At 35.1% G+C, this 108,084-nt stretch overlaps 5 protein-coding genes across 8 annotated transcripts; 3 read left to right on the forward strand and 2 right to left on the reverse strand.

Moving 5' to 3' along the window:
* Nucleotides 1–4,438: 4,438 nt before the first annotated feature.
* LOC128230183 (protein LLP-like) lies at nt 4,439–14,510 on the forward strand. The gene is made up of 3 exons (XM_052942240.1): nt 4,439–4,536; nt 10,249–10,396; nt 12,535–14,510. Exons 2-3 carry the CDS (start codon nt 10,249–10,251, stop codon nt 12,729–12,731), a joined length of 345 nt encoding a protein of 114 aa, XP_052798200.1. The 5' UTR covers nt 4,439–4,536; the 3' UTR covers nt 12,732–14,510.
* A 1,865-nt stretch (nt 14,511–16,375) lies between these two features.
* LOC128232119 (uncharacterized) lies at nt 16,376–21,504 on the reverse strand. Its single transcript, XM_052945491.1, has 7 exons — nt 21,450–21,504; nt 20,195–20,376; nt 19,102–19,313; nt 18,769–18,837; nt 17,995–18,064; nt 17,023–17,726; nt 16,376–16,623 (listed from the first exon to the last, which is right to left on the reverse strand). Exons 2-7 carry the CDS (start codon nt 20,343–20,345, stop codon nt 16,474–16,476), a joined length of 1,356 nt encoding a protein of 451 aa, XP_052801451.1. The 5' UTR covers nt 20,346–20,376; nt 21,450–21,504; the 3' UTR covers nt 16,376–16,473.
* Nucleotides 21,505–25,009: 3,505 nt separating this feature from the next.
* On the forward strand, nt 25,010–36,103 carry LOC128230150 (protein YIPF3-like). Of its 2 annotated transcripts, XM_052942193.1 has the most exons (11): nt 25,010–25,072; nt 26,992–27,064; nt 27,441–27,523; nt 28,536–28,642; nt 29,020–29,158; nt 33,075–33,206; nt 33,472–33,594; nt 33,909–34,032; nt 34,324–34,419; nt 34,930–35,108; nt 35,717–36,103. In XM_052942193.1, the coding sequence occupies exons 1-10, from the start codon at nt 25,037–25,039 to the stop codon at nt 35,106–35,108; spliced, it is 1,092 nt and encodes a 363-aa protein (XP_052798153.1). In that variant the 5' UTR covers nt 25,010–25,036; the 3' UTR covers nt 35,717–36,103. The 2 variants fall into 2 exon arrangements, with proteins under 2 accessions (XP_052798153.1, XP_052798154.1); XM_052942194.1 differs by lacking the exon at nt 34,930–35,108.
* Nucleotides 36,104–39,090: 2,987 nt separating this feature from the next.
* Nucleotides 39,091–95,798, reverse strand: LOC128230556 (rhombotin-1-like). Of its 3 annotated transcripts, none has more exons than XM_052942945.1 (6): nt 95,476–95,798; nt 91,815–92,003; nt 84,232–84,282; nt 44,429–44,672; nt 43,977–44,102; nt 39,091–42,827 (listed from the first exon to the last, which is right to left on the reverse strand). In XM_052942945.1, exons 1-6 carry the CDS (start codon nt 95,528–95,530, stop codon nt 42,638–42,640), a joined length of 855 nt encoding a protein of 284 aa, XP_052798905.1. In that variant the 5' UTR covers nt 95,531–95,798; the 3' UTR covers nt 39,091–42,637. The 3 variants fall into 3 exon arrangements, with proteins under 3 accessions (XP_052798905.1, XP_052798906.1, XP_052798907.1); XM_052942946.1 differs by having other exon boundaries at nt 91,815–91,994; nt 95,476–95,797; XM_052942947.1 differs by lacking the exon at nt 95,476–95,798 and adding an exon at nt 92,846–92,919 and having other exon boundaries at nt 91,815–92,137.
* Nucleotides 95,799–99,736: 3,938 nt separating this feature from the next.
* Nucleotides 99,737–102,805, forward strand: LOC128230926 (zinc finger MYM-type protein 1-like). Its single transcript, XM_052943354.1, has 2 exons — nt 99,737–100,014; nt 100,747–102,805. The coding sequence occupies exons 1-2, from the start codon at nt 99,737–99,739 to the stop codon at nt 102,803–102,805; spliced, it is 2,337 nt and encodes a 778-aa protein (XP_052799314.1).
* The last annotated feature ends 5,279 nt before the right edge of the window (nt 102,806–108,084 follow it).

Here is a 108,084-nt window from a genome sequence, read left to right on the forward strand (position 1 = left end):
TGGTTGCTTCATTTGGTGGCGGATCCATGGTTTAGTGGTAACACATGTGGCTGTCAATCCAAGGGTCGCAGGTTCTTTTAGCATTCACCAATCATTTAATATACTTGCGTTTTAGCTATTAAATACACGGTAACAATCTTTTTCCATAAATGCATTATGTAGTTAATAGTTAAAAGTGTATCACTCAATTATATGTTTGTTATACATGTGTATGTTTTGATTTTGAGTAAGAGTGTCACTTTAATACCAATAAAATGTGATCAATAATTCAATGTAACATTTTGGATTGTAGTTTTGGGGTAAGGACTTATTTCCAAAAAAGTAGTAAATAATTAATCTTATCATGTACACTTATGATATATTGATAATGTTGAATAATTGTGCTTAAATGAATTTGTGATATATTTTTATAACTATGTCATCCTATGATTTGGAAGAGCGAGTTGTATTTGTGATAAAGATACAAAAACGCACTTTAATTCCTACTGTGATTCTAATTTAAAGTGGTATAATTGTAATTATGTATGATACAACTTATTTTCAATGTTAGCTTGCCTCTCTATGCCAAGCCACCGACAGTAAGGATCACAATTGAAATAAGAGTTCTCCGGGACCGTTTTTTGCCCATGCTGCTTGTGTGTATGTCATGGATCTCCAATATTTGCAGTGTTTGTGATATTTCTATATCTACTGTTCATGCGACCTTTAATGGCCATGAAAAACACGTAGGTTGTTAACGACTTCAAATTTAACCTTTTGGTGTTGTTATTATTATTATTATTATTATTATTATTATTATTATTATTATTATTATTATTAAACTAATAAACGATTTTTAGTTTTAGTTATGTTTATGATAAAAACTACGATTGCTCATTGTCATGGTAAAATCAGCGTATTGCTTAAACTCGTCCTGAAACTTCTTAAACAGTTTCTTTGGATTTAATTCGCACAGGCCGATGTCCTCCGTATAACCGAATGAAGCTGTTACATGATATTAAACATTGTCCTTCTGTTGTTGATAGGTCTGTCATAATACCTTTCTTCGACTTTCCCGCGACCTTCCGAATCAATCGAAGTTAGTTTACCGATTAATGGATTTGATCCGGTTGTCCACTATTCCTAGCCCCAGATCCATTGTTCCATGCACGCGGCCTTCCACCAAAACGCTTACCACCCCATCCACCTTTCATTTCAAACACACGATTTGCCCTTGGTTTCTCATGCTCTGATACGCGTAAACACTCCTCTTGTATTGCTGCTGTAACTGCATCCTGAAGTGACTTTGGTCTTGTCCTTTTAACTGAAATTCTAAATTCTGTAGACTCACAGCAGTTATCAAGAAATATTGGTTTAACAAGGTGCATATATCCGTATTTTATCCGAGTGTTTGGTATGGTTGTATATCGTATATTGTCTTGTATTGTTTGTGTATTTGTTGTCTCGTCGTGTTTAGTGTCGTGCTATGTGGTTATTGTCCTCTTTGCGTTACTGTACGTCTATATATTGGTTATGCGAGTTTATCTATATTTATGAGAGTGATTGATTTGTTCATAATGCCCTCCTCTCCTTTTCCCGCTTCATTGCACACGCCCTTATCATTGCCAACTTTGGAGAAATCCGCTGAAGCGAAAGTGCGTATAGAGTTATATAGGGAAAATATGGTTAAACAGTTCTCACGACTTAGTCTTTCAACAGATCAACTTACTTCCTACATATATATTAGGATAATTCTTGCCCTTCAAGATGATGGTTTTGTATTTATTGTATGATTTTTACATTTTGGTCCTTTTTAAGGATTTTGTTGGTCATTAAAAGTTACATTGAAATAAGAAGGAGCTAAAATTGTTTTGTTATTTAAAGTTATTATAGACAACCGATCGCTTAGCTTCCAACGGATTAGGATGAAAAAAAATTTTCTCGTTCAAATGCACTTTTCGAAATAATGGATTTTTAAATATCTTTTGGTCCTTTTTGAACATTTATGTAAAATTTGTAGAAAATCGATGCCCAAAAATTGTGTATTCAACTGTACGGTAATGGTTTTATGGCCCACCCCGCGGCGTATTCACAGCAGGATAGAAATAATCCATCGGCAAGGTTATGACACTGGATATGACATGTGCAACGAAGTTTGTCATTTTCTTTTATCATTATCATATTATTTAAATAATATATGACACTCGATTATTCATCTATATGTAGTAAAGAAATGTCATATTTTTTGTGTAGAAATAGAAAGTAATATATTTAGCAAAAAAAGATTCCCATTTTTAACCGCAATCACTATTTCAGACAGTTAAAACGTAACTCTTTTCTTATAAAATATTAATGTTTCAAGTTTCATTGGCAATTTTGGAAATACATATGGGCCATGAAACATAATAAATAAGGGTATTCAAAGATAATAATTTACATATCTACATCGAGTCAACATGTTCATATTAATTGCTTAAGTTCTAATTCTTAATCGTAAACATTTTGGTCTACCATTTGCAAGCACACAACCAAACATGTTTATAAATTAAGGATAAATATAATTATTTTGATTAGGTAAAACATGTGTAACATGGATTTTTGTCAGCATATTTTTAGTAACGAGTGCACTAGGTTTTCCTAACGTGTCAATAAATCAACGTGTTGTTATGGTATAAAAGGGTATGCGTGTCTTATTGTCAATACAACATTAATGACATTTTAACTTGTATCGTTAAAGACTGGTACTAAATGATAGCAACTGCTGTTAATATTTCATTTTAGCTGTTCCTTTCCGATATTCCACACCCAATTTTGTGTTACCAAATTACCAAAATGTAAAAATAAAGGTGTGGAAATGGCCCCTATTAAATGTCTTGATAAACGATCAATTATAGACTTCAACAAAAAGACACTGAATAAAATATGTAAAAGAAGTAAGTTTATCAGAGATGATTTGATATTTCTGTACTTAATCAACTAACGTTTCCCCTATAGAACAACCCCACCTAAAAATGGCGAAATCTAAAATCCTCCGAAACTGAAATTTTCTATCGCAACTTATAATAAAAGGACGGGTCAACTTTATGACCCTCATAAATTCTGTATTTCTTATCTGCCTTAATCTTACACTGCGTCCTATTGATAAATAAGTGCTTAACTAGCACTGAGAGGAGAAATCGATAGGACCGTCGTTACCCTGATAAGCTCCAAAGTTGGCAATGTTAACATATACAAAAAATTTTTTATTCTGAATCGTCAAAGACGCAAGTCAACGACTACATTTGTAACAGTTGTTACTTATTGATTAATTTTAAAACTATATTCGCTCTTATCTTTGAACAGAAATATAAAGTTCTTTTATATAAAATTATTATTGAGACGTGCCTGGTAAGTTTGTTATTCATATGTCTTAGAGTGTTTTATGTATTAAACCTCGAAATCTCCGTTGATGTATCCCAATCACTGCCCATTGTCATTGTATTTTGTGTATTAATTAGTAATATGATTAGCATATACTTTTATATGTTTTATTATAAGTTTTAGTTTTTTTCGAATTCGTTATTTATAATAAACAATCGAACTCCTAAGTTGAGTGGTTTCGTTACACAAACCCACTACAAATGGCTCCCCGATCGAGGTTGGCGTAGTCCTGAGCCAGGCCGTCGTGTCCTCCAGACCAGACGTTGAGGGGATTTTGTCTGCGTTTTGACGCCCAAAAAGAGGTTGAGAAGCCCAGCAGATCCGCCGGCACGTATTGATAATACAATTGCAAAATCACTAGATAAGGCAAATGACCGTCGACCCTTAAATTTTGCTCCATGCTCTGCTGGAGTCGAGCCCGTGGCTGGAGTAAGCATTGAAGTATACCCATTGCGCTGTCCTGTCCTAACTGTTCCAAATCCATATTATCTGAAGTAGACATCTTGAATGTTCGTCAACAACCTAATGTGGCACACGATGATCAGGAACAAGAAGATATGGAGAACTTTGTCGCCGAAATAATTCCAGGGATATAACAATCACACATGTAAATCCCACCGCTGCCATCAATGTAGCGCCTAAAATTATCTGGACAGGATAAACAAGATAAATACAGTCTAACATTCAACCAAATCTTATTTGGTAATACCCTAACAGAGTGTCATGATGTATATTTACTAAATGCAAAAACTATTATATTCTCAAAACATTACCCTTTCCTTTCATATCGTTCGTTACATCCAATAAGTCCATAATAATCCAACAATCCCTAAGTTCCACCGATTCCAATATTTCCGAAACATCTATTTACGTTCCAATAATATATATACTTGGTATAAATATATAAGAGTAATGGTAAATTTTCAATGGTCATGTAAATGTAGTAGAAATGTGCATTTTTGAAAAACAACATGGGGACAGCGGAAGTCAGCATTTTCCGTGAATATCTATATGGCCAGCCTTTTAGTTTCGCCCGAGCCTTCCCATTTGCACAACCATTGACTGCTGCCGATAATAGTTTGTAAACACACGTGAATTCGCTTTTCGTCGACAGTTTAGGTTCTCACATTTTAAAAGGTAGATTATAACATTTTCATCTATTGTTATTCCATCAAAACGATAGCCATACAACGTTTCACGGCTTAATTCTGTAAAATGGACATTTTACTGTTTGTTTTTCATCAAATTCAATGTATTTATGGTTCTTTACAGCTTTGTGAAACTTTGTGCGTGTTTGTCAGGCTGTTTGTCCATTAAACTGTTCTCATTTGGGAGCACATTGACGATCTGACTCTTGTCTGTAACAAAAAACAAGGCCTTCATTACCGGTGCTGTCCAGTCGGGCCGTTTCAGGAACATTTTTTTGACTGATATTTTTTTGGAGCTGCTTGAAGTGTTGGTTGTTCTGTTTGTCTCAGGTTTTCTTAGCTCTACAATAGGCCCGTTTCTTTCTTTTGGACAGCTGCTTGACTTTGCCAGTAATCCAGGATTGGTGGAATCACAATGTCACATAGTTCCCCCCATAAAGGCTTGGTCATGGCTTGGACGTCTTTAGAGAGAGCCATAGTCTAAAATATTAGACGTGTTATACGGGATTCTTCCAATCCCTAACGTCTAACCGGGAATGTGCAAAAAACGGGGGTGTTTTAAAAATATTGAAATTGTTTTAAGTGAAGTATTTTATGGTTGAAATTGATCATAAAGAGTTATATTCATATTTTACCATGTAAGTGAAATGCTATTTTGCACTAAACAAGCATTTAATGCATTAAAACAAGTTGTTTACCTTTCCAATAAAACGAAAGTTGACTGACACAGAAAACAATTATGCGAAGGGGAACAACTCCATACAATCGTAATAACTCGGCCTCCTCCGACAAAGCTTCGAGATAGACCTCGTTATACAATCGTAACAACTCGGCCATGGCCGAAATGTTCCGAGCGATTTAAAACTGTGCCCTGAAGCCTTGCAGGTGCCCTTCATGTATATATCGTTATGTTTTGACAGAATGAAATGAAGAAAAGCCGTCAAACTCATAATTATAAGTTGGATATTTATTTTTTGTGTACGGAACTAATATAAAATAACATTATCTGGTAATATTTCTTTGTTTTTATGATATTTTATAGACGCTATATGCTTTAACCCGGAATCCTGATCGGAACAACTACCCACTTTTGATACTAAACAATTTGTACGTGAAGGATTTGCCATATCTAAAATCAAAAAAAAATCTGTCAACGTACAAATATTTGGACTAGAGAGAGCCAATGATCAATGATTTCTTACGGATGTAGCTAGATAGCGAAAATAGCATTTGTCTACGAAAATAGCCTGCTATATCATTATATTGAAATAAACCAGAGATTGATTTGTATACATAACTAAATTTAAACGGAACTTTATAGAAAAATGATTTGATGATGATTTCTTTTCTTTTTAGTGAGTTTGAAAGATGTTAAAAATAGCCTTCTGCGACACTACCTAAAATAGCATTGGACTACGAAAATAGCCTGCTATATCATTATATTGAAATACACCAGAGATTTATTCATATATATATATACTGGAATTGTATTTAAACGGAACATTATAGAAAAATGATTTTATGATGATTTTTTTCATTTTTAGGGAGTTAGAAAGATGTTTTTAAAAATAGCCTATTTCTGCGACACTAGCCTATTTTTTGCGAAAATAGCATTGGACTAAGAAAAATAGCCTGTAATATCATTATAATGAAATAAACCAGAGATTTATGTATATACATGTATTATTTTATTTAAATGGATAGAAAAATGATTTTTTGATGATTTTTTCTTCTTTTTTAGTGAGTTTGAAAGATGTTTTTAAAAAAAACCTATATCTACGAAAATAGCCTATTTTTGCGAAAATAGCTTTCAAAATCATAAATATTTATCAAACCAGAGGTCTTTGCACGTTTACTCATGGTTTAAAGAGCGTTCAATTACAGATGGATATATTTGTATTCTTGCTTTTTGTTGATAGATAAGCACGTTTTTATAAACATACTTGGAAATAAACTTTTGATAATTTTTTAAATGTCATCAATTATGAATATCAAATTTATCCATTTGCATCCAGGCCCCACCATGGGGAGGCGCTCTTGTCATGGCCTGTGGCTTCCTTTTCCCTTGTCATATTTACAAATGTACATATTAACATCAGTTCAGTCATCTGCTGGTAGAAGGCTGTTAAGTCTTAGAGGACACCCGGTGAGGCCACTATGACCTCCCTTCCCGACTACAGCCGCCTTTTAGAACTTGGGAGTCCTTGACCTTTCAGCCCTTTTCCTTTTAACCTGCTGTGGCTTTCTTCCAGCTGTTGGTGTCCTTTGAGTAGTTCTGTTCCCGTCAGATGAAATTATTTTGTTTTGGGTCGATTTGCCAACGTCCATTAGAAATTTTCTTGTCCTTTTGGTGTGATGTTCTTCTGAGATGTTTGTCCAGTGGTCAATATCAGTTAGGTGGTGCAAGTAACGGTCTGCAAGTCGGAAGTTGCCCATGTCTCTGATTGCTCTGCATCTCTCTTCTTGTTCTCCCTTGATGATTCCATGAAGTGTTTCGATGAATTGTGGGAGGTCTTGCATCTTCCACTGAACAGCAGACTTTAAAACATGGTTCGCGCTCTCACAGTTGTTGTTGGTCCAAGTCGGTGTTATTTTCCCTTTTCGCACAGGTTTATATGAGTATTTAGCAGTGGTAACAGTTTATTTTCGATGTAATTGATAGATTTCTTTTTGCCAACAACACTGTCTTTTTCGTTGATTGTTTTTTTCAAGGTTTCTATCCTCATATTGAAGGTATCTATGTCCGTTGGTACAAGTAGACCGTTCTGACCGAATATATTAGAAATGATTTCGTCTCTTTCCTTTTTGGGATAGCCAACGACGTTTTCAATGTGTCTGTTTGTGTTTTCCTTAAGATGACTCTAAGATGCTGAAGTTTGGTGTCTGTCAGATTGTAAGCAATGTCATTAAGAAATGAAGAGTACACTCTTGTGGTCTAACTTTGATGAAGGATCGTTGGCCCAAAACAGATCGGATGATCGTTTGTTTGTCGTTTGATAACAGACATGTCCTTTTATACCATGGGGTTACATGGAATTCCCCAAGATTATAAGTTTTGTCCATCCCCAGAACTGTGACATTTTCCCGCCCACAGAAATGCTTAATGTCATTGATTTGTTGTTCTGTGTAGAGTGTAACAACTGGATGTTGAAGTCCGCTCATATGTTTGTCATTTCTTCAACGCAGATGATTTGGTCAGCGATGTTTTTACTAGAACAATGTGTCTTTTTGTTCTTTTTATTAATTTCGCATTTTACATTTCTTAGCTGTTTTTCGTTCCTTTGTTTGTCATAATCTTCAGAGTTGGTCTGGTTCATTTCACACTCTACATCTTTTACTGATCTGTTCTTCAGTTGTTTCTCAAGTTCGTTTCTCACGGATGGTTTTGTGCGCATGTACTTCGTGTTAATTGTTCGATCTTTTACAGAACCATAGTGCGCCCTTCCTGGAAATGTACCTATATATTCAACGATCGCTACTGTCGTTCTCTGACGTACTGTCGTGTTCAGGCATACCGCAAGGCCCAGGCATGTTGTCGTTTTTTTGGGGTACACAAGATCTCTGCTGTACCATCATCACTTTTTGAGTTTTGTTCAGATTTGGGTGATTCCTGAATAGTTGATAGTTCAGGTTTATAAATTCACTTACATCGCTCGATTTCATTATCGCTGTCGCTGTCAATCTCAGTCTACTCGTTAGCTTTAATGTCACAGCAACTGTTTGAGGACACGAAGATCGAATCAATATCCTGTGCATCCAGATCCATCTTTTCAATTGGCCGTCTGGTATGCACCAACAGCACAAAGTGGTTTGGTGACCAATCCAGTTTTCGTTTTGTTAAAAAGCTGTTTTTGGTATTGTCTGTGGCGCAAGTACTTGTTTCTGTTGGTCACCATCTCTATGCAGCATCGGTAACGTAGCTCATGGCTTCTTGACTCATCACCAACAAGACACATCGAGAATGAATTAAACAAGCAGTCGCCGTTGCCAGTGCTGCGGGTGCTGTTTTGGAGGTAGCATAGTACTCTGACAGGATCAAATTCGACACTACTTTTTACTAGTGTTAAACATATTTTATTTGCGATTTTTGTAAGGGGTTGTTGTTTTCATAAGAGTTTTTATCACCTCATATTCATTATTTGAATATTAGTCGATTTTGTCGTCATGATATCTAACCAAGAAACATATTTTTCATTCTATTTATACATATATACAATATAAGGTCGATTTAATTGATTTTACTAGCGCAACACATATTACATTTGCTCTTTTTGTAGTCTAATGCTATTTTCGTGAAAAAAGGCTATTTTCACTATCTAGCTATACCGGTTCCTTACTAGCACATTCAAAAGAAACTGCTTTAACTCCACAGTGGTCTGTATGGCAAAACTACTGTCTAAAATGTTATCCTTTGATTCAAATGCCCATCAATAATGACAGCTCCATGGTGGTCTTGTGTACAATGCCGTCTCGCAATGATGTTGTACCCTGGAGGTAGAACTTCCCTCTGAAAGATACCGATATGTAGCCATGTCTCAAAGCCCATGATTATGTCAGGTTTGGATTCTGTTAACAGGAGCCATTGGGCCAACATTTTCGCCCAAAGACTTGAAGTTCACAGTCATGACACAACTTGTGTTGAGCTTACGTGTTTGGTGAATAACTTGTTGATGTGAACAATGCAATGGGGATGAGGCGTATTGAGAGGAACCTATGGAACTATCAGAAGGGCTGAAGGTGTGCGAGCTGGCAGCTGGTGGGAATTGCAGGCTTGTGGATGTTGATTGTGTCTCTGCATCACTAGAGAGAATGCTGTTTATGTTCTCAGTTGTAATTTGGCTGACAATGGAGTCTGCCCTGTGTGTTTGAGTAATGTAGTGAAGCAGTACCAGCTCATATTTGTTGTGATACCCTTATAGACTGCATCTGGCATTTTGTGTGGTACCATATTTTGGGTAAATAAATTCTTTGAGAGGTTTTGATGCTGTTTTGATATAATATAACTGTAGTACTTTGTATAACTAGAAGCATAACAATGCAGTGAAATCATCCATGCAATGTACAAGCACAAGTTCACTTGTTGCCTAGACCCATTTTTTTAAATATGAAATATGAAATTGAGGATAGACTGAAATTGAGAATAGACTTGACTTGTAAATGAGTCATTTATGAAACTATCAGCGATGTTTGGATAAAAAATGAACTTGATTGTGTAGTCAATTTCGGAAAATTATCTACAATGAATTGATGTTATCTGAAATAGCCAACATATTTAAAAAAATAAAATAAAATTGAAGGTACTGTCTGCACTCAGTAGTGTCTAACTGGAACTGTTTTCAGATGTCATGAAATTGTTGAAAGTGTGGAGATTAGCTGAAATTTGCTGAAATTGCACATGATTTTGTCCACTATTTTTGCAAAAGTCCTTCAAAGGGTAAGGTTGCCCCTCTCTTTCGAACCCCTTCCAAGCAGCCATGTGTTCATGTTTGACTCTATTACAATACGATAAAGATTACAGTATTTGTTCCTGAATATTTCTATTTCCGGTATCTAAATTATGTTTCTTAAGTGTTGAAATTGTATCTTAAACTTAGCTTCCAAGTACCTGCCCCAGTTTGTTTTTAAGCCCAAATGAGTATCTAAAACTATTTCCCTTGCCACTTTTTTGGTATAGAAAAGACAAACTGCCATTTCTTTTCAGATGGCGAAAAGTTTGAGAAGTAAACATAAACGTAAGATGCGGGCTATCAAGCGTGAGAAATATGGCAAGAAGGAACTGGAGACACTGAAGAAGACGCTGCAGAAGGCTACAGCAGACAGGGATGTGGTGATGCAGGAGACTTGTACAGGTAGGTGTGGCTTATACAGGTCGGTGGTGCCATGTATTGATGGTTGTGGCTTTGTACAGGTAGGTGTGGCTTTATACAGGTGGGTGGCGCCATGTATTGGTGGTTGTGGCTTTGTACAGGTAGGTGCGGCTTTATACAGGTGGGTGGCACCATGTATTGATGGTTGCGACTTTGTACAGGTAGGTGCGGCTTTATACAGGTGGGTGGCACCATGCATTGATGGTTGCGACTTTGTACAGGTAGGTGCGGCTTTAACCAGGTGGGTGGCGCCATGTATTGATGGATGCGGTTTTGTACAGATGTTTGCAGGCTTGTACAGGTAGATGCTGCTTTGTAAAGGTTGATGCTGCCTTGTACAGGTAGTAGAGGCACTATACAGGAGAATGGTACCATGTTCAGGTACATGTGCGGCTTGTACAGGTTGGTGCAGCCTTTTAAGGCTGAGTGTTTCCTTGTACAGCTGTAATTATATTTGTACAAATACATGGTAAAAGTACATTTTCTACTTGATCACTTCTTGACAAAGTTTCTAGCTTACTGATTAATCAATATTTATGTCCCCCTCATTCATAGGGAGACATTGTTTTTGCCCTGTCCGTCAGTCAGTCAGTCTGTACGTCACACTTCGTTTCCGCTCAATAACTATACAACGCTTAGCCTAAGAACTTTCATACTTGGTATGGTAGTTGGTCATGACAAGTAGATGACCCTTAAAGATTTTGAGATCACTAGGTCAAAGGTCAAGGTCACCATGACCTTGAGGTGAAGAAATGGTTTCGCTCAATAACTAAAGATCCTTTGGGTCCAGGAACTTTATACTTGGTATGCTAGTTGTTCATGACTAGTTGATGATCCCTATTGATTTTAAATAAGGTCAAGGTTACCTTCAGGTAAAAAAAAACGTTATATGTTGGCAGTGACCTTAAAGTTTAAAAATGGTTTCTGCTCAATAACTAAAGAACGCTTGCACCCAGGAACTTCATACTAGGTACGCTGAATAACTAAAGATCCTTTGGGTCCAGGAACTTTATACTTGGTATGCTAGTTGTTCATGACTAGTTGATGATCCCTATTGATTTTAAGATCAAAAGGTCAAAGGTCAAGGTTACCTTTAGGTAAAAAAACGTTACATGTTGGCAGTGACCTTAAAGTTTTAAAATGGTTTCTGCTCAATAACTAAAGAACGCTTGCACCCAGGAACTTTATACTAGGTACTCTAGTTGGTCATGACTAGTAGTTGACCCCTATTGATTTTGAGATCACTAGGTCAAAGGTCAAGGTCACTGTGACCTTGAGGTGAAGAAACAGTTTCCTCTCAATAACTAAAGATCCTTTGGGTCCAGGAACTCCATACTTGGTATGCTAGTTGGTCATGGCTAGTAGATGACCCCTATTGATTTTGAGATCAGAAGGTCAAAGGTCAAGGGTGCTGTGACCTTGAGGTGAAGAAATGATCACTGTTCAGTTACTTACATTTGCACCCAGGATCTTGCAGTAGATGTTCACTATTTAATAAGGGTGAATAAACCAAACTTCACTGTTGGCTCGTCTCAAGTCCAAAATTACAAATTTCATGTCCATCATTTATTTTTTCTCAGCTACGACCACACAATAGGAGAGACAAGCCCTTTTCAAAAAACAATTTCTAGTCTTAGCACAGATCAATGTAGACACTGGGTTAAAATTTTAATGTAAACAAAATGAAAAGGCAATAGATAACAATGGGTTTTAGCCATATGAAAATCTGTCATGACTTCTTTCCTCACCTATTTTTTTGCCTAAACAATAGTGAGACATGCAGCCACATTGGGCTTCTATCACTTAAATAGCTTATTTACACCAAAGTGTTATATAAAACCTGTTTCATATCGATGCCTCTGTGGCCCAGCAGTATAGACTGGGACTAGCAATCAAAAGAATCTTGGCTTAAATCTTGCTGCTATACTTGGACATTTTTGTCTTCTTTTTTTCTATTTTTTCAGTTATTTTCAGATTTTTAAAACTTTCTTGTACTTATGCTTGTAACATTTCATTTTTGTTTTGTAAATGTATATTTTTTTACTTCAATATTGCAGCTTAAGGGTCTTCAAGGAAATTAGTGTGTTCAGCACTAAAACAGTTTTGTTGATATATTTCAGTGAAAGATGCCGATGTAGTGAGGGCTGAAGCTGCTGAGAAGATGGAAACAAACAAAGCTGCGGGGAAGTTCCACCCTAAGACGATGAAAAATGAGCATGGCAACTACCCCGCCTGGATGAACCAAAGAAAACTCAGGAAGGTGAAGAAGGAACAGAAACGCACAACTAAACTGATAGCAAAGAAGAAAAAGAAGTGAAGAGTTTGACATAAATTGAAGTGTTTTTATATTAATAACTTTGTGACAGAGATGACAGCTTATTCCAGCTCTGTCTAGGTGTCAAAGAACTTTTGGTTTCTGATACAGGACCGGTTCCTGAAATAGGAGGTACTTGTATGCTCTTATCTCGTCTGTTTGATGTTTAATATAAATGATTCATGAACCACATCTCAACAGTATTTACTGTCATACACATGTATCAGGCAAATAGGTCTTAATAATCATTAATCTTATTCCAACTTTGTTCTGTGCCTAGTGGACAAAACTAACGGATTTTTTTGGACTTTTTAAAATTAATTCACTGTATATTAAGAAAGTTCCCATCTGATATTCATGGTAACATTAAGATTTAATGGAATTAAAGCGCTTATTTTCAATATGTTGTATAATATATTTATGTTCTACACAGGGCTCTCACTAGGCTGAAAATTTTGGGAGAAGTGACTTCTCCCTTCAGTCAATTTAGGGAGAAGTGGGGAGACTTTAGGGAGAAGTGATACTTTTTATAACACCTGATACAAAAACTATGCCATACCACACACCTCAGTTTATATTCACATTCAAATTGATTGCTATAACTATATAAAATGTTTATAAAATAATGTATCATTTTTGGCTCAGCAAAAGTGTATTTGTCAATGTCACATAGTTTATCTCCAAATAGCATCTAAAATGAACCAAAACAAATACATCTAAGGATTTGAAATAATCATAATGACCTCATAAATGAACTGTCAATAAAGTAGGGGGACGAATCTTGTTTTGGTACGTTCGGGATAGGGTACGAATGTCACATTCAGCTATGCTGTTATTTACTTGTCTCAGGCTAAATAATTTTAAATATGCTGACATTTAAGAACCAAATGACATTTAAATCAGTGTCCTTGGTGAAAAATTTACCAATACATAATGGGAAGTTGAAAAATTAACTCGGAAATTTGTTCTGACAAAATGGCGATCTCGCCGATTATTTTTTTTTTGACATCGTAAATGTGACAGGAGAAAATTACCGTAAGTAAACTCTACATAAAGCAAAAAAATGATATTTTGTTTTGTTTACAAATCATTTTTCATCATGAACATTTCACTAAAACCAATCAAATATTTGGTGATACGTCATGTTATTGATTTTCTTAGCGCCTACTTGCCGATGGCCCGATATGGCTATGGCCGTCTGCTTCAAAAGCAACAATGTTTAAATGTCTTGCATTGTTTGTTCAATACATATATTAATTACTTTTTAACTTAAATTAATGCTTGACACGATATTTCATAATTATGTCTCCAATTCTATCTCATTTTAACGAACTTTATCATTTGATCAGGGTCTTCTGAATGTACATTCTGATTGGTTAACTTTCAATAGCTCCGCCTACTGGCGATGTTTTGGTAATTGGATGACACGGCCCAATTATTGGATTAGGAAATTACCAATTTGTATGAATGGCTTATTGTGATGTTTTGACTAATGGAACATTGGCCAAATACTCGCTGATTGACAGATTTACAATGTGCTAAAATTTTCGGCAAAGTCAATGTCGCTTTGATGATACAAATGGGCGAAGTCTGGGAATTTTAGGCGACCACTTCGCCCAAGTCGCCCCCTCGCGAGAGCCCTGCTACAGTATACAGATCCCTGGTGAGAATATTACTAGTTGAGGATGTAAGTTTTTATTTTGGGGGGGGAGCGTTTATTAAAAGAACTGTTGTTGTTTTTTGTTATGAAAGGAATGAAATAAACTAGTTTTATGATGCTTACATTTGGTGTTTAAGCTTTTTAGTTTGACTGTTGAGAAAACAAGGAGGGCTAATACAGTCACCATTAATTTGGTTAACATCTCTGGAACAGCCATTGGTTAATTCAAACAATATTGGAATACATTGACGTTTATCTCAATCAAGGTTTATGCTTCTCTATTGTCATATACCACTATTGGCATTAACTTTTCATGCAGAACCAAGCTGCAACAGCGAAGCTGATGGGGCGGAAGCAGAAAAATCCCTTATTTTTTTAAAATATGAAATTTGTAATGACAAAGAATGATTTGCATTATATCTAGCCCGCATATTGTTATTGTTCAGATTCATGCATTTTTAGTCATGATTATATATAAACTACTAAATTATCCATACTGAAGATGACACTGTCAGTGTGTTACAGAAATAATGATTTTAAACTGACTGTTAATTGAATTTCCTATATTCCATTGCCATTGGAAAAGACAGTGCTCACCAGTATATATTACCTTGGACAAATAACCCTTTTCCCAGATCTTACATGTAAGTGTTCAAATTCATGTACCATGTATTACTGGCATGGGCAAACAGCAGTCAAATAAGTAATAATAATCATAACAGGTTTTGTTAAGATGACAACACCGAGGCTATGGCCTAGAGAATATTTTTTTTTTTTCATTGTAAGATGAGGTGAAATATATTGCAAAAAAATCTTACTCTGAGGGCCAAAATGAAATGATTAATGGATTTAAAGTTGGAGAATCGCACCAAATTTAAGCTGAATGACATCATACCGGAAATGACATCATTGTCTCTTCCCTGCACTGTGTGATAACATTCATTTTTATGCCTCCAAAGGTTATTTTAAAATCTCACAGTCCATGCCTCCCATCAGTCCAGTTTTCCTTGTCCAAGCTGGAACTTTACCTCAAAGGTCAGGGACAGACAGGTTTATCATTATGGAAAGATGCATATTACCAGTAAGTATAGTTGGTCATGTCTGGACTGTTAATTTGTCATCCACATACTAATTTTAAAATTAATGTTCACACATGTCAGGTTTATAAAGGCAAGACCCATCCTCATGCACATGGATTTTAAAATAAACTTGCACATGCATTGGGTACATAAATGTGTTGTGTCGCGTGCAAGACCCAAAACCCTACCTGGAAGTTCAAGGTCACCCTTGCTGTTTATAGAATAGTATTATGGAATGCTACATACCGGATATATGCATAAAGAGCATCAGTGTCCTGACACCCACAGATATATTTAAAAATTTTGAGGGCTGGCATATATATAGAATTATAGTTTATGATATATCATTTCCTACTGTGACCCCTCTTACTTAACAGGATATATAACACTGTTTTTAAACCATCAAAAAGCATGTAATGTAATACCACGTCTTTTTTTATTCACCCTGAACATTTCAGGTGAGCATGAAGTCGCCACTTTCTTGTCTGTTCGTTCTTCCATCCTCACTTTTGCATCTAGGCTATTTCTCAGCAATGACTAGATTGTATTCCATGAAACTTAATGAGGAGCTTCAATTACCGAAGATGAGCATATCATATACAGGTCCAGGCTTGGTGTTTTTTCAGTTCAAGTCCTTTTAGTTAATAATTGAGTGATATTGGACCAGTCCGTCCAAGCAAAAAGCAGCTTGAATTCGATGAAAGCTTTACTTTACGGAGGAAATGCACGTATTATCACCCCCAGACAAGAATCTCAATAAACAACACAGTTTTGCCCAATCACATTAAAACACTTCAAGCAGGTAACACATCCAATTCCTCAAAATTCCAAGTTGTGGTTTACAATTACTGTAATTTACCCTAGAAATGTAATTAAGAAATGAGAGATCCAAGTAATAACAGTAAAACTACATTTCAGACAGATTTATTTCTTAATATCCTTGACTATAATGCATATAAACTCATTTATTGAACAAATCATTTACTTTTTGGTTTAAATGTCAACATTACGAGCACACAGCCTGCCTCTGCTTCAGTTTGATATCCAGTATATCTCCAGGGGAAAATTTGGCAGTGAGGACCACATTATCATAGTCATAGTCAGCATCTAGTTGGAATGGCTCTATGACAGTACCAGCTATATTGTCTTGGTCTTCCTAAAATCATCAAATACTCGGTTGTTAATGGAGGCAAATCTATATAATTTCTCTGCAATCATTCAGTAATCTCAGTTGGACTAACATAATGGAGGTGATGATGAAGTTAATTGCAATTCAGCATGAAGTATGTAGCATTGTTATTACATTAAAATTTTACATTAGGATGGCTAATCATGAATCAATAAAGCATTACCACACCAGATGTATGTTTACAAGCTGGCTTTATCATAGCAAGTGAAAATACATTATTGCTTTTAGTACTGAAATAGTTATGCTAGTGGATTATTTTATTTCTTTTCAAATTTCTTGAGTATAAAGGTCTTATCAAAATATAGCTTTACACTAGTTGTAATAAAAGTACTCGAGTATACTAAAAGATGTGTTATTTTCCTCTACCTGTTCTGCTGTTGAAGTGTCCTCCTGATGTTTGTATGTTGCCCTAAACTTGAGTTGTGTTTGTGTTATCTGTGTTGCCACTTTTTTCTCCTCTTCCACCTGCCCAGGGAATATTAAGTTATCTCCCCTAGCATCAACATCAGTATCGGCTCCCTCCCTTGACATCATATCTGCCATTGTTGTCATAACATTTCCTTCTGAGTCCATCAATGCATTTTTATAGATTTCACTGAGTTTCAACTTGTGTCTTGCATCCTCTGAGATTTCATTCTGTGCAACATGTTCTAGATCTTCAGCATTAATGTGAATTTTCAAATCCTGACTGTTCTGATCATCACATAGTTCCAAAGCTGCATCGCAGTCATCATCATCAAAGTCAACTTCTTCAGTCTCATCTGATTGATCCACTTTATTACCCTTATCACCCATTTTCTGGTTTTCTCTATGTTGCTTATCAATGAAAGTCTGTATATCCATGTTTGAAGGACTTTGTATTGTGGGTGCAAGGGTTTTATTTAAAGACACAGTATTCTGAGAATGTTGATTCTCATTGGTGCTTAATTCCTTTTGTAAATCAGCCATGAAATTCATTAACAGGTCATCAGTTGATTGTTTATTTGAGATGGTCTGCTGGACTGTGTTTGAAGATTTGCTAGATGGAGGAGTTAAGCTAACTTGTTTTTCCTTGTCACTACGTCGTTTGCCTTTAAAAAAAGAAGATATATATGGATTTGATGGACTTATAAAGTTGTATTTGATTTAAATAGCACATATAAACTAACAACATTGCTTTTATATAATGATAAATGTCAATAGCTTTATTTCATTCCGACAACCTAGATGTTAGACAATTCCTAGATAATTTATAATGAAAATTTCTTTGAGGAAATGGAGTTGGTAAATCTCTCTTTTATTCGGCAAATTCAAAGATGCCCAATAAGTACCGACTATGTTTTGATGAAAAACATGTACCTGAGGAGAAACTTGCACTATATTCTGGTGTGAGCTCTACTAAGTCATCTTCATCAACAAAGTTGTCCACCTGTAATCATGCAGTAGTTGAAATTAGCCCAAGCCCTGCATCGATAATTTTTGTTTTGGGGTTTCATAAAATTAAAGATTTTATAAAGCAGGGCTTATTAAATAGTTTGATGCCACTTGTTAGTTTAAGGAATCGGTATATTTATCCAAAAGTCTAATTTCAATGATAGGTTCATCCAAGGATTGGTTCATCAAAAAGTCTAATTTCAATGATTGATGTACATACAGTTATGTTAATTCATTACCATGCAACTAAACACTGAAATGAAACCTATATTTTCTATTAAATTGAAATTAAAATTTCTTTCAAATCAATCTAGCAATTTTGAACATAAACTTCAAGGCAAATTTCGAATTTGACTAAAATTATGTCTACCTAATTGATCATTTTGAATTGATTCAAATTAATTTAAAAACTCTAGAATTGCTTGCAGTAACTTTAACCTGCTCACACATTCTTATTTCATCTCTGTAGAAATGGTGTAAATAAAAATGAGTTAATGAATCTTAGTACGGAGTAAATATTTTACCGCATAAAACTTGTATTTATCAATTCAAGAAATGCTTAAAAAAAGTTCACATGATTGTGAACAAACATTGATTCAAGAATTGGTTGCATTGACCATTTACCATACAGCAACATCATCAAATAGATATTAATTAAATCTATATAAAACCAAGTCATTTAGGAAGACTAGAGTGTACCTTCACTGCTCCCGTCCTGATGACATTGGACTTGCCCAGTCGGCAGCTAACATTGCCCTCTGACAACACCTGTAGTCATTAGATACAAACTGTAGTAACTATACAGTGCAAATCTTTAATAATTAAGTGTTATAGGGCTTTCTGGACACAAAACATAATGGGTATTATCTTAAGTAACATGTGTACAGAGTTTTATGAGAATATCACAACTGTATACTTGACCATTTTTTTTTTTAAAAAAGACATGACAAGATTAGAGGTGTATTTATTGGTTATTTGGTAGGTGTACAACCTGATATAACTATTTCAAAAATATATAACACAAACACAGACCTGTTCTTCAATCTCCTCTCCCTTGTCTTCCTCTGGTTTCCTGCCAACGATGACTTTCCCTAGTCTTCTGCGCTTAATGTCGTTGACAATGTTGCGTGTTGACTTAACAGGACCATCATCTGACGGTTCAGTCTGGTCTGTGAGGCCAGTTGGTGCTGGCGTGTGTCCTGCCAGCTTCCTCTCTGCCAGGGATGGTACAAGGGCAGGTTTACCTACAATGACATATTTTTTACACAATATAAACGCCTATAATACATGTACACTATTTGTACATTTTTATACATTGTATATCAAGTATTGTAAAGGTTAATGCTTGCCTTCACATTTTGAACCAACAATTCAATTAGTTTATTACCATTGAAGAAAGCATCTGGTGCTTAGTTTGTTGAACAGTTACTTATTAGATTGTTTTCAGCATGACACAATAATGGGCAAACAGTTACTTATGAGATTGTTTTCAGCATGACACAATAATGGGCATTTGGGGGAACTCTTTTATGACTTGGACATTTTTATTTTTCAAGGCATGCCACCACTCTCAACTGTAAATACCATGCCAAAACATATTATAATAAGTATTATTTAACTTCAAAGTTTTAAATAGTTTCACAGTCATGAATTATTTTCAAATACACATGAACATATATATATATATGTAAACCCAGTCAATTAAACAGTTACGAGTATGTTGTAATTTTTTATATTTTTTTTTTAAACATGTCTTATTTATGTTTACACCATGAAGGTAAAAGTCATCACAGGAATGCACACACTAACATCTTTTCACACTTAATATTAGTTTTTGCATTTGATTTCAATGTTTTTTTCATGAACCATTTATATAGCTGAATATGGTAGTGACGCTCGAAGTGTCTGCTTTCATTTCAAAATTTATAGCGTCTGCTTTTATTTCAGAATTTAATAAGCTTCAGATATTTCAAAAATCAGGACCAGTAGATGCTTATAGAATCGCTGCGCTGCTTTCACCATTAAGTAAACAATAACTATGGATGTGGCAAGTCCGTCAATCGCCAAAAATATTACTGGTGTCTTTTTATAAGGTTTAAAAAGTGATATTGAAACCAAAACTTACACTGCTTCAGTGTGGAGAAAGAGTCCACAAAGTCATCGTAACTCTGTGGTGCCCTGCTCATAAAGTTTTCAAGCGCATTTTGCATGAGGTCATCTCGAACATTTTTCCTGTTGTCTTCTGAAGGTGTTGGTGAAGGGGCACTGTCTGACATGATGATATGACCACACAGTTTCTCGTTCACACTGCAATTGAAGTCACAATTATAAAGAAGAGGGCCAGAATAGTCACTAGAGCAGGCGACTAGCTACAATAATGAGTGATCAGGGATACTTTTTTTTATTATTTTGACATTTCTTATGTATTCCTGTAACGTTACAACTCTCTACCATTTAACACCGGGTGAAATAATATTTAGTAATACTATGCATGTTAAATATTAATGACAAAATTGTTGACAAAATATATACCCAACAGTGATCTAAACTGGATTGAATTTGTGGTTAGAGTCGTTATTTTCACATAAATATATTCTGGGTCACGAATACTTTTTTTTACATGTACACAACCTGTCAGATTTGTCCCAGATTTACAGAGATCAGGATACTTGATAAACAATCGACGTATATAAGTGTTTTATGATATCTGAACATGTTATTTGGCATAATGAGATAAATAAATATGTGTTTAACAGTAGGTGTAGAAATTTGAATTTATAATGGAGATAATTTCAAAATTGTGGCCACGAGGATTGTCTGCACAAGGACCTTTCGCTTGGATGGTGGACGTCACGAGTCTACCATAGTTGAAAAATTGTCAAAAGACTCGTTGACGGCCATTTAGGTGGACTAAGCATGCGACCAAAGCAATTCTTAGGCGGGAACAACGTTTATCAAATCAAATTTTAACTGTTAAGGGCCTAGTTTAAAAAATGTTTGGCATGGTAATCCCCTGGTGTGCATCTCCTGCTAATTGCACTGGTGTCACAGTAGGGGCCAATTTCCAGTGTATTCGTTTATTGGCTCGTGGCCATTTAGGGTCCATTTCTATAATAAACATTCCAAACTGCACAGCAGAATACTTAGATCGGAAATCTGATAAGACACATAGGCAATTTGATTAAGATCAATTAACAGAGGTTGTGTACTTATACAAGGTTGGGGGGGGGGGGCACTTATAGAAGGCTTAAAATAGGCCTTTAAACTCATTTTTTGAAGGACTTGTGGCTGTGACAGTGAATTAGTTTTTATTCCTTTAAAAAGTATTGTTTTAATATTGATATAAAGTGAAAAAGTTGTGTGTATCGTTATAAACATACATTTTGGTTTTCAGGTTTTCAGCTTTGTTTACATTGGAATTTGTAGCAGACAACAAAGTAGCACTCCACACTTTCAAGTTCTAATGCTGAAATTATAAAGAATTGTCTACAGTGTAGGGTGGTATCTCTGGACAACGTCCGCTTGTTTGGAAAATACTTATATCTCTCATTAATTAACGAGCTGCAGACCATAATCAACTGGGTGTTATGCTTGGACATGTAATACAATCCTTAAAAAAACAGGTTGTTTATTTCGCCCAAGCTAAAAATCCTGGCAGAGCACTTATAACGCAGTTAGTCAATTTCGGAACAGGCAGAACAACTAGCTTGCTTAGCCTGACTCGTTAAATTCAAATATGAGAAGTATTCAACTACCCAAACAAATTAAAAAAGATGACACAGAACAGGTGCGTTTAACCCTTGCATTTCCTATGTATTCAAGTTTCAACAATATATAGTGTTAGATATACGTTAAATAAATAGTGTTTGGAATGTTTAAACAGATTTATCAGTTTTTGTGTTTAAACACTGGCTCAACAAAGACTTGAAGAAAATGATAAGGCGGAAGTCCAGGTTATACAAACACGCTAAGCAAACCCAACAGTGGGGCCTGTTTAAGCAGTACCAACGTGAATGCAAGAAAGCCTTCAAGAAAGCTAAGGTCAACCACATCAACAACACTATTCTGAAAGGACTCAAAGAGAATAACTCGAAACCATTCTGGCGGTACGTCAAATCCAGAAGACAAGATAGCGTTGGAGTGGCACCCCTCAAGAAGGCAGGAAGGCTAGTCAACAATGGCAAAGAGAAGGCCCAAATCCTGGTTGACCAATTCAAGTCCGTCTTCACCAGGGACGATAGCAACCCACAACTCCCAGATACATCCAAGAGAAGTAAGTCCCATATACTCCCTCTTACAATTTCTACGAAAGGGGTCGAGAAGCTCTTAACAGGAATCAACACTTCCAAAGCCCTGGGACCAGACAAGATATCAAACCTAGTATTGAAGACCTGCGCCAACCAGATAGCACCTGCCTTAAGCACCATCTTTCAGTTTTCAGTTGATACAGGTACACTTCCCTCAGACTGGAGGAACGCTAACATTTCCGCTGTATTTAAGAAAGGTGATGTACACCTAGCCGAAAACTATAGACCAGTATTCCTAACGTGTATATCCTGTAAACTCCTTGAACATATCATCTGTAAACATATTCTGGACCATCTAGAGGCAAACAACATCCTGACCTCATTAAACCACGGTTTTCGATCTGGCTTTTCTTGTGAAACCCAGCTACTCACAACAGTCCACGACCTCCTCTCAAATCAGGATGTTGGATCACAGATTGACGTGGCCATACTCGATTTCAGCAATGCCTTTGACACCGTGCCTCATTAGAAACTTCTACACAAACTTCAGCTGTATGGAGTCACCGGCAAAATAAACAACTGGCTAAATGACTTCCTGACAAACAGGACCATGTAGGTAGTGATGGAGGGTGAAGAATCCGAACCAGCCGCAGTTGACTCCAGCGTACCACAGGGCACAGTCCTCGGCCCAATCCTCTTCCTTTGTCATATTAATGTTCTACCAGACTCAGTTAAGTCAACAGTACGTTTATTTGCGGATGACTGCCTGCTGTACCGAACAATCAAAAATAGCAAAGATCATGAAATTCTCCAAAAGGACCTCCGTTAGCTTGAAACATGGGCCAATACCTGGGGAATGCGCTTTAACGCGAAGAAATGCTACATAATGAGCATCAACCAGAAATCGTCCAGATTTTACCAGTTGGACAACCACATCCTTCAACAAGTACCAGAGAATCCATACCTAGGAGTCACCATAGCTGACGACCTGAAATGGAGTGCCGATATCAGCAAGATCACCAAGAAGGCAAACTCAACCCTAGGATTTCTAAGAAGGAACCTGAAACACTGCCCTGATTCCTGTCGCAAAACAGCATTCCTTTCTTTGGTACGCTCTACCCTAGAATACAGTTCGATCGTCTGGGATCCATACCTCCAGAGAGACATTGACAAGCTTGAGCTAGAAGGTCCAAAAACAGTCCACTAGGTTTATCACGGGCGACTACACCACCAGGTCCCCTGGGTGCGTCACACAAATGCTTCGAGACCTGAAACTACCTTCACTCCAGGACCGAAGGAAAGCCAACAGACTGACGATGTTTTATAAGGTGGTCGGGGGGCTGGTGCCAGTCCTGTCATGCCAAGACTATTTAACGTCTGTCCGAGCAAATAAACGCAGAGTGAAAGCTAAGACTTTTGAGAATTGTGCCACTGATAACATTATTACAAATCAGTCAATTAATCATTCTACATGCTTCAAAACTATTCAGTGTAAAACCCTAAGTTATAACCAATCATTTTTCCTACGAACAATTATTGACTGGAATAAATTGAGTGATAGTGTTGCGCAAGCAAAGACAGTTGACGGCTTCAAATCAGCCGTATTCCATTTGGACTAACCCCTCTCTCTCCCGTTGCTTATATGCTGAAAGGCCCTGCAACGTATCATCCAGATCCAGATCCAGATCCAGAACAATCTTGTAATTGGTTTATTATCTATTTGTGTTGTATGCGTTTAATTGTTAATGAAATGGGGACGTCTGAGTTCCCGCTTAGTGTTGTGCTGAGGGATGTGCCCTTGACTCAATATATTGTGACAACTGCAAGATACAGTTTCATCGGACATGTTGTCAATGGACAGTCCTCAGACCTCAGAGCTTCACTATTAGAGACTGGTGAGTTCCGAACGTGGTTGAACCACAAACATATTGTAAAATGACCCGGCTCAGGGTCAATATCAAGATGATAACAATGACCAAGACAATTGTGAGGATGTGACTAAGGCCAAAGATCTGAAACTGATATAGTCCCAATTTAACATCTTTACCACTTGTTTCAAAAAGATGAATGTCTGAAATTTCCAAGCATATTGTATAAGCCGTGCACACGCCGAGACTGCCTGTTTAAGCCCGTCATGGGTGGCAGTGCACGGAAATTTCTTTGGATGTCCGGTGTTGGGTGTGCAATCGCCGATAATTACTGTTCAAGCCCAGCACGTACGAGTGGCAGTGCACATCTTCTTGAATCACCTTTGCAAATGTTCTTGTTGGTGTAACATTGCATGGCAATTCTTTAAATGTAAATTTTAATTCGCCTTCTTGTCAAAATATGCATGTACGTGCCATTGGGTTTCAGATTTGCTTGGAAAAGTGGTGTACTCAGTACTGGTTTAACTCAGGAAAGTTGTACCCCGTGTATCGGTGCTTTACACCGAGCACGTAAAAGAAGTAAGGGGTCTCTTCGTAAGAGAGCTAGTGTACTGTAGGATGTATCTTCAGCAAAAAAAAGGACCCCGTTGGAAATAAGTGCTTGCACTATCACGGGTTATCCTTGAGCGTAAGGTCTTAAGAAATACATACATACAACAATTTAGTTAAGCTAAACTTGAATTACCCTATTCACCCACTAAATCATCGACAGATATAATCAAACCGTATTTCCACCTACACCGAAAACTGTTGTCTGCTGCTTAGCACAGTAAGGCATAATATTGCACAAGTATGGCTGACACGTCTCATACGTGGAAATCTCAGCAGGTTTGTACGTGTTTCTAAGCGTAAGCAGCGACTATCAATTATCTAACACCATGTAATGGCAAGCTATGTTTTTTATTAATTGAAATTGCACGTGAAAATGAAATGTTATCAGTGATTCAGTCTTAAAAAATCAGATTTTCAAGACTCAAATATCGATCAAGAATGTTAATTCACTATTATTGAGACTTAAGTTAAATGCTTTTTGTTCATGCTTAAGTAGAACACTTCAATAATCATAGTAGTTTTCACTACATATATATCCAGAGGACGTTGATGGCAGTGTCCAACTTCTGATTGATACATTTGGGGTCACAATGAGTCAAATTTGGAAATACTGTAGTGTTATCTTGGTCTTGATATTGACAATAAATGTGTTATAGCCATGATTGACAGATTGTTTGTCATTGCATTCACAAATTAATCATAAATTATGCGCTATAAAATAAAAAAATGTGTTCCTGGTTCTAGAAGATATGCATGTCTTAAGGATAGTCAAAATAATTGTACTTTGACAGATTTTTTTTAGATTTTTGATATGGCAAATCCTTCACGTAAAAGAAATAGTACCAGATAATGTTATTTTATATTAGTTCTGCACACAAAAAAATAAATATCCAACTTATAATTATGAGTTTGACAGCTTTTTTTTCATTTCATTCTGTCAAAACATAACTATATATACATGAAGGGCACCTGCAAGGCTTTAGGGAACAGTTTTAAATCGCTCGGAACATTTCGGCCATGGCCGAGTTGTTACGATTGTATAACGAGGTCTATCTCGAAGCTTTGTCGGAGGAGGCCGAGCTATTACGATTGTATCGAGTTGTTCCCTTCGCATAATTGTTGTCTGTGTCAGTCAACTTTCATTTTATTGGAAAGGTAAACAACTTGTTTTAATGCATTAAATGCTTGTTTAGTGCAAAATAACATTTCACTTACATGGTAAAATATGAATATAACTCTTTATGATCATTTCAACCATAAAATACTTCACTTAAAACAATTTCAATATTTTTAAAACACCTCCGTTTTTTGCACATTCCCGTTTAGACGTTAGGGATTGGAAGAATGCCGTATAACACGTCTATTATTTTAGACTAGTCTTAAGGATAGAAACAAGCCATTCCCAATTTGAGTCGGTTTGACAGTTGTTTGTTATTGTAAACATCATCACTAGTATTCAAATAATATATCTTTTTAAAAATGTTGTACATCCAAAAAACTGTTACATCATTTGGCTTTCTATTTACACCGAAATTATTCATTTTCTGATTTCACTGCTATTTTTCATGGTAGATAGGTCAAGATTGTTTTTTTTAAATAATGTCATATGCAAAATGAAGGGTTGGTCAAAGAACAGGAAACAATTTTTGTTACAGCACAAATCGAGGGGTGAAAGCGAAAAGGTTCTATCTGCTTCTTTATATAATGTCACTTAGAACCTTTTCCCTTTCACCCCTCAAAATATGGGCAAGATTTAAAGACCAAACAATCCAGATTGACGTAGGATATGGGCCAGATTAAATTTGAAGATCAAAATGCCCTGATTGAAAGACCACACTGCCCTGACTGCCATATTATACTACCGTATATTCTATATGCCTCAGATTGGGAGATCTAGTAGGACCCAGATAAGTTGATAGATTACGCAATCTGGGTCGTATTGTCTTTTTATGTGGCCGGCATGCAATCTCTGACATATTGTCTTTCAGTCTATTTTTTTGATCATCCACTGATCTGGGCTGTATGGTCTGCTGCTCGGCTCTATGATATTTGAAGCTGGGCTCTATGATCTTTGAATATTGTCTGTATCATCTGCCAATCTATGGTGTATTTGGGATGGTCTGTTTAGTTCTCTGTTTCTTGCAACACCTCTGGTCACAACTAGAGCATTAATTTAAGTCTTGATTACATTTCAGAACGCTGTAGTGGATTTAGATGACATGGCAGGCAGTGACCATTCTGATTATGAAACCAGCTTTTCACCAAAAGGTACCCTTTAGTTAATATTCAACTCACATGTCAAAAGGGAAGCTAGTAATAACACTTGTGATTTAGCTAGAAATGTTTATTTGAATACTTTCATGTCTTTATGTCTTTGCCTGTTTTAAAAAAAATCAGAATTTTCATAGCTTTTGTATCATATACAGTGGTTGTTGTTTCATGCAAAAACTTTAACCTTTGGTCCATAACGTGTGCTTCAATGAAGCTCATTTTTGAAGTTAAAACTTTCGTCCAACTAAGAAAAACATAACCAGCATTGGCAGTTGCTTGTGATGCTTGTTATATTTTTAAAAATATTAACAATGAATCTAAAACAGCGATTTTTAAAGTTAAAATAATTCTTTTGTTTTGTTTATTGTAACAGGTGCAGACCCTGACAGAGCAGAAAAGCCGGGGACTTACATGGACTCCATGAAACAGCGGTTACATGACAATGTAACAAACATGGTAAATACTCACCTTTTCCATCAACAAATTTCGCTGTAACCTATCTGGTATCAGTGTTTTTCCCACATAGAAGGAAATGGTGTCGGGGCCATTTGATAGAGGAAAGATAGCGTCGTTTTGGCGAAAAGGGGAACACATTAATATGATTCATATAGCTCTATATTTGCTACATTTGCTTAATATTTAGAGGTCAATGCTTCAAAAAAAGTAATATATAATAAATATATTTTTAGATATAAACATTATTAAATGGATTTTTTTTTACTCGGGTAGGGGAAAAATATATACTTTTAAGGAGGGGAATGGGGCTGAATTTGAAAAAAGGCCGAAAAAAACCCACTGGATATATAATTAAACTGTAATTTAATATTAAAAGTGACACTCTTATTCAAAATCAATACATACACATGTGTAACAAACATAAATTTTGACTGATAAACCTTTAACTACTTACTAAATAATGCATTTATTACTGATAACTAGATCGTAACCGTGTATTTAATAGCAGAAAGCTCAAACATATAAAATGATTGGTGATTGCTAAAAGATTTACTGTGGTCTACTTAAGACTCATAAGGTAGAAATACGGTGTTTTATGCGTAGTTCTTTCAAATTCAACTCTGTATCCTTCATAAGAACCCTTGTTTTAGACATTTATTCATCTTCTTTGGAATATTTATTAATTGTGGTAAATCTTATTTGGGAGTAAGAGTGCATCTTTAATCTATTGCATGTTATTGTGCATTACAAAGAAAATAACCACTACATTGATATTATCTACAATACAAACATGCAATATTCAAATATGCTAGTGGTTCAATTTATTTTATTCAGTCAGACAGTCACCAATGTATTACAAATGAACAATATCTTATAATCTGCATAAGATTTAGGACTTTAGTTTCTTTAATTTAGTGCAAGCATAGCATACAACATTATTGTACATGTATGTAAATACATATTGAATTATATATATATATGTACTTAAGTATTTATGGTATTGTTTTACTAGATGTGGCAGTCCGGCAGAGAGAAGGCAACAAAAGCATGGAACATTTATGGAAACTTGGACATTCTTCGACCATATTTCAATGTTGAACCACATGAAGTCAGATCAAGGTACATTTCTAGGCAGTGAATGTGAAAATGTTTTATATGCTTTTAATTTGATGTCACACAGAACCTTTCAATTTCACCTCTTGATTGGCAGTTGTACATATTTGTGTGTATACATACATAATAACAATAAGCATTACGGTATACAAAACTCTTCTTAATGATTTACTTTATAAGTAACAATTTTAATGTAATGTTTTATAATTTGATATTTTATCTTAATAATTACAATTGTTTCAGAAATGAATTTTATTCCATAATAAGAAGGTAGTCTGACACTGGTAATATATATTATGTATTTGTCTAATTTATAGTAAAAGTTTGTGTTAACAGTAATTTATACATGAATCTTGACAGTTTCACTTATTTCTATATTTCAGGTTGTTAATGTCATTTATGCCCCAGCGGCCGACATCAGATCGTCAGCGGGTGCCTCGGGAACTGTATGGCCCCTTCATGATCATCTTTACTCTCATTGCCCTCCTGCTCTTCCAGATGAAGACAGCTGAACATAGAGTGGTCAGTAGCTTTAAAATGTATCTGTTACACAATCCCTGTATAATTTTGTCCATTACACTAAAACAGGTCAAAATAAATTTATTGTTTCAGGTCCAGATGGACATGTCACATATCTAGAGACATGTATTGGCATAATTCAAGATACCTGTTTTATCGAAGGTAGAGATACAGTTATTGTCTCAGGTGCAGATACATGTATTGTCACAGGTCAGGATACATGTATTGTCACAGGTCCAGATACATGTATTGTCATAGGTCAAGATACATGTATTGTAATAAGTCAAGAAACATGTAATGTCACAGGTCCAGATACACATATTGTCACAGGTCCAGATACATGTATTGTCACAGGTCAAGATACATGTAATGTCATAGGTCAAGATACATGTAATGTCACAGGTCCAGATACACATATTGTCACAGGTCCAGATACATGTATTATCACAGGTCCAGATACATGTATTGTCATAGGTCAAGATACATGTATTGTCACAGGTCTAAATAATGTAATGTCACAGGTCCAGATACATGTAATGTCACAGGTCCAGATACACATAATGTCACAGGTCCAGATACACATATTGTCACAGGTCCAGATACATGTATTGTCATAGGTCCAGATACATGTATTGTCACAGGTCTAAATAATGTAATGTCACAGGTCCAGATACATGTATTGTCATAGGTCAAGATACATGTATTGTCACAGGTCCAGATACATGTATTGTCACAGGTCCAGATACATGTATTGTCACAGGTCCAGATACATGTATTGTCATAGGTCAAGATACATGTATTGTCATAGGTCAAGATACATGTATTGTCACAGGTCCAGATACATGTATTGTCACAGGTCCAGATACATGTATTGTCATAGGTCAAGATACATGTATTGTCATAGGTCAAGATACATGTATTGTCACAGGTCCAGATACATGTATTGTCATAGGTCCAGATACATGTATTGTCACAGGTCTAAATAATGTAATGTCACAGGTCCAGATACATGTATTGTCATAGGTCCAGATACATGCATTGTCATAGGTCAAGATACACATATTGTCACAGGTCCAGATACATGTATTGTCACAGGTCCAGATACATGTATTGTCACAGGTCCAGATACACATATTGTCACAGGTCCAGATACATGTATTGTCACAGGTCAAGATACATGTAATGTCACAGGTCCAGATACACATATTGTCACAGGTCCAGATACATGTATTATCACAGGTCCAGATACATGTATTGTCATAGGTCAAGATACATGTAATGTCACAGGTCCAGATACACATATTGTCACAGGTCCAGATACATGTATTGTCATAGGTCCAGATACATGTATTGTCACAGGTCTAAATAATGTAATGTCACAGGTCCGGATACATGTATTGTCATAGGTCAAGATACATGCATTGTCATAGGTCAAGATACACATATTGTCACAGGTCCAGATACATGTATTGTCACAGGTCCAGATACATGTAATGTCACAGGTCCAGATACACATATTGTCACAGATCCAGATACATGTATTGTCACAGGTCCAGATACATGTAATGTCACAGGTCCAGATACACATATTGTCACAGATCCAGATACACATATTGTCACAGGTCCAGATACACATATTGTCACAGATCCAGATACACATATTGTCACAGGTCCAGATACACATATTGTCACAGGTCCAGATACACATATTGTCACAGGTCCAGATACACATATTGTCACAGGTCCAGATACACATATTGTCACAGATCCAGATACACATATTGTCACAGGTCCAGATACATGTAATGTCACAGGTCCAGATACACATATTGTCACAGATCCAGATACACATATTGTCACAGGTCCAGATACACATATTGTCACAGATCCAGATACACATATTGTCACAGGTCCAGATACATGTATTGTCATAGGTCCAGATACATGTATTGTCATAGGTCAAGATACATGTATTGTCATAGGTCAAGATACATGTATTGTCATAGGTCAAGATACACATATTGTCACAGGTCCAGATACATGTATTGTCACAGGTCCAGATTGTCATAGGTCAAGATACATGTATTGTCATAGGTCAAGATACATGTATTGTCATAGGTCAAGATACACATATTGTCACAGGTCCAGATACATGTATTGTCACAGGTCCAGATACATGTATTGTCACAGGTCCAGATACATGTATTGTCATAGGTCCAGATACACATATTGTCACAGGTCCAGATACATGTATTGTCACAGGTCAAGATACATGTGTTGTCACAGGTCAAGATACATGTGTTGTCACAGGTCTAAATAATGTGATGTCACAGGTCCAGATACATGTATTGTCACAGGTCAAGATACATGTGTTGTCACAGGTCTAAATAATGTGATGTCACAGGTCCAGATACATGTATTGTCACAGGTCCAGATACATGTATTGTCACAGGTCAAGATACATGTGTTGTCACAGGTCTAAATAATGTGATGTCACAGGTCCAGATACATGTATTGTCACAGGTCCAGATACATGTATTGTCACAGGTCCAAATACACATATTGTCACAGGTCAAGATACACATATTGTCACAGGTCCAGATACATGTATTGTCACAGGTCTAAATAATGTAAATTCACAGGTCCAATTACATGTATTGTCACAGGTCCAGATACATGTATTGTCACAGGTCTAAATAATGTAAATTCACAGGTCCAAATACATGTATTGTCACAGGTCCAAATACATGTATTGTCACAGGTCCAGATACATGTATTGTCACAGGTCAAGATACATTATAGTTCGATATACACATATGATATTCTCAATGGTCAATATACGCATAGTATCACATGTCAAGAGACAGGTATTGTCATAGTTTGATATACATGTGTAATCTCAGGTTGGGATACGCATGTTTTTACAGGACAAGAAACACATGTTATCACAGGTCAAGATACAAGTATTTTTACAGTACAAGATACTCAAGTTATCACTGGTCAAAATACAAGTATTGTTACAGGTCAAGATACATGTGTTATCACAGGTCAAGATTTACATGTATTGTTGCAGGTCTAGATATACTAGTATTATCATAGGGCAAGATATACAAGTATATTGTCACAGGTCAAGATATACAAGTATTGTCTCAGGTCAAGATACACATGTTATCAGAGGTCAAGATATGCATGTATTGTTGCAGGTCTAGATATACTAGTATTATTATAGGGTAAGATATACAAGTATATTGTCACAGGTCAAGATATACAAGTATTGTCACAGGTCAAGATACACATGTTATCAGAGGTCAAGATATACATGTATTGTTGCAGGTCAAGATACTTATATTATCGCAGGTTGAGATATATAAGTACTGTCACAGGTCAAGATAATCATATTATCACAGGTCGAGATATACAAGAAAAGTCACTGGTCAGATACACATTTTTCAAAGGTTGATATATACACATATCTTGTCAAGATACATGCATTATAACAGGTCAAGATACATGTATTGACAAAGTATTGTTTTTGTCTGATTATCAGTGTGCCAATTTCTTTTGCTCTGATATCACTGACACTGTATAAAGTATATTATTTGCATATATAGTTCTTTACACATGTGTTTGCACTTTCCATTTGCATAGTATATGGGCAGCAATTCCCTTTATTTAAGGAAAATTCTTGGGTTTAACATCTTGGTCATTTGTGAAATACATGTATTAAAGCATTCAGACCAATGTTTGCATTAGCATAAAGCTAAAATAGTGAAGTCCTAACAGTTTAAGGAGTTTACTATTATTTATATTATGTATTTTTACTACGATACTTCAAAATCAAAATTTTATGTATAGTTTACATTGATAGTCAATTTAGATCTAATTGTACCAACTATTTAAGAAGTGATTGGTTTTACAGGAGGAGGGAACCCTGATGGGTACAGCATTTGGTGTTTGTTTCACCTACTGGCTGGGGGCCTCGGGGCTTATCTGGGTTCTCTCGTATGTGTGTAACACCCACCTCGCCCTCATACAGATACTCTCCATGATGGTAAGGATGGCTCATTGAGGCTTACACTGGTTGAACATTTTGTATGTTTTATTAACATGTAAAGTCATGAACAGTATTTGAATTCTTTACTTCAAAAAAAGGACAGGAGTTCTTTCGTTTCATGTCCTATTTGAAAAATATTTCATGCACTTAAAGTTCAATGGTATGATATATTAGCTGTAATACATTGATATTTTAATTAAAGATTTAGTGCATAATTTGTTTACGTTTGAGTTGCTATGTAATCACACACTACTCTCCCCAGGGTTATGGTTTGGGAAGTCACTGCCTGGTGATATTTCTCGGGACGATCATCCACACATCACATGACCATCTCTTCTTCTACTCCCTTTGGGCAGTGCTAGGGGGACTCTCCACACTCAGAATGGTGCGTGACAATTTTTTTTAATGTGTCCATGTTTACTGGAATTCACACTGAAGATCTACATTCAAAAGTTTAGCATGGTTAAAGATATAAAAATCATGGCATAATGGAAACCCATTCATGACATTATATCTTTATTGTCTAACCTGTAAACACTGGCAGCATAGGCATTTTCAGCAAAAAGTTGAGCCAATCACATACTGTGTTATTGTATATGAGCCTATTTTATGGCAGGTATCTATCATACTATTGCAGATCCTCTGGCAGACAAAATGTTTGATTGGGTTTGTTTATATGTGAGCCTTTTTCTATGGCAGGTGTCTATCATACTGTCACGGACCCACGGGCAAACACAGCGTTTGATTGTGTGTGGAGCTGTCACCGCACTTAATCTTCTCTTCCTGCTTTACCTGCACTTTGCCTATCACCAGATTGTTGAAGGTAATGTTAAAGTGGTGTAATTAAACCGGTGTGAACGGTGAAAAAGTCAATATTATAGAATATTGGTTAAATTTGAAAGTAATAGAAATGGTTTGTCACTAAATATTTAATATAAGTTTATGATTAAATTTGAACAAAAAAACAACAATATAAACAAGTCACCCGCTGTTGCACAGGTAAGTGTTAGGTGTGTTTGGTTTTGTTAAGATTGAAATTTAAACATTATGTTTTGAAATTATCAAGTGAATAATTCTTATAACCATCTGCAAAATGATTTCATTTTCCCACCAGATCTGTCTGAGGTGTTTGCCTCGCATGACAACCAGCAGGTGAGGATGGTAGAGAATTCCGTTGTCAATGGAGACGGTTCTCCAGCAGCTGAGGCAGGTACGTTGACAGATTTATAGCCCTATGTGTCTAGAGTGGTGACTTTACATTAGTATGAAATAGAGTTATTGTGAAGTTTGGTACTAAAACATTCTAATTGTATTTTTTATTGTGGCCACTCTTATGCATGAATATAAGGCATCCTTTACTCAATGTTGGATGCCTGGTGACACTATACTAATTATGTTTCATTTGAAAGTGGTTAATTGTAGAGAGAATTTATAAAATTTAAACCATATTTTTGAACAAACATATTGATACAAACTGCAATAACCTTACCTATAACATAATTTGAGTCCTTCATTCTACTTATTAGTAATCAGTAAGTGACAACCCCTTCAAATGATAATGTGTAATATGAGATTGCCAGACATGGAAATGAGATGAATTCAATAAGATGGCAACCTTAATTTGACATTGGATTTATTAAAGCCAATTAACTTCAAGGTTTAAAATCATGCATAAACTCGCTGATTAAAAGACGTAATCAAAATGAACTCGTTATTGTAGATGTTGGCCTGAAGGTTACTGAGGCTGTTCGGCAAGTAGCCAAGTCAGTAGTACAAGCTGTTAATGAGACTGTGAAAGATGCATTAGTCAATGAGCCGTTAAATAAAGCAGTTGGCGATGACAAGATCATTGAATCATTAAACAAAGCAGTCGAGACTGACCCAGCTGGGCCAGCTTAGGTACTTGGGAATTCGGTCACCCTCTGTACTAACCTCAGTGACCCGGTGTCTTTGGTTTTGCATGTGGTCAAACTAATCTGGTTCTGGTGTTTAATGCGTGTGGTTGAAGCATAATTTAACTCTTGGTGTTGGGTTATGCTTTTATTAATGGATCTTTCTTATTAACCATCTCTATCATTGTCATTTCTTCTAAGAAATAGCTTTGATATTTTGATATATAAAGCAATTTATATTGTACCCAATTTTCTCTCCGACTGTGACTGTTGTATTTCCATTTATCATTAACAAGTGTTTATAATCTTAATTTGTAAAATGTATGTGAAAATAGTGAGATGAAGTATTTTGAATGACTGAAGAGAAGTAGCTTATAGTGACCGTTTACTGCCATAATGATAAACAAGTAATACTATATGGTATGTACTAAATATGTGTTTACGTAATATGAAATGAAAACAATATATTCTAAACATGCCTTTATACTTTTTTAAATAGTACTTTAACTCACTTCCCTTATAAGAGCTCATGATTAACAGTTTGTGTCAGAACATCATATGTTTAATCAGTGCAAATAATAGGCAAGATGGAACATTTTGATTTTCTACTTGTAGCTGTCTGAGACGTCCAACCAAGAAGGGAAATCCATCTCACCACGTGTGCTCAACGACATTAGCAGGTCCCGACACGGCAAAGGAATGCCTTCACATGATGGTCTTAACATGCAAACTGATACAGACTTTGTTAAGGGCATTGAAACTATTGTCACCTTTGTGGAGTTTCATGTTTGAAATCAATTTGCTCTGTGTAAATACCAGTTTGACATTCTCTCTACTGATCACATCAAACTTACATGAACTTATTTGTCAGTTGTAAATAGGGATCATATGAATTTTCTTTTGTTTGTTTCTTTTGTTTAGATCATGGCTTTAAGCTTTTCTCATGAATTTGCTTTTTGAATGTCATTATTCTGTGATATTAAATTTATTGATTGAAATATATCTTAACTGTTATCTATTTAAACAAGTTTAAATAGTTAAATTAACTTCCCAATACTGACCACAATGGCTGCTTTGAATCGGGGCCTCTTTTCAAGCATAGAAATTTGAACTCTTCTGCCTTGGTTATTTCATTAACTGCATTACTACTTTACATGTTCATTAACTGGAAGGTCATGGTCACATAAAGGTCAAACTCAAGGTATCCTGTATACATGCATACCAGATTATTTCTTATAAGATGTGGACTGTAAATGTGTCCTGCCTTTAAAAGGATTTTAAAAATAAAATGAATGTTCATGACATTTGTGACAGTGTTGCAAAAAATGATGAAAGGTCAAATATTGGATATAATGATATATATTTACATTTGCCTAAACCTTTGTATAAGTTAAACATGATGTTCATATTGTACAACACTCAAGGAGTAATGACTTCATTGTTCAATTCAATATTGTGCTCCGATTGGATTAGCGCAACATCATTTAACCAATAATATAAGACGTTACAATTATCAGCTACTCTTTTATGCCAACATGTTGACGGTTAATTTGACTTCTATAATAACAAATACTCAACTGAAGAAGATACTGCAATTTTTAAATCGTAATAAATAATTATTTAAAATTTAAATGTAAGTAATGGTTGCCTTTTTCTTGTGTGAATGCAGTAGTTCAAGTGTTTATGCTGTATGAATGCAGTAGTTCAAGCGAGTAAAATATAAACAAGAGGGCCATGATGGCCCCAAATCGCTCACCTGAGTAAAAGAGTTTAACCTTTGTAATCAATATAGCTTGATATTTGTTCTCAAAGAATATTGAAAAACATACTGGTCAAACATGTTGCCTGGATAATCACTGACAGGACTTGTCACAGTTGCCTGCACGCTGACAGGACTTGTCACAGTTTCCTGCACACTGACAGGACTTGGTGATTGACTGCACACTGACAGGACTTTCTTTAGTTGCCTGCACACTGACAGGACTTAATGATTGACTGCACACTGACAAAATTTGATTCTCATACCTGCAGACTGACAGGACTTTGTTCAGTTGTCTGCACACTGACAGCACTTGATACAGATACCTGCACACTGACAGGACTTTGTTCAATTGCCTGCACACTGACAGGACTTCGTTCAATTGCCTGCGCACTGACAGAATTATATATAACAACAAACAGTGCACCATCCAATAAAATCAATAAACTGCCTTAAGCTCTAAAAATCAATTATCAGTACACAATCTGCACCTTCAACTGATATTATCTCTTTGTCCATCTAGGACAACTTCACCTTCCTTCAAATTTTTAGAATCAATTCTTTGTTATATAAGGCTTATTCACTATCCACACAAAAGATAAGATTTTAGCTTAGAATAATCTACATGAAGTTTACAATAATCTACTTGAAGTTCAATGGAAAAGTCTGATTATTAAATTTATCATTAAGTAAAAAAGAAAAAGAAATACCTTAGAAGTGACTCTGTTGAAGACTTAATAAAATTTAAAATCTATTCCCTTGTTACTAAAAATAGAAAGTAGTGCAATCTCCAACAAAAAGGAGACCATATAGCAAGACTTGCTGCCCTTGCTTCAAGAGTAAACTTTACATAACTATCAGATTTTAACAAAATGTATTTATAATGAACTTGTAACCCACGGGGTGAGGCCAATTTTTCTCCAGGGGCATAATTTGAATAAACATGGTAGATAACCAATAGACAAATGTTACACTACAAATATTGAAGCACTAGGCCTCATAGTTTTTGCCAAAAACAGTTTTGTAGTTTTTCCTTTAAGTTGCCATGGCAACTAGAGTAGAGTTCTGCATGGAATTCATTTCTTTAAACAATTTTGAAAAAGCACCAACCAAGGATCATTCCTCTCAAGTTTCATTAAAATTGTCCAAGCGGTTTACGAGAAGATGATGATTATAACCAATTGTTGAGGCTTTTCCTTTAGGTTGCCATTGCAACCATAGCTCTGCATGGAATTCATTTCTTTAAACACTTCTGAAAAAGCACCAACCAAGGATCATTCCTATGAAGTTTCATTAAAATTGTCCAAGCGGTTAAGGAGAAGATGATGATTATAACCAATTGTTGAAGCCGAATAATGGACGACAGACGCCGGACATAAACCGATCACAATAGCTCACCTTGAGCACTTTGTGCTCAGGTGAGCTAAAAGCAATAGTTTGATTCATGGAATTATGGGTTCCCTACTGTGTTCATACGGCATAAACGCAGGAGAAAATGTGTTCAATCCTTAAATAATGCATGTACATGTAGGGTTAAAATTTGTGTCCAGATTGTAGCCTTTTTCTGCTTTGGAAATTTTTAATTAGCTTTGAAAAAAATGACCAAAATTTCCTCATTCTTGTCACTAGTTTCTGCAGGTCCCTTCATGTTTGATTAAGACGCAATGCATCATTATTTGCAAGTTTAGCAGATGAAGCTTTCCATGAACAGTTTATCTTTTTAATTGCTCACTACATGTGCAAACTTTGTTTTTATCCTTTCGCAAATTGCCATTTTTCACTTTTGTTTTTGCTACCCCACGTGTGGCAACAATATAAAAAGACTGTAAATCCACAAATAAATGAATGTGTTTCCACTGTGTACGAACTTAAGTGGCGATGTATAATGAATGTTATTATCAAAAGATAACTTCCAAGAAAACAAACAGACCCCGTTTATTCATTTCTACCAGAAGTGCTGGCCCATGACCACGCATGCACAGAAGAAATCTCGTAAAATACCATAAATTTTTTAAAAAAATTGGTTCACAGCTGAGACAAATTGCCACATGCCACACAGGTGGCAATATCAGATGGTATTTTTCTATAGAATTAGTAAATCATGAATATAAGATAAAATTAACATCTCAAAAACTGCAACTTGCGATGCCACAGCTTGTTAGATCAAAGGTTAAACAAAGGTTAACATGGTCACCTTAGTGACAGTTAATACAATAAAAAAACTATACAATTCCAAAACAATGTTTTTTTATTCAGATATAATCACAAACAATAATCTGTTTTCAATGTACATGCTGTTAGTGTAAGTAAGATAATGGAAGCAAACAGATTGTGGCCTGTTCACTCTCATGGAATTCAGAGATTTTATAATACTTTTACTTTACTTTAAAATCTGAACATCACAAAACTATACAAGAATGTGAAGTTATAACAAATAATAATAATGAAATATTTACAATGGCATAATATTAACAATTTATAATTGACCAGTGGGCAGTTGTCAATTAGACAATCAGATGACCAATAACAGGATTATATTTTATCAATAAATAAAAGCACATGGTTGCACTGCCAAATGGATTATCTTAAAAACTTTGCCAAATGATCTCGACAAATTGCATTATTTGCGTTGGCGACTGGTCAATTAAAGAGTATCTCTCGGATTTCCTTGACTAGGATACATGCCTCACCCTTGGACATGATACAAGTAAATGTTAATGGAAATTGTTGTGAATTATTGTTCCAAAAACTTTAATAGGTAAGATGAAAAAAGTGTTTTAGGGTAGGAAGCCTACTGTGTATATATAAACCTGATGAGATATCTATAATCTGTAAATGTGAAGTTTATAATTAAGTGGCATTTTTATCCTAGATGCAGTGCGGGCATCAATGTTAATTACATTTAGACCACAATTAAATAGCTCCCGCTTTCAAAACCTGATTACAATATGCCTAAAATAACAACAATTTTAAACCATTATAGTGGTTACATCGCAACGTGCATGCTCTTAAACTATTTATGCCGTTGTTTGATCTTCCGATTGCACAAAATTCCCATCCAAATCACTCCATGCTCATTTGAAATAATTTCACAAAAAACACTAATGTGACATGCAGTTGCATTTCTCGGTTTATGTTTCCTCAGCAGGATGGGCATTGCATGACACAGATATTAAAGGCCAGGATCTGTTCTTCAATTTTTATTAATTATAGTGTGAGTGACGAGTTTTGTGTGTGCAGGGGCATGATAAGTATCTTGGAAAGTAGAATTCACAATAATAATTATACTGCTGATTCTCAGAAATCCACTGCACTTGATATTTCACCATGTGATGCCTTCAGGTTTGTTGTAAGAATCCTATATATGCACTGCATATTCATGAGTCTGAGGGCGGCTTCATTATTTTTAATAATGAACATAATTAATCTGAGAAAGTACATATATGGCATGAAAATCTTAACATTGGGGTTCAACCAAGTCAAGCTTATCTTTAGAATTCCACAGATTGGGATTCTGATTTCAACATTTAGCAACCTAAGCGATACAAATTAAAAGAATAAATACACAGCAATTGTAATGAAAAACAACAGCGATAGTACAAGTAAAAGCTAAAGTATTAAAAGACTGATCAAAAGCAGTTAAAACGTAAGTTGGGAGGTAAAAAAAGGAATCAAAGCTAAACAGGTGTTTTTCATCCGGACACTGAAGTTTTGTGTAAACATCCTGTCATCTATAAAACCTAGTCTTGGCTGTAGCACACTACGCAATTATCAAATTAAACAAGGCTTTAGCACAGGTCTTCAAATTGGAATCTTGCGAGTTTCAAAGTGCATCACTCTTTCAAGAGGAACTTAGAAAAAATGAAAACTAAACAAACCTAAAACACTTACCATAGATGAATGACATACCACCTTTGAACATTTGATGAAACAGGAGGTCTCTTTGAAATGAATCTACAGCAATGAAAAAATTCAATGAGAAAACCATTCCTGAAGTTTTATGCAAGTCTATGTGTATGCCTCCATCATCATTTATAACTTTCTAACGTAAGCAGATGTAATCTCTATACTTTTAATGTAGTTTACTCCAGTGTAAACAAACAGGTTCATTTTCAAGAAATCTAATGTTTCAAAAATCTTGGGTTTCACAGTAAATGCCAAAACTACAGATGAGGTTTTATATTACTTCAAGGGCCTTTTTCATTAAAAATCTTAGTTGTAATTTCACAAAACCTATAGAAAGTTCCCAGATGGCAACAATTTCCCCAAGTGTGTATTCAACTTAAAATATAGCCTTAGTTCACTTCTTACCAATACATAGCAAAATAACTAAAATATGATTTCACTTTACAACTAAGTTTTTTAATGAAAAGGCCTCCGTCTACTAGTTCACTGAAAGTGTACAACAAATGGTGAACAGAGAATGGTTAACTCCCTTATGCAAAATTGGTCCCCCTTAATAGCACATATATGCAATATTCATGGAATTTAACTCATTAATGTATGCAATATTCATAAGATTTAACCCATTAATGTATGCAATATTCATGAGATTTAACCAAAAAATGTATGCAATATTCATGAGATTTAACCCATAAATGTATGCAATATTCATAAGAATTAACCCATTAATGTATGCAATATTCATGAGATTTAACTCATTAATGTATGCAATATTCATGAGATTTAACCCATAAATGTATGCAATATTCATGAGATTTAACCCATAAATGTATGCAATATTCATGAAATTTAATACATCAATGTGTGCAATATTCATGAGATGAAACTCATTAATGTATGCAATATTCATGAGATTTAACCCATTAATGTATAACACATTAATGTATGCAATATTCATGAGATTTAACACATTAATGTATGCAATATTAATATAGACTAGATCAAACAATAAAACATGTAACAATATCATCAGTTTTTACCATAACGGTACAATTGATGAAATCAAACAGTCATATTTTTATATTTTCCTTTCAACAACTTATATATAACCCAATTGATAAACAACAGAAAATAACAGTAAATCATGGAATACAATTATAATAATAAAATGCTGAAGAAATATATTAACACAATCAATTCAATAAAACTGTATAACTTTATTGTATACACAACCAATTAACCTTTTACATATTTAGAATAATTTAAAAGGTTTGGGATTGCTTTCAAATGTACACATTGCCTTGAACTTATAGATAGCAGCTCTAAGTCTAAGAATTGACCCCAAAAAATAATACACATATTGAATCCTTTTTTTCAGGAAAGCAAAGCCTGGAATTTGAAACAAAGACATCAGCAATTTTCTCAAATACTCTAGTTCATAGAATAGTATTACTAACTTCATATTATATATTTCATAAAAAGAATATTTTGTTTAAGTAAAGATCAACAGTGCACACACAATTGCTAAGCAACAGTATTGCCAAGCTCAGTGTCTTACAGCCTTATAGTAGATTGTACTTAAATACTGAAAATTAATATTTCATTTTTGCGGTGGTGTTATTTTTTTAACAACATTTGATGAATGAGAAATATCTTTTCAATTAAATTGACAAGCTTGGAATTGAAAACTGTATAACAGTCTCTTTCCCTAACCTTTAAACCAGTAAAAACATGCCTCCACAACCATTGCCTGACCGGGAATATGCAGGCTATGGGCCAGTCCTGACATACACAGTGTGCTTAACACAATCATATCTATCTCCAATAATGACAATACAGAAACCGGTAGGTAGGTCACTTCATGTCCCATCCCCCTATAACGAGCCCGGGCTTGGGCTTCCATAGCCACTGGAAAGATCGTCACTTAAACTGTTTGTCTGGCGCTTGATCTGTGACAGGGCATTGTAGTTGTAAGTCATGTTGGCAAACACCATTCTCTCCTCATAGTCATATTCACACAGAATTTTGTTATCACACAAGAAAAATCTGTCTCCAACACAGAACCTGTAATGACACAAAAACAAAGATGCTAAAATTGAAATGTAATTAAAACTGATGTGTATTTATGCAATTATCTTTGCAGTGATCTCTATTGAAGAGTGGTGAAGATTTCTTCAACCACACAAAAACATGAACAATAGCTGGATTTCAGGTATTAACTCTTTAAGAATTTTTTTGTATTTATCCAACTGTTTTACTCTTCTTTATATCTTCAATCTTCATCTTTAATGTTTTGAAAGTGGTCATGTCCACATGAAATGCACAAAGTGCTGTACAGGAAAGGGAAGTAACCACTGCATGGAGTTTGAGGTATATGTTTAAATATTAAGCAAAGTAATGACAGATGACAGTTTTAAAAATCACAATCTTCATAGTTTTCTTTTGTAAGCTATTTTGTACAACAAAAGACCAAACATATTCTTGTGGTTTTAGTCAAACAGACTAATCTAGATATTGGAAATTATTTAACGAGTAGCTTTGAAGGTACTGTACACAAAAAAATGAAGTTAAAAACACATGGACTGATGACACTGCCATGCAGCTTTAAAATGAGGTGTGGTTTTTCCCCAAACAAAATCGCTAAAAACCTACACAGACTTCAACTTAATCTAATAAATTGCACTATATCAATAAATTTAAAGTGTGCCCTTAGATACTGGTCATGATGCTGCAGTGAATATGCACACAATCCAATTAGCAGTAATTGTTCTCTTTGCAGATGAGTTCCCCAATTGTTGTCTAATTGCAGTTTATGACTTCTAATAAGCTTTGTAGGAAATTACTGAAAATGGCTGCAGTATCAAGTTCCACTATTTAACAACCTCATTATAAGAAAACGACAGCCTGTAAAATCATTTTGTTACAAGTACTGGTAAAACAAAAAAGATGGCATATGCATGAAATAGTTTAATGTTTCATTTATATCGTCAAAGACACTTAAGTAATTTGCTGTTTTAAGTTTACAATCATTTTGAAGCTACAAGCAAAAGGTCTATTAAAAGAAATTTTGTTTGAAAGATAAATTTCACCTTACACATAATTTATTAGGGTGACGATGTTTTCTTATGCAATGTTGAACTTACCATACCAATGTTTATATGATTTCACACTTTAAATATAACATTTTTTTTAAATTTAGACATGGACTGGTACCTGTGATTGCACATCTGACAAGCGAAGCACTCTAGGTGGTACACATTGTTTTTTGCTCTCATCACCATCTCAAATGCTGGAATCATCTTTGAACATGCTGAACAGTAGCCTGTTGTACCAAACAACCTGTATTGACACATAAAGGGGACATTTACTTTAAAATGAAAGAAAAAAGCAACAAACACAACTTTGATTTTGCCATTCTCAATTTTTCAATGTTTTTCAATATTTAACAAGGTATAATTGCTATTAATTCCAGTAAACAGAACATCCTAAACTATCCATTTGTCAATATCAACATGAATTCTATTTTACATATTGGAGATACACAATACGAGAATCTTTATTTAAAGTCATGTATGTGCTTACAAGATACATTAGCTCAATAAGCTATTTTCCGACATGAAACTATTTTTTTCTCGTTAACATGAACGTTCCCATTACTCCTATACCTGAGATAGTCCCTGCGACAGAGAAGAAGGTTTGCCTTGGCAAAAAGGGTGGAGCCAACTTCACCGAGACGACAATCACAGCACGAGCACTTGAGGCAGTCCTCGTGCCAGTACTGGTCCAGAGCCTTGAGGAGATGCCGGTCTCGGATGTCCTTCTTGCACCCTGAACACTCCTGCTGCTTCTGACCCACCCCGCCCCCCTGTCCTGGACCTCCCTCCTGCTGCTGGGGTAACTGCATCACTACTGAAATAAAGAAAAACCAGAGTTATATGACTTCCTTGGTTTTATTGTCATATATAGGTACTACTATAAAAATACTGCTGTAACGTCATTTTGATGCATCGAGATTTTGCAGCATTTGCAATCCTAGACCGTCATTGGTTAACTTTACAACATACGAGAAGGGAATAAAATATTGATGAGTAAATAAGTTATAACAATATGTCTCCAACATAATCATTTTGATATATTTAATATCTGTTTAATATGTCAATGAATTTTCCTTTATTTGACGTTACAAATATGGTATGTTTATTTTCAACCATGCGTAATCATCTCGCAAAACCAATGAGGATATAATCAAATGACTTCTCAAACTTAAACATTTATATGAAGGTATTTGCAAAAATTAATTAATTAATGAACTAGTGAATCTGATCAAATCGCTAATGATCAGAGACAAATATAGGTACAAAAAAAGTATATTTTATAAAGCTGTATTATTGTAGGTAGAGTTTGTGACTTACATTAACATACGCAGAGTGACATTTCTGATAGACAAGCAAATTATTATTTCTATTTATCATTTCTGAACAATGAAATGAAACAGGACTTGCATCTAAGAGAGATACTATCTTTTCTTTATACTTTTGTTTAATAATATTTCTTGCGGAAAATTGTGGTTCTTATGTTAGGAAAATATAAAAAAATGTTTCTGTGAAAACTTTATGTTTTATTTGTACATTTACCCTATGTAATCAATTCCACTAAATAACCAGTGAAATTGTGAACATTCTTAATAAAATGCTGCACTAAACAGAAATGTGACATTTCAATGGATGATCTACTTTACACTCATGTGTTGATTTTAGGCATCATTAAACAAATATTCTCAGCAAGCCAATGCAACGTTTTTGTAACAAATTAACAACAGATTGCAGGCATAATGCATATCCGTTCACAATGAACTGAAGGGAAAATGTAACACATGACATCCATTTTTTCTGAAGTATCCATTTTTCTGAGACATACATAGATGAAATATTTTCATACAAATATCGTGCATACATAACTCACGGCCTCTAAACGCCAGCTCCACCACTTAACGGTGGTGCAAAGAAAAAGAGCTGTTGACACTTCCGTGGTGGAGCTGTGCCCTATGTTTACATGAACACACACGAGTATGATTTAATATTTAGTTGATAATTTCATTTAATTTCGAAAATCGGAGATTGTGGTACCGTGTAAGAACACTTCTACTGCAGGCTGGTTACTATTTCGTTTCAATATTGTGCAAACTGTGGTGCCAGGAGCTTTTCTCCCGAATCGGACGTGTGCATATTTTGAGATCTGATCGCATAGCAAGTACACTTCGGTGCTTACACACCCCTTAAAAACATTCTCACGCATGCAAATAACACTGTTATGTATAGGTCCTATGCCGGAAAGTATGTAGGTATCAGTACCTTATTTAATGTCTATACAGTCATGTGTGCATTGTACACAGTGAACATCTGTACCAAGTTTTATCTCTTTCTTTTTTTTCAAGATATGGCCAATTTTAAAGTTGGCACAACAACACCATACATCAACACTGAGTATTGACATTACCTGACCTTTTTTCTTTAAAAAGAATGGAAAGGCTAAAATGCAGGCTGCCTGGTACCCTTGTTATATAAACACCCATTGAGCTTATTTAGCAGTTTTTAAATTACAGGCGATTATGAAACACCCATTGAGTTTATTTAGCAACCTTTAAATTGCAGGCTATTATCTTATATATTTAAAACTGGAATTCAAAAAATTGAGAATGTTGCCTGCCAAAGGGCAAGGGAAATACAAGGTGAATTTGGTGAAATGTTGACAATTCAAGAGCTGTCACACCTGAATGAGGAGTGTGACGAGGTAAATTTTTGGAATGAGTTTAACAACTAGTTGAAAATGTTGGGATTGTATAAGAAATACTCCTGGTAGAGAGCGAACAAATTCAGTCAAATGTTGACTACTCAAGGGCCTGAACTCTGGAGTTACGAGAGCAGTGGCAATATACATCGTAACCAAGTTTGGTGTGGACTAGATAACAAATGTGTTGCTTACAGAGCAGACATGAAAGTTTAACACCGCGAACAATGACGAAAAATGTGATCACTGTATGTCTGCTATGCTAAGAAGGCCACATAAAATATAATATAACTCTCAGAAACATTTTTATTAATTTCGATTTGTCACCTTTTACTTACTATATTCTATAATCCCTTAACTAAATTCTTATTTGAAAATGCTGGTAAGTATTTCTTTAAATTATCATTTAAAAAAGCAATTTAAATTTGTGAAAACTTATTCACATTGGAACATTTAAAATTGAAATACTATTTTCCATAATATGTGTAATCACATACCTATAAGTTTCTGAATATCACACTCTTTTCCTTCCCATATAGTTAGCCATTTTATTTTTTCTTCACATACAATGTTCTTTCCAATTATATCTAAACCTTTACATCCATTGAACAGATAAATATATCTTGGTATCTTTGGAAATTTCTCCGCACCTTCATTGAAATACTGTCCAACAAATTGTGGCACAGGCAACTAAAGACATCGTTATAATATCACAGGCAGCTGTGTTTTGAATTAACAAGTCAATTATAACGTCTTGCATCGAATTGCCAAAAAGAATAAGAAGTCAATTACTGGCGAAATTGAAGTTGGAAGGCTACATAATTGGCTCTACCATGAATAGAAAGTATACAAAATTACTAATAAGCAGAGGAATAGAGTTTTGTTTGAGGCTGGTTTGCTTTTACAGCACGCAACAATTAGGGTCTGGAGTCGCTGGATTTTCTAGCTTCAGAACAATTTACTTCCCAAAACTCCAGGGGAATCACTTGAGCAGTACAAATAATTTATTAATTTACTTTGCTTTTTGTCCCCCATTACACTGATGAGGACAGCACGATTTTCGCTGCGTCCCTTTGTGACGGGGAAAGTGGACATTTAATGACAAAACCTACACTCGGCTAAGGTTACACCAACCCACAAGAGAACATCTCAGTGGTCAAGAAAAAAATCTTAGAAGGTTATTCAATAAACAATGGTTTTTGTTTTCATTTATTTTTCTTCCAATCAGCAACGAAAGACTATGTGATGGATCGCACATTTTAACTGGCGTAGCTACACGGGCACTGCAGGCCTACAAATAAGATTTCGAAACTTAGTTTTTTTTGCCCATTCCATAAGAGGACAGGCTTACATATTTATTTTGGTGTATCTATGCCCCTGCTTTTTAATTAAACACTTATCAAATTACAGACCTCATAAATGCTTTTAAAGGAAGGATAAAGATCTCAAGAGAAAACTTCATAAAATGTAAGCTTTCAACAAAATTACTGGAAAATTCCAACGCCATGAAAACACATTGGTCACAGTGGCAATTCAGCAATTCATCAGGACAGCCATGATGCCAGTAATGACAAGATCGTACACTCTCTGTTTATAAGTAAGCCCTGAAATAAGCAATATTTTACTCACAGCCCTTCACACTCGAGATCACACTGATTGCATCACGCCATCACAATTTTCCCTTTTTACCAGTAAATTGTTTGAAAGCACAAAAATCACCAAAATTACAGTTAATGCATGAATTAACTTAATTCCGTACACATCAGAATGCTTTCCTCCAATGAAGAGCTTTCTTACCATTATCATTAGGGAACATCATCCAAGACATTTCATTGATGGGGCTTAAAAGATTAACTGTCATCAGCCTAAATAAATCTTTAACACAGAGGCCGGGGAAGTAATGGCTGGTTTTGTTGCTACTAAAATGATTCCTTGCAGTACTTCTGTATTAGGATTAAACTGATAATGGGTAGACTTCCATAGCAAATATTGCTTTTAGTTCTACATAAGATGCTGGGTTCCTGATGGCTATGTTGAAATCTTAAATGCTTTGTACTTCAAAGAAAAGTGAAAAGTCAAAAGCATCAAATTGGAGAGAAGAGTGACACATGGTGATTAATGAAAGCGGTTCCTTATATGTCACTTCCTAAGATTGGCAATGCACAAGTACCTGGGCAATCATTACAGAGACAAAACAGTAATTACCAGTGTGGCCATTGCGGTTTGTCAGCTAATTACCGACTCTCTGCCATAGAATGGAAATTAACACAACATTTTTTGTAGGCAACTTGCAATCTGCTTTCTCCTACAGTGTCATCAAACCATCTCTGCTTAAGAGTACCAGGCATTTAATGTACCAAATAACCACCATGGTTTGTACAGCATTGACAAACAGCAGCATACTAACACTGAAGAACTGTTTATTAAGAATAAAAGTACAGCATGAGAATGCAAACACCTTTAATAATTTTCATCTGGCCAAGGGACATAACTCAAAGTATGTTTTGCCAGAGTGAATGAATTTTCAACACAAAGGTCAAATGCATGCTTCATTGTTAATATATGTTCACAAAAGTCAAAGGCTTATAAGATTGCTAATATTTATATTAAGTTTCATGGCAATATCTGAATCCAATGTTATGTTCGAGTACCAATGTAAGTATCTTTAGCACCACCAGTAATGTACCAAACGACTCTGCAATGAGCAAACAAATCAAAGGCTACGACATAACTCAACTTCAACCACCCACCCTAAAAGCAGACAGGCTTAAAAGATGCTCAAGACTCAAGTATCATCAGAGATCAGGTAATGGTCATAATCGTTTTCAGGTTATTGAATAAGTTACCATTTTTCTCGGTTGACAAATGAGGCATCCTGATGGTGAGACCATTGAAATTCAAGGAGCCTGCCAAGTCTACATACGATCCATTAGGTCTATCTGTTACTTTCATTGCCTTATCAAATTACTGATGACCATAATATTCTGCTTATACCTAAATCATCCACACAATGTCATTTATAATTTGAAGTGCAGAATGTTGACCGTTCCCATGAGCTTCTACCAGTTCACATTCTACCAGCTGTCTATTCCCCGAGGTGGAGTGCTTGTCAGAATGCATAAGCGAATCTTCAACAAATTCATTATGCATCCTGGCAAGTATCTATCTCTCCAATTGTAGCGATTCCTTACGTGGAATAAAAGTATTCTATCCGTCATAATTGTCACTGGTGATTTGTCTCACAGCTAATTGGTCACTGGTGCTTTAACCATCCGTCTACTATGCTTCTCTTTTGAGGCTCTTCGAATGCTAATGTTGGTAGCTGGTTTTGGACATGGTAATTCTTTGCCTCCTACAGAGTTCCTTACTTTTTGACATTTTTGTTACTAAAGGCTTATCTCTATAGTTTCAGCTGATTCGCATTATGTTCTTATGAGATTCATTTGAAGCACTTTTTGCCCTATACTTAGAACAAGAAGTTTTCTCATTTTCAGGAAAAGATTAAACTAATCAAGGAATTACTAACTAATTATATGGCTGCAATTTGTGTATCTCTTGATAGTAATACAGCAATATTCATTACGAAAAGTCACTTGCATAAACATCAAGAAAAAATAGAAATATAATGAATGCCTAACAAGACCAACATTTTTTTCTCTTAACTCTATAACAAAATACCAGATTCATGGTTTAAAATGCAATATGGCATACATCATTAATTAACTGCTTACTTTTTCTGACATTTATATTGTTTAATTAAGACCCATTCTCTGTAACATATTCTAATTAGACACATCTCATTTTAATGCCTACAATGTGCCACTCTCGTATTGTTTCATTAGGAAAATGGAGACTACTAGGTTTATGGAATAGGTAGAATAATTACACCGAGTAATTAGATTTGTCACTGAATGTATTCAGGCTCTTTCATCACACTTGGGCCAACATTTCAGGACTTGGGGAAATTAAATCTAAATATAAAAGGTCTGTTTCAAATATATTGGTTTGACAGTATTTGAAAATTTATAGAAATGTTTTTAACTCAGCATCAGTGTGCGCCCCATTCCCATGAACCCCCAAAGTAGATTGTAAACATTTCAAAGGGGTTTGGAAGAGAAAAAGATGGTTAATTTTAGTGTTAAATGCTTAATTTAAGTGTTAAATGGTTCATTTTGGTGTTTAATGGATACTTATTTATTGTACTGTTGTACTGTTTATTCACAAAACTTGACTATCCCAAACTGACGCTGAAAATTCACCCTTTTGTCAAAAAGGCTTATCAGCATATCAAATTGTATGGTAGACAAGCAATGGACTAAATACAGTACTTTTCTCTAAATTCCCAATGTCCTTTTTTGATATTTATTAAGCCATGACCATTTCCCAAACATTATATATTCATGATACTACGATGACATAAATCACTTACTATATTGTCTTTTTTTCTTTCTTTTTTAAATAATTAGTTTCTTTTTGAATTTGTAGCATCAGATAAAATTGCCCACAAATGTGGATTTTTTTTAAAGCTCTAAATGCCAAATTTAAATTATTTAAAATATTCTCTAAATGGCAGTCCAGTGTACTCAAGCCAGCCATACTGGAAGATGGTGAGTGAATGTCCAAGGGTTGAAGCTGACTGACATGTACAGACTCGTCTCTGATATGACAACATCAGCAATAACATGCCAGCAAGCCCAGGGAACCCCTGTAATAAAGCTGACAGGGTGGCATGAAACTGCCAGATACAAAACACAAAAACAAGACTTACCATTCCTACTGTCACAAAAATGCTTCTGTATCTGTGGTTATGTTGGAGTCATTATTACTGTTATTATTGACAAATAAGGACTATTGTATGCAAGATATTTTTTACGTTTCTGTATATGATTTTGGCAAAAAACTAGTACAAAAATACATTTTTTAAATGGATGAATGCGAAAAAGCTCTACAAATGTAATATCCTTCCCTCACCTGTATTCGCAGGCAGTTTTCTTTGGTAGGTCTTTAAAAACGTATTTTTACAGGTCCTTCTAAACACAACACTTGATGTAATGTCCAAACATTAGATAAATCCAGACACTCTTGTCAGACAAAACTCAAGTCTGGTAAAACACATGGGCCTAGCATGATCTTTTATAATAGTTTGACAATTTAAAATCCTTGGCTTGGATCATGATTGAATTACCATTAATATTCTAATTTTCAAACAAGAGTAAAATAGCACTTTTTTCCCAATGTTCCAAAAGCAACAGAAGACAAAATTCAATTTACATGCAAGCCTGCTGTTTATGAGATCCAAGCTACCAGGCCAGTATCATATCATGTTTTGAGAATTTCCGTGTTCCAACATTGCAAAGTAAACAAGGCACAATTATTCTAATAGAATTTCCATCTAGATGTAGAGATGCCGATTCCATCTGGTTTTTGCATAAAGCACATAACAGACAATTGTCAAAATGTAAACCATACTGCAACACTCTGCAAGTGATATATATTTGAGAAGACAATATCAATGAACCAACAATGTGCCACTGTTCAAATAGTATATTATGTTATAACTTTGATACATTCTTTTTTTTCTATTTTGTATACAATGAACAAATACTCAGCAAACTTCAGACATGTTCCAAGTTTTAAGGAGATCAAGCATTATGATATAACTGGAAGAGAGAGAGGTGGGCAAGCTACCTTGAACTGTTATACATAGGTACACCATTGGGACAAACTTGGTAGAGGATCACTCACAAAGCCTCTGAAGATGACATCATTAATAACTGTCTGAGAACAAAACCATTGAATGACCAAATTCAATGACATCAGATTTCAAGAAAAAATGTTCACACATTTGATTTTTTTTCGTCTGACTTAGTCAGTGCATGACAATTATTGAATATCTTATAAAGATGAGGACAGTTAAAGTCATCATAGACACTAAGGTGGTGATGAAAACCACATTCATTAGTTATCATACATCACAAAAAATGTGCCTTGTTAAAATTCGTAATAAAATAAATACTGCTGTGTGAAGTATTGTTGGAGGGTCGAAATAAGCCTTGTTAGCAAAACCTTTCTGATAACTACCTACCTACATATGATAAAAAATAAATATACATCCTATTTTCATTCCTGAATATATTATTTTTATGACAGTATTTTAAGAAAATGGGCTCATTACAAGAGGAGCAATACAGCTAGGGAATTTCTCTCCCCAATTAAGGTGTAAATCTGTAACAATAATGAGATTTTTCTTGAACAAACCTGATATAAAAACATTACACTTATCAAGAAAACAGTAATATGTCTGCAGACACAGAATGAAATAGGAATTTAGGCATAACACATATACCAAATGCAACATTACACTGTACAATCTCATTTTAAGCACCAATTTATCAAATTGAAAATTTAATTGAATCTTGTAAGTTTTTTTCTAAGCAATTTAGAAATGCCTACCTTGATAGCAAAGGTGCAAAGTTTAAGCTTATTGCAAACTAAGAACACTTCACTATAAATACATGCATCTTTTCCTCATTCTATTTTTTTCCTGAAGAAACGGTACCAGTACACTACAAACAGTGACACAACAAAGACATTATTTTATGCACATGGAAACTGAGAGTCTCCCTGAAGTGCACTAACATTAGGAAAGTATAGTCCACCTCTTTAAAGTGACAATATGAATGCATCCACTCAAGCTGGTGTTTACAGTAAGTAAATGGATACAAATCTATGTGTTTATAATGTAATGGCTAAAATTCATTAATGCCACTTAGGTGTCTCTCTGCATCTGATGTCTATACAGTAACAGGAAAATGAGCAAACACATTAAAACACATTAATTATTGAGCTTGCTTAAAGTGCTCTGCAAGTCTCTATACAGTGTTACCAGCTGGATATGTCATAAAAGCAAATAACTGAAGTATTAATGGACAAAGACCAAAAGTTTGTCATGTCCATATAAATAAGTTCAATTTGAATAAGGTTAAGTCATTCATATTCAGCAAAAATCCATATGTCATGCTCTATAAACATTCAAGGTCTACATCTGCATCACAACATAAACTTGCTAATGTGCCTTATAACAGACTTGCAGCTATAAATATTCAAGGCATTTTTCTACATCTGCATCACAACATTATAAGACTTGCTAGTGTGCCTTATAACATACTTGCAGCTATAAGCATTCAGGGCATCTGGCTACATCTGCATCACAACATAGACTTGCTAGTGTGCCTAATAACATACATGCAGCTATAAGCATTCAAGGCATCTGGCTACATCTGCATCACAGCACAGACTTGCTAGTGTGCCTTATAACACACTTGCAGCTATAGATACTCAAGGGACTTGGCTACATCTGCATCACAATTTGAACATGCAATTGATCTATTAACATTCAAGGCCTTACTGCAAATGAACTAAGCAAACATATGGGCCTATTTACAACAATGCACATTAAGCAGCACTGGCCACACCTGCATTACACCATAGACTTACAGTCATGAACATTCAGCAACACTGACCACACTTTCATTACACCATAAACCTGAAGCCATGAACATTCGGCAGCACTGGCCACACTTTCATTACACCATAGACCTACAGCCATGAACATTCCGCAGCACCGGCCACAGTTTCATTACACAATAGACCTACAGCTATGAACATTCAGCAGCACTGACCACACTTTCATTACACCACAGACCTACAGCCATAAACATTCGGAAACACTGGCCACACCTGCATTACACCATAGACCTACAGCCATGAACATTCAGCAGCACTGGCCACACTTTCATTACACCATAGACCTACAGCCATGAACATTCGGCAGCACTGGCCACCCTTTCATTACACCATAGACCTACAGCCATGAACATTCGGCAACATTCGTCAGCACTGGCCACCCTTGCATTACACCTTAGACCTTCAACCATGAACATTCGGCAGCACTGGCCACCCTTGCATTACACCTTAGACCTTCAACCATGAACATTCAGCAGCACTGGCCACCCTTGCATTACACCTTAGACCTTCAACCATGAACATTCGGCAACACTGGCCACACTTTCATTATACCATAGACCTTACAGCCATGAACATTCGGCAACACTGGCTACATTTTCATTACACCATAGACCTTCAACCATGAACACACGGCAGTACTGGCCACACTTTCATTACACCATAGACCTACAGCCATAACAATTGGCAGCACTGACCACACTTTCATTACACCATAGACCTACAGCCATGAACATTCGGCAGCACTGGCCACACCTGCATAACACCATAGATCTACAGCCATGAACATTCAGTAGCATCAACATATTCACATACTTTGAATAAGAGAAAGGCATTTTCTGATTTAGTATTACTTTACTGATTTTTCCAGAGGAAGTGAACATGTCAATTCAGTCAATTTTAATCATTCTAACAATCATTGACTCCAAGAAAAAGCAAGTTGACTTTCAGGAAATTTCCTATTTCCTGCTTGTGGAAGCTGGTGGCAAGAACAAGCAGACCTCAGATTGTTGAGCTAATGAGAAATGTCAACATAACCAAAACTGATCTGTTTGCAGTTTTAAGCACCTAAAAAGTAACATTGAAGAAAGATTTACAAAGTCACACAGACGTCTGTGCAGTGCCTGCTACTGATATGTACACTGATATACAGAGGTCTGTGCAGTGCCTGCTACTGATATACACTGATATACAGAGGTCTGTGCAGTGCCTGCTACTGATATGTACATGGATATACAGAGGTCTGTGTAGTGCCTGCACTTGATATGTACACTGATATACAGACGTCTGTGTAGTGCCTGCTACTGATATGTACACTGATATACAGAGGTCTGTGTAGTGCCTGCTACTGATATGTACACTGATATACAGAGGTCTGTGTAGTGCCTGCTACTGATATGTACACTGATATACAGAGGTCTGTGCAGTGCCTGCTACTGATATACACTGATATACAGAGGTCTGTGTAGTGCCTGCTACTGATATGTACACTGATATACAGAGGTCTGTGTAGTGCCTGCTACTGATATGTACACTGATATACAGAGGTCTGTGTAGTGCCTGCTACTGATATGTACACTGATATACAGAGGTCTGTGCAGTGCCTGCTACTGATATACACTGATATACAGAGGTCTGTGTAGTACCTGCTACTGATATGTACATGGATATACAGAGGTCTGTGTAGTGCCTGCACCTGATACGTACACTGATATACAAAGGTCTGTGTAGTGCCTGCTACTGATATGTACACTGATATACAGAGGTCTGTGTAGTACCTGCTACTGATATACACTGATATAGTTCTTAAACTGTGAAATAGAAAATATTCCACAAGATATACTTTTCCTTCAAATTAAATGTGATTTAAGATTTTTCGACATTTTGAATTCATTTTAACAGATATGAGCCCATTAATTAACATCCAAATTGCCATAATACATTTAATTATGGTCATTTCCACCAGCAGACAAGAAGATTATTGATGCATTCTGGCTAATAGAATATGGACTTTACAAGAACAAGAGCTGAAAAACATGTTCCTTAAAATGTTTTGTAGACCTTTCCACTTTTAGAGAGAGCTAATCGTTATGGATCTCTGCTATGTTTCTGAAAATATACCATTTACTTCGGCTGCAACTTCAGAGTCCTTTAGAAGAGATGCTTTTCATTGTTGACACCAACCCCAATTACTGGATAACATGGCTTTACACTATGATGTTTCACAAAGCTTTTAATGGTAATTTTAAGTAATAGACGCAGAACCAGGGTCTAGCAATGGACAGCTCGCATTCCCGAAATTGTAGATTGGACAGCATTATGACAAGATTTTTCGGAATGCTTTTAATGGTAATTTTGAGTATTGAGTATTTCACATGATGGGTTTAGACTGATGTTCTCTTCCCAAGTTGGGAAGGCTTTTAATGCTAATGTTAAGTAATCAAGAAAAGATGGCGAGCCTGCCCTCTCGTTTAGGATCGCTCACATTTCGCAATAGACTGGTACTCCTTCAAATGGCATCTATGTTATAGTACTTCTGTACTACGATGGAAAAAACGCAGAGTTTTAAAGATATCAATGAAACAAAGGGTAATTGCTCTGTTGTTTTGGATGTAATGGTGATTTAAAATCTATGGAACAAGACTTTGACTTTATTCCAGCAAACAATTAGTCAACCATCGTAGAACAATTGTCACATCAAAGAGCGTTCAATGGATGATTACATTTCATGGCTGTGAAGGTGGCCAGTATAATTTGTCAATTGGACATGATAATGACGATGTTTAAAATGGTAGCAGCATAAAGCTTTTAGCGAGGCCATCGTTTATACAGAGCTATTACCTTAATGGGATATTATTAAAGAAACAGTGCATTTATCACATTTAACTTTCGTTTAGGAGACTGAGGCTTTTTAAGAGACATATATCAATTTGGTGACTGTATAAGAAATTGCATACTTAAGATAACTGATGTTTCACCCACATCAAGGCTTTTAAAATGACTTGGAAACCGAGATTTTCCAGAGAGCTTAATCAAGAAGCAAATGAAAGTTTACCACGAAGATACATTTTAGTATTACGTCATAAAGAAGAGTGCAAAAGTGATAGATTTTAATATGCTAACGTCACATTTAGACAAACAATTCTTAAATCAGTAAAACTTTGCTGTTATTGCTATTAATGGCGTAATACTGTGTTTCTCAAAATGGTTTTATATCTTAATCACATTTGTCTTACCATTATCACTGTTGGTAACATTTGTTTTTACTCATATAAGAGCGTGACGCCAAAGGAGTGCATTATTTTAAAGGGATCATTCTACCATCTACGTAATAGCTATCAGCTGTTATGCATTGTACAGTTTTGTAGAAAAAAAATAATTATACATATTATTTTATTAACAAATTGTCCTTTTCGATGGGCAACTTGATGTAATCTACATATTGTCTATTTGTTTAAAAACTATCTTACATTTGATTGATTTTCATTACTCAAGAGCTCAGTGCATTCAACAATATATGATCAAAAATTCAAATAAAATTTAACTCTAACACTGTGGGAGAATGGACCTTTAAAATGAGGCAACAAATAATCAAACTCTAAACATAATACCATAATGAACAGATGAAAGAGAAATAATTAAAGGGCAAAGCAAACATATTAGAACAAACGAATAAAATCTTGAGCAGTATCAGAGAGCACAACATTCATTAGAGGATACTATAAAAATATCCATACCAATAACAATTCTAATGTAAGGAAAACAACATTCTCATTACGTTTTATGTGTGTATCCAATTTGCCTCCACAAATAATCCGCTAACGCCAGAATGTAACCAAAACATCAAGCAATTTCCTTGGTTGATATTAGATATAAAATGGCCAGTCTCCGAATGCTTGTTAACAAGACTCGCCACAGTCTAATTTCTTATATACACAATCAGCTCCATGCTCATTAAAATCTGCCTGGTTTTGTCAGCTTTGATAATCACCTCTATCCCTGGTTATTTGTTCATTAAACAGACAATTACTGGCGCTACAGAGGGCTGGCCATGTCCAGAACTGGCCATTGGCACTCGCATACAGCTGAAACTGACAGGAAATCTCGCCAGGACAGAGTACCTCATTTGGGTCTATTTAAGGCAATGAGTTAATTTATAATTTGGGCTCATTTGTAGCTTTAGGTTAATTGATAATTTGGGTTCATTGATGACCACTGATTGAGTTGATCAGCTATTTTGATGTCTCATTTCATTGTAAATGGCTTCATTACTAGAATACAACTATGTTAGATACTAAATACCAAGAACTCTATGAGACAGTTCTTTATCTATGTCAAATTAACAACTATTCACATTGCGAGGCAGTATACTTTATACTTCTAAAGAGAGAAAAATCTGGATTTTTTTCTCGAAATGTCTATTATTAACTATTGAATCCAATTAAAACAAAAATGGGAAAATGTGGTTCCACAGCTCGGCATCGAGGAACATTATTAAAGAGCAATTACTGCGATAATAAGCCAAATTATCTGTACCTGTGCTTGAATTCCCCTTCCAAACACTTGTAAATAATCATCCAATCCTGAAAACTAATTACCACTTAATTGCTTCCCTAACCGTTCCTTAAAATTCATTATACTCTGCTTATTACTTCTCTGCGTTTTTGCTCAAATTTTTATTAGCCAATTATAACTGCATAATATGCTTTCCTTCAAGAATATGGGGACGAGGATTCAGTATTTAAACATTCATTGCACTATTTACTAAACACCAGCCCACAAATTGACATGATTTATATTTACAAACATTTTCATTTAGGAAACTTGAACCAGCGAGAGATAACTGCCTAAGCAATAAAACTCCAACAGAGTATGGTTGGCAATGTCAATTTACTTTTTAATATACATGTCAAAAGCCTGAACAGATTTCATAAAGAAGCTGATTAGGTGAGATGGGGAATTCATGTTTATTTTTTTGTAATGAGATTTTTATGTTAACTGTGAGAGAGTGGAAATAACACAGAACAGGTTAAAGGGATGCTGCTCCGAGTGTCAGATTAATGCATTATACTGATTCCACTATCAAAATGAGAAAACTGCATTAAAATATCAATAATTTAAGACATTCTGCATTAAAATATTGATATAACTGCATATACATGTTCTACAAAAGCGCATCATTATCTGAGGTCAATGAATTTCTAAAATGTTTTGCTTGATGGGGACAGGACCATTAAGAAATGAATTTAAATAAAATGTCCTTTCTAAACCAATCAAACACACACGCAATCCTCATAAAAACATAGATGAAGCTTGCTAAATCCTGATCAACACAGGCTTAAGATACAGATAAATCAAATACAGATAAATGTATTTTCTTCATCTTCAATCACCTAGTATTCAAATTAGGCAAATACAGTAGATTCTGATGATTACTTGGATACAAGTGGGTCTGCAGCTGAATTCTTTTCTTGAAAATGCGCTAAAACGATATATGCCACGACCATTCTCACAGTGAAGTTGTCATCAAATCAATCAGTGAAGTTTTCTGGCCCATTACACCAAATAGATAGTTGAGTCTGTGATAGGGTAGCGTTCTTTATGATGGCTGGTGTGACTGGTTAACCATTCTCATTGTGCCCCATTTACCAAGAAGATGCCGGCCTTTCAACTAACCACTCTGATCTATGATTTTGGGAAGATGGATATCAACCCTACACCACTAAATTTTCTTCCTAACAATTACGTTAATACCTCTGGTGTCAAAATTGGAAACTGTTTGCAAGTCCCCGAGGACAGGAACCCTGCTCTCTATAATTACAGCAGATAAAATGCCTCCAAATTTGGAACTTCTGGGGCTAGCGCTGCACAATGGAAGCGGTTGGCACTGCAGTCTGATACTGTTCAATGAATGGTTAATGTGAAATGATACATAATCCAAGAGCAGATTTGGAATAAAGTTTCTAAATTGACTTCTTTTTTATTACTAAAACAGTTATTCAAATATTAACAAGACCAAAAGAAAACAAAGTGCACTTCATAAGTATAGTTTTTAAGATTGACGATTTAATACTCTGCACTCTTGACTTCAACATGCTATTTAACAAGCACTCTAAATGTGACACCTGCTGTCATATTTTCCATTTTTTCCAATCTCTTCACAATATTATTGCACCAAAAGTGGTTTAAACCATTTTGTTTGCACTGGATTTCTTCAACGATCGCAACATGAATGTGCTAGCTTTTCTAGAAGAAGACAAAATCGAATTTACTTCTGATCAACAGTCCTTGGTTGAACAAACTATTAATTGTTAAATTTTCTTTTAAGGATATTACAAAATTGACCCAACCTTTCATGAAATGACACGTAAAGTGAAAAGCCTGACATTATCATCCATGTTTCAGTAAACTGTTGGAAGCAAGGCAAAAAAGCAATGTTTGAGAGCTGGCAGTAACAACCAAGGCTTCTTGTCTGAGCTTAAAAGTTTTCTCAGGAAATGAACAAGGACCAACTAGGACCAAGACTACATCGCCCATATCTACATAACAAACTCCACCTGTCTTGTAAGTTATAATACCTCAACCAACATGTCCTCTCCTAGATATTACAACCTTCACAGTAATATTGTCTCTGCAAAAGCAGGAGTTAATTATATGTCTCTACAAGTGAAGGAATATGTGTCAATATTATCCAATAAGTAAAATATCAGCCTCCGTGAGCGGCTTCAAAGCAGCAGGACCGGTGTGCCCAAATTGATGATATTGGCGTAACCAAAGGCTATCCCCCAATCAGCAAATTTCATTTATTCCACTGCGAAAGTAATCAAAAAGTTCAGACTATGTCACACTTTATTAAGTGTTAAACCCATCTTCCAAACGCTGGTATACCATCTATTTTCTCCAATTCTTCCTCCATTCTTGATTGCTGGGGTCCAAGGGGACGCAAATTTAGATAGCAGCTTTTATATTACAAATTATATAAGAAATTGACTTTCAGTAATGCCAGTGCGTTTGATCGACAGCAAAACTGAAATGATGGAAAATATTATTAAAGATTTTAATGCAATAGACTGCAAACATTAGCCGATGGTTGATGGTGGTTGTTGGAAGATGGATTGCTTGTGGAAATTCCTGGAACTGCTTCATCATGTCCGATAGCTGCAGCATTGACTGGAAACATCAAACTGTCAGGAGATCAAAACACTGCAGATGAATGTAAACTCATAGACAACACTTCTTTTTAAATATTTAAGACAAGGAAGTTGTTCAAAAGGGTTAAAGCTGTAGTTAAGTCAGGAACATCACTCTAAACAAATCTGTGAGGTTTTGAAAATTTCAGTTGAACTTACTTAAAGTCAGCACAAATTACAAGGTTTTCATCACACATTGGCACTTGAAACTAAAAGAATGTCAGTAAATTCCATCATGACATTTAAACACATTTGCACAAACAGTTCATAAAAAAGTAGCAATACAGTCCATGCTCATTGAGATATTACAAAACTGTGCCTGCCAACTATTCAAGAAACCTGTTTCGCACAAGGGAAATTCAGGGGAGCTGAAAGTACCAAATTAAAATTTTCACTGCCTCCAAACACATACCAATTTTCACAAGGAGACATTCATTTGGGAAATTATTAAGCTTACTAGTATTAAACTTGATGAGACTTCCACATCCAAATTACAGATTTTCTCCCTAACACTAATTACTTTTGCTGTTTTGAAATATTCTCTCTCTCCAGATAAATAAATCAAAAATTGTCTCAATAACAAGTGAATGCAAAAACATGGTAATAAGACCAAATTCTTGGCTAGAAAACACGAGCACATGATTATATAAATTAACTATGGGGAGTTCATATTTGACACTGCTTCTACATCATATCTAAATGACAACATGTCAGTTTCATTACCATGAATACTAGTAATTCCTCATGACTAAAATTGAAATGAATCCCATAAGATTACATCTTACAACAGAACCAGAAAACACATTCTCTTTTTATTATGAAAATATTTTTGATTAGTGATGACATTACTATTTTTCCAACAAACATAAAAGGGAGACAAATCATATTTAATGCCTTTAACGACACTAATTACATTTTTCTCATGATTCACTCTTTTGTGTGTCTCTATTGATTGCAATGATCACATATCATTTCCATAGTTATGGCATTATAAACTTTTATTATAAAAGTAATGAATTAAGATTGGCTTTTTCATAATGTTTTATAATGAAAACTGCAGATGTTAGACAGTGCAGAATGATGGATAATTTTCAAAGTAACATTACAAGTTTTTCTAATTAATTCATAACATATAGCAAAAACACCTACAGGTACAGAGCTTAGGGCAGTGATTCATACATGATTTGGTAACATGAATATGCACATACGTAATAAGTATTGAATTGCTTAAATGACAAATTATAGGGATATTTTTTTACAAACAAGAGCGCCAAATCGGGTTACAGGATTGTGTAGTATTAGTTTCATGGAATATCTGGAAGGGTTTTTAAAATATTGACAATGTTTAAAGTTTTTACATGACTCTGCAATTGCCAATGACAATGAATACACCAGCACATGAAAACATGATGATTTTTTTTCAACAATAAACAGAAATTCTTAAAATTTACTACAACCAAACACTAGGCTTCTTCACCAACAATGTACAAACAAATGTAGCTTTAGGACTGTAGTCTAGTAAAACAATCACTGAATGAAATTGTATGTGATTAATCAGGAGAAAAATGCCTTCAATTTCTTAGAAAAAGATAAACTATCCTGCAAATGGGTGTCAAACACCAACCTTCAAGGAATCTCTGCAAATCTCCTCTGACATGTAGCAAAGTAAAAACCACTGGGTGATGTGTCCGCAATAAACCACTCCTGAGCAAAAAATTTGATGTGACAGGCTGCTGATGGGAGACATATACATGTCTGGCAGCGTGTTGATGCTATTTTTTATTCATAGGGACCCTTCCCTAAATCTGATCCCTGATTATCTTCCCTTTTTTCCCCATTTATAAACTTATTTATGATTCAGGTTTCTTAAATGATTATTGTCTACAAACATTTAAGTGACAGAGGGGACATCATCGTTGCATAAACATCAACTATGTAAACTTGTAAGAACAAAATTTCAGATAAATGTGACATCCCACAAAAACAATTGGGCATAAATATACAATTATTTATAGAAAAGAAGAATAAAAAAAAAAACTTACTTTCTTCAACGAGCATCTATTAACAAGATAACATATGTTCACATCCAAATCAAGCCAATTTCTTCTCCAAACATGTCCAATGCTAAGTTCTAGGAACACAAATATGACTGATATTAAAAGCAAGTTACACACAATACACATCAATTTTGTTTGACGACTGCTTGTATCCACAGTCTGTACAGTTTTAGGGAAATTGGTAAAAATTATGCCGAAATGTCACCAAACCCACTTCGCAGAATTGGAAAGCTCCATTATCTCAACATTATCACAGATCCTTCCATCCATCTCAATTTAATATCTTTTCAATATCAATTCCGCATTGTAGCAATATTCCATTAAATCCAACATTTGTTCAATTTCCCCGTCCACCGAGTGAATGCATTTAAGGACCAATCTAGCTAATCATGCAATTATGCCGTGGGACACAATTCACAGAAATAATATGAAAATCAAATGACTGTTGAATAAAATATACTGCAATTTTGCAAATAGAGGAAATGGGTGCTCAAAATTGCACGATTCAATAAATCATATTAGATTGACAATGGAATTTTAGCGTGCATTAGAGTTTAATAAATTTTTGATGATATTAAAACTGTTCGATACATTCATCTAAAATGGCATCAGTGGGCAGACAGTCATTTTTATATTACAAAAACCTCTCCCATTGATAATCATTAATACAAAAAAAACAACGGCAATTTAGCTTGAAAAGGAATTTATTCAATACCAACATTTAATTTGAAATAAAAAATATGCCATAGGCGTTATCTAATTCCAACATGTCAACAGACAGTTCTGATCCTCTCAACAACACATTTTCATCAAGGTATCCATTTTTAAGTACCAAATACTCATAAAAACCCTATTCCAAATGTATCTATATGGCATCAAGATCCATCTTTTTTTATTGCACTATCTGATGGAAAGTTAATGTTGTGTGACAAGCTCCCATTCAAACAACAAGGATCCTGGGACATAAATTTTTCATAAACAATTATTTAATCAAGCCGAGATGGGCAACAGCCGATAGAGTGGTAATTATGAAATGAAGGTGTCACCCGCGATCGGTGCATTCTGTCCAGTGAATACTGTAAAAGAAGCGTCTGTATTCTTAGAGAACATGGTCCGCTCTGCAAGGTTACAAGATTCACTGTCACTGCCTTTACATTGATGACAATGATTGTTGAGCTCAAGACAACAAGGAGGCCAGAACCAAAAGATTCTACAATGAAAAGACTTGTTCAATGCTACGGAAGTACCGCATAAACAAACTCTTCATTGGTTTCTAAATCTAATTGAAATTATTTTTTTATCGATTTGAAGATTTTGTACATACTTTAAATATGCATGCCCTTCATACCCAACCCACCCATAAGGCCTGGCGACTCCATGTACATGTATGATACCACCCTAGTCAAGCCTCTTCCCAAATATGTGCAGGAATCAGAATCTCATCAAGATAATAACAATCTAAATTGAACATTTTGCACAATTCCAAAAAAAAATAGATGTATAACCATGCCCTTCAAATCACACCCATCCCCAGTATAAGCCCTGTCCATATTTACTTGAAGTAGTGAAGTCATTGAGTGTGTATTTTCCCATGCGGTAATCAGAAACTAGTTTTGAAAAAACACAACATGTCAAGACATGCCATTTTTACCCCACCCACCCATACCAGCCTGGGTAGAACAAGGTTTTTTTATATATTAAATACAAAACTGTGCAGTCAGTGAATGTCATTATTTTTCTCTCCGGATACAGTTATCTAAATCTTATCAAGGGAATAGTATTTTTTTGTACGTTTTCAAATAATTATAGCTAAGCCCTTTTTACCCCACCCACCATGATATAAGCCCCGCCAATTTAATATAATCGAAAGTAAACTAGCATCTCCCCACAGATGCACAATAATCTGAATCTAATCAAGGGAATGATATATAATTCAAAAGTTTTTTTTCTACATTTCTAAATTTAGCCATTACCAAACACGTTGCATATACCCCACCCACCGGCAAGTCCATGTAAGGCAATATACTTTCAGCAGGGAAGCCTGAGTATGCCAGCAAATCCCCAGACACACAGTAATCAGGTAGGCAATCTGTCTTCCTTTCCCCGGCCTCATCAATGCCATCTACGATCTCATATAGCACTGTAATTAACATTTTATTTCATACCCAATCTTTATAGATCTAATTAATTAAACTCATGATCTCATCGTGAATATTGCAGTTCCACCACTAGCAGCAAAATAATCAAATTAGACTCTAGGAGTAGGCATACAAACATATTTGTTTTCTTAGACTGGGAAGGTAATAAATTTCCCTATCATGTTGGCTAGCCGTAACCATTATAGGGCACCCCAGTTAATTAAGTCATTTCCCTGATATTTCTCTTATTAATTTTTCACTCAATTAATTTTGATCTGGGCAGATTGAGTTGGCAGCGACAATTGCTACCTGCCGAGGGAGGAATAATGAGCGGAAAATAGTCCTGATATTCCAGTGTAATAGCTTACACTTTGATCTAGTCAGTTCACTTAAATTATTTTTATCTAGGATTGTTAAATAAGTGCACATTTACTGGTTCTTAATACAAGAAAGGGATTATTTTTCTCCAGTTACATTGAATCCCAATGTAATAAATCATTTTTTCAAACTTTGGTATTCTATTTAAATATATGAGCATACCATTAAATTGTTTATATTTAAAAGTTAACAACGATGTTGTTAATCACTTTGTTAACTTAAACAAAGTTCAATATGAGGCAGGTAATATTAGGTAACAAAACACGCTTGTTGACCAGTAATACAGAACACAATTTGAATGTCAGGTTTCTAAGAAGTGCTCCAAAGCTTTATCCTTAGTGCAGTTATTGTCACATGATACATACTACACCAGACACTAATAGTGGGGGCTGGTCTATTGATCAGTGCAATCGATCGGCAGGATAAAGCCTTGACCTTTCATGGGTGCAGTTAAGGCCCCTTTCAAAGGCTAAGAACAGTAGTATTAACCACATACACATGGATCACAATGGAATTTGCAGGAACAGTAAGAATGGAATAAAACAAGAGTATATGACATTTCTTGTTTAGTTACTATAGATAGAGAACAACAGCACCCTAATCACATGCCAATGTTTGTCTGTGTTCAGTCATTCAAGGGACATAACTCAACAACAAATGTATGCTTCACATGCGCTCATTGTCATAGTGAAAATATGTCAATCAAGATTTAAATTGAAATATCTTGAACAGCTTTCATGCTATGGCCAACTCAATTCTGCATGAGGACAACACCAACATAACCAAGGCTATGTGCATGTTGGTACCTCAGCTATATGTTATTGAAAAACAGACAAGCAAATGACAAACCTAGTTGTTTGTAACCTATGGCATTCAAAGTGCTAGCGTCCTCCTCTCTCATCCATCTAATTGCCTCATTACAAATGCATATCATATTCATCTCATGTTTGCTGGCACATAAAACAAATATGCCATTGCAAAACCAAGGGTTCTAGATACAAAACCAGCATGGAGAGAGACAAAACAACACCTATCTGTAACAAGAAACCCATAAAGCTCAAAAACTGACACACTCTAGATTAATTAGGGGCCTGAAATCTGACATATGTTGACATTTTTTGCTAATCAAAACTTCTGCAAGCAGGCAATAGGTATGTGTAATCATGGCCAATGTCAGGGGAGAAGACCAGAATCTTGGTGCTCAACAGAATGTTACCTTAATGAATGCATGTAGACACTGCATTAACAACTTGCTACATCATTATAATGACCGATGCCTATCTGTTCTTTTCAGTTTTTTAAGTGTCATGAATGCTTAAATTAGCAAAAACAACTTTCCTGTTTTATTTTTCATAAGAGCATCTTAAGCACCAATACCTGCAAATTTGAACCATTTTATATTTGCTTTCATTCCCATAAGCTATGCAAGTGTTTTCCGAGTGCAGTTTCTTAAGAATGCCTAGTGTTTACCCTGACAATTCCAGGTGTGGCGCTCTCACCTCTTACATTCGCCTGTGGGGCTCCAGTGTTTCCAGAATGTTTGTGCAAACACTGTTATCTCCCTGTTCCTGGTGACCAGATGTCGCCTTTCACAGGTTACCTGCCACTTTCACTTGTTCAGTTCTGACTATCATGTCAGTTTTGATAGTGTGTCAACAAACAAGAGAGGCCGTGATATGGTAGATACCCGAGAGAAAGTCACACTGTCAGCTTGATCAATTTTAATGAACATTTTTCCAACAACTAAAGTGCTCATGATGTCATCCCAACAAGGTGACAGAAGTCTCCTGTACTGCAGAATAATTATGCATGTGAGGTTAACAAATTATAGGGATGACTAAACAAATGCTTGTACGATTATAATATCTAATTGTGTTATATACATAATCCTTTCAACACTTGTTACCTGCATTAAGCATGGTAACAGTAGTTATTATATACGCATCGCTAATCTGCAAACAATACACCTCGCAAAGTACACTGCGTATTCCACCTAGTAAATTACAGCCTTATTCCACTCTGCTTAAATGTATTATTACGTGATTTTAAAATGACGCCTAAAACAAAACAGTGCACCATTTAAATGTAATTTATTATGATATAATGTTTATTATAAGTGATTTACATCTATAATATATATAAATAAAGGGTTTTTAGTTCTCGACCTACCCGATCAAAACCAAGTAATAATGACCCTATTATATGCAAGATCATGGTGACATTTAACTTTGAACTTTACTTCAACATATTGAATGTGTCAGTGTTTTGATTCCTTCTTAAGGCAGGACACATTCCTGATCATGATTTTCAAAAAAAAAAAAATTGACGTCATTACAAATTCAGTAGTTAAGTAGCCTTTTCAATAGGAATGAATAATGCAAGTCCACTGGACTCGCTACTCTTACAGTGGTGACTGTAGTTGTATGGAGGATTTTCATTGGTCAAAATTTAAGATTTCCAATTCAGGCACCAAACAAATGAATTTTCAAAACGAAAGTTTGCCATTGTGTTAACATGTTTAGACTAGTTTTTTGGACATTGGATCACAGAAACATGCTTTATATAGGTATTGTTAAATTGGCAGATTTTAATAACATTTTATATGTGTGGCCAAAATCAAACTTAAACAATATTACCAGTGAAATCGTTCAACATGACTTGTTATTGAAATTGCTGTGAGGTGGATGAAAAGTTTGACAGCACAAATACACTGAAAAAAATTAAGGAGAAAACTGAAAGTGATTATTTGATTGCCATCCTGGAATGTTTCACTAAATTTAAGTAAATATTCCAAATGGGAACAACCAGTCACATAAGTTTTCAAATGAGAATACCATGATAAAAGGTAAGTATTTCAAAAAGATTGCCAAGACTTAGTAGAGACTAAAGTCTTGTAACTAGATTAATTATTTTCATGTAAAACAGTGATACAGCTAGGAATTTTTACCTTTAGGGCATAATTATATCGTTGACTCTACCAAAATGATGGGACATTTCAGATTTTATTAGGACATATTAGCTATAATATATGAAATGTTTCATATTTATTAAGTGTAGGTTCTGTTAACATATTTTAATTGTTTATTTATTAATGCAACATCAAGAACTTTAAATTAAGCTCTGTACAATAAAACTTCCCAATAAGCATGTTTCGCGACTCGTTTTTACACAATTTGCCTGTTATTGTGACTCAAAAATTCCCAACCTGACGGGTATAGGATTTTCCTAAAGATACAGGATTTTCCTAAAGATAGGAAAAAATGCTGTATGTCCTCTTTAAAATTTATGTAATTTCTGAATTCCCAGTATTAGGCCAGACAATAACTGTCATGACACAAAATTTGTTCAAGTATTACAGGATTGTAACCCTTCATTTTTCCTTATTCACTACAAGCAGGCATTACATGACAGTGTTACTGCTGGTGACCTAAACCTGAAAGTTGTCAGGTGCAGACAGATGACCATGACCCCTATGATGTCAATTGCTTTGCTCGAACATAAATATATATATATTTAATTATTAACGGGTACTCAGATGTTTTTAATTCAAATAAAAATCATGATGGTTGCTTTTGAATGGAAATAATATTAAGTTCCAACATACTTTTGAAATATTCTGTAAATTAATATGAGGATCGTGTTTCTTCTTCATCTACTGTGGCCACAAAGCACACTGAGACATTCAGAAGTAAAATGCATTATGGATAAAATAGACCACATTATCTCAGTCATTGAACGTCAAAGAAAAGCTGGCAATTCCAGTCATATCCAAGAACACAATCATACCACAATTATCATGGTCTTCTTTGCCAATTTCTACAGTGACAATTACTTGAACAAACTCACAGACGGATAAAGCACTTTAAATTTCCAACCAATTTACACAATATTGAGGCGTGTGCCTTATGCGGGGATAGAGGGACTAAGTCGCGAAGAGTTTCAATTCATTTCTGTGGGGAAGTGAGCTGTCAGCTTCCCTCAATGGGTTCCATAATGGACTGATTGCACTGATACCATATTTGATTGTCAACGAGAAATGAGCAATGTTGCGCTTGACAATTCCTCCTGCACGGCATACAGTAGACTATAGAGTTGGAACAAGACATGAAGAAGAAATAATAAATGTTATACACAACATGCAATGTCAGAATTTTTCTCTTTTTGATTTAATGCATCATTTTTTTGCGTATTTGTGCATAAGATATATGCAACAGATACGTTAGTCATTGATAAAGTTTGAGGATAGAATATGTGATAACTTGAACATATTAAACCCCCTCCCCAACCTCACAGAATCTGCCAGTGTTTAGTCTTATGTTTTTTTCTGGTATAATTACCATTATTTTCTGACAGGTTGTTGGTAAAACAACAATACCTTAATGTGAAAATTAACAGAAAAGTTATCAAGTTTGAGATTTATAGAATAAATCAAGTTGATAATTTGAAGAAAACGACTTAAACAATATTTCTTCATAAATCTCTAAACAAATGAGATTCCCTAAAGAAAAGATGAGAATTAGAAAAATAAATCTTGATTTTAATAAACTGCAATTCTACAGCTTCATGTGCTAATCTCCCTCAGCTCCTAAATGAATTCCTTTGACAAAACATGTTCATGTAATTCCAACAAAAGACCCTGAAAGCATATTTGTCACCTAAACCAATTCCCTCCGAAGACTTCAACAATTTTCTTCAAAAACTCCTACAACTAATTAGCCAGCTAAATGGAAAGGAAAAGAAACCGACTCAAGTACAATTGATACTCTTAAAACAGATTCATTTGGGTAAAAACTTGTCACTTTGACAAAATAATTTCCTCTAGGAGACCAAAAAATCCTTAGGCATAAGCCTTGACTAATTATCTGCTTATTTCAATATCATTTCCTTGTGGAACCAGTAGGTCTTCCTCATCACATTTTCAACATCCCCACATGCCAGTGGAGCAACAAGTAATAATATGTTGAGTGTGTGACCAGTTCAGGTAAACTGCTTCATATGCCTTTCTTCAGCTGATGCAGTCTTTAACTTTTTAATATTTAGCTTAAGAAAAGTACTGGTCATTTTTTTCTTATTTGGTAAAGGGCATAAATCAATCAGTGTTTAAGTCAGAGTTACTGGACCATTATCATACATGCCATATTTTCTGAAGATCATTCAGGGGGATTCGTTCAGAAAAGCTGAAAATTCAGGGGGATTTTGGTAGTATTCAGGGGGAATTTTTTAGCAGGTCTAAGTTGGCAAAATTTCAAAGTATTTTTAGATGCAAGTACAAACAAATGTGTTCACATATAGCATGCTATGAAAACCTAACTTTTTCATTTAACAGAATTATTTTATTTCATGATTTATCATATTCTTATGATACACTGTCATGTCATTCTGAAATGCACTTGCAGAACAAAATATGTCATTGGAAAGATATGTTTTTCGAGACAATTTAATTAAATTTACCTTCCTCCAAAGTCTTTTTAAAAATTCTGCTTAATACTATCAGCTATGATGATGTTCAGACAATAAGAGAATAGAATAAATGTTATTAATATTTTTCTTTTCCAAAATAATAATATTTTCTTGCCTTTGATCATTACTACAAATTAATTGATCCCTTGTTGTAAAAGTTTCCTTATGGCATTTATCAAACCTATTTTAAACAGTCATTTTACCCTTGCGGAGTTGTTTCTTTACATTCAGTTTCACCCACATACTGTGGTTTCACTTTGTCATTATTGCCTGATGTAAAATATCTCTCTCTCAAAAAAAAAAGAAGATTTTTTTTTAAATTCCGGGTGACTTTTATCTCCCGTCGGAAGACCAGGGAATGGAACAAAATTTTGGGGGATTTACTGAACCATTATGTAAGTCAGAGTAACTGAACTTTTATTTAAGTCAGAGTAACTGAACTTTTATTTAAGTCAGAGTAACTGAACTATTATTCAAGTCAGAGTAACTGAACTTTTATTTAAGTCAGAGTAACTGAACTATTATTCAAGTCAGAGTAACTGAACTATTATTCAAGTCAGAGTAACTGAACTATTATTCAAGTCAGAGTAACTGAACTATTATTCAAGTCAGAGTAACTGAACTATTATTCAAGTCAGAGAAACTATACAATTGTTCAAGTCAGAGTAACTCAACCATTATTCAAGTTAGAATTACTCAATCATTACATAAGCCAGAGTAACTCAAACAGTCAGATAATTCAAACATTCTTTAAGTCAGACCAACTCAACAATTCTTCATTAGTCAGAGTAACACAACCATGAATTAAACCCTAGTTATTGACCTTGCTAAGTATTGTTTTTATTAATGACCAACGGTGCACACTTTTGCATGGTGTTGACACCAATGAAACTAGCTCCATCTCCATTTTTCTTTATGCATACACACAAGCTAAAACATACCATAATTGAAAAAACAACAACACTAATTTGTACTGAACAATATGGTTTTTGTACACCTTTTTCAACTTAAGCATGAATATGATTGTCCATACAAATGATACAATATGTTGGTAAAACACCTCTGCTTCAAGATAAAGCTATAAGGCTTGATGTTTCTGCTTCAGTAGTCCTGTCTCTAGCATGCTGCTATGTTGTCTAAAACCCTTCTTATAATCAAGGCCAATTTAGGATGAAAGAAGTCTGCCATTTGTTTAACAAAATGAGCAGAGAATAATTCAGAATAAATGAGCACATTACCCCACGTTAAATGCTTTTTGAGTTCAGATAAACCAGAAAACATAGCAATGTTTAAAGGAAAGAATCTTTACTTGTAATTCTTTTATCTTTCTATGCCGGCATTCAATATATGACTACAACTCCGACAATTTATAACAACTGAAAACAGACAATGGAGTTAGAAACTTTTAAGAAAACTACTTGATATTACCATTAAACACAACACTCTTGAGCGAAATCTGAAAACTATTACAAGGGCCCTGGGTTTCTCTTCATATGGAGGGGTTAGTGCTCCATGTGACACCATGTCAACTGTCTTGACCAATCACAATCATCGCACCAATGTTGGACCATTTTTAAACAATAAATCACACAATCCCTGTCATTTTTGATGAAAATATTTCATACACCATTTCCCAAATCAAGATAGAGAAAATCCTAACTAATTGAACAACTTCTCGGCCAAGGCTCCCGACTCCAATTTACTATGCTTATGGGTAAATATTTATGTAGTGGTGTCCGCGCTATTACATATTGAAAATTGCACAGCATTTTACAAATTGCTTTTTTCAAGAGGGAATAAGATAGGCAATATTATGTACACAAGAACTTTTCAAAGTAGACAAATTCCTAGGCAAATACTGATGAGATATTACTCCAAGAAAATTTGATTTATTGGAAAATATTAATAAATTGGAAATATTGATGTTACTCTTCTGCTTTCTTGTTAAGCAAAAAGTCATAATAATTTCTTTCAAAATTAGATTGTATTTCCATTTCTATTAGTTTGATGGCTCCCTCATTGAAATTTAAATAATGAATTTCAAATTGTTACCAAGGAAAAGCAATCATGATTATAACTTATCATATTTTTCAAACCTTAAATTTGATTAAATGCAAACAGACTGCAGGTTATGCATGAACAGTCTAGCAACTGGGCACTCTAGCAATATAGATCTGGGGCCGATTGCTCCAAACTGAAGTCTGTTATAACACAATTAAGCTAAGCTCAATATTTTTGTTCCTCTATAATTTGTGACATATGTACTATTTTGGAAGTTTTGGGACTGTTTATTGAAGTATTCTGTCTGATAATCAAGTAAGAATATTATTTTTTATCAAAATCAGGTGAAAGTAAGAAATATTGATAAACAAAATAAGCTACTTAAGTCTGTTCAGCTTAAGAAGTTTCGAGAAATCAGGGCCTGCTCTAAAAGTTCAGTTCCTTTGTAGGTAAAATCAAATACACATTGTACAAAAATACATAAAATAGTGAAGTACAAAAACTGAAGTTCTATTGTTTAGCATGATCAAGTATACCGGTATTGCTAAAACTTCAGCTGCCAAATTCTTGAAAAATCTGAATAACAGGATTAAGTTAAGCTCACAATCTTTTGTTATAGTATAATGCGTGTAATATTTAGGTTATTAAGAGTTATCAGATTTTAAAAGGAAATTTCCTAAGATAAGAATATTGACTTAATGAAATAAGCTACTTTAGCTTGTGATGTACAAGAACTTTCGAGAAATTCGTTCAGTTGTTGTCAACAACGATAAAAAAAAAGATGGATGACAAAGGAAGTTATGATTTGACATCAGTGTGAACACAATTATTTTGTCAGCAAAAACAATCATAGTTTTTGTTTGTTTAATGTTTGAGACAGACTACACTTTAACATTCAGGATGTCCTGTTGTATAATGGCAATACCTTCTCCATAGAAAAAAGGAAGCACTTCTAGCATGGATACCGTTTAACAAAAAAAAGATCTTGTCAAACACTTAAAAAAATATACAGTAATCTTCAATGTCAATTGCCTACTTCCTTAAATCATAAACTTATAGCAACTTTGCATCAATCTGTTAACTTCTTTGCATCAATTTCATAAGAAAATATCATATTTACACTATCTTTAAACTTTTAATATTGTTCTTTTATTTATTCAGCATACTTCATATTAAATACGAACGCCTATAACTAATGCTCAGTTTCATTTGTACCCATATATCATTATATAGTATAAATAATATACAATTGTTTATGCAGTATAATTACAAAAATGCAATACATTATTCTTTGAGAAAAATTTAAACCCCTAAAAGAATGATATAATAGCCAAATTTCAGGGGCTGTCACATTCATAAGATTCATAATGAACAATAAAAATTGTTCAAATTAGTTAATTTTTAACAATAAATACTTTAAATTCTCTCTGTTTTTCATCAAATTAAGTCTCACACATTTAGTCTCATGCATTTATTCTTGCACCTTTTCCTACTTTTTTGTGAAAACATTGTTACCCGGTAGTTTTATTTAAATTCATCTAAAAAAATATATATATATTTTTACTAAGTTGAATTTTTTAACTAAGATGCTTTATTTATATGGCCCCTAAAGTTTCAAAAATAAAAAAAAAAATCAATCATAAACAAATGATTACAGGGTATATATATCATATCACAACAAGTTTAAATGAAGCCATTTTGATACTTTCAGTGGCGGAAAAAAGCCCTTGAAGATGGCTCAAATTGTTCCAAATTTGGTGTGCACAAAAACTCAAGTGGTCATTGAAAATGACAAGATTGCTCGAGTGTCACACTGCGTTTCACAACAACCATTCTATAAATGAAATTTTGTGACAGTGACTACATACCCAAATATGCTAGGATACTTTGGAATTGCCTTTTAAGTTTGAGATGTTTTGCTACAACTTGGTAGTCACAAGTATAATGAAATTAACTTAAGTGTTCCATGTATGTAATAGTCAGTGGCATGGATGTTTTTTTTTTATTTCCCGGGTGCCCATTATTCAAATAATACAATATCAAAAATACCCCCTTAGAATATCAGGCCAACATTTTGCAACATTTGATAACATGTGAATTCAACAGTATTGACAGCACACCTTGACAGAAAGTATATTTTAATTAAGGTTTTCAGACACAGACACCATTTACACAAATTCTCTAGGAAAGGGGAATGAAACGTGGAACAATTCCTGTCAAATTCATACCTTTGTAAATTCAATTAACCTTTAATAACTGTCTTTATGTATCTCTCTACAGTAACCAAACTTTACACACATTGTAAAATGGAATTGTCGGAGAACATTCATCAAACTAGTTATATTTTTTTCCCATGTAAAATAAAACCAACACCAGACAACCATATATACATAAGACGTGTGCAACTTGTTCAGTGTATTGGCACCATTTTGAAAACTAAACCCCGATGTGCAAATTGTGTTCTCGGTTCTGCAGGGTTTGATTGTGGAAGGTGTTAAGGCAAGTGGCGCCCTCTAGGCCCTTCGTCGACTGTCTGGCTGCCAACCACTGAACCACATGGTTTACATCTCGAATTGCAATACTTACTGTCAAACTCTTCCCTATGTAGGTAACTGTATTTCCTGAGAACTAATATTAATTGATTTCTAATTTGAAAAAGCTTCAATGTCGTTAGCTCAAAGACAAACTCCCATTTGCAATGTTTGTACTTACACTATTATCAGACATCACACATAATTAATGCCATTCAGATTGCAAGTGTAAAGTTTATTAACTGTCAAGACAATGTTCTCATCATAGCTGTGTTTGTTTTATTTACTACATAAGCTATATAAGAAAACATGAAACACTTCAATATGCACAAATAACTTGTAAATGATTATGGGAACTTTTTTTATCATTTAAAGACATGAAAAAATGTAGCACAATAACTATTTATTAAATCAACTACTTTTTGATAATACTGTTTACTTAAAGGAAAAAAAACTATTTCAATGTACTTTTTAAACACTACAGGTAATAATGCCCATATCAAATATGGTCCTTACCCTCTTCTGTCATGCCTGAAGCAGCCAAATAGTCGTAAATATTACAATTGTCCACTGACAGTTCACAGCAATTGTTCCCTCACAGAATACAATGGTCCTTGCACAGATTCACAAAACTCATAGTCGATTAATTGTGCCACATTTACTTGACTGTCACTAAAAAGTTATCACACTGTCCGATCAAAAGAACACACATATATTTGAAGTTTTTCTAAAAATCAGTTTGAATGCAATGATTAACATTTAATGCAAGTTTTATCAGTTTTTGACACTCCTGAGGCATCTCGTCCTTCCATATAGCAGTCCTACCACAAACTCATGATTATTTTATCGCTTACTTCTGTCAATTCGCTAAATGTGCCTCATTATCACTTCTTTCCGTTTCCAAAGATAATATTAAAGATAAGTGAACAAGTTCATAATATGAGTGTTTATAAAACAATTCAGTAACAGTTCTTGTTATTGAAACTTGAAGTACATTTGTCGAGTACTTAACTTTCCTGTGTACAAAATCGAGTATTGCAAGCTTCACGCACCACCTTTTCTGGAGAAAACCCCAATAACGACAACTTTCATCTGTGCTGTCGTCTGCGCTAGTGATGCTGTGAATGTTTCATGTATCAATATTAATACAGCCTCCTATGTCAAACTGTTACATGCCAAATCGGATAAAATTGCAGAAATTAATTTTTCTCAATATTTTGCTGATTGCTATAACTAAGACGCTCTAATTCTAAGCATTCAGAAATCTTTGACAACTTCTTTATCCTTTTTTTCTTTTCATCAATATCAGACCTCATGCTCTATGAAAATACAAAGCACAGCTAATTGAATTTTGATTGGTTCATTGTTCTTAACACTTGACCAATCAATGAGAAGATAAAGACGGCATTCAAGAAGCCCTTGTTTTTCCCTAGGCTCAGCGGGATTAAAGTAAGAGCCTCATGTATATTTATGAGATTAGCTTCTTTAAACACGCTTTTTCAATGAAAAATGGCTTCAGGACTTAAGTTTATGATTATGAGCAAACAAATAATCAAGCTAATCCTGATATAATACTTAAATAACTAAACACACAACTGCAATTTACTGGGCTAATTATGAAGTAATTAAAGTCTCAAAGAATTTATGCTAAACTGTCATATTGGTGCATAATATAACATGGAATCATTTAATATTAATAATAGTCGAGATATTTGATATTTACTTGCAAAATATATTAAATTCAAAATTTGAATTCATACAGTTTCATGTTTTCTATTCCATAACATGGATAGCTCACAGACTACAGTGTCATTTACTTTCAAATAGAAACCCACCTTCTATTCAAGAAAACAGCAATATGAATTTTATTCAACAATGTTTATTTATTAATTACATTTTTGATGTTATACAAACTCTGAGCCAAATTGTCATCATATGGACCCACAAGAGGATTATGCCAGCAGGTTTTTTTTTTCATTTATGAACCATATATAAGCTGCTTTAATTCTTAAGGCACATGTGGCTAAAACTTGTTTAACTGGTGAACTAGAATAATACAAAATAAATCATCAGCTTTCTTATTATATACGAAACAATAAATAAGACTTAAATGTCCATGCATGTTCACTTGTGAAGTCTGCAGATGTGCCACAACATTAAATTAAACCAACCCCAGACATATTAGCATACTTCTAGACATTTAAAACATTAAAAAGTAAAAAAAAACAGCTCACAGTTGTTGTGTAAAATACATTCCTACCCTCTTTATTTTTTAAATATCTAATAAAATACACACATAAGTCAGTCTGATAATGAAAAATTTCTATGTTTTTCTTCTACAGACTTATTTTCAAGGGAGACAATCCTTATTTAGTTTAATAAACTTGTTCTCATACGGTACATAAATTACTAAGGCGTAAAAAAAATAAGTGTGTTTGTTTCAGGTTTTCCGACCAACCTTATTTTTTTGCCCTTACCCTTTACATTGCTTTGAGAAATATTTTTCATCACTTGTTTGATTTATTCTTTTAAAAGTTAAAAAGTGTTTTTGGCTTTTAACAATACTATTGATGCTTATACCGATTGTATATGTGTTCTTATGCATATCATTTATAGTTTTATGTTAAAAAAACCCTCCAAGAAACAATTTGCTCATTAAAAAAGGAATGAAAAAAAAAATCCAATCCCACCCAATGTTGGTTGTTTGTTGTTGTTTTTTTATTTATTCATTTATTTTTTTTTGGGGGGGGGGGAATGATGAAACCTAAAACGAACATATTCTTCTTTTATGCCTTACGTTACTATCTCTGGGAAAAAACTGTGGTATACCCTTGAATTAACAGCTACAAGGAAAAGTTTCTATGACATTAACTGACAATTCTTATATAACCTTCTGACACACAACTGTTAGTACAACAATGGGTACAATGTTATAAGCGCTTTCTTCAGCAGACATAATAATGTGAAATTCCAAAAGTCTCTGATCCCATCTAAAAAAACTGCGACAGGGGTAGAGAAATTCCCAAAAAAAGGAGAATTTACAGTGTCCCTTGTCGACCTGTCAGTAATACTGTCAAACATGCCAATGCCTTCTCTACCCCATAAGCACATAGCAATAACCAAATTACAAAACAATAATTATCATCACACCATAAAACACAAAATTAATTTCCTAGATTCCTTTGGGACCTTCCAAAATGATGGGGAGTTGCTTCGTTACCCTTCCACCAGATTAAAATATGAACTCCTATTCCCAAATTATGTCTGTGGATAACTGAATAAAATATTAAAAACACTAATGGACATTTTGATGTTCTACTCAGGATGTAATTGCGTGGAATTGGAAAAAAGATCATTATTGCATTCCACAAAACAAGTCTCTATAGAAATTAAAAAGATTTTTTTGTAATTAGCGATGAAAATTATTGTATTTGTTAGAGTGGCATTCATTAATCTCTGTCAATATTTTGGCATGGCTGTTTGCAAACGAAAGGCAGTAGCATCTGGTCTGATGCATTATACAGCTATATTACTTTAATTATGTCAGGTGTAAACATTTCACAATCAGATCACTTGAAAGTTTGCCAATGTTGTCCAGATGTTTTGTATTTTTGAACCAATGCAATTGATGCAATCACACTCATGTCTAACCTTTAATCAGAGCACAAGCAAGGAGAATCTATATCATATATTCTGTCTGATTGAGTAAATGTTGGTATATTAAAGCTTGGTGAACAATGCTGGTGTACCATAGGATTGCATGGCCAGGCTGGTTTGCCTGACTCGACTAGTGAACAATGCTGGTGTACCATAGGATTGCATGGTCAGGCTGGTTTGCCTGACTCGACTAGTGAACAATGCTGGTGTACCATAGGATTGCATGGCCAGGCTGGTTTGCCTGACTAGACTGGTGAACAATGCTGGTGTACCATAGGATTGCATGGCCAGGCTGGTTTGCCTGACTCAACTGGTAAACAATGCTGGTGTACCATAGGATTGCATGGCCAGGCTGGTTTGCCTGACTCAACTGGTAAACAATGCTGGTGTACCATAGGATTGCACGGCCAGGCTGGTTTGCTTGACTAGACTGGTGAACAATGCTGGTGTACGATAGGATTGCATGACCAGGCTGGTTTGCCTGACTCAACTGGTAAACAATGCTGGTGTACCATAGGATTGCATGGCCAGGCTGGTTTGCCTGACTCAACTGGTGAACAATGCTGGTGTACCATAGGATTGCACGGCCAGGCTGGTTTGCCTGACTCAACTGGTGAACAATGCTGGTGTACCATAGGATTGCACGACCAGGCTGGTTTGCCTGACTCAACTGGTAAACAATGCTGGTGTACCATAGGATTGCATGGCCAGGCTGGTTTGCCTGACTCAACTGGTAAACAATGCTGGTGTACCATAGGATTGCACGGCCAGGCTGGTTTGCCTGACTAGACTGGTGAACAATGCTGGTGTACCAAAGGATTGCATGGCCAGGCTGGTTTGCCTGACTCAGCTGGTAAACAATGCTGGTGTTCCATAGGATTGCATGGCCAGGCTGGTTTGCCTGACTCGAATGGTGAAAAATGCTGGTGTATTACAGACTTGTATGGCCAGACTGGTGAACAGTACTGGTGTATTACAGGCTTGTATGGCCAGACTGGTGAACAGTGGTGGTGTATACAGACTTGTATGGTCAGACTGGTGAACAGGGCAGGTGTATTACAAGCTGGTTTGGCCTGACTGGTAAACAATGCTGGCGTATTACAGGCTGGTTTGGTCAGACTGGTGAACAGTGATCGTGTATTACAGGCTTGTACGGCAAGACATGTGAACAGTGGTGGTGTATTACAGGCTTGTTTGGCCTTACTGGTGAACAGTGGTGGTGTATTACAGGCTTGCATGGCCAGATTGGTGAACAGTACTGGTGTATTACAGGCTGGTTTGGTCAGACTGGTGAACAGTGCTGGTGTATGCCATGCTTGTATGGCAAGACAGGTGAACAGTGGTGGTGTTTCACAGGCTTGTTTGGCCTGACTGGTGAACAGTGCTGTTGTATTACAGGTTTGTATGGCCAGACTGGTGAACAGTGCTGGTGTATTACAGGCTTGTATGGCCAGACTGGTGATCAGTGCTGGTGTATAACAGGCTTGTATGGCCAGACTGGTGATCAGTGCTGGTGTATGCCATGCTTGTACGGCCAGACTGGTGAACAGTGGTGTTGTATTACAGGTTTGTATGGCCAGACTGGTGAACAGTGCTGGTGTATTACAGGCTTGTATGGCCAGACTGGTGATCAGTGCTGGTGTATTACAGGCTTCAATGGCCAGACTGGTGAACAGTGATTGTGTATGCCAGGCTTGTAAGGCCAGACTGGTGAACAGTGGTGGTGTATGCCATGCTTGTACGGCCAGACTGGTGAACAGTGCTGGTGTATGCCATGCTTGTACGGCCAGACTGGTGAACAGTGGTGGTGTTTGCCAGGTTTGTACGGCCAGGCTGGTGAAAAATGCTGGTGTATTACAGACTTGTATGGCCAGACTGGTGAACAGTGGTGGTATATTACAGGCTTGTATGGCCAGACTGGTGAACAGCGGTGGGGTATTACAGGTTTGCATGGCCATGTAGGTAAATAATGAGGAGATGTCTACTTGTGAATTGCCATGTGTTTGTTTGGCAATAAAAAGACTGCCTATTTGAATCAGTCCTCAACCACAGCATGCGTAAAAGAAACTTGAACAACAGGAGTAAACACAGACAATAGCTCATTCAAACAAATTAGTATAAAACTATGACATACTGATATAACCATCCTCCTCCTGCTAAATATGTATTGCATATTGAACCAACAGAGCAAAAATCTCTTGACTATTTGTCTAAATTACCTACAGGACCCAATACAATTAGATTGTACATCTCAGTGATTAATTTCTTCCAAGTAAATACAGTGGTCTGCTGTCAACACTGTTACTTTATCAATATTTCAGAAAATTGCCTTCTAACAATTACATGAAAGAATCATACCCTTGGTTGGTGGGCCAGTAAAAGTTTTATGATATATTGGATAATAATTGTGGATAAGTAATTTGTTAATTGCAGCTAGGAAACCAGGGAACACTGGTGATAAAATCTATCTATCTCACTGAACAATCGGTTTAATATTCAATTTCTTCATGTTTCACAAAATTGCTGGAAAATGAAGGCGGAATTGCATGCCAAATTGAGACTCCTGCCAGCCCTGATGGAGATGAATGTTTTGATTGGTTCAATACCTTTTACCCACAATTCCACTTCCCACAATCATGATTGCAGAGTCCAATTTGCAGAATGTTTCCATGCCCCAAGATGAAAAGGGCTTTTCCAATTAAGTTGCAATTTTTGCTATTATTTCAAATGATGATTGTAGTCTGAAAATTGAAAACTTTTATTTTCCCATGCAATTATAGTAATGAATGTTATTGATAACTTTTTGAAGGAAGCACAATCAATATTTCTAATTCATTTCAAGATACAAATAGCATAGATGATGGGACGACTTCTTAAGCCTAAATCATCCAAGACTTATTTTCCGAACCATTTGATACAGATGAAAATCTTTTGACACCTTAAAGACAACAACCAGGATAGAATCAAAAAACTTCTATAATCAATCTGATGTCAGCGTACAATTAATTACACTCCTAAAAGTTCATTTGCTGATAATATATAATTTATGCCTTTTTAATGGGTACTTACTGTAAACACTGTCCAATGTTGGTAATTTGTATGATAGTGTCTATAGTGTGATGGGAAGGACAATATTAATATCCACGTTGATTACTTCTGCACACATAATGATCTGGCAATCATATTTATCACCACTGAGAACTAATGAGGGATTCTAAAGCCAACCATGCCTTGCTGAAACTTAATTAAACTTTGAGAGTTTCATTGTATCTTTTATGGTCTTCACAAAATTAATTTAAGGAATACCTGCTATGTTTTCTTCATTTTAGCGCAAGTTTTCCCAATTTTCTCAATTTAATACTAGAATATTGGCAAGCAATTTAATGCTATTTGAGTGTAATGATAACTAAAAAGTTGTTTTTATGCAATATATTCTTGTTCAGTGCGGTAAGGGGTATGGAATGTGATTCCAAAACCAAATTGAATTAAGAATTATCTTATTTTTATTCCCACCTGTATAACACTTTTAACATTTTATTCCAGATATTAAACATATATGATGCTTTGAATGTTTGCCAGGTTCAGATATTTTCATCAATACTAATTACTACTAAATAACATTCATCACTATTAATCATAACATTCCATGAAATGATATAATTTTTATATTTAAAAAAAATCAATTTAATGAACCACATTTTTTTATCTTATCCATTAAAGGAAATGCTATAAGGCTAAATTTTTGGAAAAGCATAGCAGCCAAGATGGATGGAGCAGCTAATGGACAGAGCAGTTAAGTTGACACTTTCATCTCTAATTAAGCGCTGCAAATTTGCACGAGGATCAAAGAATAAAGTAGCATATGTTACAGTCTGCACCGTGAAGCCCCTAAGTATGTTTCTCATGTCCTTACACCTTGCTATCACAGACTGGTTATGAAGCAGAAACGCATTCATCAGTTTTAATCAACTTTGCTCGACAGATAAACCCCATTCCCTATCCTTAGCTAATAACTTGTTCTTGACAATTTATACAATCTTAAATTGATAGTATTTTCGCAAGGGCTCCTTCAGTCAATAAAAGTAAATTGAAAACAAGCAACATTTCTCCATTTGCCCAATTAAATTTCCTAATTGTATTTATTCTATAGATTGAATCTAACTGTTCAGTCACAAAAAATGATTAATGTTTCTCCCTAGGAGCTCCGATTACTGGCCAAATCAAGACAATTTTCATACGTCTTTCTGTACAGCTTAGTGTGGATTACCAAGTTAGGTCTATCTCTGAGAATATCTAAATGAAGGCCTTGGTATGGTCGGAATATGCTATAAAACACCAGGAAATCCTTAATTGTTCTAATTACTGCTTCAATTACCCCTTATCAATGGGAGATAATTACTAAGGGAGCATTGTGTATGTACAGACAAGGGAGACAATTATATGTGACCTTTGTCAGCATAAGATGCCTAAATTACAAGGCAGAAGTTTATTTTCGGCCTTGATACTTCATTAGTGTAATGGATGACTCAAATATTGTTGACAATATTATTTTTACAGGTTCGCCTTCCCAACATAAAAATCTAGCAATTCAACCAAATCGAAGACTTTGAGCTCATCTGTTCAGTTCAATAAAGATCTTTATCATGTACATTTGGACCACCAACAATCTATCTGACAGACATATTATAAGTTATATGCCCTCCTTCATTGAACAGTAGGTAGAATGTTATCATGGCATCACTCACCTGCTTCATCCTCGTCCAGGGGCAGACAATTAAGACACTCTTCCACCTCATCTGAAACAAAAAACACATACCCTACTATACATATGGTAATTTTAAGGTCCATAGGAGCAAAGTGTCATACTGAATAAATGCAAAAGCAACAACAGTTAACAACAATCAAGTTATAATATTTTTTCTTCTTCTCCAGTTTATTCTTAAACAACTTCATACATGAAACACCTACCATGATTCATTTAAGTGTTTGGCCCCTTCAAACATTTTTTTCTGCAAATTTCATATCAATCCGCATGAATAATTATGAAAGGGCATTATAGTAAAAATTCTCTAATCTCAAGTCCTGAGTGATGTGACTAAATATTAGCCAACTTCTATTTGACCTTAATATATGCATATTAAAACATGTTATCAAACTACAATAAACTACAGACAATATTATTCAATGAGGTGAAGTGGACAGGGACAGAAGAGGATGCTCCTTTCTATGATAAAAGATACTAAGGTTCAATATATAGTATTAAAATGGACGATTTTAAGATTTTAATTTCTAGTTTAACCATTCACAAGGATGTTTCATGGATTATTTCTTTGCTACAATTTCATTTCCTTTGAGTGGGCACCCTGTCCAGCAGATTTCCCGTTGGAACGACAATCTTTCCCAATATTGGCATTCATCACAAACAATATCATCACATTGGTGGCATCAGAGCAGCTTAATCGGTGAATTAGTGAAGAAAATTTTCTAATTTGCGATAACAATCTTATGGCCTGCGCATGATGTTTATACCCATCATAAAACTCTTTTGTTAATCAGATTTTTGCAATATGCCATAGATTTATAATGATGGGAACATGTACAGCACCGTCAGAGCACCTGCCAAGATCCAAATATGGTGTAGGAAATCACTGCCATTTCTGCTCAAACTTTAATGAAAATCTGATAATTTATTATTTCATTATGGACTTTAAATTTCCAATAAAGATACATATATTACATCCTAAGAAATTTAAGAGGCTGTAATATTAGCAAACCATTCAGTGAATGCAATATCGAAAGCAATATATAATATATAAATAATTTAACTGTAAAGGGTCACAATAAACTGAATAGCATTTCAAATATACTTCATATAAAACCAGTGTGCTTAAGAAGCATTTCTAGAATTTCACGTAATCAGAATTGATATGTGTTTAGAAAATTCAATGTTTGTCGTTCACTTTAAAGATGCACTCTTACTCCCAAATAAGATTTACCACAATTAATGATATTGTTATTATATTCCAAAAAAATGTCGAAAACAATGGTTCTTATGAAGGATACCAAGTTTAATTTGAAAGAAATGAGCATAAAACATGATATTTCTACCTTAAAAGACAAAAGTAGACCACAGTAAATCTTTTAGGATTCACCTATCATTTAATATTTAATTGCACTTTCCGCTATTAAATACATGGTTACAATCTTGTTATCAGTAATTAATATTTTCCATAAATGAATTATTTAGTTAGTAGTTAAAGGTTTATCACTCAAAATTGATGATTGTTATACATGTGTATGTATTGATTTTGAATAAGAGTGTCATTTTAAGAAAACCTTTATTCGCCTGATGAAACTGATATGGAAAGACATATGTTACGTAAAACAGAATTAAACAATGTTATAGAAAATTTAGAATGTGACGTAAAATGGTTACCTTCCATTACAGAACCAGATGTTATCAAACAACTAAAGAACTGTAAAAATGGGAAATCAAGTGGCTACGACAACATTAACTATGAACATTTGAAATATGGCGACGAGGTTATCATAAAGACACTGACAATATTTTTTCAAACTATGTCGAAATTCCATTTTGTTCCAAAAGAACTAAAACGAGGAGTAATAACCACTGTTTTCAAAGGTGGAAATAAAAATAAAACAGACCCTAATAGTTATCGAGCAATTTCCTTATGTTCAACTATCCTTAAACTATTTGAAAAAGTATTATTATACGAGTTAGGTGGGCCAACGATAAATTCTCTTCAAGGCGGCGTCCAAAAGAAGTACAGCTGTACGATGACGTCATTTATGTTGAGAGAAAGCATCCTCTTCGCACGTGAAAAGCAGTCGAAGATATATGCATGCACACTTGATGTCCGGCAGGCATTTGTTCATGTAACCTTCGAATTGCTTCTGTTAAAACTGCATAAAACTGGGATAAATAGCCATACATTTCTAACAATATTCGAAATGTTTAAAAACATCCAAAGCGGTGTTAGAACTCAAAAATGCTCTTCACAGTAGTTTGACATTCAACAAGGAACGAGGCAGGGTCAATGTAATAAGCCCGATGTAATATCTTGTCTATATCAATGACCTTATGAAAAACTGAAAAAATAATGCAAGTTTTGGTTGTCCAACATCTGCTGATGATATGATTCTTTTATCGCTTAGTAAAGATGGCCTGCAGCATTTGATACAACAATTCGGTCAATGAAAACTACACATACAATGCACAAAAATGCAGCGTTGTGGTGTTTAATGAAAACATAATGGAAAATAATCGCTGACAATGGAAACTGGGTCGCGAAATCGTTAAAGAGGAAACCGGCATTATCCACCTAGGAGTATCAACGACGCTTTTAATAAAATAAGGAAAAAGTATTTTAGCCTATCTGACTGTGGTGTGCTCAATCCAATTTCTATAAAACATCTATATGAAATCATTGTTTTAAGTAAAGGACTATTCGGATGTGAGCTATGGTCGTCGATGTCGGAGACACACAGATCATCTCTAGAAACCGTACACCGACAATGCATTAAAGCTATGCAGTGTTTACCGAAATCCACAAAAAACGACTTTGCTTTATCATCTGTAGGCCTAATTCCTATTGAAAATTTAATCGATAAAAGGAAACTATATTTTCTAGGCCAAATGTGTCACTCATCAAACCACAATAGTGTGAACAATCTATTCAAATTTTGACTTGTACAATACATTAAAAGACCACAGAACATACAGGGCTTTTTCCCAGATATATTCAAAATTCTTGGAAAGTATGAATAATGAACATTTGAAGATATATATTGAAAGGGGACAATTTCCTGAACTGTCGATATGGAAAAGCCGTGTAAGAAACTCAATAAGACAATACGTTTCAAATAATTTCTATCGAAGACTATCAATTGATGAAACAATGTCCGATTTTACAGCATACAAAGTGAAATCGCTCCATGTATATCTTGGAAATTTGCACAACTATACAGAGAATACTTACCATACTGCCATTCAGTTGTGTTTCTGCTAAGTAAACTCTTTTCTAAACCATACTTGTATATTTGCCCGCATTGTAAAATGCAAACTGAATCCATCGGGCACCATATACTTTTCTTTTGCATCAATAATGATAGTATTCGACACTTACTTTGGCGTAAACTGCATTCTTTGTTAGGAAATGATATGTTCACTAGCTTTTGTAAGCTAAGCTTTCGAAAGCAAATTGTCGTGATGTATTCCGGTTATACATACTTAGATCTTACCTATGAATTACGGGTATCTCTGTATAAGGTCATTACAAGATATTCGCATTTACTTGTTAAACCGTTTGTGTTCCTAAAACAGATTTAGGACATTACATTCACGCAGCATTCAACTGTGTCAATTTTGCGCCTGATTGTCAGAATTCTTACTCATCAACATAATTTATCTTAAATTATTATTAAATATGTGTGAGCCAAACATTTGTCAAATTTCTTTCGCTTTCGTCTCAATACGACAACATGAAATTGCCACATTTTCTTTGTGAAAAAAAATAAAAAATAATAATCATTTTTTTTTTATCACAGATCATATTATTATTTCCATATCACTGTCTAATCATTTTTGCTTTCGGCTGAATTAGGCATTAGGCTATTGGCATTAAAAATAATTATAATTTTACAAAATCATAATTTGCACTTGAGTTATTCCATATGTAGTAGTATATGTATTATGTAATGCCATGTTCAATCTCTTCTTCAAAGGAGGAAATAAAGAATTATCTATCTATCTACATAAAAGTTTCATACTAGTGAAAAAATTAACATAGCGCCCAGCCCTTTCAGATAATTAAGCAATTCAACAAATATCCAAACCAAAGAAAGAACAGACAGACACATGCTTATAAATGAAATGATTTTATATCCTGTACCACATACAGGTACTTAGGCCATGCCATTTCCTTTATTTTGTTTAGCATCCTGACGTATGCTTCAGTTTTGAGCAAAAAATCAAAAAAATTTGGAAGGCTGAAATAAACTGAATTATCTTCGATTTCCAATTTTAAATGGGTCTTGAGAGACGGCAAAGATCCATACTGATAGAGAAGCTCGATACCGATGAAAATGTAAGCGTCAAGTGACCCTGAGTGATCATTTTGCATCACAATTATAATTATTCTTTTGGATATTATATAATTAAACCAATAAAAGTGTAATATTCAACACAGGTAACCGTTAAGTGAGAGCGAACCTCATGGTGATAAATCTTGTCTCTGTTAGTGTCCCTCACATAGGGTGATAAAAATGTCCTTGCCGGATATGACTCCAAGTTGACCTGAAAGAAACTTTCTCAACTATCTTTGAAATGTTGTCCAAGCCAGTAGAGATTTAAGCATCCTTTTGTTATTAAAAGATTCCAAATACTTAAAATGTGTGAGTACTGATAATGACAAAATGAGATTTTTGATTTTATGATGTTTGCTTCATTTTAAACATCTGAGGCATTTTCTATTATCTGCATTATTTTTTTAAATGGCTTTTTTTAAAAAGCAAACTTAATAAAAATTAATACCAGTATGGCCTTTCAATATTAAAGGGACTGGACACCAGAAGGGTAAATAATTGGAAAACACAGTATTTCCTCGAAACAAGCCTAGAATTGTCAATGCGAGGTACATATGTAGTAGGTGGCCGATAATACATCATTTTACATGATTAAAAGAATAAGCGCAACAATCGTGTTGCTGTCTCATTTGAGTGTACCCATGTAAAATATTAACGCATAATGGTTACCCAGTTTAAATCATATCTGTTTAAGAGTACAGATAAATATACTGAAGCTATTTTAAAAACTTACCAGGAGTTACGTGCTAGACAACCCCAGCAACTTTAGAATTGGAAAAATACACAAAAAACTGTGAAAGATGCATGTGTCATAAGTGATGTGATATATCAGTTAGATTCAATGTGTTGTGCACAACAATGTTAATTTTATGTAAGTTTTCTTTTTTTTTACTTGTAATTGTATCATCTGGTGTCTAGTCCTTTCAAGTAAACAAATCATGTGGTATATAATATAGCAATTAACTAGATTTTATACAGTATGAGAATTTTCTTCTCTGCCATTTTGATAATGAATAATAATAGAGTAACATAAAAAGTATAGAAGCATGGTATGAATAGCAACCTTGTACCATGTTATCAAATCCCAAAGGTGCAAAAGAATTACCATGGTTTTAAGATCTGTCAGTGTCTTTTACTAATCTAATGTAACAAGATGTCCAGTAAGCGCAGTGGTAAGAGTACCTGTTTCTCACCATGGCCACAAGGGTTCCCAGGCTTGATTTTCAACCAGGGTTTATGAAAGTTTGGTCATGAAATGCACACATGTGTGTGTACTCCTGGCACTATTATTCGAAAATACTCAAGTCAAATCTTAATCTCAAAATCACCTCATTTTAACCACATGCTTTAACATCAAAAGATATTAAAAATCATACATGCTTTACTTGTTTTAGAAATGCATATCCTCATTGAATATGTTGATGAAAAAATTTGGTCAAGATTATGGAAAAAACATATTCTACAAACAAAAAATATTTGAATACAACTCATTGTTTTTTAACAATAACTGAAGTATTTTTTATGTTTTGCTCTGGAATTATTTATCTTTGAAATATTCACAAAAGGTTTGTATCGACACATTATATAAGAAGATATGTTTTTAAATAGAGTAAAAACATACAATATTTTTTGTCATACCATGCTTTTATGTGGTAAAATGAGTTCAGTTCGAGATTGAGGTTTGACGAGTATTTTTGCGATATTGGAGCCTGAGGAACTCCGGATTCACACACAGCACTCGATCACATTGTAAAATTGAGCCTGAAGGACGTATTATTGTAATAACTTGTACTGTTGTAAAATAAATTCGTGAAACAACAGGCAATCTGGATTTAGAAACATATCTGTATATGACTACCTGTTCTAATAAACTTACTGCAAAAACTCCAAAATGACAGAGTTTTTAAAGATTATTTCAATACAAGGCCTACAACTGCAATATTACTCTTGTAAGATGGTTAACTGTTGTCTTTCTTGCTCAATTAATGTCATTGACTCCACATCATGTGAAGACGTAAATTAAACAAATTATATATATTTTTTTATCTTATAAAGTGCATTCCCCAAAATCCTTAAACTTTAATGGAAGCAAATATGTTTATTTATCTTTTTGTTTAACTATGATTCTTTTTTAAATTGAAGTGTATAAAAAAATAACATTTTTGTGTTTCTGAAAAGAGCCCAAAGTTAGTGCAAACTCTTAAAGTTAAGAAAGTTATTCTTGAATTTAATTTTAAAAGAAATGAAGAAGAAAAAAATAATAATAAAAGTTTTGATCTTCAAGTGATTGTTTTTTACATCATTTCTGTTCCATGTTGCTTGACGGATAAACAAATATTTAGCAGCACAGCACTAATGATAAAACTAATTAATTAATTCATGTTCATACATTATCACAAATGTGGCTAATGAATTATTCTCATTACTGTGTATGTTCATGTCAATGAATGTCAATGACATTAATGGTATGATTAGACACATTATCTACCATTTAGTATCATGCTGTGCTATAAATTACTGTGGAACACCCTAGGATGGAACACCATATCAAAACAAATGGGGCTGTTTAATCTGACTAATTGTAGCCAATATAAGTATTTATATCAAATCAATGTAGAAGTTACAACTCAGAGATCTTATTGGCAATTAACTTTAATTCATATTGGTATAACAAACTAGATTTTATACACAAAACATTAGAAAACAGAAAATAAAACCATCGTTTATTTTTCAAATGTTAGAAAAACAACTGCTGTTAGTGTTACTCTGTAATATCACTTCGCCTGACCAAACCATATAGACCCCTTTGCTCCATTGTAAACTGGTCGCTATAGTAAGCCTCCCCCACCGACCCCCAACCTTTCATTTAATTGTCCCCTATCACCCTCCATGTCCAACAGGCAATCTAGGCATGTTAGGGACTCCTCCCCTGACTTCAGGGCTCAGGTGACCATTTAAATAAAGATCTTAGTTGATTTTAATCGTAAATTAAGATTATCTTGTGTTGTAGTTTCGTTATTTTGCCACACCAATAATGGCATTGAACTTTAGCCGATACTTTAAATGAATTCGAAGTTTAGGAAGTATTCTTTTTTAATTTGTTGACATTTGTGATGCTTAAACAGATTTAAGATAGTCAAACTGACAAAGTTACGACTAAAATCCTTTATTGTAACTGCCCCCCTAGTCCCCTACCCATCCCCTACCCATTTTGGTCCCTTACCTCTCTCTGTGTCCAACAGGGCCTGTACTGACCGCTGCGTCTCCAGGCATTCAGGCCCCGCGAGGTACTCCTCCCCCGACTCTAGGCCGCTCCCATCCAAACATCCGGGGTCAAGGTCACTAGAGGTCAGACTGGGGCCAAGGTCATCCAGGGAACTCTCCTCTCTCACCTCACACAGTTCTGGTGACACTGACATAACTATGGTAGCTAAGATTTACTCCAGCAATGGTTAACACTAAATAGTAAATGATGATTAGAAATTAGTCACTGTGAGCCATTTTGTCATTATGCATAAAAAATCCTTCTAAATGTCAAGCTGACACCTTTGATAAAGAAACTAAGAGACATAAATGCTAAAAATCTTTATTCAATACAATTTCATTAAGGTATAAACCACAGTATTTAATTAGGAGCTTTTGGATTAAAGCGATGCATTTAGTATTTAACTCTGTAATCCAAAATATTACCATAAATCAGCTAATGAAGCATATTAAGCACTATAGCCTATTATAAATCCTTCTAATTCAATTTAATGTTAAATAAAAAAAATAAAATAATAATTTGGTATTTATTACATAAAACTAAGTTTTCAAACTATTAAAAATTCAAAATAACGGTACCAATGAATATAATTATTTAAAGTCAAATGGTAAATGGTAAATTCAGTATCAATTAATTCACAACACATGTGCAATTGACTTTAAAATCAAATGAGCCATTTTCCATCGCACATTAACAAAAATTGCCACAAGGATAATTTATGCATCACTCATTGTAATAAAATAATTACTTATAAACCAATACAGTCCAACAATATAAACATTAATGACAATCACTAGATGTATCTCCGAATTAAACACAGACTGCCTTAAGAGGGGTTCGAGTAGTTGCTTAGTCTTATTATAGCCGTAAAATTGTAGCAATAATGATAATTTCCCTCCACACTGAATGTGAAACTTGTTGAAACACAAGATACATCTGAACAGATAATGTTAACATTAATTCAGCCTGAAACCTATCAAATTAAATACTTTGTACTAAATCAGCTTCTATCCAGCAATCTCCCTATCACTGAGTATATGTATATGCTTGCTGCTTGGAGGCAAGAATGTGATAAATTTATATATGGTTATAAAATAATGCATGAATCTGATAGCTATCACTGATGTCAAATTTGCTCTTTATTATCTTAATGCCCTTAAAGCTGTGCATTTACGGCAAATTGCTCTAATGTTCTCACATGTTTTAAGGGAACATGGGGACATTTTTCAGTTCTGACTGCTAATTCACACTATGGGAAAATGCGCTGCACTTCAAATACCAAATAGTCATATAAAATGACTCTAGTCAGCTATTATTGTTGCTGTTTTGTTTTGTTTGTCAAAATGTTACATCATTTGTTTACAGAATTTTACCACATATTTTATTCTAAATATACTCAAATATGTATGTTTGATATATGAAATATGATAAAGTGGTTTTTCAAATTAAATCAATTGACAAACATTAAAAAATAAGCCTAAAGCACATTAAAATATTATTAATAAAAATAGTCTAATTTGATCATATTATTTATTGAAGGATGGGTATTGTTGACTCCATATTGCCATATATTGTTTCAAAATAAAAATAAAGATCTAATAAATAATTTCTAAAATGTGTTCTTAGTTTCATGATTTTTCCCTTTCGTCTATCTTCTTTCATGTTTAACAATGGATGTGGGATAAAAATGGTTAAAATCATTTTTGAACCAATGATATGGCAGTATTTTTTAGATATTTGTCTTTTTAAATTCCATATCGATTGTCGTTTTACGTGCGATATTTATTGGTTGAATCATGACTTCACACTAAGTTAAAACAAAATAGTCGGTCTGATTGTTTTGTGACGCCAGCTTCATACACATATAACAGTGCTGTAAGAAGTAGTGGGTATTTGCCATAATGTGGTTCCTCTTAGACTTCACAATATTTATGCAAGCTTCATTTTGTTGTGTAACTGACTTTTAATACTATGCATGAAACACCAAAAAAACAAGGGCTTTGCATACAGATGAGAACGCTCTTCTGTAAGTCAAGGAGCACAAGTCAACATGAATATTTGCCTGATAACTCATCATTAGATTAACAATGGAAATGGTATTTTAGTCTTTAAGATTTGTATTCACTTATTGGAGTAGTCATTAACAGTTTTTATTAATATTCAAGATCTTTTCATGATGACAACAAAATGTGCTTGAACATAACTATAAACATTAATAACAAACACATTCTTAAATGGATAAAGTAAATTTTGATCCAAAACATATTTTCATGACAAAATCTAGATATCTTGAAATGACAAAACATACCTACATGTATTCATATTGCTTGAATTTCCTAGGTGTATATATTTAAGTGATAAGGGGCGAAAAAATGTTTGATTGTAAGGAGCATGTCTCGTCAATAAAGAAAAAATATTATTATCATTATATATGTTATTATTTACTTGCAGGTCTTTATAAAAATTAAATGTACGTCTGTGCTAGACTAGACTTTAATTCTTATAAAGATTTCTTAAAAATACAATAACCTTTATATTATGTCTAAAATCTTAGATTAACATGGCATTTTTATACCTTTGTTTATTCGAATAAAACACTTCCATTACCCCATTTATATGATGAGATAATCTCCTGGGACAAATTTGCCTCCCTTGGCAAAATTAAACCAGGGGCAAACACATGCATATAAGGCCAAACAAAATATATGTATGGTTCCAGAGAACCGACCGACCCTCAACTTTACCATGCCGTCCCTACTTTTTTTTCCTGTAATACGGAAAAATGAATGGACCAAATTAGTATGAATTACAGATATGAACTTGAATGATACGAAAGCAATGAGTACGAATCTACCTGATGTGTTGTGATTTTTTCGTTGAATGAACTGAAAAAAAATAATATGGCAGCCTCATTGACAGCTTTATGCCTAGCTGTAGTTTCCAGAATTATTTCCCTCTGGAAATTTCACAGAAAATGAGATCATACACCCAAAATTGACATTTGTAGAGTTGTTCACTACACTCATCCACCTTCAAGTCTTAACTGTCCGAATATTGGTATGATTTTTCAATTCTTGAATATTTTTTTTAACAGTCTTCAAATTGAAAAAGAAAACAAAGCACTTTTCTTTCCTTTTGTCTAAATATTCTATTGGACGATGACTTACCTCTTTGAGCTAAGAAAATATTAGAATGAAATATAAAAATACCTCACAAGTCGCTTTAAATAGCTTCATCAATATTATGTATGTATTTTTCTAACCAGAACTATTGGCATTTTATTAAAATTATTTAATTTTTCAATGATTATGTACTTCAAAACATACTCCAAGGGCAAATTTGCCCCCTTGGGCACGATGTTGCATGAGAGTGTGGTTTTGGGTTGTGGGGGAAACTGGAGATAAATGCATTTACAGTATTTGTTTTTATATTTTGGCTATATGCACCGATATGTATCACCAAGCTATCATGATATGTAACATATGGATAATATCCTACATCCCTGTTTATATGTTTGTTTACCTTAATTTAGGTAGTATGTTGATGATCCCTAAGGTTGATTTTATAGTTAAACATTATTAATTAGTACTTTTTAATAATAATAATTTTTAATACTGACCAGTGACTGGCAGTGAGCCATTCAATGCACTGCACAAAGCTGGTACAAGTCCCATTCAAACACTGCATCATCCTTTCTCAGGTTATAACTGAAATATAGAATTAAAAATATAGAAAATAATTACCTATATGCATGATCTTTGTATGTGCTTGTCTGTTTTTCTCAGCTGGTCAAGGGATATAACTCAATCATTATTTTAGCATGAGTGACTGGACTTGCCTTCAAAGCCAAGTTCCATCATTTCTTGTTTAAACAGTGTATAAGTCATTTCCAACATTCAAAGTGACACTTGTATTCAAAATCAATACAAACACATGTATAACATACATAAACTTTGAGTGATAAACCTTGAAATACTTCATAATGCATGTATGGAAAATATTAATTACTGATAACAAGATTGTAAATGTGTATTTAATAGCTAAAAACGCACAAATATTAAATGACTGGTGAGTCCGAAAAGATTTACAGTGATCAATTATTGGCTCATGAGGTAGAAATATCTGCACTTTTCTTTCAAATTAAACACGGTATCCTTCATAAAAACCATTGATTTAGATATTTATTCATCTTTTTCGGTAAATTCAAACAATTATATTAATTGTGGTACATCTTATTTGGGAGTAAGAGTGCATCTTAAAAGTTTTTACACAATACCCTCAATAGCATCAGGATCAATACAAATTTCATTTACTCTTCATCAAGCTACAATCTATCACTTTTCTTTTTAATAGTTGAAAAATGGACTTTAATATTTGGCATGTGAATCATATAAATGTTTCTGTTAAGAAAATAAGAAAATCTGCATGAGTGCATGGCATACCATACTCTGCAGCAGTGTATCAGTGATATTTGAGGGGGCACATTTGGGTGCACGTACTTCATAATTAAAATATGAGAAAGCTCCGATAGAAAATATAGGCTAAATTTAGAACAAAATGAGGTGCGTTCTGGGGACATTAATGCCCCCTCCAACCTTTGGATCTGCTTTTGTATAAGAAACACTTCAATACATGAACTTTTTGACATGTCTTCAGAACTGAGGATGAATAATTTTACAGCATCTACAAACAAAATGCTACAAAAAAACGGTGAAAAATAAGACATGCTTCATCTTGCTTCATCTTATATAAACTGTTATTACTAGAAAACATTTGAGCTACTTGAAAGGTAAACATTTCACATGAATGTTTGCTTAATGAACTTGCTTGGCTTACAGAAAGTGTCAGTTATAACACATAGAACATAGATAGAAGACTAAATATTTTTACTGGCTGTCTAGAAATTGGCTACAGGCATTGAGAGACAGATGGACACATGCTCTGAGGGCATGGTCTGAGGGGCGGTATTCAATATAGTCCTAAGCCTTAGACATGCCTGAGTGATTAAGTCTATATGGCCGATTGATTTTACAGTCCAATCAAAACACTCAGATTTTACTTTTTAGTTTGAACTAAATCTAAGTTGTTTACTGATGTCTTTTCGCATTCTTATGGCTGCCTCTTTATTTTGTCGGAAGAAATTTCATCTTACATACATTTTGATGAATAAACTTGATCAGCTAGGATAACTGATTAAGTAATAGTGGTTTCTGCAACTGTTAAATTAAAAATGTTAAGAAGTTTTGAAAATCTAAATGAGTATCTAAAAAAAAGCCAAGTATATTTATTCTGATCAGATCTTAATAAACTTCATGACTTGATTGTGAAATGAGTAATTAAATCATGACTTTCATAAGTGAGGCCCATTGAAGTTTTTATAATCAACAGAGAACATTCTAACAAAATAAAGCAAAATCTCAAATACATTAATATTCTCAGCAGCAGCAAATAGAAAATCCTATTTCAAGAACAATTAAGTATGTCTAAATCTCTTGCATCATTAGCATTGTCCCATGAACACATGCGCTTTGCAACATGACACTAGCTAGTCTGTGGAGTTTGCAGTGAAGTGATTAAGGCCAGGAAAATCAGCAATAATTGATGAGTAGCTTCTGCTTATGTTTGGCTCAGTAATACCCCTGTCACTATGAGACTTAAGATTCTGAAGTTTCATTGACTATGAGATTTATTCTGAGTGACAGAAATTTCACATCAAGCTTATTAAGATTAGTATATGAGATGCTGAATGTATAATTATCTCTGTACAGAAACTCTCAAGAATCTGCTATCAGGGGAGATGGCTGAGCAGATAGAGTATAAGTCTCTTGATCTGGGGGTTCAGGGTTTGATCCATAATCAGAACTAAGGGGATCACAAGTTCTGATTATTACTCTGGAATAAACTTATTTTAAAAAGTGTTAGGCCACACCAAATTGATGTTCCACGGATTTACCGATCACATTTTTTTGAAAATGTAAAAAAAAATATTTCTATATTTTAGTTGCCAAGCAGAATTGTTCTGGTAATCATTTTTTAAAAGGCTGAGAAATAATCAATTTAATTTTTTCTACACTAGTTAGAGTGTTCTGTTCTTGTAAAGGGAAGTTACCGATGTCTGGTGTCTTATACCGTATATCGATCGATTTATCATTGGTTTCAATAAATTAAATCAAAATGGCTACCGTTCTATTTTCATTCCTGTGCAATTTTGACAACCAAACTGCAATAAAAAAACAACATTATTTCACACATATGAAAGACAAGTTTTTCTTGAAAAACACAAGTCATGCTGTTTCAAAGGGTTTAACAACGATAATTATAATTTGATTATGTTTATCATGAAGTAGTACATAAAATGCCTGTAAGAGTTCATGGGATTTTTCCTTTATTTCACTTAACATGGTGAATGAAGTTATAACTATTGAGCATTTTTGTCCTGAAATTCATTCAGAATCAATAGTTTCTTTATTTTAACAAAATGAAAAAGGTAGACAGTTGTTGTTGTTTTATTACCATCCCACTTCATTTTTTTGACCCATAAAATACCAAAAATTATGTGGCCTCTGCTTCATTTTGAAATAAATTTGCATTTCTATGAAACAATGATTCCCATTTAAGTTCAATTATTTTCTAATTGCAATCAGTCGCTTAAACTAACAAGGTTGCTAGTATATGAGACGAGTGAAACAAGTGTGTTCTGTTCAAATAATTGGCAATTAAAGACAATGAACTATCTTGCTTCAGAATAATTGAAAGACAATGATTATATCTCCAAATTAGAACTGTAAGTAAATCTTCGAAGAAAGTTAAAGTACATTAAGGTATAAGATGTACACACAAGCTACCAGTAGTCATTTTAGTATGAAACCCCATATAATTTTGTTATCATTTGAAAGGTTTTTGCATATCTTTTACTAATAAAACAGTAAAAAAAAAACTATGACAAGAATGAGTTAGTTTTTTGTTTCTTTATTTCAACTGTAATCTGATGTGGAATGACCTATTTTGCTATTTTTCAGTATATTTATTTTACATATCATATTCTTTCTCCAAAGCCCTTTGAATTGATAACAAAATAAATGGTGTCACCACTGGCAGCCATGTTTCATATTATTGTACCTTGGATTACCTAAAAACAACAACATAACTTTATAATAGTATAATTATACGCTGATATTTTAGACAGAGGTAACACAACTGCTACAGATATATTATTTCTGGGTTATAGCCAACTGTGACCTTACATAATGACATGTCACATGCAGGCAGACCTGGTGGGTGTTGAATGGGACATGTTCAATGTCCTCATATACTCACTCAGTGTGGTGATCTATTTTTTATATACAGTACTATTTGTTGGATGAGCACTGCAGTAGGTTGACATGAGATTTGGAGCATATGTCACTAAGAGACAATAAACTGAAGTTTGTGACCTTGAACTTAAAAAGTTGTCAAAATATGCACAACTCTGCCAGTACTTCACTGGTTAAATTCTACAATTTTTGTTCTATATTAACCCATTTCATTCGGGATACACCTTTTGGTGTACAGGCGCGTAGCTGCCTTTACGCCAAGACGCCCGGGCGTGCACATTATTTTCACGAGTTTACTTTTATTGAATAAATAAAAGTATTTTTTTTTTAATAATTTAAACAAAAAAAGTGTGTAATACTTAAAGTAAAACGGCACATCAGGTCAATTACACGCCACTCTGGGTGACCCGGTCGATAACTGTGTCATACTATGACGTCACAACTAGTATGTCATCCACTACATATGAAAGTGACGTCAATATATTTTTAATATTTTATTAATTCATGGCGGTCGTCCTCGGGCTGTTGTAAAAAATGAAAAAAACAAAACCTATGACACTGGACAAAATGTTCAAGCGGATGTTTGAAACCGCGACAGCGACTGCGTGCCCAGAAGCAACCGGCACGGCACCTTCGGAGCATGCAAACAGCATGGACCTAGATCTATCTGCCACAGAATCTGACAGCACCAAACCTGGACAGGCTCAGCCAGTTAAGTCTACCCACAGTGGTCCTTCATATCCTGATATAGCTACTGCGGCAAGTGGAGAACTTGAAGCAAAGTGGAAATGGTCGATATTGAAAGACACATGGACTGACTGCCATATGTTCAACTTTCCCTCAAGGTAGGTTGTGTTGTCTTTTGAATGCAAAAAAATACAATTAAGTGACACGCAGATTTAAAAATCCCCAACTCAAGTAAAAATTTAAAATGCAAATTTCCAGTTTATTTTCAATTATACTTCATTGCAACATGGCATGCTTGTGTAAAACGTTGTTTAACATTTGAGCATACACAATTTCATTGAAGTGTTGTGGGTAAAAACCGAGAAATCTGCCTTTGAATTTATCACTCTAATTTGAGATTTTCCTAAGAAGCTTTATGAATACGCCCCCAGTCTGACAGACCTTTAAATCTCGATCACGTCGTCGATATTAGTTAAGTATGTAACATATATGTTTAGTCATGCTTTTTACCCTTAGCCGGGCGGCTACGAAAATTGTCGTCTGCTAAAAATATCGTCTACTTCAATTTTAAATATCGTCCGATTTTCTTCAAATTTGGTATACCCTTTTTCTAGTATTAAAAAAAACTTGGATCCAGATGAGATACTCGGCGTCTGGTCTGGATTCAAGCTGTTTGAGTAAGCATGAATAGTCGCGAATAGCAGGTACAGGGTTAGGTAAACAAAATAGTGTAGACCCTAGTTGCATTATATTTTAAACATTTATAGGTTATGGTAGTTGCATCAAAAAAGAGCTTTGGTAAATTTATAATACAATTTACCGGACACTTCTTGGTGAAAACTGTTCCTTGATAGAAGTCAGAACCAGGTCAACTAATACATCTTTTGTAGAAGCATCCATGGGAAAATGAGAAAGCTGTCATCAAGCTGGTTGACAGACCACCCCTGGCTCAGATACTCGATTTCTACAGATGCCTTATTCTGCGCCCCCTGTTTCGTATTTGGACGGAAAGATGCGAAGGAGAAAACTTTCATCAGTACACCAGTGAAGGATTGGTCCAACCTAGCCAAGTACGTCAAGAGGCACGAATTAGCAGAGTCAAACCATCACAATGTTACAGCTATGGCGGAACATTTTCTTGATATACAATCAGGTAAGATGGAACCCATCACAAGTTCTGTATCGGACAGTCACAGACGCCTAGTGGAGCAGAACCGCCATATTCTCAGGAAAATTATAGAAGTAATCGTCCTTTGTGGTAAGCAAAATATCGCTATCAGAGGTAATACAGAAGAACGAAGCAATTTTTTAGCCATACTGCATTCAAAGGCAGCAGATGACCCTATCCTAGCACAGCATCTAAATGTTCCAGAAAATCGTAGGGCAACATACACATCGCCCGACATACAGAATGAACTGATCTGTTTGTGTGCTGAGCAGATACAGATCGAAATTGTGCAGGCATGCAATGATGCAGTCTGTTTCGCTCTTATAGCCGATGAGTCGACCGACAAGTCAACAAAAGAACAGGTGTCCGTGTGTCTGCGATTTGTCCAACGTGGAAGCGGTTCCCAGCAATTTAGAGTCCGTGAAGATTTTCTTGGATTTGTTCAAGCAAGTAGAACAACTGGCGAGGTACTTGCAGAACTACTCTTGACCTCTCTTGAAAATCATGGAATCGAAGTAGATAAGATGCGGTCTCAGGCTTATGATGGTGCCGCAAATATGTCTGGAAAGCACAGGGGCGTACAGGCACGAATTCGTCAACGGGTGCCGTCTGCGCTGTATGTACACTGTAGAGCCCACTGCCTCAACCTAGCAGTTATGCATAGCAGCAAGGACCCATGCATAAGGTCAGTGATGACAACTGTGCAAGAGGTAGGGTTTGCATTTGATTATTCGGCCAAAAGACTAAACTTCTTTGTTGATGAACTTGCTGCTGACCAAGACGCACAGGAAAAGCTGAAGAAACGCACCAAACTGAGAACTCTGTGTGAAACTAGGTGGACTAGCCGAGCCGATGCCCTCTCAACGTTCAAGTCAGCATACAGCGTTGTTGTTCATGCCCTTGAACAGCTACAGGAGGATGGCGATGACAAGGCAGGCCAACACTTGGCGTCGATCATGAAGTTTGACTTCATAATCGGACTGGTCGTTGCTGAGCACGTTATGCAAAGTACAGTTCCGTTGTCTTATCTTCTTCAGGCAGTCGACTGCGATTTGCTTGAGGCAACGCGAGAAAGTCAAACCCTCATCCGCCAGTTTCAAAACGAAAGGGCAGACCCTAATGTCTGGGAAGCATTGTTTCAGAGCGCTAAAGATATTGCAGCAGAATTTGAGATTGAACCTTCAATGCCCCGTCTTGCTCAACGCCAACGAAACCGGGCAAACCCACCGGCCAATGATCCACAACAGTATTGGCAGCGAGCTCTCTACTTCCCTTTCTTGGACCATTTGTGTCAAGAACTTAGCGACAGATTGATTGTGGCCGAGGAAAGATTCCGTGCACAGTACTTGATTCCATCCAAGTTGAACCTTTGCACAGACGGAATGGTGGATCTCATTTTTGCGGGGTATTCGGTGGACCTACCTCAGGGAAACCAGTCATTCCATAACGAGGTTAGGCGGTGGAAGGCTAGATGGCAATTGATGGATGAAAATGACAAACCAAGCACATTGGGTGAAACTGTAGCATCAACCAATCCGGATCTTTACAAGGGAGTTTATACAGTACTCACCATTCTTCTGACCATGCTGGCATCATCTGCTACTGCTGAACGGAGCTTTAGCGTTATGCGCAGGGTGAAAACCTACCTGAGGTCGACGATGCGGACAGAGCGCATGACAGGACTTGCCCTGATGCACGTATATCGGGATGTTAACATTGACATTGACCAGGTAGTGTCTAAATTCGCTGGAAGCAAAAGCCGAAGGCTTGACTTTGTTTAATGAATGTGTTCACAAATAAATAAATCAGATGTGAAAAGAGAAATTTGTTTCAGTATTTTAAGGCAATAATACGTTTCCAAAATGCGTCAGATGTCACCATTTACATTCAACAGTTTCAAAAAATTCCGGGGGGGCATGCCCCCAGACCCCCCTAGCACTTCGGCGGCTTCGCCGCCTCAATGGGCGTCCACATTGATTTTGATCCAGCTACGCGCCTGGTGTAGTTACCCTTTACATGCGGGATACACCAAAAGGTGTAGTTTTTGACGTACTGAACTTTCACTTTATTTACTTTCGTTTTGACTGTATTGTTTCCGGTTTATACGTTTTCCGGAGTGACCGGATGTTATGCGCAGATAGATGCGCAGAAAATTTTAATGAAGAAATAATTTTAAAACTCAAAAATCGAGTTAAATTTAAGCTTTTTATTGTGATTTTGATGCAAATTTTGGTTGAAATGGATAGGACTTTCGACCACAGTGACGATAGTGATATTGGGATGGTTATAATGACGAAGTTTATGTGAATTTGTTTGATACAAACAGAAGGCATATTAAAACATCGATAGAAATCACAAACTATGACATTTGCATTATTTGGTGGAGTTTTTATGACGATCTTGAGGAGTTCTAGAATGATTGAATGACAAAGAGGATCACCCCAAGGTTTCCAAGTGGGAATACAAAGAATGGTGGTCCTAAAGAACAATATGACCCAAGAAAGCCAGGATATTGCATTACTGTCATTTATCAATAAAACTGTTATGGGGGCAAGACTTCTGGACCTTACTGGTCGAGGATTCAAACTGCTATGCCAACTAACATCGCGATGAACATCCACCCGCCCGATTTGCTCCGAAGTAGACATGGGATGATATAAACTGTTATAACCTTTTATAGATTTAAAATATATGCATAATTCTTTCTGCATTTTAAAGACAGATTAATTTAGAAACTTTCATACATTGGATTATGTGACATTTGAAAAAAATTATGTGTGATTTTTTTGCTTTCAATTTGTGCATATTTATTTTTTGGTGTGTTTTTTTTCATCATCACCTGGTTAACTTGCAAAAAATAATTTATTCAAAATCATTTGCTAATAAAACTTACATAAACATGTGCATATTTTTATTTCCTTTCCAAATATGTAATCTTTATTGGGTCTTGTACCAATAATAAAGAAGTTATTAGTGTTTATACAACACAATGGTCATAAAAAGGCAGATGGCTTATCAGTTATTGGAAAATGCCCAGATATTCAAGGTATCATATCTAACTGGGTCTCAGAATGAAATGGGTTAAAAGCAGTGTTCGTTAAAAGTTTAGATGCCAAGAACTAGGGTAAGAATAGAAGTCAATGCCAATGTCATGATATGGTTAGGTTGGATGAACACAGTTTCATAGTTTAATAATATGAAATTAGTAGCATAGTTACCACAATAAACAAAAATATTACATTGTATTTATTTTTTTGCAGATTTTGATATATCTAATTCGAAACTTGTGACAATTCTCGTCTGAAATTGAATGTCCTAAAACTACTTATTCAAGTACAATTGACGATACATAAGCAGATATATCATACTATCAGAGAGCATTTACTTATGTGGTATTATTGTGCATTGATAATTTAACGTTAAGATGAGCATTTAAGCAGATATTGATGCTATAAAAGACAGTAATCATTTACCTTTCATATCTGCCTTGTGTCGTCTGTTATTTTGGTCGAATTACTACCGGTAATCGTTATCAACAACATTTTTTCTCTAAACTTGACATGTTTGTTTTAAGTGATCAAATGCGTGATCAAATGCTTAGATCACGTCAATAAATGAAGAAGACTATGTTTGGGTGTTTTAACACAATTACAATATATGTATAAATTCATTATTTATATCATGCGAAATAAAAACTAACAAAACGTGGGTATATGTTTACTTTTATTGATGGAAACCTTTAGACATATACATATATACATATGTATGAACCATATTTATCAAAAACCTAAGTAGTGGCAAGTTTTGGCCGCAGCGTGACGTAAAATCCCGTCGGTCGTAAGACCGCCGGTTGAAGCATCCTAAATGCTTGTAAATGTAAAATAAGAAAAACTGTTCACAGATGTTAAACCTAACAGTTGTACACGAGCTGGCACTAGCTCAAACTAATATTTATGCGAGCTGGCACTAGCTCGGGAGCCGGCACTGGCTCTGACAAAACAACGTTAGCCTTGACACATGGTACAATATCAGGAATGACCTTCCCGACGGCCATGCAAGACTAAACTAACTTGTACAACATGTTTCCTAACTATATTTAAAAATTGGTGGACTGTAACCTCTAAACCATTGTAAAGGACATGAGACCGGAGCCACGCTAAACGCTGGTAGAGGTCAAAAATCCAGTAGTCATTATTTTATAGTCAATAAATGATTTATTATGCCCCCTTTTGAAAAAAGTGGGGTATATTGTTTTGCACATGTCGGTCGGTCGGTCTGTCTGTCGGTCGGTCGGAATACCAAATGGTTTCCGATCAATAACTTGAGAACGCTTTGACCGAGGGACCTCATACTTGGTATGTGTATTGGTCATCACCAGCAGATGAACCCTATTGATTTTGAGGTCAGTGGGTCAAAGGTCAAGGTCAGTGTGACCTTTACATGAAAAACGGTTTCCGATCAATAACTTGAGAACGCTTTGACCCAGGAACCTCATACTTGGTAGGTGTATTGGTCATGACCAGCAGATGAACCCTATTGATTTTGAGGTCAGTGGGTCAAAGGTCAAGGTCAGTGTGACCTTTACATGAAAAACGGTTTCCGATCAATAACTTGAGAACGCTTTGACCCAGGGACCTCATACTAGGTAGGCTTATTGGTCATGACCAGCAGATGAACCCTATTGATTTTGAGGTCAGTGGGTCAAAGGTCAAGGTCAGTGTGACTGTAAGCTGAAAAAAGGTTTTCTGATTGTCCATATTTTATTTAAGTGTCCAAATCCTACTAACAATTTGGCTCCCAAGGGGGCATAAATGTTTCACTAACATCTCTTGTTATATTAAACTTATTAATATTCATGTGCCAACGGTCAACCAACCGACAGAATTTTACGCCACTTGCGACAGACTTTTTGAGTCAAATTGCAATATAATCAGTTTTATAGACACCCATTTGAAATACATTTAAGACTATCGAATGATTCGCACACACACTGTCAGTGCACACCCTGTACTTGCGACGGTACTTCTGCATGGACAAGTTCTTAGCTATTGTAACGAATGATGGCGAGTCCCTTTTGCGTATTTAGCATTCCTTCCAAAGCTAACATCTTGGGCCAACACTTGCGGTAGGGCGACTTGTACTAGACACATGCAGCCATCCAGGTTTTTTGTTGGTTGTGGTGTACAATGACAGGTGGACTATCCCCATGAGGTTCCAACTGAAACGATAAACTATAACGGCAGTATCGAGGCATTTAATGGTATCGTTCGAGTATAACATATCACATATATTAACGTTTGATGGGATGTGGTGGGCGGGAGAGTTTTTGAATTGTAGCGGCCGCTACAGTATCGCCAAAGAGAAAGAACTATCGCGAGATCTCGTCACGTGATGAATAAAATCACGTGACCTTGATAACGGTGACATGCAAATGTATCCGAATGCCTTAGAAACGGCATCATGTAGCTAAGTAAAACTATTTCTTAGCAAATAATTTGAATTATATTTATGTAAACATAATTGCTATTATTTATTGGTTAATAATGTAGTCGAAGGTAAATAACTCACTTGTTAAACTTACAGGCCCATTAGCTGTTGTTTTGATGTACTTTTAAAGTGATAAAAACATAATTTTATAAACATAACAAGAGATGTTTGTCAAACATTATGCCCCCCCCCCCCCTGAGCGCCATGTTGTCAGGATTATATGGACAATTGAATGAAATATGCATGGACCGAAATGACAGCTGATTTGTTGCCATTAAGGCAGTTTTCAGATTATGACCATTAAAGTGTGAGGATAGAGTGTATTATGACCATGACCTTTGACTCTATGAACTCAAAATCCAGAGTCATCAGCTGGTCACCAGAAACCTAAATGTCAAGTTCGAGGGCCATGGGTGCAGGCATTGTCAAGTTATCACACAGACAAGTTTTTTTCGTTCAAGGTCACTGTGACCTTGACCTTTGACCCAATGACCCCTTAAATCATAAGGGGTCATCTACAAGTCAGATGCAACTCCAAGTCAAGTTTGAAGGCCATGGGTTCAGGCATTGTTGAGTTATCACTCTGACAACCTTTTACCATTCAAGATCACTGTGACCTTGACCTTTGGCTCTATGAATCCTAAAATCAATAAGGGTGATCTACTGGTCAGGCTTAACATCCATGTCAAGTTTAATGATCATAGGTTCAGGCATTGTTGAGATATCAGTGGGAGAAGATTTGTTAACTTTTTTGCGTTAAAGGTTACTGTGACATTGACCTTGGCCTGATGACCCCCAAAGTCGATAGGGGTCATCTACTGGGCAGGCCCAACCTTCATGTCAAGTTTGATGACCATAGGTCTAGGATATGTCGAGGTCGCTTTCAAGGTCACTGTGACCTTGACCTTTGACCCCTAAAATCAATAGGGGTCATCTACTGGTCAGGTCCAACCTCAATGTCAAGTTTGAGGGCCATGGGTGCAGGCATTGTTGAGTTATCACTCGGACAACCTTTTATCATTCAAGGTCACTGTGACCCTGACCTTTGGCCCAATGACCCCTAAAATCAATAGGGACCATCTTCTGGCCAGGCCCAACCTCCAAGACAAGCTTGAGGGCCATGGGTGCAGGCATTGTCGAGTTATCACTCGGATAACCTTTTACCATTCCAGGTCACTGTGACCTTGACCTTTAGCCCAATGACCCCTAAAATCAATAGGGACATCTTCTGGCCAGGCCCAACATCCAAGTCAAGTTTGAGGGCCATGGGTGCAGGCATTGTCGAGTTATCACTCGGACAACCTTTTACCATTCCAGGTCACTGTGAACTTGACCTTTGGCCGGATGACCCCCAAAAACCATATGGGTCATCTCCTGGTCAGGCCAATTCTCCAAGTCAAGTTTGAGGGCCATGGGTGCAGGCATTGTCGAGTTATCACTCGGACAACCTTTTACCATTCAAGGTGACTGTGACCTTGACCTTTGGCCAGATGACCCCCCAAAACAAAAGGGGTCATGTACTGGTCAGGCCCAATTCCAAATCAAGTTTGAGGGCCATGGGTGCAGGCATTGT

This window comes from Mya arenaria, chromosome 4, assembly GCF_026914265.1.
Source record: "Mya arenaria isolate MELC-2E11 chromosome 4, ASM2691426v1".
In the NCBI taxonomy this organism is placed as follows: domain Eukaryota; kingdom Metazoa; phylum Mollusca; class Bivalvia; order Myida; family Myidae; genus Mya; species Mya arenaria.

Coding starts and splice junctions, on each gene's coding strand:
- LOC128230183 (XM_052942240.1), top strand. CDS start 10,249: ATGGCGAAAAGTTTGAGAAGTAAACATAAACGTAAGATGCGGGCTATC. Junction 10,397..12,534: donor GATGCAGGAGACTTGTACAG/GTAGGTGTGGCT, acceptor GATATATTTCAG/TGAAAGATGCCGATGTAGTG.
- LOC128232119 (XM_052945491.1), bottom strand. CDS start 20,345: ATGTCAGACAGTGCCCCTTCACCAACACCTTCAGAAGACAACAGGAAA. Junction 19,314..20,194: donor TTTCTCCACACTGAAGCAGT/GTAAGTTTTGGT, acceptor ATGTCATTGTAG/GTAAACCTGCCCTTGTACCA. Junction 18,838..19,101: donor GAGAGGAGATTGAAGAACAG/GTCTGTGTTTGT, acceptor TAATGACTACAG/GTGTTGTCAGAGGGCAATGT.
- LOC128230150 (XM_052942193.1), top strand. CDS start 25,037: ATGGCTGACACGTCTCATACGTGGAAATCTCAGCAG. Junction 27,524..28,535: donor ATGACAATGTAACAAACATG/GTAAATACTCAC, acceptor TTGTTTTACTAG/ATGTGGCAGTCCGGCAGAGA. Junction 34,033..34,323: donor CTATCACCAGATTGTTGAAG/GTAATGTTAAAG, acceptor TTTTCCCACCAG/ATCTGTCTGAGGTGTTTGCC.
- LOC128230556 (XM_052942945.1), bottom strand. CDS start 95,530: ATGGGACTTGTACCAGCTTTGTGCAGTGCATTGAATGGCTCACTGCCA. Junction 84,283..91,814: donor CCTGTTGGACACAGAGAGAG/GTAAGGGACCAA, acceptor TTTTTGTTTCAG/ATGAGGTGGAAGAGTGTCTT. Junction 44,103..44,428: donor TGTCGCAGGGACTATCTCAG/GTATAGGAGTAA, acceptor GTGTCAATACAG/GTTGTTTGGTACAACAGGCT.
- LOC128230926 (XM_052943354.1), top strand. CDS start 99,737: ATGTTCAAGCGGATGTTTGAAACCGCGACAGCGACTGCGTGCCCAGAA. Junction 100,015..100,746: donor ATGTTCAACTTTCCCTCAAG/GTAGGTTGTGTT, acceptor CATCTTTTGTAG/AAGCATCCATGGGAAAATGA.